This window comes from Pteropus medius, unplaced genomic scaffold (genome assembly GCF_902729225.1).
Source record: "Pteropus medius unplaced genomic scaffold, Ma_sr-lr_union100, whole genome shotgun sequence".
Lineage (NCBI taxonomy): Eukaryota > Metazoa > Chordata > Mammalia > Chiroptera > Pteropodidae > Pteropus > Pteropus medius.
This window is the reverse complement of record NW_024355205.1, coordinates 11,439,757-11,583,935: the sequence shown is the minus strand read 5'-3', so window position 1 is coordinate 11,583,935 and position 144,179 is coordinate 11,439,757. Positions and strand designations below refer to the sequence as shown.

General features: G+C 32.2%; 2 pseudogenes; both read right to left on the bottom strand.

Moving 5' to 3' along the window:
- Nucleotides 1-26,416: 26,416 nt before the first annotated feature.
- Nucleotides 26,417-92,885, bottom strand: LOC120598827 (sodium/potassium-transporting ATPase subunit beta-3-like; annotated as a pseudogene).
- Nucleotides 92,886-93,844: 959 nt separating this feature from the next.
- LOC120599036 (uncharacterized) lies at nt 93,845-93,963 on the bottom strand (annotated as a pseudogene).
- Between the last annotated feature and the right edge of the window lie 50,216 nt (nt 93,964-144,179).

Below are 144,179 nucleotides of genomic sequence, written 5' to 3'. Positions count from 1 at the left end.
ATCAGATTCATGGAATTAAAGCCTCACTATTATAATCTTGCTGGTCATAGGTTCCTCTAAGTAACAAGGAAAGACTATACAGTAAAACCTGTTTATACAAAGTGTTAATTCAAGTAAAATATTGAAAATGGCAAATATTTACACAAATTATGAGTTTATCTTGTTTAGAAAATTAAGTGTTATTACAATTACATTCATAAAGCACCTGTTTACTTTGGTGTATGGCTACTTGGTATGTCACTCGAGGTGTGGCCCTGTCTATAGCCTCATTGTAGAGGATTAATCCTGTAGTACTCATATAAGCTAACTGTCCAAGAAGAGGTTATAAAAATTCTTTATTATTAGTGGTCAAGTTCAACACTACTGACTACATATCTCTCTCTGCAATACCACTCTCCCCAAAAGTCATGTCTAATTGATATGAGCCAGCCACTTGCTGATGAAGTTGCCTAATTTCTCTTTGAGTGTGAATAAAAGTCATCAGCTGGTTGCTAGAGAAGGTCCAAGGCTTGGTTTTAAAAAATGTTTGTGCAGTGATAAAGTAAAATGGTTTAGGTCTGTAATAATTTTTCTACTTATTCATGGTTGTAGATTTTACTGAAAAATATCCCAAATGGAGTTTTGCATATATATATGTGTGTGTATGTGTGTATATATATGAGAGCGAGAATGAAAACTACAAGAAAATGACTTGTCTTTTCTTGCTTGTGAAGTCAAAGCTAAAACATCTGCTTACTTCACCAGCTGAAAAGAATACTCCAGCTTGTACTTTATGGTTAACAAGACTGAACACTTTGAAACACACTTCTCTAGTCATCCAACCTGTAAATTAAATACATCAGCAATGCAATTATTGCGTTGTGCTCTTTTCACAGGTATAAGTCACATATAAAAATGTCGCAGTGCTGAGCCACAAAAACTATAATTTATGTTTTACTGTCAGTGCCTGAAACTTCACAATGTAAACCAGTGTTGCTGAAGTTGAAAATAGGTTCCATGGCTGCTATGATGAGGTGATCTCACAACTAGGAAAGAAATCAGACTAGAAAGCAATGATATTTTGTGGAAACTCTCTTTCAGATTGTTTCTTTCTCTTTTGTTATGCATTCCTTTAATAGAATGGCCATATCATTTTTTAATTAACATTTTTAAAATATATATTTTTTTAAGTAAAAATTTTGAAAAATTAAAAACTAAAGCAGTAGTCAATTCTAAAAACATTTACCAGAGGGTTATTATTAATAATTTAAGATATGTATATTATAATCACATATGTACTATATGTTCAATGCAGAAAACATTAAAAAGACAAATATCTGACTTAACTCTCATAAAACTACTAAAATTCAATTCTGGATTTCTTCTTTTACTCAGGATTTTCTTACATAATTATTCAGACTGTAGGATCATATTTTCTTTTACTTCCTCTGTCACTTTTTCTCAGAAAGATCCTTGCTTGATATTAAAAACAAATAGTACCATTTTTATTTATCAAATTTTCACCCACTTTAAAAATAGAAATTATTAAAGTCCTTTAAGTTGTATTATTTGTTTATATATTGAGCTACTCTTTGATTTTTAAATAAAACTTGAAAATATTTTCAAGATATGAGCCTATGTTTCTATTTTGTTGTTTGATTTTCTTCCACGTATTTTCAAATCCCTGACACCTTTAAACACATATAGGTTTCTAAATCATGGTTTTACATGGAATTTTGCAAAATTAAAATTAGCTTGCAAAGCATTTCCTAAATTTGGAATTTAGAATAGTGATTCTCAGACCTAGCTGCACAGAATTACCAGATATTCAGTCCCCATTGTTAGATTCCGATTTGGTTTGTATGATGCCTAGATTATTTTATATTCCCTAGTGGTTCTAACAGCCAATCAGGATTTAGGACTATTTTAATGACACATATTTAAATTAGAATATAGACAAACTGATTTGGTCAACTAAGGCCTGAAAGTATGAACAGGCTGTCACCACAATTTTTAATCTACTTTCTGACCCATAATTTACTTAACCAATTTTTCCCAAATTTTCCATTTTTATTATTCTCAATTTAAAATGAGAAAAACTTATTTCCATTAATTATAGAGTACAGTTGATCCTTGAACAGCGTGGGGATTAGGAGAACCAATTCACAAAACATCCATATAACTTAAGTCTGCTCTCCGCCTATGCAGATTCCCATTCACAGATTGAAAATGTAGTTGATCCTTAAACAAACAACATGGGTTTGAACTACGTAGATCCACTTAAACACTGCACAGTTCAAACTCATTTGTATCAACTGTACTCTGAAAATATACAAAAGCATCCATAGTCCCCAGGAGTGAGGAGCAAGTTACCCCAAGTTCCTATTTTCAAGATTGTTTTCACATTATCCCAAGGGCCCAGAACAGTCCTATTTCTCTTTTTCTTACTATAACTTATTGTAGGATAAGTCCTATTTGTTCCAGAAAGAAGGAGGAAATAAAGTAACTAAAACATGAGCATTTATTTAACAGAGCATCTATTTATTTAACAGAGCACCTGGCTGGGCATGAAATTCAACATTTAACAAAATAAAGATCTCAGAACTGTATAGACTTAGAGACTCTGGATTAGTGGATTGAGGTTAAGGTCTTGTCATCTATGCTTTTTAAGAGCCCCAAAAGTGATTCTGATGTAGATACAAAGAGCCACAGTAAAGAAATAAAAGCACTGGTTTATATGACTAATTCAAATTATGAACTTCTTTTACAGTAAGTAGGCACTGGAGACAAGGCCAACTACATTCTTTCCTTTTAATAAGGCATGTAAAATTGCTCTCTTTCAATTGGTAAAACATATTTTGAGTCCCACATTAGCTTTACATATTTACTACAAGACATGAAAGAAATTGTAAAAGATGCAAATAAATGGAAAGATACACAATGCTCATGGATTGGAAGAATTTATATTTTTAAAGGTCTATATTACTCAAAGCAATCTACATGTTTGATGCAATCCCCATCCAAATTCCAATGGCATTTTTCACAGAAATGGAACAAACAATCCCTATATTTGTATGGAACCATAAAAATCCCAAATAGCCAAAGTAATCTTGAGAAAGAAGAACAAAGCTGGAGGCATCTTGCTTCCTGATTTCAAACTGTATTACAAAGCTATGGTATCGACAAAAAAAAAAAAGAAAAAAAAAAAGAAATTGATCGATGTAACAGAAGACCAGAAATAAACCCACACATATATGGTCAGTTAATTTACAACAAAGGAGATGAGACACAATGGGAAAAAGATAGTTTCTTAAATAAATAGTGTTGAGAAAACCAAACAGCCACAGAGAAAAGAATAAAACTGGACCACTATCTTACACATACATAGTAATGAACTAAAAATGGGTTAACGACTTGAATATAAGACCTGTAACCATAAAACTCCTAAATGAATCAGGTGGTAAGCTCCTTGCCACTGTGATGATATTTTTGGTTCTAAAAACAAAAGACAACAAAAGTAAAAATAAACAAGCGAAACTGTATCAAAGTAAAAATCTTCTACAAAATAAAGGAATCCAGCAGCAAAATGAAAAGGCAACCTATAGAATGAGAAAATATTTGCAAATCATATCTAATAGGGTTTAACATTCAAAATATATAAGGAGCTTATGCAACTCAATAGCAAAAAAAAAAAAAAAAAAAATTGATAAATGAACAGATCTGAACATTTTTCCAAAGAAGGCATGCAGATGCCAACAGGTACATGAAAAGATGCTCAGCATCACTAATCAGGGACATGCAAAACAAAACCACAATATCACTTCACACTTGTTAGAATGTCATCAAAAGATAAAGAACACATTGGGAGAAGTAGAGAAAAGGGAACCCTCCGCACTGTTGATGGGAATGTAAACTGGTGCAGCCACTATGGAGAAGGCTCCTAAGTAAATTAAATTATGGAGGTTCCTAAATTAAAATTTACTATATGAATATGCTGACAATGTTTAGTTTAAGTCTGTCAAAAGCTCTGTGAAGTTGTAGTGCAATTGGAATACCTTCATGCTTTACAAGAGATGTAGACTTGCTTGTTTTCTCTTGTAAAAATGGGAAAACCTTTGACATTTTAGCAGTAGAGAATAAAATAGTACAATATTGTTATACTTTACTAATTTAATAAACATTTTGCCACCTACATTCATGTGGAAAGTATCAAAGACCTACAGCAGTATAGTTTTTCTTCCCACTAAAACTTCTCAACCTCCATTTCATTTTGTTCTTCTTAAAATTGATTAATGAATATGCTCCTTGTCAAAGTCAGTGGAAGAACAACTGAGAAAATTGAAGCACTCATTCCTTTGCTCAGTGAAGAGTGAACTATTCTCTTCTCTTATGGTTCTGTATCCCACTATGAGATACAGATCAAGGACAAAAAAGTTTTATTCTGCCCTGATTTTTTCAATCTTTTATTCGAATATGTCACCTCATTCTTGATTTAAATTTCACAAGATTACCATATGTTCAATGAATACTTATTATATTATATCACAGATTTAAATATGATAGTAGTGAAGTTAAATATACTCTGCTATCTAGGGAAGCATCATACTACTACTGGTATTTTCTCCAAATATCTTCAATGTTTATTGTAGAAAAGTTTAACACATGAGTCCACAAGAACTAATTAACCAATATATAAGTGACTGATATATATATGTGTGTGTGTGTGTGCGCGTGTGTCTGTGTGACTGATATCATATATATGAGATATATATATATTTACTATATATGTACATATATATTCATATATATATGAATATATATGAATATATATGTACATATATAGTAAAAATAAAATAAATATGGGACTAGAATTCATCCACTGTCAGAATACATACTATACTATAGCAATACAATACCCAAGATATGAAAATTTGTAACTAATTTGGAATCTTTGTTTGCTCTGCCATGACCCATCACCAACCAAGTGAACATTAATGAAGAAAAAGCTGTTTTACTTGATACCACATGATATTGTCCAAATTGATGGTTTTGAATGGCTCTTTATTTTATCAAGTACCAGAAATAGTAAAAAGTGTCATAAATTTTTCCCATTCCATTTGTTAAGAACTAACTGTAAGTGGCCTTAAGAGTTGATATTATTTGCAAGCCAGCAAGTTAGCCTTTTTTAGAATGCTGGAAGAAGACAGAAACACCTTGATGGTCAGAAATAGGATACTATTACTCATGGCAATAGCAGTAGCTAGAGGAGAAGTGGAGAGAAAATAAATGAAACTAGGATGGAAGTCATAAAATTAGGCAGTATTAAGTTGGTCACAGTTGTGGTCAATTAGAGTTCAATATTTCTGGAATCTTTGCAGAATTTAAAATATGTTTTATAATTATCTCTGGTTGACATCACCAAGATAGTGACTATGTCATTCTTAACTTCACTACCCCTCACAATGCTATTCATGGTTGAGACATCACAGAGAAAATCCTAGAACATGAGAGTGAGGCTAAAGCATCCCTCTGTGCCAGAGAGACCAAGACAGACCCCATTAGAAGGGTGAGGACAGCTGCATGCTGACCACATTGTCTATCCCAAGGTCGGCACAGCACTGCACTAAGAGGTCTCCCTTAAACCTACTGTTCCTCCGAAGGGAAAAGAGAGCCCAGGATGGACATCTAGCTCCCTCAGAATTGTGGGTCACTTCTTGGGAGTCCCCACTCCAGTCTCCCTTCATAGGGATTGTGGAGGAATCCATAGGATTTGACCACTGCGAATCGGATTGTGAAGGAGAAGCAGGAAGGGCTCATAACAACAAGTGCTTGGATCTTGTCAGATTGAGTTCCTATCTATAGCAGCCAAATAGTAGTCCCAATCAGTGGCTTTGTTTATTTGCAGAGCCAAGACAGTGGAACAGCAGAACTCAGCAGAATGCAGATTTGCCTGATTTGGGATATCGAATAATGAGCCTTACTAGTCCTGGAGGCTGGTCCTGGAGGCTGGTCAGCACCCCCTCCTCATATTTCCTGCTGAGGCAGGAGTGCTAAGTCATAACCCCACCCAATGCTGAGAGTAGTATCCAGCTCTACCTGCCAAGGAAGCCTGGTCTGAACATCTGGGAAATGGCTTGGTGCAGCAGCACTCGAGCAAAGAACTTGGCCAGCGGCTCTGCATATACAAGCTGACAATCCTCTCTGGAGAGTTTGGTGCACAGGTCTGCCCAATTAACTCCCCAAAAGTCTTGTCAGCCTGCTCTGCACACCCTTCCTCCCAGATAGGGAAGTTAATCCATAACCCTGCCCTTCGCTGAATACTACCTCTAAACCTGCTAACTAGAAAACCTAACCATAGCTCCTAGGAATCTCAGTAGCCCATCCTTCAGTCCCAATTATAGCGGCATGTGAGCAGAGAGCCCAACCATTGGCTCTGTGGATGCAGAGCCAAGATAGTGCCTCCTTATATCCAGAAAGCTTATCAAATGAGTCTGTCTGATTTGATTCCCAAAGAGCTTTGTTGGCCCTGGAACCTATACTGCAGCCCCAACCAGGCAGGGAAGTTGATTTATAACCACAACTAAAGTTGAATACAGCCTCCAGGTTGAACTAATTAGGAAATTTAACCAGAGCTCACAGAACTCTGTGTAACCCATCTTGCAACTCCAGTTACAGTGGCACTTGAGTGGAAAACCTGGACAGAGTCCTTACCCATCTGCATAGCAAGTATGGTAGACTGGCAAGAAAACTTGGTACATAGTCTGCCTAATTTTATCCCCTAAATTAGAGCCTTGCTAGCTTAGGGGCCTGTAAGGGGCCCCTCATAGGCAGGGAAACTAATTTGTAGCCCCATTCACTACTGAACACAGTCTTCAGCACACCTGACCAGAGCATGCAGAGAACTGCATAGCCCATTCTACAGCCCTGCTTTCAGTGGCACTTAAATAGAACAGCTTGTGTTATTTCTCTCTACAGAGCAAAACTTTTGGCCCTGTCTGGCCAGGAAATTAAGTACACAATCTAGCCTGATTGGGTTCCCAACAACAAGCCATGCAGGCCTTGGGGTCCATTCTGCTACTCCACCAACGCAGGAAAGCTAATTCATATTGCTGCCTAGTATTGAGTATAGTACTCAGTTCCAACAACCTAGAAAGCTAACCAGAGAACCCTGGCAATTATGAAATCCAATCTATAGCCTCACTTGGGCAGGAAATAAAGCCAGCAGTTCTAATACTTCTTGTCCAGCAACACACACACACACACACACACACACACTCACTGACTTCAGAGTGTGGGATGTGGCCTTACCCAAAAATAGATCCTGATAGCAAACACCATCTGCCCAAGGATGTTGCCAGCTGAAATGTTCAGAACACTAAACTGTGCAAACAGGTGAAGAATTCTCTGCTAAAATGAACCTATAAAGGCTTATAAAGGAAACTTCTTACACAGATATGCAGATGCCAACAAAAGGAATCAAGAATCATGAAGATCAGATAAGCATGACACCAACAAAGAAAACTAACAGAGCTCCAATAACAAACTCTAAAGAAATGGAGATCTATAAAGTATCAAAGAATTCAGAAGAATCCTCTTAAAGTTTAGTAAAATGTAAGAACATACAGACAACTAAATGAAATTATAAAAATAATGCATGAGCAAAACTAGAAGTTTAACATAGAAATGGAAACCATAAAATAAAATTCTAGAGCTGAAGGACATAGTGAGCGAACTGAAGAATTCAATAGAGAGCATGCATAATGGAGACTTGATTACCTAGAATACAAGACATTTGAAATTATCCAGTCAGAGAGCACAAAGAAAAACAAAAAGAGTGAAAAAAACCTAGGGATTTATGGAAGACAACAAAAATAAACAATATCAGTGTTATGGAAATCCAGAAAAGAAGAGAAAAAGGGACAGAAAGTATATTTAAAGCAATAATAGCCGAAACATTCTATTCAACAGCAGAATACATATTCTCAAGTGCACGTGAAACATTTTCTAAAATAGACTGTGTTAAGCCACAAAAGATGTCTTAGGTAATTCAAGAAAACTGGAATTATGGCAAGTATATTCTCTGACCACAATGGCATAAAATTAGAAACAATAGTAGAAGGAAAACTGGAAATCTCATGAATACATGAAAATTAAACAACTTTCCTGGACAACCAACGGATGAAAAGAACAATTAGAATGGCAATTTAAAAGTATCCTAAGAAAAATGGAGGGAAAAAAACTTACATGATGCAACAAATTAGTCTTAAAAGAGAAGTTTATTGCAATAAACACATATAGAAAGAACGAAAATTAACTAACTCTATACCTCAAGGAACTAAAAAAAAGAACTGAATGCAAAGTTAGCAGAAAGGAAATAATAATGATTAGAGAAGAAATGAATGAACTAGAGAACAGGAAAATAGAAAAGATTAACAAAACTGAAATTTCTTTGAAAAGATAAACATTGACAAACCTTTAGATTAACCAAGGAAAAAAAAGAGATGACCAAAATAAACAAAAGTATTGGAAAAGAAGACATTACAACTGACACCACAGAAATACACAGAAATTATAAGGAGCTGCTATGAACAACTAAATGCCAAACAGCTGGACAACTTAGAAGAAATAGAAATATTCTTAAAAACGTAGAATCTACCAACACTGAATCAGGAAGAAATAGAAAATTGGAAGAGACAATTACTAGCAAAGAGATTGAACTAAGAAACAAAAATCTCCCAAAGGAGAAAGCCTAAGACCAGATGGCTTCACTGGTGAATTCTATAAAACATTTAAAGAAAAATTTCCACCGATCCTCCTCAGACTTTTTAAAGAAATAGAAGAAAACGGAACACTCCCAAATTCATTTTATGCAACCAAAGCCAGTACACTACTAGAAAACTATAGGCTGATATTCTCAATGAATAGAGACATAAAAATTCTCAATAATATACTAGCAAACTAAATTCAGAAGCACATTAAAATGATCATTCACCATAATCAAGTGGGATTTATCCATGGGAAGCAAGGATATTTCAACATACGAAAATCAATAAATGTGAAACACCGCATTAAAGAATGAAAGAAAAATTCATATGATCACCTCAATAGACACAGAAAATTCATTTGTCAAAATTCAACATCCATTAATGATACAGCCTTTAACAAAATAAGTATAGAAAGAATGTACATCAACATAATACAAGCTGTATGTGATATGCCTACTGCTAACATCGTATTCACTGGTGGAAGTTTAGAAGCTTTTCCACTAAGATCGGGAACAAGATAAAGCTGTTCACTCTCTCTACTCCTATTCAACACAGTACTGGAAGTCCTAACCAGAGCTAGCAAAAGAAAAGAGGGGTGCGTAGAGGAAAAGAATTGGAAAGGAAGAACTAAATTCATCTCTATTTGCACATAATTTTATACTTAGAAAATCCTAAAGCCTCCACCAAAAAAAACTTGTTATAGATAACTGACATATTCAATATAGTTGTAGGACACAAAATTAACATACAAAAATCAGTAGTTTTTATACATTGACAACAAATATCTGAAAAATAAATAAAGAAAACAATCCCATTAACAATCAAAACAAAATACTTAGGAATAAATTTAACCAAGGAATTAAAAGATCTCTACACTGAAACTACAAAACATTAATGAAAGAAATCAAGACATAAATAAAAAGGTATCCTGTGTTCATGTATTAGAAAATTACATTGTTAAAATTTCTGTACAACCCAAAACCAACCACAGATTCAATGCGATACCTATCAAGATTTCAATGGTATTATTTATGGCAGTAGAAAAAATTCTAAATTCATATGGAATCACAAAAGACACAATAGTCAAAGCAATCCTGAGGAAGAACATAATGGGAGGCATCATATTTCTTGATGTCAAACTATATTATAAAGCTATAATAATCAGAACAATATGGTAAAATAGACACAAACCAATGAAACAGAATTAGGTGCCCAGAAATAAACACATGTAAACATGGTACAGAAATATTTGACAAGAGAGCCAAGAGCGCTCGGTGGAGGAAAACACAATCTCTGTAAAAAATAGTGCGGAAAAACGGGATATTTACATGTAAAAGAATGAAACTAGACCCCTACCTCACACCATTCACAAAAATTAACTTGAAATGAATTAAAGACTTAAATGTCAGACCAGAAATCACAAAACTCCTAGAATAAAATATAGGAAAAAAGCTCCTTGACATGAGTCTTGGCAGTGACATTTTGGATCTGATACCCAAAGCAAAGGTCACAAAATCTTATACAGGACTACATCAATCTAAAATGCTTCTGTATAGCAAAAGAAATGATCAAGAAAATGAACAAACTACAGGAAGGAAAATATATTTACAAACCACATTTGTAAACTCATACAACTCAACAGCAAAATAATAGTAGTCTGATTTAAAATGGGCAAAGGAGCTGAATATTTTTCCAAAAAAGGTATATTATTTTATTGTACACTTGAAATTTATTGGATTTTGTTTTAATGTCACCATAATAAATTAAAACAAAAAGATATACAAATGGCCTCCAGATATATAAACAGGTGCTTAACATCACTACTCATTAGGGAAATGCAAATCAAAAACAAAATTAGTTATCACCTATTAGAATAGCTATCGCAAAAAGATAAGGAATCTAAAATGCAGGAGAGAGTATGGAGAAAAGGGAACCTGTGTGGTGCAGTTATAAATTGAACAGCTACTCATTGTGGAAAACAGTATGGAGTTTTTTCAAAAATTAAATATAGAAGTACTATATGATCTAACATTCCACCTTTCGTGTGTATAGCCAAAGGAAATGAAAACACTATGTTTAGAGAACACTCATATTCACTGCTGCATTATTTACAATATCCAAGACATGGAAACAACCTAAGTGTCCATAAACTGATGAATGGATAAAGCAGTAGTAACATATGAATATACAATGGAATATTATTTAGCCATAAGAAAAAGGAAATCTTGCCATTTGCAGCATGGATGGACCTTATCCATGGGCATTATGCTAAGTGAAATGAGTCTGACAGAAAAAGACAAATATTGCATGATTTAACTTATATGTGGACTCTAAAACAAAAACAAAAATGCCCCATGAACATAAAAAAAGACATCAGATGTGGTTACCATAGGCAGGGTGTAAGGATTGAGGGGATTGGATAAAAGTGGCAGGTCGATGGGACAAACTTCCAGTGATATGATAAATAAGTACTGGGAATGTAATGTACAACATGGTGACTATCATAAGCACTGCTGTGTGATATGTTTGAAAATTGCTAAGTGGTTCCTTAAAAGTTCTCATCACAAGGGAAATAAATTGTTTTTGTATCTATATGACATAATGAACATTAACTAAACTTATCATGGTAATCATTTTACAATATATGTAAGTCTAGTTATATGCCATATACCTTAAATTTATACAGTGTTTTATGTCAATTATATCCTAATAAAACTGTAAACCTTTTTTAAAAATCTGAGAATTGAAAGAAGCATTTATTCACTAATTTCTCTCCTCCATTATTTAAGTGTTTCATGAGTTGTTAATGTCTGAACTTCCAGACAAGTTTGCCTGTAAGATAAGCAGGCATTCCATAGGGCAGCATCAGAGAAGCCCTAGGGACTAGCAGTGAAAGATGTGCTGACTGTGCTTCAGGGGAGATGCTGTCAGCATGAAGTGGGTGTTGCAGCCCTGGCGCTGGCTGCTGGTATTACAGGTGTTGCAAAAGATGAAGCAGTGAGAGATATAAAGCAGTACACAAGTAATATCTAATACATATCCATATAAATATGTATATGGATACATATATGATATAGATCAATTTAAGGAAAAATATTCAGTAAAGTTTAAATAGAAATTATTTCTCTGAAGTTGAGTGACATTGGGTATGTGGATGTACTAGTTTTCTGGGCTGCCATAGAAAGTTCTACAATCTGGGTAGCATTTACTGTCTCATAGTTCTGGACATCAGAAGAGCAAAATCAAGGTATTGTAAGGGCTGTGCTCTCTCTCAAGCTTCTGAAGAAATACCCTTCCTTGCCTTCTAGTTTCTGGTAGCACAGGACATTCCTTGGTTTGTGGCAGCGTAATTCCAATCTTTGCCTCTACCTACCCCATGTGTCTTTGTCTCTGTGTATTCACATGGCCATTTTCTCTCTGTGCCTCCCTCCTCTCATGAAGATACCTGTCATATTGGATTAGAGCCCATCCTACTCCAGTATAACCTCATCTTAACCAATTACATCTGCAGCGACTCGATTTCCAAACAAGGTCACATTCTAAGCTCCTGGGAATTATGCCTTTAACATCTTTCTCTCTCTCTCTCTCTCTCTCTATTTGTTTATTTTTTTTTTTAGTGGTGGGGGCACCTAATTCAATCTATAAGAGCAGGCAAAGGATTTCCATTTGTTAATCTATATTTTTCTGAAATATTTGTGTTTACTATGGATATTCTGGAATGTTGTACTTTGTCTCATTTTTATACCTAATATTAATTTCCTTTTTCACGTGTCTACCATGCTATGAAAGAAATACTCATTTGTCTAGTTCTTCTTGCCACTAACAGTAGCTCTAACACAACCCTGGCCAGTAAGAGATGTAGTGACCCTTCTTTCCTCTTTTCTATTTTTCCTACTTTTAAAGAAAACAGAATGTCTAGGACTTCATGAGAATTTTATGAGCATAAGAGAACAAGCAGTTTACTTAAATAAAAACAAAAAAGGAATACATGGGCTCGATCACAAGATTACTGTAGCAGCAACTTAACTCTAGGTCTTCTTGTTACATCTGAAACACATAAAGCACTATTTTTTTTTAATCACTGTTATTTGTGTTTCTGTTACTTGAAGACTCACACCTAAATGATAGAGGTGTACACATGTTTCTGGTGAATCTTATAATTTCCAGAGACATATTATGCAGAAAGTTGGTGTCTCAAGCAAAGGATATGATCAGAAAAAAATGTCATTTTGCTAATTTTTTGAAATATACTTTAGATAAAGATTTTCATTTCCTGATGGAGAATATAGTTTCCAGAAAACAAATAAATGTCAATATCCCTACCTCAAAAAACACCAACAAAATGCAAAGCTCCACCTCTACTACAAAGGTTTTAGTTTTAATTATATTTTGTTAGCCTCTAAGCAACCTTAAGAACAGTGACTATATAAAACTCAGTGAGAATCAACTAATAGATTTTGAATGCTGAAGAGTAGGACTTCTTTTAATGAAAAGGTAAGCTTTTTAAAATATGTTGAAGTATAATTGAATAGACTTTGGTGCACATTATATTTTTCTGACAGAGTAGAAAGTTTCATTGGAGTTAGTGTTTCTCAGATAAGGATTCTGTTCATATATAACTTTAAATATTTTTTTCTGTTAATTACTTACTGCTTTAATAGTTTAAGTAAAATTACATGTAATAATATATCAATATTTGAAGTTTAACTCATGAAATCTTTATCACAGATAAAATTTGATTAATATTAAGTGATTTTGTAAACTCTAAAATTTAGGTCCCAATTACTTGTCAAAATTGATGCTATATTCTGTAAATTCAGCTGCAGGATATACTCATTTATCCCTAGACATAGTTTAACTTTACGGAAAGTTAGGAATGGTGTCTATAAGAATGGTGTCATGATTACTGCTGTCTCTTAATGGTTCTTTCTAGTGACCTTAAAAAGCTTGACCAGGTCCCTGAGGGGCATCATGAATTCCTCAGTGTCTTTTTAGAATGCTGATAGAAATATGCACGACCCAAATGATCATTCTTTTTCATTTTGCTGATACAAATAATTCTCTTTTCTTCATGTAATTTATACACAATTTTTCAAGAGATAATTTGAAAAACAGAAAAGGCATTTTTTCCCCGCCTTAGGAAAAGACACACAATTATTCCCATCATTATTATAAATAATCAAACCAAAACAAATTCCTTACATAACATTTTATAAATAAAAATATCAGTTACGTACATAAATATCAAACAAGTAGATAAATAAGAGCTATTTTGCTCTCAGTCATTAAGATTTCTTTAGTCTAAAGAAGTGATCAATGTAAACAAATAAATATGGCATTACCTGATAACAAATTGTGACACAAATAGTGGATATACAAATTTATTTTATCTTCTAAATTTGGAAATGTCATTATTTCTATTCTTAGTATTTTCTAAATTGTCTTATTTCTCTCAATGGTAAATTGGTAACAAAAATATTAGAATGTGTTTTTAAATTATTTAGATCACCAATTCTCTATTTCTTTGAGCTATTAATAATTTCATCACATCAGAACAATTAATTGCTTCTGCGTGGTTGATGTAATCAATTGTTTTCTTTCATATTTTCTTTTTAGCATGTATATTGATCTGTCTGAATGTGGCTCACTCGGATGAAGGATAAAGGGGACGAGTTCTCCTTGTTGAATGCTAAAGGACATCACAATGTGTATGTGATATGGCATATGCCACCTGGCTATGCTGTCTTGGAGCATTTTGAGAAGGCTTATGTAGCCAAATCTTTAAGCATACCTGTGGAGTACAGAATCACATGACAGAGAGTGACATTGAAATTCTCCCCCCCCAAAGAAACACACACACACACACACACACAATCACACACATGGTTATTCGATTATTATAATCAAACCAAAACAAATTCCTTACAAAATATTTTAGAAATGAAAGTATATTACACACACATACACCACAAGAAATAATAATAAATAATAAATCTTGCCTTTATTAAAATTTCTGTACTTTAAAGAAATGATCACTGGAAACAAGTAAATATGCCATTACTTGATAACAAATTGTGAATCAAATAGTGGATATACAAAGATTATTTTATCTCTTTCTAAATTTGGAAATGTCATTATTTCTAGTCTCACTGTTTTCCAAATTGTCTCAGTTCTCCCAGTGGCAAATTGGAAACAAAAATATTCAGGTGACAACCATGTAGAAAAAATTTTTCTTTTTCTGAAATAAGTATTTCGTTTTCTCTTTTATTGAATTCCAAAAATAAAGTTTAAACCATAGAAAAAGATAGCTATCAATGATCAATTTAGACCTCTTATTTTTGCTAGCTCCTTTTTTGAACCGAAATAAACAAATAAAACACAGAGTTGATTTGAACAAGGTAAAGGTGGCAGGATGGATTCCAGATTAAACTAAATGTTTTTTTTCAGGACCCATATGCATGGTTGTCCTGATGAAGACTGTCTAGGACCCAACCATGGCAGAGCTGCCAGGACAGTGTAGGAACCAGCAAGCTGAAAAAGTAAGGAAGCTGACTCAAGCCTTTATCAGAATATACAAAGTAAAATAAAGTGAAGCTATTCTCTTTTGTAAATAATTATGGGCAAATTTTTAAACCTTCCAGAATTTTGAAAGATGGATAACTTTAAAACATATTTTTAAATTTATTCTGTCTATATAATTCATTAAAAAGGATTCTAAGTTTTATATAAAAATCATGCATGCTTTATATAATTGTATATTTTTATATAGAAGAAAAAACAAATATCATTTAAATTATGTATGTTCATTTTGTTGCCTTGAGTAAGCATTTCCTATTTGACTTACAATAAAGACATTCTTCCTTAATATACTACATCAACTGATGTAACCTAATATTTTCCTGGCTAAGTTTAAAGAGAACTTTACTGATCAATACTGAATTAATCTGATAGTAAAGAGGGCTGAAAAGCAAAACCTTACACAGACCTTTTGTTTAAATTCATGTTAATTATTTTGCATATCATTGAATTCCACATAAAATTATCTTTTTCTGGAAAGTTCCACTTTATAACATAAAATTGAGACATTTAACTCATTTAAGAGTGACTTCTTATAGTTCTAAACATGTGGGAACTTCGATGTTATTTTTATTGTTAATTTCCAATGTACTTGCTGTGTAGTCAGAGAACACAACTTGCATGATACTGGCTTACATTTTTCACCTGGCATGCAGTTATTTCATAAGTGTTCCATAAGTTAAATATATATATATATTTAAAATATATATATATATATGTTCCATAAGTTAAATATATATTTTAAATATATATATATATATGTTCTTAATTTGTTGAGCATATTAGACTAATCTTAATTTTGTGGTGAAAGTCATCTACATGCTTACTATATTTATGCCCAGATTTATCAGTGTCTAATAGAGATGTGTGTAACATCTCCTATCCTATTTGTTCATTTCTCTTTATAATTTTTCAATTTTTGCCATAATGTTAAGAGCATAAAAATTCACAATTGTCATTAAAAATGAGAAAATATGTTTGTGCAGGAATGATGAAAAATTGAGAACTCAGTATTTATTATTTATTTTATAGATTTTTTCTCAATGCTGGATTACATGGATTTATGCTTAGAGATATTTCATGGTTATTAAAACATTTGCTAATTATATAAAATCATATTTAATAACTCAGATATTTGCATATATGTTTACTTAAGTTTTTTATTGTTTCCTTATTTTACATAGCTATTTATGAATAAACTTAAAATTCCATATTGTTGTAGTTTAGTAGGGAGACCCAGATTCAGGCAAACATGATTTTAAAATCAGGCTTTATCAGTCATTATTTGTCAGATTTTGCACACCTTCAGTAAATTCTCTATGCTTCTGTCCTTATCCATAAAATGAGAAAAAAGTAATTCATTACTAATTTGAGTTATGTTTATCAATGGATACAATATATTTAAAGCACTAAGTGACTAGTTGGCACAGAGTAAGCATCTACTCTTATCATTATTATTATTGTTTATTTTGTACATTATCTTTTACCTTAGAAATAAAATGAGATACTGAAAATATCACATGGTGACTCACCAAAATATTCTATTTGAATAAACTACTTTGATCATTTGAACTGGTCACAACTGATTTACTTGCACTTCACAAGCTAGAGTTTGTATTTGTACGTTTTGTTTCTTGTAGCATTTGTTATGTGCACATTCACAGAACATTCATCAGTGACCCACAGAGGGAATTAATTACAAATGACAGCAAAAGAATAATTCTAGAAGTGTTATGAATTCAGCTACAAAGAGTATTAAGAAGTTTCTGTAGACAGCACAGTCACATTGTATTTTTCAGAGTGACTTTTAAAGCTTATTAAGGGTGATTTGGAGAGATTTAATGTGGACTTAAAATACCTCTCTAAAAATATTGGAAACTTGATGTATGCATATGTACATACAATACTATTTTTCAATTTAAAAAAATAAATCATATGCGCATCAGTTAAGTTAAACTTAATTGTGTATAGAAATGTGTAAAGCTGAGCTAGTCAATTAGCAGCTGAATTACCCACTTAAGTCAGCAATGGCCTAAACTAATGCACTAGAAAAGAGCACAGAGTGGAGTTTGAGTGTATGAACCAAGAGAATCTGAAAGAAAATGTTTTAAGTGTCCTTGAGCACAATCCGAAGGTCTGAATAAAGTGAACAAATTGCATATAAAGCAATGGGAGAGGATCCTTGCTTCTAGAGAACTTGAGGTCATAGAAAGGAGTATTAGAACACTTGGAAGAGTACACTAGGAGAAACAGATGATTCTGGGAACATGATGATGGGGATCCAGCTTCCTTTCTGCCATTGAGACTTCTAGTCTATTGGCCTTATGTAAGTCAAAGAACCACTGGGGTTTAAAGGCACATAGGTTCAAAGAGGAATGTTTGCTCTGTGGTTGTCAAGGTAGAGAACTGTTACCTGGCTTTCTCCTACATGGCCTGGGTGAACTTTGAGACACCAGAGTGAAGAAGCAGATGTGAGGTCCTCAAAGCAAAGTATCCTGAGAAGACTATGACCTTTGGCTACCTGAGCATTTTGGCCAGTACAGATTACAATTCACCCTAATCTCTTCCAAGGCAAGGAAATGAAGGAACTAGTTGAGATGTGAGACCACCCCTGGGACTGGGAAAGCTTGAGGGGATACAGAATAAAGAGAATATTCCATGTTCCATGGCCTCACAAGTGTAGCAGAGGAAAAAGTATTCCTTGACCATCTTAGGGTCTCTGGCTGTTTCTGACAATTAAACTGACAAATAAATTGATAGGAGAAAAGCATACAAATTTTATTGAATTTTTACACGTACATGGGAGCCTTCCCAAGAGAATGGAGACATGAAGTGACCAGAACAGGAAGCTTTTATACCTTTTAAACAAAGAAACAGTAAATTTGTTCAGAATTGACAAAACAAAGACATTTAGGCTATGGATAGTAAATGGGGTTGTTTATACAACTTTCTGAGCCCTAAATTCCTTGTTTCTGCTGATGAGGTACAGGGAGGGTACCTTTCACATGAGAGATGTAATTGCCTGCTATCATGGGCCAAAGAAAAGTCAGTCCTTGCACTGGCTATTTCTTAAGTACCTTTAATTCAAAATAATCGATATACCAAAGTGGCATATTTTGGAGTAAAATGTTCTGCTACCCTTCATGAATCCCACTTGTAACTATTGGCCCATGCAAGAAAGAGTTTTCACATTCTCTACTGACAAATCGTCACTGCACAGGGTAAGGCAAGAATGAAACCTGAGCTTCAGTAAACCAACTCACTCAACAAAGAAAATTAATGGTGTGTCTCAGCAGGCCCTAGTTACAGAGATCTGTTACAACTTTAGCATATTAGAGCAGATAGGGAAGGATGATTGAAAACAAAACCAAATAAAAATAGAGCTAAAAGGCATTCTGAAGGTTAGACAGAGAAAAACCTACATTGTTTCTTAAGTATGGCATATTTATGTAATAAAAAATAGAATGGTCAGTGTTGCCACCCAAAATTAGTGGCTTGGAAATATAAAAATATTGCTAAGAGCAAAGAAAAAATATAAAGGGATACAACATAAGAAAAAAGATACATGGAAGTGATATTCACAACACTCAATGTGCAAATAATATTTCAAGAGGGGGAAAAAAAGACAGATGCAAAAGGTAATGATTAAACAAACAATGGGAGGGAATCTGAGCTTTAGGAAGACCTGTGCTTGGTTATGAAGATACTTATCGGATTCTAAGGTAGATTAATAAAAAAAAGAAATATACCTAGTCATAATAATTTTTAAAATTTTTCATATAAAGCTAAAATCTTCAAGTTCCTAGAGCATAATAACAATTTCTACTATGTTAATAATATTGTTAGTAATAACATTAAAATGTTACCCACACAGGAAAAAGGACTAACATCCAATTTCTCATTTGTAACACTTGTAACTTGAAGATAGTATGACATTTGCTGACTACTGAGAAAAAATTATATATCCCCAAATCTTATACCTACTGACAATAGTCATCATCTCATAGGCAGATGATTGAAAATATAATGATGTCATGTATTCCATCTAAGGGCTATAATTGAAAAAATACTTAAACCAAACAATAGAGGATCCGAAACAGAATCCAAACTTTAAAGACACTTGAAACAGAAGGAACATGCAAAACTATGAGAAAACTTGTATCATAGTCAATAATTAAATTTTTTAACTGGTTCAGTCAGGAATAGGGACATTCTAAAGGCCTCATAGTAGAGGCAGAGAAGAGAGGATACTGGATAAATAAAAGTGTTTTCTTATGTCTAATCTTAGTGGGATTGGTGACACAGATCATCTTGGTGGGGGAATTATATGCTATCATAGGAAAATATTTATTTTCTTGTCAAAGAATAATAGAGAAGTCTGTATCTAATTATAAATGTAGGGTCAAGTAAGTGAATAGAACAAAATTATAGTGGAGAAAACATTAAATGAATATCAACTTGATAAAAACATGCAGAAGAATAAGGGAATATCAGAAAGGGTGGTTTAAAATAAGCAGCAAACATAAAGCAAGATGGAAGAAGCATGACGACTATATGTAAACTTTGCCCGATGTGTGGATATAATTGACTCCTATTAAAAGACAGAGTTCAAAGCATCTGTTTAAATGAGGTCATAAGAAACAGTTTTAAAACCAATAATAAAGAAAGGATGAAAATGGGTTTGTCAAGTTAGTACCTGAAAAAAGAAAAAAAAAAAACCACGAAGCGGCTTTGTCAGCATCATACATGCACATGCTGTAGTTTAAGGTTAAAGGCGTGAAAACAGTGAAGAATATTGTGTCAGATAAAAGGTTCACTTTACCAAGAAGGTAAAACAGCAATAAATTTATATAAATCTAATAGCTTAGCAGCTAAATTCGCAAAGCAGAAATCATTAGAAATGCAAGAAGAACTTCATGGAGAAAAAGAGTTTTAAAAGGAAACTTCAGTAGAACAGAGGGAAATAGGCAAAGAATATGGAAATTCACTTAGGAACTGGCAACTGATGTCTAGAGTCCCAGAGGATCCAATATGAATAGGGACGAAACTCTCAAGACTATCTGCCAGTTCAATAACCAGTATGAAATCCCTGCATAAAATCACTTTAGCAATAATGGAAATAGAAAGCCAAGATACTGAATATCCAGTTGCCTAGTATGCCAAGAGCATACAGAAAGAACCCTGGTAGGTAGACACTGTAAAAAACTGTGCCATCTCCAAACAGAGATGCTGTATCCTTTCCACATATTAAAGAAGCCTGTATCCTTTTAAAATAAAAGTATACGGTGTGAAGGATTATGGCATAAACTTATCACAGTAAAAATTGAAATGGAATCACTCTGAAACAATATTTTTTCTTAGTGCAGAGCATCACTTTAACTCACACATTAGAGTTCTAACTTATCTCTATGTGTACTTAAAGTGTATTGGGCACCTTGCTAAACAGACTAGAAGATAAAAATCAACATAGAACTTATTCAAAGTATAATGCCATATAAGTTCTAAAGAAGTGAAGAGGGAAAAATGATTTATGACAACACGATTGAATCACACTGAGGAAAAGACACACACACACACAAAAACAGTTCAGCTAGTGCTGGTGACATAGAAAGGCCCTGAATTAACTTCCTCTCATGGACACTCTGAATTTATAGCTACGAATGGAACGATTTCCTCTGAAAAAATTCTCAAAACTAGTTGAGCCACTTCTATGCATTGGGTAACTGAGGGAAAAAAAACCTACATCGAAGCAGGCAGGAGAGACTGAGAGGCAATCTTTCCATAAATCCCACTCCCAGCATGAAGACCCACAATCAGGAGGGAACTCAAAACCTGGAGCTTCTCCCTGAGGACCAAAGGGTTTGAAATCCACATCTGGCACCCCAGCTTCTAAGACTTGTACCTAAGAGACAAGTCCCCAAAACATGCAGCTTTAAAAGCCAATGGGGCTTGTGTCCATGAAACCCACAATGCTATAGCAAACTGAGAAACAGTTCTCAAAGAGCTCACACATATGGACGCACCAGCCCCATGGCCCAGCACAGAGACAGCTGACTAGAAAGCACCCAGACATTCTGTGAAAGAGGCTTATTTGCTTATCTTAAAGCATCAGCCTGAAGGATCGGCATCTAACACACTATAGAGGCCTACTATACTCTCCAAAGATGAAAGCTGGCAGAGTCATTTTGGCACTCTCCCTGTCTTCTTTCAGGTCACTGGTATCTCCCAGAAAGGAGTTTGTAACTTTATCTGGTATTCCAATTTTTACAGCTGCCACCGAGGAAACCCCTCTAGATCACCTGGTTCTGGTGGCCATGAGGGCTTATATTTGCAAGTCTCATAGAACTATAACTAATAAAGAAAGAGCTCTTAATCAGCTGCCAGCCTAGGGCACGGCAGAGCTATAACAGACTGAGGCACACAGTCTTTCGCCAAAGAGATCTATCAGTTATTCTTCATAGCTGAGGCTTAAGGAATTGGCTTCTAATTAAACACACATTTAAGAGTTGACTATAATCCTCTTCAGAGACCATGGTGGGTGGGTGCTACCTGCATTCTCTCCCTCTACTGCACTCCAGAAGGCAGTTTTACACATATCTTGTGACCTAGTTTTTACATCTGGCACCCCGAGTTTTGTGGCTGCCATGCAGGCTCTGGTAGCTAGTGGGGCTTATGCTCATGGTCCCACAAGACTGTATATATTTGCATACTTTAAAAGCTGCTGCCTAGAGAATCTAGTTTCCAATCAGTGTGACCTAGGTACTGACTGAGATCCTCCCCTTGGGACATTGACAAGTGTTGTATATCTCTATAAACATTTCATACCATAGACATTCTGTGCTTTTTACTACTAGAAAGAGTCATTCGTCTTTAAATCTAATCAGATTAGAAAGCCAAATGCAGAAATTGATGGGGTGAGTAGACAGGTAGATATGAGCCAGTGGTTAACAAGGCCCCAAGATGAGTTTAGCAATAAAATGTATAGAACAGGATGTCTGATAACTCTGGCGACACCCTCATTCCCTCATGGTCAGTTAACTACAGATAACTATATGACCTTACTCTGAGGGTGCTCAACTGGTTTTGAGCAAAATTAGTTAACTGAGCATGTACCTAATCTCAAAATCGCCGTGGTGCAGGTGTGTGACTTCCCATCTATGAGCAGACACTACACATGCCCAAGCTTGGAGTAAGAGGGGTCTGAGGGAAGAGCAGAGAATTCATGCTATTTGAAGTGGGAGAGACAAAGGGAGAACAAAGAAGCCCTACTGACCATATAACCCCATCCTAACTTCTCAGTGCACTCAATTCTCTATTGAGGTGCCCACTTGAACTTTCTCCCAAGTGTACTTTGCTTTAATAAAATCGCTTCTGCTTGCTAATTTTTGTATGCCCTTTCTTCTCGGAGTGACAAACATTCACGCTATCTTTTGTAGGGATCCAAAGACTGAATCTCAGTCTCACACAACACAGACATCTAAGCGCCAGTAACAAAACCTTAGAACCAATTCAGAAAACTCATCCTTAAAAAATCTGTTTCTCTAGATCCACTCTCAGTACCAAATCTATAATTAGAGTTCTCTAATATGGAAAAAGAGCCAGTTTTACACACACACATACACATACACACACATACACAATTGTCCCGGGTATCAATGCCCAGGATGATTTTGTGCGTGTGTGTGTCAAAATCTGTGGAAGCTCAAGTCCCTTACATAAAATGGCATAATATTTACATATAACCTACAGATATTCTCCTGTATGGTATCTCATTTCCAGTTCACCCTTAGAATACTCCCGGAGGCTCTTACGGCTGTAGCATTGACCACGAGGTAACTCATGGATTACTGTCCTAACCTTACCCCCAAATGTTGCCACGAAATGTCTCACTTTTATCATTATGTTTGCACTGTTGTAATATATCAATAGTCTTTGGAAACAAACGACATCATTCTATTTATAGCATTCTGTTTTTAGTAGTAGTCTATTTACAAAATATAATAATTCTTAATTGCTGAAAATGTCAAATCTTAGAAAACACAGCATTCTCATGCATGATGTTAAATGAACACTGGCAGCGAGCTGCACTTTTTTCTTCTAAACAAGAAAAGGGTTAAATCATCTCTAGATTACTTATAATTACTTATAATACCTAGTTGCTATACTATATTCTTTAAGAAATAAATGACAAGAAAGTCTGTACATGTGCAGTACAGATGCAACCATTGCAGGCCCACCTACATAATACATCTCAGCAATAACGTAACATTTTTTAAAAACTATTTTTGATTCTGGTTGCATCCATGATTGCAGAACCCATGGATCTGAATGACTGACTGTATATTTATAAATGTAAATAAAGAGATTTGTCATAAGGAATTGCCTCATACAGTTATGGAGGCTAAGAAGTCCTGTGATCTGCCATCTGCAAGCTGAAGATGAGAAAGCTGTGGTATTAGTATAAGCAGAAAGGCCTGAGAACCAGCAAAGTCAAAAAGTAGATTCCAGTTTGGGTGTGACAACCTTAGAACCTGAAGTACCAAGGGAAGAAGATATTCCTCTCAAGCAATCAGGCAGGAAGGGCTGAATTCTTTCTTCTGCCTTTTGGTTCTATTCAGGACTGAAAAATGACCACTGACCTTGGGTGGAGAAACTGCCTTACTGAGTCCAGCGATTCGAATGCTAATTCCATCCAGACACACCCTCACAGATACACCCAGAAGTGTTTGGCTAAATATCTGGGCACTTAAGATCCATTCAACACATAAAATTAACTATGATAGGCACCAATTCCATCATGGGGACTCCGTACCCAGAAACCCGTCCAAACTCAATTACATCCAAAAGGCCCTACCTCCAAATATCATCACATTGAGAATTAGGACTGCGACATAACGATTGAGAGAGGGGTGAAGTCAAACATTCGGTTAATAGCAAACATCATCAGATGGACACTGGGAAGTATTTTTGCACTGCAATTCTGAGCAGAATAACTTGGAGGAAATTGTGCCTAGAGTAGTGATAATGAGGATGAATATATAGAGAGAGATATTCATCAAGTATTGGAGATAGGTTTGAAAATTCTTGACAATTAATTGGATTTGGGAGAAGATGGAATTAAATAATACTCAAGTGTATGGTGCTGAAGGCATATTGCAAGGTATCATGAATAATGTATTACAGATTATTAAACTCCCTCACTTTTTCCCCATGCTTCTTTCCCAAAAATTTTGAGAACCTGTGAGTGGATAGTCTTAATGCTGAGACTCCAGCTCTACCCCAAAGATCTTGATTTCATTTTTTTTCTGAACTTTAATGCTGTTTTGCCTCTACACATTAACATACTAAACAATATTTTCATTATCAACAAAAAAGTCTAATTTTCTTCCAAAAGAGACCATTTAGCAAGAAAAAGATCAAAGAGAAACACAGTGAGACAGAAAAGTGTAATGAAAATATTCAAAACTAATTTCCAAATCTAATTATTTAATTTCTCTCTCATAGAAAAAAAATGTAGACTTAGTTACTAGGGATCATCAAAATTTGCAAGAAAAGCATTTTCAAGAAAAAAAGGACACTAAAATTGTTGTGCACCTACTGTGTGTCAGGAAATGTTTTAAATCAATATTGTCATCATTTATCACCATAGAATTGTATAAAATATTTCTGTTTTAAAGAAAAAAAAAACTAAGAGTAGAATATATGTAAATTCTCCAAATCCAGAGGAAGATTGTGTTAAAATTCAAATATAAATTTGCCTATTTACATTAAATACTCACCAGAGGTTAAGACTTTCAGAAGTACTATAAAAAACACCATTTTAAATTTTAACTCCCTCGGGTATCAAAATTTAACTTCTAATTAAAAGAAATTATATTTCTACATCTAAAAGTTTGGAATATAGTCAATAAAATCGTTAAGACAAAAAATGATGACAAAGCCTCGGGAAAACTTTTCTAAGTATATAGCTGCAGGCTGATGCTAGTTAAACTAATTATAATAATCTTTAAGGAGTTGTCAAATATTCTATTAAATAGAACTTCTTTGAAAATTATGAATAGCCTATTTATCATAATTTGATACATTTAGATTATATTAAGTCACTATAAAATGTTACCATAGTTGATCAATTAAAATAAATTGATTTTACAAGAAAAATAAACAGAATTTGATCTTGTTATTTAATATATTAAAATATATTTGTTCCTTCCTTTTAAAGTTATGTTTTTTAATAACAGCACATATACATTTTTTATATTTCACAACTTATATTTTTATTAGAGTCCACAGTCTGCTAAATAAAAAGAGTAACAAGCTGACAAATTATTGTACAATTTAAATTTTATGAATTTAATTTCATAAAAAATTAGGTGCATTTTTATACTGGCTAACCAAAAATGCTGTTTCATTTCTGGCCTAATATACTTTATGAAATATAGTCACAGCACTAAAATAATCCCATTGCTATTTCTTTTATGTATTTTACAACAAAAACTTTGTGTTCTTAATCAAAAAGATCCAGTCTAATTCAGCATGTAAAAAATAATAATAATAATAATAATAATTTTACAAAGAATCTAAGACAACACTTTTGAATCCACTTTTATTTTCTTTTTTATTCCTTACATACAGAACTTCTCCATATATTACTTTCCTTGCAGCAATAAAGTCACCTGATATTGGTCAGGTACTATTTTATCCTCCAAACTTTAAAATATAATACACACACACACACACACATTAACCAGTATTAAATCCATAAAGTATTTATATAGCACAGCACATTAAGCTTTAGACACTTGGCAATTAAACATTATAAAAATAGGACGAGTCCCCGATTCTGTGTGTTTAAAATCAAGTGTTTACTGTCCTTACCTAGTGACGGCACACTGGTTCAAAAGGCAGCAAAGGAAATTGGTAGTTACTTTGGAGGACACTGAACATGATGATATGGAAGTATATTATGATGTTACCCCAGTGTCATGTACCACTCCACCTTTCTCCAAGGTATACTTATAACTACAATGGCAGATCTAATTTATACAAAATGAAAACAGACAACACAGCATTTACTCTGTGGAGATAACCTACTAATACTATGAATACATTGTGATAGTGAACACAACTAGTCCTAAAAACTTGTCACCATCCTGGTTTTTCAGTTTGGGTGATCCATTAATCCTGCACCTGACTATTATTTCTTTCCCAGTATTGTTAGGATCAAAGATGACCCGAACAGCAACAAATGGCTGTAAATATCTATGGAAAGTATTTTAAGTTTATAATTCCATTGGGAGGATAAGTTCATAAAACTGCTGTGTTTTCATCCTTTGAAATACATGCTCTTCTTAGTTCTCCTTGAAACTTTAATCCAATTACAGTATTCTATTTATTTTTACAAAAATACAAGTTTCACTTGAAATAACCAAAATCAGGATAATTCACCCAACTGCATACTTGAAGTAAACAAGAAACTGATATGCAACACACACTGGACCTTTTCATTCAAAAAGTGCTCTGTCAGGACAAACTGTGATTCTTTTCTTCTAGATTATATGGCTTTAGAAACTTTAAAAGGTCTTCAATGCATGCACCCTTTATAGGAACTTGGATCTGACATAATGTATGTTCCAATGCAGTCACTGGTTTTGGAAAAATCAGAAGTCCTTGACTAGGAATCTGGTCACGATAATTTAGAACTTCATCATTCAGAGCCCAAAGCATAGCTCACATTGTGAATGAAAAGAGTACAGCCAGGTCCCCATGAAAGACTTGGTAGAAGAGCAAGATCAAGCCACAGCGTTTGGCGGTGAACTCCAGGAATTCTCTGATAGTCCAGTTGTAGATGAAGAGCTTCCACTCGGCCAGGCTCTGGTTGAAGGTCTTGTGGTGGGTGAGGAAGTGGCCACCCAGGTAGAGGCAGCTAAGACAGAGGCGCTTCCCAGCTCAGGCAGTGCAGCCCTGGGAGAGTTGGTGGAAGGCTGGAAAGCCAATGGCTGAAGACACCTCCCTATAGAGTGCATTCTAGCCAATTCCAATTGTATCTTTTAATGCTGATTTACATGCCAGGTGGTCCAATAAAATGACATTATGAATTAGGTGGTAATCTGGAAATAAGTTCCAGATTATCTTTCTTTAAATAATAAAAGAATTTAATGGCTGAACTGGGATTTAAACTATTTTCTGTCTGACTCCAAAGTAAGAGTTATCAGTACCTGATACCAATACTGTATCAGTAGTTATGATTCTCCTTTTTATTCATTTAATAAATATCTTTTGAGCATTAAGTTCAGTTACCGTTCTAAGTTCTAGGAATGCATTTGTGAAAAAATAGAAACTCTTGATCTCTTATTATTCTGAGTTATGGTATAATGAAATTATGTGATTCTTAAGTATTAAATAACATTCTTTGATAAATATTTTAACTTTCGAGCCATAGGTTTTATAAATTTATGTATAAATCTCTAGAACTTACAGCTGAGTCAATGCTGTTGCCACATTTAAAATTCAATTTTTCAGTAATTTCCAAAATTCAGCTTTAAAATTGTACATTTTATCACATAGTATAAAGTAATAAAAAAGCAATAATATATATACATGTTTATGATAATTGGTGATAATTTTAAATCCTAACCAATATACTCTGTTATTTTCTGTATAAAAATATTTCATGTACAATATTATTAACGCTATTATCTATTCGCTTATAGCAACCTTGAAATCTATAGTTCCTTACATAACCTTAAAGATAAAGTACAGAGTCAGAGTGATGCCTTACTGGTGACCAAAGAAATATTTGATATAAAGGGACTTAAAATATTTCTAGAGGTATTTTTAAAAATAAGAACATACATTATGAAAAAAACCACTTCCAAAGAAAAACATGGATAGATGCCTATTTTTCTCTTCATATTTTTAACAGTAAGTAAAATAAATATTGTTTCCTCATGACACTCAAAAAGGCAATCAAATGTACTTCAAAAAATTCTGGCATCCTTTTTGCTTTGTTCTTAGTGACACTGACAACAGCTGCTATGTAAACCAGAAAAGTACCTTGGACTTCAGACAGAAGGCTGGAAGAACATATCCCTGGGGTTGCTTTATTTGTTGGCTTCCTTACTGATTATCTGCTAGACTGCAGATACTCCTTTAATAATTGATATTCCTGAGAGGGGTTTGTTCTTCAGCAGCATCATAAATGCAAATAGAACTGAAACTCAACGACTTGCACTTCCACTAAGTGGATCTCAAAGCCCAGAAGAACGTTAGTTAGTTAATGAAATCTGTGTTTTTTTGATCCATAAGTAGTATATTCTTTAAAGTTTTTGAAGATATGCCCAGAGACAATAATACCTAACCTTTGGGAATGGAGGCAATAGGCGCAAATTTCTACATAAATAGAATTTTCACAGTACATTTATATGCTAAAATCTTTAAAAGTTCATTTTAATTTTACAAGGTGGGAAAATTTTTGTAAAGTATATAATATTTCCTGAAAGTATAAAAGGAATACTAGTGTACTATAAACTGTTTAATATAGAAGTATTAGTATTAATCACTATGCAGTAATGTAACTATTTTATTAAACATATTGGTCTCCATATGCAAGTCATAAGACAACTTTATTTATTTTCCCAGTTTTCAAACTTACTCATTAGCTTGATTCTGTGTGCTTCAGGGATCAATTCATGAGTAGGTTCTCAGTTATTTCTAAGCCTCAAAATAGTTTAATTTAATGAGATAAAGTCATGAGTTAGTATAATAATCAGAACTCTGAACCTCAAATATATTAAGATTTCTCTCCCACTCTCACTGGCTGCTGCTTCAGGTCTGGAAGTATGCACTTAAAAAAAAATCAGATTATGTCCTCCTTTGCCAATTCCTCCCTCCCTCCTTAGTTCCATCTTCTGATCCCACAGTCCCCATCAAAGATTCAATCAGAGGAGAGGTGATCTGGGGTCAGAAGTGGAGCTTAATTCTGTTTAGATCTGCTGTTGGCCCTTTCTCAACCTGGCAGACATTCACTACTGACTTCTTTCTTGAAATAATTTTCTGTTTTTCAGAGAATCCCTTCTCCCACTCCATCATCTTCCAACTGCTTGTTACTGAGGTCTCCTCCAGCTGACCTTTATGCCATCCGCTACACTAACTCAGCTTTGGCCCTAACAGGACACTTGTATAGTCTTACAGCCTTCTCAGTCTTAGTCCAGTTGGGTGAGGTCCTTGCAGAACCTGACAGATTCTCTTGCAGCCCACATCTGGTCCGAGGGAAAGGTATACCTTTTGCCTCGTCGCCTATTCTGCCACTTCAAGCAAACCATGATATTCTTTTAGCATCGCATTTTTCAGATGTGTTTCAGGCTCACTTCTGTGGCCTGTAAAACCCGAGGACATATAGGAAGCTTTGTTTGTGGTTCTTGTGAAACTCTCCTTATTTGGTTTAAGAGGAGGATGAGAAATGTCATAGCACTCCAACGATTTTTACCAATGTAATTTGCTTCTCTCTTTAAAAGCACGTTCAATTTTCTGTCCACTTCTTACATATCTTAAAAATAGATAATAAGCTAAGAGTTCAAAACCATTTGTCAGTTCTTTTGTTCCTTATACATCTTCTATCACATTCCATTTGAATTTGAGTGTTCTTGCCTTGGACCTCTGCCAGCAGAGGCCATTTTGTTTTGATCCATTGTTGACTCCTTCCCTTGAGGCTCATAAACTGCAGCAGCAGCAGCACCAAGTTCACTCTGTTCTAATCTTCACAATTCAAACCAAGCCTGTTGTATGCCATTTCCAGAGAATTCTGTGATAGCCTGTATGTTTGTGTCCCCTCACCCATCTAAATGTGTATGCTGAAACTGTGACCCCCAATATGACAGTACTTGGAGGTGGAGACTTTGGGAAGTAATTAGGGTTAGGGTAGGGCCCTCGTGATGGCATTAATGCCCTTACAAGAAAAGGAAAAGAGAAATCTTTCTTTCTCTCCCTTCACATGCACACATCGAAAGAGAGTCACATGAGAACACAGCCAGAAAGAGAGCCTTCAACAGCCCCAAATGGCCCAGCACCTTCATCTTAGACTTTCCAACCTCTATAACTATGTGAAATCAATTTCTGTTGTTCAAGCTACCCAGTCGATGGTATTTTGTTTTGCAGCCCAAGCTAAGACAGATACAAGCTTTAAAACTCTTAGAAACTTGTCATAAATGTCACAGCTAAGCATTTGAGTCAGGATTCAAACTTAGGGCTGTTTGAATGCAATCTCCAATCTTTTGAAATAGCCCACTGTTATCTCCTGAGATTTTGGACTTCTTGGACTGTTTTGTGGCAATGTTTCACTGTTTTTCTGCTTCTTCTATAATCGTATTCATCCCTTCACTAAATATTCCCCAGCAACTCTAAATTGGGCTGACTTATTTCCATTGCCTGACACTAACATCCTTTTGGTTTGCATTGAAGTGCTGTTTTAGTTACCCAATGTGCATACATACACTGTGTATTTAGAATACATATGTACATATGTATTTTTATTTATAGCATGTTAAAATAATGCCAATTGCTACATTTTCTTAATTATTAATACCTATGGCCTTGAAATCATTGTCTATAAATTCCTTTGCAAGTAAAGCACATATCTGGATCTCTTCTATCAGCAACATGCATAGACCTGAAAATATGATCTAATTGTTACCTACTTTGGCTTTTCAGAGGCCTTCAAAGGATCAAAATGTTTTAGGGCAATTTATGTTGAGTGATGTTTGATAAGGCTATGTGAAGATTTACATTTTTAATAAATAAAGCATACAGGTAAAACAAAAGCCAGAAATATAATGTGCTATAATTCTATATAAACCCAGGCAGGCCCTCTCCACTATTTTTTTTCATTTGGTAAATCCCCTCTCTAAATGAATAAAAGGACAGGATTAGCACCAGCCCATTGTTAGGATTACAGTTTAACAACTCTGCATAGGAAATCCATTCAAACTCCATGGATCCAATTAAATTGCTAACATGCTTTCTTATTTGATTACAAACAATTTAAATTGCTGTTAAATAATTTCAATATGCCACATATGATCTGAAATAAGTCAAATATTTCCATATTTCTTTCCTTTAAATATATTTACTTGGTATTTATCCAAGTGTATGAGAAAGAGCAACAGAAATGTTGAAAGGGTTGAGATGTATGTAATGATCACAAAACTTAAAATTAAAATATTCCTGTGCAGATCTTGGTGGGGTGTTAAACTTTAGAATATATAATATTTTTCAGTTTTCTTTGATCATATTTGTGTTTAACTGAAAAGAAAATATATTTTCTAGTCACCCAGGGTTACTACTTCAGATCAGTTTTATTTTGAAAACATAACTGATATAGATTCTTACTCTATAAAGAGAGAGTTGAACTAAATCACTTAAATTTATTTTTGGCTGAAATCTAGATATGATTTTTTAATTCTTTGTAAAAATAAAAGCCCTACTATAAATCTGATGTTTTTTGGAGTGAAGTATTATACAAATATAAGCTATTTTTGGCACAGTAAGGCAAACATCTCAATTTCATAAATGAGCATTATTCAAGAGAAACTAGAATTCAGATACACAAGTCACAGTTGTTTTCAGTATTGCTAAGGATTGTCTCTTTTGTGTCCTATAGTCTAGACTATACACATTTCAGCTGCTAAAATTTAGGCAATTTATATTACGAGATAATGCTGACTGAATAAAATGCAGTTTGAACAATAAGCTATCACTTACAAGCAAGAAGAGCGATAGCACAGCAGAAACTGGAGCTTGTGTATATATGATATCCCCATGTGTGTTAAAACCTTAAAAGTGTTTATTGCTCTAGTCAAAGTGAGGGATAGAGGAATCTGCTGTTATTATTCCATAGTATATTTATTCCATTCGCAAGTGTCATTATTCAAGCCTCATTATTGCCCCGAATGAAGCAATACACCAAAGCTAAATATGATTCACTATAAAATATTTGAATGAGTTTCTACAGTGCATTGAACTTGGTGAGAAACTTTTTGAGAAAAAGAGATACCAGAAAACAATCTCTCAAATATCTTAATTTCCATGATAAATGGCGATACTCCTAATTCAACATTTTTCCCAAACCGATACTCATATATATAACACAAAAGCTATCCGTAGGGCTCTCTACTTATCTTGGTGCTTCTGCGAATAGAAATTTTATGATATCGTTTGTGGTCAAGCTAGCACACGGCAAAGCTACTTTCTTAAAATCTACAAATCACTAGGCAGGTATGCTTGTGAAGGAAAACAATAAGGGAGACTTCACTGCTAATTATACAAGTTTATACATTAAGTATCCTTATTTGGAATCCTTTATTGTATAAACTCTCCATCAGAGAACCAAAGATGTAGAGCTCCCCTTTGTATATGTTCCCATAACCATATGTAAATAAGATAAAAATGTCTTAAAATGTAACTTTAAAAAAAGTACTTTCTGCTATCAGCTTTCAAAGTACAACCAACCTAAGTAAAATGGTACTATCTCCACATATAAATAAGAAATATAAGGTTAAGGTATTTACATTTTAAATAGTAATAAGATTAAAAGTGAAAAATATTGAACAATTGAACAATTACATAAAGAGGTGATAAAGTACAAAGTTAAAGAAATTTAGTAAAGAAAACAGGGAGTTTAAAAAACAAAAATAGACAATGGGACGAATAGTGACAAGGTGGGAGTGGGTGGGTTGCAATTTTGTTCAGTGATGTCAGACCTTTTTTAAGGAAGATGTGGTACAGACCAGAATTTATCTAGGAAAATAGGAGACATCTTGGGAAGAGCATGCTAGAAGGAGAGCAGAGCAGAGCAAGGCTAATGTGGCTGGAGCTGCGATAGCATGTAACTGGATCGCCAAAGTCAGGGAACTTTCTGAAAACAAAGCCAGAATTAAAAAATGCAGGTACTCTAATGATACAAACTTCTGGCACACTGCCTGGATGATAGATCAGATATGGTCCGTTGGGGCAAGATCTCATATTTCCCATCAAATATGCCATTAGGCATTCCTTTTGTAAAGTAGTTCATAAGATAGAATCATCTAACTAATAATATCTTCATAAACTTGACTGTACCTTGGCTTACTTATTTGTAAATAGGAATAATATTACCCCACTCTCATGTTTTAACTTTATTATTCATTTATTTTCTTATTTTGAACTACATATTCATTGAATTAGATTACTTGCAATGTTTGCTTTCTGACACACTCAGAATTTGTCTACAGGAAGTTTTCCTTTATTCAGGTATTTTCTTATCTAGAATAATATAATAAATGTCCATGAAATAATTAAAAACAAAACCTGGACAGCAGAAAACATATTACATCTGTAAATATGTTCTCTGTGACCAAAACATTTCAAAGTAACAATTATCCTGAATCTTGTGTTCAACATTTTGCCTTTTTATGTTACTTTTATCACATTTTAAAACTTCACTGTTTAACTTTTAATAAAAAATGTTTTGCTTTATTAAACCAATATCATATTCTATCTAATATTAGGGAGGCTTTTCACTCAAATGTATATTGAGATTCCATCAATATTGTTGCGTGTAGCTGTATATATTTTTACTCCTATTAAATACTTCATTGTAAATATACCACAATTTATTAATCTATTCTCCTGTCAGTGTGCATTTGGTTTCATTCAAGAATTTTGTTATTAAAAGCCTTTTTTTTATTACATTTATTTTAATACCTATGTAAGAGTTTTCCTTAAGCATATATCTGAGGATGGAATTGCTGAGTTTTAGAACATGCTCGACTTTATATAATGCCAAATGTTTTTCTTAAGATTCTAACCAATTTACACTCCCATGAGCAAACATATGAGAATCCACTTTCTTTCCAATACTTAATATAGAGCTTCTCCATTTGACGAGTCACTTGGGTATTGGTGATTGAGCAATTTTGTCCCTCGGAAATATTTAATGCAATGCTAAATGTTAATGTGATCTCATTAGTATTCAGAGGTTGATGTAGCTTGTTATAGATCAGTTACTAATTCAAAATAACTGCTACACTCCCTGGCAAACTATATTTGTTTGAACCACATGCAATTGCTGTATTATTAGATTAAAAAATAGTAATTTCATATGATTCAAACCAACAGTTGCTTAAGACATTCTGTTGTCCCTTTTTCCATCAATCCCAAATGACTGTATCAATAATAACTATATTTTCAGTAATCATCTCTTTCATCATTAAATCTGTCGCTATTTCTGTTCATGTTAAAATGAATTACCAGTAGAGCTCTTATTTCGACTTTAACTTTCAGTAAAAGGTGACTGATTCTATTTTAATTAGTAATGTCTTTTCATTGTCTCCTCTTTCTATTCTTGATTTATTTGTGATTGTATGTTTGAAAAAAAGATTTTATAAAAATATATTGCTCAGCATTAGCATTTTAAAGAGAGCATGGACATGCAAGTAAGCAGTAAATATTCCAGTGTTTAATGTAAGTGGGCAGAATAAATGAAAATTTAGAAACTGACTGCATTTCAGATTAAAGTTATAGTTGGGTGTGACTAAATCCCAAATCTTCAAATTTTCATATATGTTGGGTATTTATTTTGGACAAAGGAGAATGTATGAAATAGAGATTATTAACTTAGAAATTTTACCTAAAATTTTATTCTGGCATATAAGAAAATATTGGATTAAAAGAAAGAAAACCTGATTTTTAAAGAAAATAATGGCATAGCTCATTTTAAAGAAAGTAAAACTATATTGCTTCTACATTGAAATTGACTTCTGCTTACTTTTAAATATACAGAAACCATGAATGAACATGTGATATTCTGATGTCATTCCTAGTGTGATGAACAAAATCAAGAGGTGTTTTGTGTTTGTTGTTGTTTTTTAAATCCAGAAGTTTATTTTAGGAGAACCTTAATATTTGGACATTTTGGATACTTGGGTATATAGCCATGCTCTCCTTCACAATAGCTTGGTGAACAGTGTCTCGTTGTATGCATATTGAACATAGGCACAGCTTTCAGTTTCTTTAACTATTGACTTGTGAACACATCCATCTAATTTCAGCAAAAAGTTGTCACTTGTAAGTATAAATCAATTTAACTTATATATTATGCTGAAATTTTAAAGTGCTTTTCTGTATGGCCTTTTGTTTTGTAATATATGTCAGTGCCTTAGGCTCTTGAAGGAATGATGGCATTAACAGAAAGAAAAGTTATTGTCTCTAAATGCAAGCAATGTCCTTATCAAATAGAAAATAATGTTTTCTGACATATACTATAAAGTTTCATTTTTACCATGAAATGAGATCCTGGCAAAATATAGCAAAACTGACAAATACTAAATTGCTGGTATATATAAGTAAAGTATACTAAAATGAAGAATTTCTTGAATATTTTACTCATTGGATCAACAATGTTTATAGCTTTTAATTCACTTATTCATTAGACATACATTTAGGGAGCACTATTTCTTAAGCATTGTCTGGTTTCACATGTCAAAGTTCTGAGAATCTCGTGAGTAAATAGACGTATAAAACTAATAAAATGTGATAGATGGTACAAACTAAGTTTTCTGCTAAGGGTGAGTGTCTAGTAATGCTTCCTCAGCTAAAGTTTTCCTCAGATAAAGCTTTCCTCAGATAAAGCTTCCCTCAGATAAAGCTTCCCTCAGATAAAGAAAAAAAACACATTTTAACTTTTTTTGAGAAATATTCTCATTATAAAATTATTTTCCAAGCAAAAAAAAAATTATATATTTTTAATTCTGTCACTCCATAACTTACTTATTTATTTTTTAAATATACTAGTCAGATACATGGAGCTTATATGGCAAGGGCGATTTTAAGGTAGACAGGAAATACCACTCTTAAAAAACACAAGTTGTAATGTAATTGGGAAAAAAAAGTACTCAATTACTGTTTACACTAGTAATACTCTGTAACAAACTTTATCTTATTTATCAACTTGTTTATTATCAGTGCTCCCATCTCTTGTTTTTATGCTGTCTATAAGTTCCGTGAGGACAAGAGCTTTTTCTGTCTTTGTATCTGACTGTATATTAAATGACTATTAAGTGAATGAATAAATATGCTACTTTTGCTTGGAAAATAATTTTATGACTTTAGAAATCATGCAATTACCATTACAGTAATGTTGAAAACATCTCCCTAAGAGATATTTGTCTGGAACAATAAATCAGGAATGTCTTCTTTCACTACCCATATCTAATCAATGTTGTGCTGATGAGCCTAATTTGTGCAAGAAGGCAAGCAAAATAGGCATAACTGTTAGAAATAAAGAAGGAAAACTATTTGGAGATTACTGTTAATGTGGACTATCTCTTGGAATCTGAGACAAAGAAAACTACACAAACTATAAGTGAAGTTAACAAGTGTAGAATTCAAAGACCAACTTAAACTACTATATGTATTTCTATAACTAGATGCAAACAATTGAAACATAAAGAATACCATTTGAAATAGCATCAAACATATCGAATCGCTGAAAGAAATAAAAGCAAATGGGATTTTAGACCTCTACAAAACATGGATAAAAGCAATTTCAGAAGATAGAGATATACACTGTTATCATGAGAGTCAACATAAATAGAACACTGAATTTTGATCTTTAAATTGAAATGTTATAGTTCTATATGTAAAATCCTAAATTTAATATAAAACTTCTTGATGAAGTTTTACACTATCTTGGAAGTCTTTGGAAAGACAAATTTCTTAGATAGGACCTAAAATCATTTACCCTCAAAACAACAAGACAATCAAAATTATATACCTCTGCTAATCAAAAGACACTGTTTCAGAAATAAAAAGGCAAGTCACCTAGTGGGGGGGAAATTGCAATGTCTATGTCTGACAAAGGACTTATATCCAGAATATGTAAAGAACCTTTATAATTTTATTGTAAGTAAACAAACACCGCAATTGACAAAATAGGAAAACTATCTGAATAAACCTTTCATAAAGAAGATACACAAATGGCCGAAAAGTATATGAAAATCAGAGAAGTGCAAATTGATACCATCATGATGATATATTACTTTGCACCATCTAGAATAACAAAAAATGACTAATAATATCAAAATATGGCAAAGATACGGAGACACCTGAATTCTCATATATTACTGGAAGCAATGCAAAATGTTATTATCACTTGGGTAAAGTGGTTTCCTTTAACATTAACGATTACTTAGCCTATAATCTAGCAATTTCACAATACATACTTTATTCAAGAGAAATGAAGAATGATCTACAACCTGACAAACAAAAACATTTATAGACATCCTTTTATAAAAGTGGAAAATACCCAAATGTCCATAAACCAGAAGAATGGATAAGTCGTGGTATAGTCATAAAAAGGAATACTATTTAGCAATAAAAAGAATGCAACTGCAAGGAAGAATCACAAAAATTAGTTTGAGAAAAAGAACAAAGACATGGAGTGTTTATTATATAATTTTATATATTCAAAAGCAAGCAAAACTAATGAATGATGACAGAAATCAAAACTGAGTGATTATAGGAGTGGAGATTACTAAAAGGGAGCATGTGACAATTTTCTGAGATGGCTGAAAATATTTTATGTGTAAATTTTCATTGTAAGGATATATAATTGACAAATTTCATTTATCCGCACACTAAATGTGTGTGCATTTTATTGTACGCAAACCTAACAGACACACACTTTTGAATACATCTGATGGTAGATGTGACATGCTGAAAGAAATTAGTGAACATAAAGTAGGTTAGAGGAAAATTCACAGGAATATAGAAGTAACTGGAAAGTAAAGAGATGTGAAATACACACCGAGAAAATCTAAAATGCATTTAATTAAACTCGAAGAAGAGTGAAAGAATGAAACAGAAGTCATATCTGAAGAGATATGTCTTGGAATTCTCCAAAATTGATGAAATAAATCAAAAGATAAAATCTAGGAACTCCACAAACATCAAGTGAGATGAATTAAAAGAAATCCATGAAGAAAAATCAAAACAAAACTGTTGAAAACCGAAGATAAAAAGTTAATCTTCAAAGACTCCATAAAAAGAATGCAAGGTGTGTAAAACATTTGAAAATAAGTAAAATACATTAAGAAAAAAAAACCTACCTCAATAAATGCAGAAATATACACAATAAAATTCAGTATCTGTTCATGAAGAACAATAAAATACTGGTAAGAGCACTGATTGGTGTCAGAGATATGGGGGCAAGCCTAACTCTGCCATTACTCAACTTAGTTATCTTGGACAATTTTGTTACGTACAATCTTTATATACCTAACAATAGACAAAATTAATAATTTTTAAATTCTTTTCTTAAAATCTTTTAACACCTGATGGATAAAGCAGAAAATAAGACAGTATCTCCATTTTTCAAAAACATATATTTTTCTAACCACAAGAATGAATTAAAAGTTTCAGCTCTTTTATGAATTTGCAAAATTTTACAATGAAAGTATCACACATTTCTATAGTAGGGAGAATTCTGAGATGCCCCCAAGACTCTTTCCTCCTGATATACATACCCATGTGATCCCCTCCTCTTCTATGTGGTCAGGATGAGGAATATGATGGATATACGACAATGATTAAGTTTTGTTACAGGAAAAAAGTGGAAGGATTTGCAGATATATATATATAAATTAAGGTCCCAAATTAGCTGACTTGGAGTTTATCAAAAAAAAAATTACTGTGGGTCTATACCACCTAATTCAAGAGCCTTTAAACAAATGGGGCTCCTCTTAGAAGTATGAGATAAATTCTCTTACTAGTCCTGAAGAAGTAAACTGCCATGTTTTGAGAGGGCCAGGATCTGAAGGCAAGCTGGAGGGAATGAAAGTGACTTCTGGCCCACACCAGCAAGAAAACAGGGACATTAATCTTTAGAACTAAGTTTTGCCAACCACCTGATTGATTGTGCCTGGAAGAGGAGCCCAAGTGGACACCTTGATTTCAGCCTTCTGTGACCCTGAGCTATGCTGTTTGGACTTTGACCTGCTGAAACTGTAAGATAATAAAAGAGTGTTGTTTTAATCCTCTAGGTTTGTGGTAATTTGTTTCATGGCAGGGGGAAACTAATAGAGCTGTCCTTGAAGAAAATTTTTTTTTATAATCCAGAAAATAAAGAAACCCTTATACTGCATTAACTTTAAGCAAATAAAACTGGTTCATTTACAATTGTTGATTTACAACCTCTAAAAGTTAAAAAATGTTGTTAATTTTAAGAAAATTAAAAGATATTTTGTTTTTTCAAATATACAGGTACACTGTTATTTTTATGTGCCACATACAGTGGATGCTCATTCTGAGTTTTCTAAACTATTTATGGATTTGTTTACTAGTAGCATACACTCTGATAATGACTCAAAAATAAAGGCTATATATTAAACTACTATGTTGTGGATATAATAATGTCAGAAGAGCAGTCAATAGCTCTGCAAATTAAGCAGTTAATTACATATGGAAAACTCTACTTCTTTTGAGGCTTTTGAATTTTTCCCAAGGCTTTTAAATTCCCCTGTCCGGAACACAATTATATATATATATATATATATATATATATATATATATATATATATATATATATATATATATATATATATATATATATATCCTACTTCTAATTTATATATATATAATTTTATTTATATATATAAAATTTATATATATATATAATTTTATATATATATAAATTATATATATATAAAATTAATATAACAACTTAGGATTAATATATATATATTGCAAGTTGTTATATTAATTCTAACTATATCACTTAAAAATGTATCTACATGCTTTTTTCATGTGATTATCAAGAGTTCCGCATATTTTTTAATTGAGACAATCATATGAAAACAGCCTGATTTTATTTCAAAAAAAAAAAAAATGGAGTGGAACCCACACTATCTTTATTTGCTGATGTCAATTAAAAAATGTATTCTGCGATCCTACTTCTAATACAGTTGTTCTCAGACTAAAAACATTGGATATGTTCATTTATTTTCTAAAGTACCAAATATAGTTTTTCTGTGAAATGAAGCAAAGCATTTGGTTAAAGTGAGATATATAGAAAATAAAGCTGGATATTCTGCTGATGTGTAAATAAGGGCCTAAAACTTCATTTGTTCAGGGAATAAATCTTATCACTTCTCTGCTAATATACTATCGTGATAGTGCATGACCTGCAACTCAAACTGTGCTAGGCATTCTCTTCAAAAAAAACTGTAATGTGGTGACAAGACAGGGGGTAATTTACATTATTGTCTTATCATGACTATCAAAAATCTTATTCTTGAGATTCAATTTATTTTGAGACTTTTAGAAGTCAAATATAATTGAAATTAATTGTTAAAACTCATTGTGTCTTCTATTAAAGTTCTTAGCATAATTGCTTACACTTTAGTCTGAATTCATTTAAGCCTGTATTTATTAACTTTAAATTGTATGGTAATCAGGTTAATAGCATGAGGGCAGGACAAATTAAGGTACTTTCACTACAGGTTTTCAACCTGTGTCCTACTGTGTGTGACTCAATTCATTATTCTTTTTAATTAAAGAAAATATATCAAGCTACTAACCCATAGATTTTTTAACTAAAGTCATAGCTGAAACTATGAGTCCTGATGTTTGAAATAAATATTTTATGAGATATATTAACCAGGATAGTTTATTAACCAATGACAAATATTTGGAAAGGCTTAGCATATTTATAAATTTTGCAGAATCTTGTCCTGCTGGGAGGACAGCAACACTGAGTACTGGTAATGAGCTATACATTCCTATATCTATTCCTATATCTGTTCCCAGAGGGAAAAGCCATTATCACATTGTGATTGTTAAATAATTTTTATATTTTGGGGGCCTCGAAGAAATTACCTATTGGATTCAATTAAAAGAAGAAACTGCTCTGACATAATCTGTAATTTGCACTGTATTTTTTAAGTAGTAGTAGATCTCAAGTTTAGCCCTAACCTTATCTAGGACCTGAAAACAAAAAATCTAAATCAGAACAGGATTGCTGTGTTATAACTCACATGCATATTTGCACCAAATGTCCCTTCTTTTCAAGGTTGTTTCTATGAAAGTTATTCAAGAATTGGAGTTTTAGTTATTAAAACCTGGGGCAGTTGAGAGAGACCATCCTCAACTGGCAAAGAAACCAGTGCTTGCCACTATTTCCAGTCAAGGATGTACTTATTGAATTCCCACTTCTATTTGAAAAAAAGATATATATTAAGTGAGGAATTAAATCACTTATTTTCACTGATATAAAAATGCAAGTAAGTCACTTAGTACATTGGAGTAGTGATAAGTTCCATGAAAGAGACTAAAAGTAAAATCCTAGCCCTTCATTCACTATGACAAAGAATGGATCAATTAAACCACTGCATGGGAAAAAACGTATAGAGTTCCAACATGCCCTCCCAGTGATGTCAAGAGTGGAGGAAAGCAAACTGTCCTAGGAACAAAGCTAAAGGGTATTCTACTTTAAAAACCCTGACTTTGTAATATCGTAACAAATTCTTGCTTTGTTTCAATGAGGATTATTATGAGGAATCGAAAGCAATGAACAACTGATGCCAAGTGAGGATCTAAATAGTTTACTTTCTTTAACATCACCTGGAAGTTAACATCAGGGTTATGTGGGATTTAGAGGCAACTTTTAATTTACTTTATTTAATTAATATATAATCATTTTTAAGGAAAGGCTTTGGGAGAAATGCATAAGCTCTATCTTCATAGAATGAGTTTATTAATTTATAATTAACCACTGTTGTTCTTATAAACTACAGAGAAAAGGAAATCCACCAATGATTAAAAATCATCCATATGACCCTGGAGACATAATCAGTAGCTCTATAAATGCCTTATAACTACATTTTGGTGGCCACGTACTGGACATTTGAGTTGGCCGCTTATCATGTCTACCTGTTTTAATATATTGAATATTTTAGCAAATTGACTTTTGTAAAAGTAATTATGGAGAATTTATTAATTGCTGAAACCTCAAATAACTGGTTTTATATGAGCCGGTTAATATTTTCCCATTTAAATATGGAAATATGTACTACTGAGATTTAGTGAGTTGCAATAAACAGTATTATATTTTAACTGTGTATTTCCAAATTTAAGTTGCATTCTTATTATTTTCTGTCCCCCATTGGATTTATGTGGGAATTTATCAAATACTTTCATAAAATTGTAAAACAATCCTGGTAAAATTTACTGGAAATAATTTTTAAAAGATAAAATTTCTTTTACTGATTTTTCTCTATTGCTGGTAGCATAGAAAGATTCATTACTGTGGTGGAGATCACAGAGCTCATAAATGGTAGAATTCAGGACACACCCTTAAATTATGAACTTTGCTCTAGAACCCATGCTCATAACAGTTATATACCATATTGCTCACTTTGTCTGATTAAAAACTCTGAAATAGTATTCATCTTACTCATTTCAATATTAAAATTCAATGATTAAGACACAAATAAACTTAATTTACTATGTCACATCTCTAATAATAATCAATCTTCCATCTAAGACATGACCTAGGGGTAAGTTTAGTTTTTGTCCCACGCTAACATTTGGATGTCTAATTGAGTTGAGCTGCATATTGGATTTTTATATATATAGCTTAAAAATACTAGGAACCGTGACAAGAAGTGAATCAAGGAATCTACAAATATAAAACAAGATAGTACATGTATGAAGTATCTGCATTGACATGGATGATAGAGCTATGAAAATGTAATCCCAATATTTTGGTCATTCAAGTTCTATTCAATCTATCTATAGCATTTTAATCTCCTCTTCTACATTATTCGATCCTCCCTAAAATTCTGATTCTCATTTCCAATTCCTTCCTTCAACCAAATGTAGCTCATATGTGTATCTTTGACATGCGGATATTTTCGATTCTCAATTTCATTCTCAGAATATTCAGAAATTTCTTTTATCTTTTGCAAGCCATCTGTAGACTCTTTAATCTTCCTTCAGACATCCTTTATATTACCATTAAATTGCATCCCTGCTGTAATAAAGATAAGACACTTTCAACTCTGGGAAGCCTTGAACATTTTTAAGGTGATATTTTAGACATCCAGTGGACTTTAGAAATGCAGAAATTAAAAGTTCTATCACATTTCCTTACTTTAAATCTCTGGTTAACATAATACTCTAGGCAAATGGCTCTCAGTTATGCTTGTACATCTGAATCATATAAAGGCTTCAAATACACAGGACTCACACCAGAATCTCTAGGGGAGGGACACAAACAATATTAAAAACTCTCCAGGTGATTACAATGTGTGCTCAAGTGTAAGAACCCTTGACTAGAATTTTTGCTTGTTAATTGATTACATTATATTTTATATACCTTATGCATTAGCCACCGGGTCAGGTAATTAGGCTCTTTCCTTACCCTGTACTCAGCACCTAGAAGAATGCCTGATAGAACATGTAATGTCTGACAAAGCAAAGAAAGAACAAAGAAATGTCTGTTAAACGATAAATAAATAAATAATAAAAACGAATGCTACTTCAGTTTTTCTAGGTGTCTACAATTTAGAGATCTTGTTATGGTTGTGATTTTCTTCCTCAGATCTGCAGTTTTAGGAAATTAATTTTATCAAGTTCCCCAGAGATATCTATGCTCACATGTTAAATAGGTTTAGAATGATCACTAAAACCAAATAGCATTTAATTGCATTAGCAGAGTGACAGACCACTCTGCTACTCCGAACATAGAACAGAGCATCATTTTTCTGATTCTGAACTACTTGGAAATCAACAATAATCCAAAAGACTCTGTAATAAGCATGGAATCACCATATAAATACTTTGATAGTTATCTGATGAGGATGTTGTATTTATGTATTTTGTCTTTTTGATTTCCTATAAGTTTTTAAGGGGTTTGGTGGTACTACAGCATTTTGTTTTTGAAGTGGTAAAAGTTCTTAATTTTGTTATAACTTTCACACCTTTTCCATTACAAATACCAAAGTGTAAACAAAGCCAATAATTTTATAACTTAAAATAAAAAAATAAAAGGAGTCCTTGCAACTCTCTCCAGAGATTGTAATACCCTGGCTGTGCACAAAGTTTGGCGAGGGAGGGCAGCTTTCTCATTTGAGGCCAGCCAGACCCCACAGTCTTTAGGTTCACAAGCCCTGAATTGATGCAATGGTGTTAGCACAAATCATACTGCTGTGAACTGAGAAGTGAATGTGTATTAGGGGGAGAAAAGTGAGGAGACAGAAACTAAAGGGAGGACATCAGAGGATGCAGCCCTGAGAGGTGGAAGTTTAGCTCCTGGTGGGCCCTGCTAAAACCAGGGGAGAATGGAAGGGGGAGAATTTTTCTGGAAATAAAGAACATTTGAAGTCATTTGTAAGGAAAGAAAAAGAAGCAATACCTAGAGTTGGGGCCAGTGAAACTGGTAAACATTGCTATCTTCAGAAAATAAGGAATGAGAGGGCAAGGAAGAAAGGACATTCATCTTGGAAGGACCCAAAGCACTTTGACATTTTAAAGGAATGCAACGATAGCTGCTAAAACCACCTTTGTCACCATAATGGATGAAGTACTTCAAATTTAAACTGCTACCAGAATTCCCCTATCATGTTACATTTACACCAAGAATTTTAGATAACTTGAAGGGATTTATTTTCATGTTTAAATATCTTATAGAATTTAACTACTGTTTTATTGAGACATTTATCTTTCAATAACTATTATTATTACCTAGCCTATCATTGTATGTGTGAGAATGTGTGAGAAAAGTAATGAATCTTGTTAAAACAAGAATCTATAGGCACTTTAAATCTATTCTTAATTACTAATAGTAAACAGTTTAATACATTACCAGATTCGAAAAGGAAACTGAACAAAACTTTTCATCAAAAGCCAACTTTGAATATTTTGGAGAATTTGTCAGGTATCATACTTCATGAGACTCACATGCCAGTGGGCTTTTATTCAATTTGTGGGAAAAAAAATAAAAATAGCGTGTATGGAACAGAAGTACTCTTATCTACTCTAATAAAACCTTTTATCATTTCTGCTTCCCTCAGGAGCAAGATATATAATGATGAACTTTTAAGAATATTTATGGCACACTTCTTGCTGTTACCATGAGTTACTGCTTAAAGTAGGGTTTGCAACCTCAAATGCCTATGGGCGTAGGTAGGTAATGTGAATGTTTGAAATATGTCAGGTTGAACAATATTCTTCACTTACAGGGAAAAAAAGCACTTTTTATCTTTTCTTGAAACATGTAGCCCTCTGGGTCAATTTTTACTTTTCCCACTTGTGAAATAGATTAAGGGTACATGTAGTGGTTAGCTTTTCTCTTAACTCTACTATGAGAAGACTAAAAGTGGAAGAGTGATGCTGAAAGCCCCTGCCACTTGACCTAAGTGCTGCTATGACAACAGGGAGTGATGGTGAATATAGCAAAGTGGCCTGCTGCTGGTTTTATATGCAAAAGTGTAATAGCTTACTGGCTCCAGGAAAGGGTTGGCATGCTGACAGGGCTAGGTCGCTAAAGTGTCAAGAGAAGCTGGAAACCTGTATTTTTACAAAGGGACCAATTTATATGGAAGTAGCTGTCTTTTGTTTTTACATACCCTCCAGTATCAATAAAGAGGTGAAAATTTAAAAGACACTGTCAACCAGATACAGCTCATGATCTACCATTTTATAATTTAAGAGATTTAAATGTTATCAATAAAATCAACTACTTTTAAAGAAAATGTTATGTTCACATGCAAAAGAATTAAGTTTACACAATATACAAAAGTTAACTCAAAATAGATTAAAGACCTAAAGGTAAAACCTAAAACTGTTACATTCCTGGAAGAAAACATAGAGAAAGCTTCATGACATTGGACTTGGCAATGTGTTCTTAGATATGACATCAAAAGCACAGGCAACAAAATTTAAAAAAATAAAAAAAATAGGCAAACAGGACTGCATACAACTTAAAAACTTCTGTGTAACAGAGAAAACACAATGAAGAGTCTATCTATAGAATAGGAAAAAAATAATTCCAAACCATATTTGACAAAGGGTTAATATCTAGAATATATAAGAAACTTTTTTAACTCAAAAATAAATTTAAAAAATTTAAAAATAGACAAAGGACTAAAAAAGGCATTTTTTTTCCAAATAAGATATATAAATGACTAATAAGAACATGAAAATATGTTCAACATCCCTAATCATCAGAGAAATGCAAATCAAAGCCACTATGAGATATTACCTCACACCCAACAGGATGGCCACTATCAAAAGAACAGAAAATAACAAGTGATAGTAAGAATGTGGAGAAGTTGGAACTCTTGTACACTGTTTAGTATGTAAAACATCTCAGCTATTATGGAAAACAATCTGGGATTCCTCTGAAAATTAAAAATAGAATTACCATATGATCCCGCAATCCCACTTCTGGATATACAGCAAAAACAAACAAATAAACAAACAAACAAAACACCCACAAAGCAATATCTCAAAGAAATAATTTGCACACCCATGTTCATCACAACGTTTTTTGCAATAGCCAAGAGGTGGAAGCAACCCAAATTTCTATTGACAGATGAATGGTTAAAAATACATGGTATATAATACAATAGAATATTGTGCATCCTTAAAAAAGAAGGAATCCTATCACATACAACATGGAATAAAATCAAAGGCATTAAGCTAAGAAAGATAAATCAGTCACAAAAGGACAAATACTGTATACTACTTATATGATGTATTTAATGTAGTTAAAATTAGAAAAATCACAAAAATAGAAAAGTGGTTACCAAGAGCTTGGGGGAGAGAGAATTAGTACTCAGTGGATTTTAATGTTGTAAGATGAAAAAGTTCTCCAGATCTGCTGCACAACGATGTGAAAATACTTAACACTACTGAACTGTACACTTTAATTGAGATAGTAAATTTAATGTTTTTATCACAATAGAAAAAACATATTTTTGAGCTGTCTCATCTACATGATCATTATGATTTGGAGAACATTTTAAAGTTTAATTTAATAATTCCTTTGCATTTTTTTGACTATTAAATATACAGTATCTTTGTAAATAATTTATTTTAAACATGAAGAGAAATAGACATATTGATCAGACACAAAGAATTTACCACAGAGGATTTTAACATTGCTTCAGTACTGAACCAGTTTTAATGGTACAAGAATTTAACTAAATACTTAAGCAAGTGAAGCCACATTCATTTATGCTTCATAAACTTAAGTTGCCACTTTTAAAGGGAATACTGTCCATGATATTTCTGCAGAAACTAGCCAATATCATTAACAGAAAATAAGAAGTATGCTTCTTATAATAGCTGAAGATCACTACTGACTTACCAAGATCTGCTCTGAGTTTTGACACTCAAAGTGCGCCCACAGATTCAGATATTGAAAAGTGCTGATTTTACAAAGGGATATGTCTCTATGAGAAATTTTACTCTTGCAAGTATAAAGAAGGGAAATACAAAATTAAATGGTTTGGGACACTTTCATGAATGCTATTTGGATAAAGTAGGTTTTATACACATACACAACACACACACACACACAGGATCCAGCATTGTCTTTTCTATAACTCTATTTCTTATAATCAATTATAATGTCACTTATTGCACTGAGAAATCCTAAGTTCTTTTCCTCTTAGGGAATGCTACTTCTTTACCTCTATTTAATTCCCTTGTTATTTGGAAAGATATCTTTAGAAATGGCAAATTATCTTTTCATGAAATCTCTATAATCCTAACATGTTGAAAAATACCTAACTTAAAGGGGAAATCCAAAAACCATATTAAGGTTCATGGTGTTGAGTCATGTAAAATTAGGGAATTTGCACTCTTTCCTGATTATAGGCAAGAAACAATCAGAGTTTGGAATTTGTTTTTGTTTTTCTTTTTAATGAATACTTTCAACATTCCCACATTGATACTGCTTATGGCTCTCCTGGGGAAAAGGTTTATTTGCTGTAAAGATCACTTAAACTATTCTTACCTGTAGGTATAGTTGTCCCTGGAATAGCATTGTTTGAACTGTGCAGATCCACTTAAAAGTGGATCTTTAAAAATAAAAATTGTAAATTTATTTCCTCTTCCTTATAATTTTCTTAATAACATTTTCTTTTCTCTGGCTCTCTTTATTGTGATAACACAGTATATAATGCATACAGCATATAAAATGTGTTAATCAACTGTTTATGTTATCAGTAAGGCTTCTAGTCAATAATAGGCTATTAGTAAAGGTTTAGGGGAGTCAAAATTATAAGCAAATCTTCAACTGCATGGGTGTTGGTGCCCCTAACTTCTGTGTTATTCAAAGATCAACTATGTTTTTAAATATTGATTTTGGAAGTGGAAAAGTAGAGAATTAAGAAGTTAAGGATAAAAAATAGCTTCCATGTTGAATATAATTATGCTAATAACAGTTATTTAACTTTCATCATATTCATATATAATTAGAACCATGTTGTCTTATATTTAGTATCTTTAAATTTTTTTTTTTATTACACCAGTAACACCTAGAACCAGGAACTAAAATACTTAACAAAACATGCCTCATTGAAATTTTTGAATAGCTACATTTAAATTTTTCTTATATTGACAAATGATCAGCTCAACTGTTTAGTGTTTCCTTTTATTGTGAAATATATATTTTTTAGGTCATTGGCTTAACTTATTTCTGCATTGATGTCAGCTCTTTAAAAAATAATATGTTCTTTATAAACTGTCCATGAATAGAAGAATCGATGTAAAACTATCAGTTTTTTCAAGCAATATATGTAAATATTCAGCAAGAAAAAATAGATATTTAATGAAAAAACTGATAGAAAAGTGTAGAAAAACCCAGATATTATAACTGCATACAAATGAGATTATTTTTTATTCCTCACTTTTCACTAGTATAGAAGCTATAAATTGAAAGAGAAAGATCTCAGAAATAGTCATAAATCATTATCTACACCTGGACAATATTTTTGCATCTCTAAAATATGATTAACATTATAAAATATTTGGAAAAACAGCAATAATTACATGGATGTATATTAATATACACAAAACTAAATTGTGGTCAAAGCTATGTATTGCTTTATATTCCTGATCAATTATTTTTTTCATTTACCAAAAGTTCAGTTATTTTACATTGACAACACATTTCTACAAAGATGAATTTAAAACTGCCTTAACAAGTAATTAGTAAGAAATACTAAATAGGTAAGAATAAAAGGTTTTTAGATTTTTTCTAGTTCGATCCTATTTATTCTGCATGCATATTACTTTTAAGAAATGTCATATCCTAAAGGTCACAAAAAAAACCTATTAAATAGACCCTTTTAATCCTTGGTTCCAGGACAAGGGTATCATATTTACCAAATTGGACTTTTCTACTTTTACTAATTGCAAACATATATCAAGCACATACAGTTTGTCAGCATGGTGCTAAATTATACGCAACATTACAATTTATCCTCACCATAAACATGGCCAGGTGAGGAACTTAAAGATCAGTTAACTTTTGTTCACACAGCTAGTTATAAACAAATTGAGAGAAACCAAATCAAATATAATGATTACTCTTCTAGACTGAATGTTTGTGTCACCTCTAAATTCATATAATGAAACCCTCTTCCCCCAGTGTGATGCTTTTAGGAAGTGGGGCATAATTAGGATTAGATGATGTCATGAGCATGGAGTCCTCATGAATGGAATTAGCCCTTATAAGAGTTAAGAGAGAATTTGTTCCTTTCTGCTATGTGAGAATATAATGAATAGCCATCCACAAGCCAGGAAACAGGACCTTAACAGATACCAGTTGAATCATAATGTTGCAAGTTTCATATCTTTCAAAATAATTTAATGAGTATGTTTATATTAAAAATTAAAAAGGATACTGAAAGAAGGATAAAGAAAAATTTGTCAATATAAAATTACCAGAGAGATCTGAATAAAAAGCAAATCAAATTTCTAGAAAGGAAAATGTATTAATGCAGAAAATGATTTAATGATAAACAGCAGAAGATCAAATTATTGAATAAGAATTAAGAGATAGGTAGCAAAGTAAAACAAAAAAGTAGAATATACAAAAAAGGAAGTTAAGGGTCATGAAGGATGAAAAGGGAAAAATATCTACCATAATTCTAAACAGATCCCCAGCAAGAAAAAAATAAGGATATAAAGAGAATATTAAAAGAGATCATGCTTAACGAACCTCCCAATTGATGAATGACAACAGTTTCATATTCTGAAATCCTAATTTATCTTGAGGAAAATAAATATAATAAATTCACTTTGGGGATTTACTGAAATTTTAGAACACCAAAGGAATAAACTAGAAGTTTAAAAGTTTCAGAGAGAAAAGAATTGTCAATTTGACAACATTCACCTTGACAGAGATAATGGAAACCATCGACATTGGAATTACACAATTATGTCTTTAAATGATTAAATAATTTACTCAAGAATTTTATATCTCATGGGACTATTTTTCAATAGACTATTTCGACCAAGAAAAAAAAACGAAAACAAAAAACTTGAGTACTCGCCATTGAGAATACTACCAGGAGAATCAATAAAGTTATTTTTGAAAGATGTTATTTCAGGATGATGGCAAATGGTCTACAAAAGAAAGTCTAACTTACAAGGAAAAATGGTGTGCAAAATACATGATACACATGAAAAAGCTAACTAAGCACATTTGTAAAACAGTAATAATAATTTATACTTTGTGAGTTTAAAAATTAAAGTAATGGGAAAGACAGGTCTGTTAATCGAGAGGAGAGATGCCAGACATAACAGAAATTTAGTTTACCTTTATTCTTTGCTATGTGAATTTAGGTACTCATTAACTTTGTATTTTATTTATGTTAATAAATATGTTTAAATTTATAGCATAGACACTAAAAAAAAGTGGAAACCCAGTGCGTAATTTAAGTCTTAAAGAGGAAAATGGAATAAAAATTAAATTCAGAAATTAACTAGAAATAAAAGAGAAAAACATAAAGCATAAATAATGCAATAGAAACAAATCTAAATATATTGGTAAATAAATATGACTAAAACTTCTAGTTAATTAAACATTATCATTTATGAAGTTTATAAGACACAAAATATAAAACATGAGGACCCAATAAATACATGAAGTCAATGGCAGGAAAAATTCTCATTTTAAACAAATGTCAGTTATTAACAAAGTATTAATATCGAACAAAATACTTTAGGGAAAGCAAAACAAGAAAAATAGTATACTACTTTATAAATATCTTTTCTCCCTTACAACACACTTCTTGAGCTCTAAATTACAGAATCCAGTATAACTGGAAATTTTTTCAGGTGCTCTTCATTAAATGTTTAAAATAATTTTATCAACTGAAAATAACATATTAATATAATGGACACTCACTAACAAACTTCCCAGGCTTTAGTAAATCATCACATTATCCAAGATTCATTTTAGGTTTTTAAAAAATGAAATTAAATATTAAATATAGCAGGTACAAATGAAAATTTATTTCTCTTTCCTTTCCAACTTTCTTTTGCTGGGAGAGAATCAATCTAACAATTTGCATTTTTTTTTGCTACATTGAACAGTGAATGATAGTATGAACTTGTGCAAATACCCTAATTGACATCTGTGAGAGTGTCTCTTGGTTATATACATAGAAATGGAATTACTGAGCCAAAGGATTTGAGCATTTTCAACTTTACTAGATATCATAAACACTGCCTTCCAAAAAGTTGTACCCATGTCCATTCACTCAGGAATGAGATTTTTTGTTTACCTCTTCACTAGCAATTGCAATTTTCAGATTTAAAACCTCTGGCTTATAAAGTATAGAATATTTTATTATGGTTTGAACTTACTTTAGATTTATTTTCAGTTTGTGGCAGATCAAAGATGGCCACAAGCTCTTTGAAGCTCCTCCTACTAAAAGTTGAGGTATATGTCTCCTCCCCCTGCTGTGTCCAATAGAATATGGCAGATGTGACATTGTGCCAATTTATGGCATTTTAATCTTTGTGTCTTTTGCTCATTCTGGGGGAAGTCAACCATCATGTAAGAAGTCTAGTTATTAGTAAACCTAAAATAGCCTCTAGGCAGTATGGCGAGATGCCTAGCCGACCCTCAGCTTTCCTAGCCATCCAGCCTGAGTGCTAGACAGTGAAAATGATGACTAACCCACACTACATTCTGCCTGCAATTGCTTTAGAGATTCTAAGGGAGAACCTTCCAAATGAGCCCAATCTTGATGGTTTGTAACAAAGTAGTAACTAGAATATTGACTGATGATTCAAATATCCTCTACAGTGAAGCAACTATACATACTATTCACTCATTTTGAAAATTAATTACTGTTAATTAGGATTTTGTAAATAAATATTCTGGATCAGAGGTTGATGTGTATTCCAAATACCTTTACTCTCTGCTTGTCTTTATGCTCTTTTCTGTGTTGTAAATTCAAATTTTAATGATCTCAATTTCTTCCTACTTTTACACTGATTTTTGTTTTCTCCTTAAAAAGTGTTTTACCTAACAATAAAAAAAAAAAGTCACCATTATTTTCCTATAAGTTATGTGCTTTGCTTGTAACACTTAAATTTCTAATCTACCTGAAATTGTTAGATATGGAATTGATAGTGAGATATGGATACAGAATTTTTTCCCCCACTGATCTATTAGCTCTGCCATATAACAAATTTCCATATTTACATTAAGCTGGTTCATTTTTGCCATTCATTAGCCTATTTGCCTATCTGTATACCAATCATGTAGTCTCAATATAGCTTCATAGTAAGATGTGATATATGTAAGATTTAAGATTTATGTCATATATTAATATTTAAGAAGAGTAAGATCCTGTTTCTTCAAACATTTCTTAATTATTCATAGCCCATGTTTTCTATACTGATTTTAGAAATAGCTTAGTTTCATAAAAACCCTTTAGGTTTTGAATGGGAAGGCATTTATAGATTAACATATAGATTAACATTGTTATTATTATTGAGTTCCAATAGTAAACTATGCTTTTATTCAGGTGATCTCTTATGTACTTTATTGATGATTATAGTTTCTCAATGTAGGCCTTTTAAATATTCTATTAGGTTCATTCCCAGGTGCCATATAGTTTTGATTACTATTGTCAATTGTGTCTTTTTATATGTTACATGTCCTAGTTCGACATCAACAGTGTATTGAAAGCTAATTACTTATATTTTTTCCATTTTGTTTTTGGTATTCCTTACTATAAAGGGTAGGTTCTACAAAGCAACATTGAAAAATAAGGTGCTAGTGGACCTTCTGATCTTGTTTCTTATATGACGGATGGATTCTAGGCAGCTTCCAATAACTAGGGGTTTTTTTCTATTTTTTTTTAATAGATGTTTTAAATCAGATTATGGAAGTTTGCTTATGTGCCTATTTTGCTAGGAAGTTTGAATAATAAAAGAATGATAAATTTTGCCTATGCCTTTTCTACATTTAATATGCTCTTCAAGTTTTTCTCTTTAACTCATGAAAATAGTTCACTGCATTAATATTCTACACTGAAGCCTCCTTGCATTCCTAGAGTAAGCATCCTTAGTTATGATTTATTGTATTTTGTCTAATCTAACATGCTATTGTTTGTGAGATGCTTTATTAATGAATACTCAAGGAATAATAAAAATAAATAGTATCATGTAAATTATGAGCCAATATTTTTATATCATTCACAATTATTTTATAGTTACTGAAAGCTCTGTTACAGAAATAGTTTTTATTATTTATCACATTATAATTTATGTTACATATAAATAAATTCCTTAATGGATTTTGATTTTTTTATATTCAGAGTTCAAATATATTAAAAGAATAAACTGTAACAGATTTATCTATGTGTGTAGGGGGTTATTAGATTCATAAAGCACTTAGTTGTTGCTTGGAAAGGAATATAAAATTGTGGTCATTCTTTCAATAATAAATATTTCACACATTAAATTTATTCTCCATTAGGCTTTTTTTTTCTAGTAATATGCACAGCAACTTCAGTCGAATGCCAATTCATTGTTTTCTTGTTGTTGTTGAATTTTAAATGGAAAAAAACCTTGACATAAAATATTAATGTTAAGAAACAAGATAAAACTTAAAGTAACAGTAATATGAACAATTGTGAACAAGGTCAGGTATGTGTAGATCATAGAAACTACTTACAAATTTAGCAACACTTAATGTAGGTCTTCCTTTAATATTTCCAAGGACCAGGAAATAATACAAAAGGACGGTCATTTAACATATGTCTCTACATTTAAAAATTAGAAGTTATCTAATAAACTGTTAATTATAATATTTTCTATCATCCTATTTCACAATTTTGCTTTCATAAGAGAAAAAACACATACAAAGCTGTTTATATTAAAATTTAGCAAATTACCAAAGAATATTGAATTTATTTTTGTGCATGCCTTAGTATATTCTGAATGGTTCAGCAATGGTTATATGACTAACCAAAAAATACATAATTATTAATTTTATTCCATAAGGCTCATTTTGTTAGCCTTAGTGTCAAAATTTATAATTTTGTTGATACAATTATGTTTGGAACATAATTTGAATTCTATCGAGAGTAATGTTTTAATTAATTTTAAAAATCGAACGTGACTTATTAGATTTTATTTATGTTCTTCAAAAATATAAATTAAATATACATTTTAATCTTTAAAAATAAAATCAACTATTTTACAATGTAAAATATGAAATGCCAATTATAATATAAAAGTATGTATCAAAAATTTTTGAATAAATGTGAAAATGGTTATTTTACTACAATCACATTGTAGTAAATAATAACAATATATTCACGGTTCTTGTGTTCAATATGCATCTAGTAGCGCATGTAAAATATTGGTAGGGCACTCACAGATATTACACCTAGACATATAAAAGATATTTAATGTTAATATAGCCTTTTTAATATTACAAAACATTCCTTAACTACCATGTGCAATTCTTTTACATACTATGAACTACAAATAGGAACTGTAAGAGAAATAATAAAATGTGTGCTAACCACAAATAGGAAACAATATTTGTTAGCTAAGAATCAGTTGCACCCATGCTTTTCTAGAGGAAGGATGTGATAAGTTAATTCACCTGTCTTTTCTCATACTCTATTAGTTTTCTATTGCTGCCCTAATAGCACAAAATGTAATGGATCCAAACAAATATCTTATAGTTCTGTAGATCAGAAGTCCTACACGGGTCTAAACAGGCTAAAATCAACTGTGTTGACTGGGTTTTATTTACATCTGGAGGCTCTGGAATAGAGTCCATTTCCTTTCCTTTTCCAGTTTCTAGAGGCCATCGCATTCCTTGGCTCCAAGATCCCGCCTCCAACTTTAAACAGACACAGAGCTGCATTTCTCTGACCTTTTCCCATAGGTACGTAATCTCACTTTGATCGCAGCTGAGAAAGATTCTGTTTTTAAGGTCCCATGTGATTAGTGTGGGCCCACCTGGAAATCCAAGGTAATCTCCCCCTTTCAATGTCCTTAACTTTTAATCTTCAATAATCCCTTTTGCCATATAAAGTAACATATTCACAAATTCTGGGGATTAGACTCTGAAACTATTGAGCGGGCCATCATTCTGCCTACAACATTTACATAAGCACTTTCTCTGCATAGATCCCCCCACACACCCTAAAATAGTATTTGTTTCCAACATAAATAGCAGCAGAGCCCAACCATATTCATGCCATTCAGTTATAAGAAACTTTTGCTACAAGGAGAGATGTAAAAAAGAGTTTCCTTGGGACCTGAATAATGTTAATCCAAGAACGAATATTATGGTTATCAGTCTGTATTATACTAATGCTGAACATTAGATCACAAGTGAGAGAAGTCTCCAAATTTTCTTTGTTTTTATTTTTGTATTTGTGATATAAAGAAGTCACCAAAGAATGGGCGTCACAGCCCCTAATGACCCTCCTTATCCGGGTCTAAGCACAGGGTTACTATAACCAGGATATCTTCCACAAAAAAAGTGATAAACCAGTGAACCAAAGGAATCATCTCTAGTTTCTTTACTGTGTATCGTAATCATTCTAGTGGGTTACTACTGCTCCCAGACCTTCTTTCCAGGCACATGTTAAGACTGTACTTCCCTGCCTCCATGAAGTTAGTGTTGGCTCACTGTAAAGTGTTTGAGATTTTACTCTATTTGCTAGATGACAAGTTAGCAGTCCGTTTTTTTTGTTTGTTTGTTTTGTTTTGTTTTTTTATACCCTGACAGAAAATTTGAGCCCTCTGAGTCAGAGACAAAGAGTTTATCACTCATGGAAAAAGCAGCAACAGCCAAAGTAACATCATAGCATCTGTTTTCAAGTCTCAATCAATAGAGGCAACATGGTGAAGGCTAGCTATTTGCACATGTCCTGGAATGCACGATAAGAGAATTCTGAGTTTAGGTGACTTTGATGTTATACAGAGGGATGCTAGTCACAGACCCATCTCAGCAGAGGGGGTTTATCTTTACTCTGGAAGGTAAACTAATCTTCTCTAGAAGTGGAAAAAGAATGTCTTATCTTTACTACCCTGGAACATCTCTCCAGAGAGGAAGACATCTCTAAACTTTACTATCCTGAAATATGTTTTTAATACTAACATCCTTACCTTAGCTGTAAATGCCCTAGCGCATATCATGTAGAAATGTGAGATACTGTCTCTCAGCAGTCAGACATGGTTTTATGACCTGCCTTGGTAAATAAATGATGAATAGAAATGATAGTATTTCTTCCAGATGGACGCTTTTAAGAATCAGTAAGTGATTCACTATGTTCTTTCCTCCTTATTTAGTGACTGGAAAAAATCTAGATGACAAATGTTACAGGAGGCAACTTTTTGGACTTCCTATGACTTGAAACAAAGTCTATAGTAAATCATATATGTATATAAACAAAAAATTATCATTTAAACTACTAAGATTTGGAGGTTGGTTGGTTGTTACTGAAACATAATTTAAGCATCCTGATACGCCATGAAAATTAGATGTCATGTTCTCTATGTTCTGACTCCATCTACTTTTTTTTACTTCTGATACATCTCTTTGTTTACTTAAAAGACAACAATAATACTACTTTCCAAAGCATTTGGTAGTTCTATATATTCTTTTCCTTTTGCCCAGTGGTTATCTTACCTATCCATATCTCCAATAGATACAATCCTGCTCATCTTTTAAGACAAAGATTGTCACCTCTTAAACAGTCTTCTCAAATTCTTCTGAAGAAAATTATAATTTTCAGGCACACCAACATTTGATAATTGTTTTATATTTTTTACAAATTCTGCTTTGTTTCATAGTCGTATATACATACGTCTTATAAAAAACATATATAGGCTTCTGGAGATCAGGAGCCATATCAAAAACTCACACCATGCTTTGCAATAACAGAAATTAATAAATGCTTACAGAATTGCATGATTTTCAGTTTTAATTTATTTACAAGCATCTAAGAGATAAGCAATAGCATTTTCTTATAAGTGAATTAAAATTCTTCCTTTTATATAGTCTGAATTTGTTAAATACATTACGTTATCATAAATTGTACAAATGTCAATTGTAGCAAGTGTATGTTTTTATCATGAACCCGAAATTATTTATGTGCCTGTATGTATGCAAGACAATAATCAGACTCAAATGCCTAAGGAGGCTAAGTGTGTAAACAGTTGGGGAGTGGTGTGGCACTGAAGCAAACTGGAGAGCATATGCTTTCTTTAAAAGAGGCAGTTACTAATGAGTTCTAACAATTATGTAGTGAAGGGATATAAAGATAGCAATATGAGATCTTTGAAATTATCAATTAATGCTGAACATAAATTTATGCAAAATGTATTTAGTTTGAAAATCAGGGCAAAATAATGAACATTGCCTGGTTTTAACTTCAGGTAAGTAGCCTATGTATATTTTTATTAAAAGTCATGTTTCATTAAAATAATTAGCAGTACCACATAACAAATAATTATCCAAAGGACAATTCATTGATTTTAAAATTAGAATTATCACCATGAATATTGTCTTTTGCAAATTATGTTATTCTGATGCTTTTGTCTTTAATCAATGTATTCAAAATCACAAAATTTAGTTTTTAAATTATGTAATTTTCAATAAAAAATTGAGGGGATTCTATCGCTCTTATCCATGTTATATATTTGTTTTTGTTTTATTTTCTGACAATTCATTTGCTTTGAAGATTATAAATTTCTTATTTAAAATTCCTAACAATTGAATCCTATTTGCATTTTTCTGTCTTAAGAACTTTGTAAACAGAAATACTTTTCCATGAACTCCCAGTTATCCCTACCCCATCTAGTTTCTTTCTCAAAGAAAAGAATAGCTTCAATTCCTAGGACTTTTTCAGTCTTAATTCATTCTGAATTTTAAAAGATGGATAGACACCTGTCTTGAGGAACATGATGTCAACTCCCAGTGTGAAAAGTGAAATGGTGTGAATTTAACATAAGTCCACCTAGCAGAAGAGAGGATTTCTACATTTCTTTTTCTCTAAAGTTAATTTTCTAAACTCACTCTCAAATTTAATTTTCGAGGTTTCCGAGAAAATCACATTTAAGCTCAGGATATCATCCTATCATGACAACAAATTATTTTTATCCAGCTTGTTTGCAATGCAAATTGTATCCTCAGGGAAATATTTTTTAAATTGTCCTATTGAAGATTCCAAGATTTAAAATATGCAGAAATGTTGATAAAAAAAAAAAATTCTTACTGTTCTTTAGCTGAAAACTTGTATTCAACACTGCTTCACACTGCTTTTCCAAAGCTGCATCCACATAATGTCCATGATGCAATCGTCACAGGCCTTTTTTTTTAGGGATCCTTTTTTCGCTATAGGTCCCAGATCTTGCTCCAGTACAAGTCCTAGCACACTGTGACTTGAATGTTCAATGAATACATTTGTTTGAGTGTATTTTATATGTTGAGTTTTAAGATATCAAAACAAATAGAATCTAATCTTAACCAGTAAGGCTCAATCTTATTGTCAGCCTAAAACAGTTTGGAGGTTTCTCGATATTGGCCATAATATGCTTGTTTTCTAGACTATATATATATATATATATATATATATATATATATATATATATATATATATATATATATATATATATATATATATATATATATATATATTTATATGTAATGTAGAAGAGTGGCCTAATCGCAATTGAGTATGGCATAACAATTAGGATCACAGGATCTGTAGTAAAATAACTTGCCTTCTGATCCTTATTTATTCATGAATTTAACTATTAAATGAGATAAACAAAAATGTTTATCTCAGTGTTTGACACATGGGAAGCTTATGCTTTAGGTATTTTAGGATTTTGACTGTATGGGCTCCTTCCAACACATTAAGAGAGGCTCTAGAAACAAGTTCGCTTTTTTTTTTTAATGATTTAAATGATTTAACCTTTGTAAAAATTATAACTCTGGAGATGCCTGTATCTCTTTCCACTGGTATTTCTTCTCCATCACTTTTTTTTCTTGCACCAAGTACACTGGAATAGCTGTGGATATTTTGAGATTAGGCTAAGGGAAATTGAATTAGAAATATATTTAGTTTGGGGTTAGGAGATTTATGTGTGGGTTTTATATAATTTCTGTGTATCATTATTAGTTTTCTATCACTGTATAACAATTTACTATAGACTTAGTAGCTTTAAACAATACTGATTTTTTTAAAAAAAAAATCTAAAAATGTATGCAAGTCAAAAATCTGATCATGGTTGAGCTTGGTTCTATCTTTGGGGAATCACAAAATATATACCCAGGTATTGGCTTGCTATTCCTTCTCTCTGCATCTCAGGCTTCTCTTTTAAACATATGGATTTTTTCTGGTAAAATTAACTTTTTTGCATTTGTAGGAGAGAGGCCTCTGCTGTCTTTCTGCCTGTTAGCCAAGAGTTACTCCATTTCTAGCAGCCACCTGCAGTTCCTTGTCATATGGATTTCTTTATAGGTCTTATATCCTCATGCTCTGAATATCTTCCTTCAAGAACAGCTCAGTCCTTTTCAGGACTTACCTAATTAGGTCAGGCCAGGCCAGGATGATAACCCTTTTGATTAAAGACCACTGGTTTGGACCTTACATCAATAGAATCCCTTTACCTTAGTCATATAACTAAATTTAATTATGAGAGCGCTGTCCACAGTCACAATTCTGCCCATACTCAAGCAGAAAGTATAACTCATAGTATATGCACCAAGAGGATGAAATTTCAGAACTCATCTCTAAATTCTGTCCACCATAATTAATTACTGCTAGCTATCCTAGAGTTGAATGGCTTTCAGGAACATGCCTACCAAGGTTTGATGGCTCACTATGCTCTATGATACTAAATTGCAGAGCCAGATAGCACATAATGATACAAATGTGGCCTTCAGCACCTGGTGATAAAAATATGAGGGTAGATAAATCTAAGACTACTTGAAATTTCCTGAAATCTGATAGTATGAATGAAAACTGGTAGAATTTTCCTCAATCATAAAAATAATCCTAAAAATTTAATTATACTAATGAGCTGTGAAGTTAAAAGAAACTTTTTCAAAACTCTAAATTATAAAGATTCCAGTAAACCATGCTAGAAGACTAAATTATCTTTCTCTTTAGAAAATGTTGTCATTTACAGGCAAAGAATATATACCCAGAACATGTAATAAAATATTTATTGCAAAAGTGCTGTTGTTATTGTTCCTTTTTAAATTGTGGAAATATGTATATGATAATTGGCAACTTTTAAACATTTGTGATGCATTCATCTGTGATGCATTTTGATTTATTCATTCTAAAATATTTAATTTCTAATATTTATACTTTTCCTTGAAGAACCCCTATATTTTATAAACCTCAATTTCTATAAAATCTGTTGCTCTATTATTATTAAACTTTAAATATGTACAGTTTGGGTTCATGTATCCTAATATCTCTGCAGTTGGAAGAAAGTAATACATGTTCATTATTTAAAAATATTAAAAACAAGGAAAATATAATATAAAACCACAAACCCCATTATATAAAGATAAATACTGTTATAATTTCATGGTAAATCAAATATAAATACTGTTATAATTTCATGGTAAATCAAATTTCATGGTAAATCAAATAAATCCCTAAGTGATATAGATATGTATTTTATTGGTTATCATTATTATATGTATTGATCCACTGGCTGGGGGTTTCTTATAGGTTTTCTTTTAAAAATCATTCCTACAATACATCATACAATAATTCATGTTTTAGCTTCTTAAAAAGTAGAGTAGGAACTTAAAAATAATTGTAAAGTGACTTCCTTTCAGCCAGAACTGCCACCTGCCAGTAATTTGCCAAAATGATCAACACAAAGCAACACAAAGGGAAAGAAGAGAGCCACCTGTTACATGCTCTCTAGGCTTTTTAGAAAACATGAAGTTATTCCTTTGCCCACATACATGAGACTCTACAAGAAAGGTGATATTGTAGGCATCAAAGGAATGGGCACTATTCAAAAAGGAATGCCCCAGAAATATTACCATGGCAAAAATGGGAAGTCTACAATGTGACCCAGGAAGCAGTTGGCATTGCTGTAAACAAACAAGTTAAGGGGAGGTTCTTGCCAAGAGAATTAATGTACAGATTGAGCATATTAAGCATTGTGAGAGCTGAGATGGCATCCTGAAACACATAAAGAAAAATGATTAAAAAAAAAAAAAGAAAAAAAAGACAGCCAAAGAGAAAGGTACCTGGGTTCAACTGAAGCACCAGCCTGCTCCACTCAGAGAAGCACTCTCTGTGAGAATTAACAGAAAAAGCCTGAGCTGCTGGAATCCATTTCCTAAGAATTCATGGCATGAGTGTAAAAAAATAAAAGACCTCTGTACTGTTTAAAAAAAAAAAATTGTAATGCAAACTGAGATTTTGTATAATACTTTTTCCCTATTGAAGTATTTTTTTTTTCTTTTAGGAACTCAATTTGTTGGGTTTTCTAATAGCTTATGTGTCATAAAACATTTTTCACAGCAATATTTTTTGCAGTACAGATTCAAATACATTAGATTATTGGCTAACAGAAGTGTAATTTATATACCAGATCGTTTTGAGTGACTTAATTTTCCACATATTTTACAGGGAAATTAAGAGCATTGATTAGTTGATGGAAATGAAGATGAGTTTCAGGAGATTCACTAAATATCATTCATACATTACTTAATATACATTCTAGTACATACTGGCATAATTAGGTTTCTTTTGTTTATACTATTATACAATACCTTTATCTCTGGTAATATAGCATAGATGTTTTTCTCTGTCATTAACAGTGTTTCTACAATTGCATTTAACCTTGATTTTTGACTTCAGAGCTGATTTAAACTGTCATTAAGTTTCTTTTTAATAATTTAAGAATAACACTGGAATATTTTGCAAATATTATACAATATTAACTGTATTTCCCTGAGTTATTTCAGCTCTCCTATGTTTACATTTGTCTTTTCTACTAAACGAAAGTGAGGAGTTTAAGCTTTTACAATTATTTTAATTAATCATTGATTGAACTTTAATTTTTCTAATTTTGAGATTTCTATGCATATTTTTATAATTTTTATTTTTTCTATAATTTCTACTGATGTCTATTTTAAAGTTGCCAGATCTGTTGAATAAAAATATAGAATATCTAATTCAATTTTAACTTTAGGCAAACAATGATGATTAATATTTAGGATATGCTTATATTAAAAAATATCTAAAATCCAATTGAACTGGGTATCCAGTATTTTCTGGCCGTCCTAGTCTATGCTTTTTAATTAAATTTTCAATTAGTATGTTTCTGTAGTTCTTGTCTAACAATGAAATTGACTCTGTATGTGCCTTTCAAAAAGTCTTGGCCATACTTTTGAATGTTAGCAGTTTTTATTTAAACGTAATATTCTGTTGATCCTTTTGACTGCATTTTACTCAGTTATTATGTAGAGTTTTAAATGTGTATGAGTATGTACTAGAATGTTTAGAGCCCTATAAAATTTATTTCAATAACTGTTTTTATTTTAGCTGATAATATTATGTGTAAGTCAGGGAAATTTTGTGAAGATTTCTCTGTATTTAATAATATGATTGGCAATAGCAAGTCATATACCAGACAGTTTTAAGTAACTTAAGAAAATCTTACATTAGCTTTATACCACTACAGAAAGTATTATTTCCATTTCATAGATAAGAAATCTATGATTCAGAGAGCTTAAATAACTTGCTCAAGGTGTCACCCTTTACCAGTAAGGTTATTGGATTCAAACCTATGGCTTTCTGAACACAAAAGCTGAATTCAGTTGTAGATAAACAGAAACCCAGGAACTGAGTATCACTCACTGTCAATAGGCACAACTCAGAAAGCTACAGTGATTCTTCAAAGACAAAAGAGGATGATCCTTCCCTCAATGTTTTGCTCAGCCAAAACCGACAACATGTAGCTCTTAGACTTACCCTCTCTGCTATCCACTAGCATTTAAGCTTCCACAGTTATGTCTCGGATACAATAATTCTCAGTTTCTGGCATCAGGTTTCAGACCCAGAAAACCTCTTCCTTGGCATCTGTCTATGGTGCTAATGTATGCCCATTGGTTTTGCCTTTTCCTTGACACTAACATTTTAGGTTCCTTGTTTTACTTACCCTGAGCATCTGGCACAGAAAATTTTCCATATCTTTGATATTTGGATGGAAAAGTCTAGTAACTCTAACTTGGTTTCTTATCTGTCCATTTCCCCCCAGCCTTATTAATAGCTTCCAAATATTTACTAAAGTTCCACTTAAGCAGATATTGTCCTAAATTATAGATTTAATTCTTTATATATATATATATTTTTTGTATATAGGATTTATTAACATCTTTCCCAATATATGCTTATGTTTCCAACAATAATCTTTCGCATACTTTGATTCTAGGTCATTTTCTATAAAATGCATCAAATTTAATTTTCCTTGAAGTTTTAATGTTTATGAAAATTAAATAGTTATGCTACATTGAATTACTTTTGCTTTGAATTTCAATTTTCATAATTTTAACATGAAAGTTAATGTTTTTACTTGTACTTGTTTCACATTATTTTTAGAATTTCTATTTTATATTTAGGTATATCTCTTATAAATAGCTCATATATTTAATACAATAGAGACTGTTGTCTTTTAAAATTACCTTACATTTATTTTCAGAACTGATATGTTGGCTAATGATTTCAACTGTTTACATAGCAAAATTTTCTTTTATATTTTGTTTATATATAGTAAAAATAACACACTATAGATATAGTCTAGGATGAGTCTGATTCTGCATGTTATGTTTTTGCATGAATTTTGACTCCTTGGTGTACATTGTTTTTATGAAAGTATAGCTGCTATTAGAATCTTGTCACAGGAGAGGATACTATTTTAAATAAACCTAAATAGACTCTGACTACAATCTTTTTTCTATAACGCTGATCTCATTTATTTCCTCTTGTTTTTTTTTTATTTTAATATATTGTAAAATGCTTTCTTTTCTACTTTTTTCTGTTTTTTTTGTTGTTGTTGTTGTTGCTTTTCTTCCTCTAGAAGCAGATTTACATTTTACCATACTTTTACTAGTGACAGTTTGAAAACATCTAAAAACTATATTAATTGTTAAGATGATTTTAAACTGTAACGACTGCCACTCTCAGTACAATAAGACAATTAGCAAATGGTTCCTTCACCCTAAACCAATGATCTTGTTGTTACTATATCAATTCAGAATTTTTTTTTTTTTTTTTTTACAAATTTTACTTCCAAATACACGTTTTCGAGGATATTTTAGATTTCCATTTTTGCAAGCATAATATTGTTTCTATTCGGTGTTTTCAATGCAACTCCATTTATACCCCTACTTTCATATTCTTGAGACATTCTGATCCAGATCTTGGTCAGCTAGTTGTTTTTGTGTGTTTTTGTTGTTCATTATTGTTTTTATTTTTTCCTTTCAGAAAAGATATGGGTAGAAAAATTGTTGAGTCTGTGCACATTTGTTCCTTTCAAATGCAGGATATCTTCAAGTTGGGTCACAACTTGGGTCAATTTGGATACATTGGAAACATTCTAAATGTGAGAAATATAAAGCAAAATTTTCAAAAAATGCAAAGATTTTAATTTTTTAAAAATATTGAATATGTCTACCTTTTTGATATTGAGACATTTAAGCGAAGAATAATTTTTTTATTTACACTTCTTTTTAAACATTGAGGCAGCAGTTCTCTAATTTTTGTTTATAACTGTTCTAACTTTTAGAAAAACCTAATGAAATGAATTAGAATAGTCTTACCCCCAAAAGCATAAAACGGACAATAATACATATTTTGTCATTTAGGAAAAGGGAGTCAACATTAACTGCATAAATCAATTCTGACTAGTGAAGACATTTATGAGCAATTGTAATACATACATATACATTGCAAATGCAATGATTTAACAATATCAGGTATACTGAAAATATAGAACAGAGCTCCCTTCAGAGGAACTGTAAAAATGTTAACTGTATTTTGTAAGGTTAAGGTTCCCACTGAAGAATTTTGAGCAGGATAGGATCTAAGGGAAGTGAGAATGGGTTGTAGATCAGTTGTTGTGTCTAAGGCAGATTTGAAATGGAGATTAACTAAGGATGGGTGCTGTCCTGAGGATAAGCACATCCATGGCAAACAGTTTTTTTGTTTTTTTTTTTAAAAAAGCAGTATCACAAAGAGGGATTGGTTATAGCATTTTATAGCCATTGAATGACCTTGAAGGAGAAGCTATGTTTTCTGTTTGCAGCTGGCTTTATCTCTATCTTCCCAACCTAATTATACTGAAGGTCTGTTTTTTTTTTTTCTTTTCATCTGATATAATTTTAACTCTTTTGAAACCCAGACTGTTTTATACTCCTTGAAAAGTGAATATCTGCCTTAGAACTTTTTAGTCCTTCAAGAAAAGTATCAGCTTTTACCCTTTTAGCTACAACATGCAAAATAAAGTAGCTATTAACTTATGGCCTGTAGATACACTTTATGCAAAAATAATGATCTCACAGTTTTAACAAAGGAATTAATAAAGCCAAAGGAAAGAAAGAGGAAAGTTTGACTTTGTAAAATTAGTTGTCAAAAGGAAAGAACAAGGTCAAAGTGAAGATAGTAATAACTATCTGAATTCCAACAAATATTCGGAAACAGAAAAAAAAAAGCATATTGCATTGCTTGAGATAAAAAAATATAGCTCAAAAGCAAAATTCACTTTAGTAGCAATGGCAGCTGGGGCCCTGGGAGCATAATTTCACTGCAAATGTAAATGAGCATGACACATGAAATAGGATTATCACTCAATCTTGGATTTGTGGGAAGACTACTGATTGACATATTTTTATTTTTACTATTTAGCATTTGCTCTTTTTATCACTTTCTACTATTTGGTAGCCTACGGAATATTTACAGTATTTGGAGAAGAATTGACTTCAATTACTTTATTCTAAACATATTTTTTATCTGATTTGCTCACAAAGTATTCAGAGAACCCTGCCTATTAATCTTGTCAATTCTATGTGCTAATAGTTCAATTCTATACCCTAAGTAGCTTGCAAATGTCCTCCTGTCTTTTAATCCCCATATCCACTGCATTGGCCCAGATTATTACTACCAAATGAATAAAATAACCTTTTATATGGTCTCCTCTCTTGCTTTGATTCTCGCCTATTTTACCTATATATGGCAGCAAAAATTTCTGTATCACTAATATGAAGACTCCAATCTCTTCTCCTCATGCTAAAATAGAATTTGATAAGAAATAATGAAGTGATGTTGCATTAAAAGTTTTAAAACCTTGGACATACCATAAGAGTGTTTTTAAATCTATTTTTGAATTGTATTGTAACTTTCTTATTTATAATTGTAGGGAACTTGAGATTTAAAAGGTCCAATGACCAAAATATTATTTTATTGTTTTTCTGTGAACAATCTGGAAAGACAGAAGGCAATCAAAGTGAACATGCTAACAAAATCCTTAATATATTCTAAAGAATTAATTTGTAACAAAGCATAAAGTTAAATGTATTATGACAGTACTACGCATTTTCGCTATAAATTCTAACCATTTTAAACATCAGTTTCTAATATTTAATCTGGTCTCACCCTGTTACTTATGATATTACTCTTTCCAAATGGGAAATAAAATGTTTAGCTGCCATGATCAGGTTAATTTAAATAGCTTATTGGAATACTTTTCAGATATATCTAAGCATTAAAATACCTGAGGGGCACAAAGACTATCAAATAATTATTCCTCTGAAAATAATCAGATATGAAATGTGTTCAAATTCCAGATGGCTATAATGAATAACTGGATTCTAAGCCAAAAAAACAAAACAAAACAAAACTTTATTATCTTTTTATAAAGAAACATCTATCTTCTACCTCTAATTTTATTTTAGAACATTTATTATAATAATCAATCTTGTTTATTTGAAAACTTTGCTTGTCTCTTGTCTTAGAATTCTATAGCTGTATTTCCCCAATAGCTTGTAATAATTATACAACATTTACTGCCCCAATTATATTGTTTATTAACCTCCTGGTTTTTGAAGTATATCAATAAAAGGGAAAGTAAACTCTAAAAATATCTTTAAAAATGAAATAGCTATCTTTTAGATGGCTGTGTTAAATCTGCCAAAATGCAAGACATATTCTTTTGAGATTGTAATTTTATTGATAAGTTTTCACCATTTAAAAAAGAACTGAAATTAGCACTGTTTGAAATATAATTCACCTCTCTAATAAACTAAGTTGTGTAATTAATGATCACTGTATCTTGTTATTCAAAAAAGGTGCCATAATTTAATGGAGGAATTTTTTATCAGACAAGTTTAAATGTGATCATTGAGTTTTTAGAGGTCCATAGTGAGAAAAAAATATTTTACTATAGCATCTATTATGAATGATAGTTGAAGGAATTTCATGAACCTAATAATCTGTATGGGAAATTAAATTCAATGTTCAAATGCAATGGACAGGGGGAATTCATCAAAAGAATAACTTTGGTGTCCATTTTTTTAACTTCTCTGTACTTTTGGGGGGTGATGGTGATGGTATATGTTTTATTTAGTAAGATAATATGCTACTGTGAGAAACATTGAGCTGAGAGAGTATTTTCTAATAATTATTCACGTTTTTAAAATTATAAAAATGTTTTATATCATTGTAGACTAGCAAGATTTTGTGTTTGAGACAGAAGAATGTCTAATCACTGGGAGGATGATGTAAGGAAGATCATAAGAGCCTGGATATTTTTGCTCAAAAATCAAGAGTAAGCTCTTCTAGAAAATCTTGGCTAAAATGAAAATGTCTTACTTTGGAGGGTAGAGGCAGATGTCTTTTACAAGAGAAATTGGGAAGAGAAGAAGGGCTGTAGATATTTTTGAAAGATAAAGACGTTTTATTTATTTTTTCTTCATCTACATATACCAAGATTCTTATTGAGCTAAGCAGTTAGGCGACCAGGCATCCAGAGTTTTGAACTAATTAGTTTGCACCCTCACAACTAAAATCCTTTAGAATACAGAATATAACATTCTGCATTTTGAATAACATAGAAAGTTTCAGAGACCTCCTCCTCAGGCTATTTTAACTCATTTAAGGAAGAATTTAAAATTTTCAGGCTGCAGTGGTTGTTGTTACTCCATTTATTTATTCCTAAACAAACAAACAAAAATGGTCCAAGATTAAGTGGCAAGAAGCAAACAAAAATATTATATGTCTTGGTTCAGGGGGTTGACTGGACTCAGGTAATTCTTTTATTTTTGGTCTCCAATGATGACCTAATTAACCTTTAGACACTTTGAAATTATAAATTGGTCTTTGTTATCACCTGGCTCAAAATTCTTCAACAGTGGTTTTCAAAGTATGGTCCCTCCACCAGTATCATCAGCATCAACTGGGAACTTTAACTAAACACACAAATGCTCAGACCCACCTCCCAAAGTACTGAATCAGAAACTCAGAGAATGAGGCCTGACATTGTGTTTTAACCAGACCAATAGGGGATTCTGATGCTTGCTGAAGTTGGAACGACACTCCTCTGCAATGTCTTCCCATTATATTAAAAAGAAAATTTAAAATTACTTGTCACATGATGTCATAATCTCTTTAGAAACTTGTTTAAAAAATAAAAAAAAAAGTAGACTCTGAGGCTCCCCCCAGTCAGAAAAATTTAATAAGTTTTCTGGAGCATGAATTTTTACCCAGCATCTATGTTATTCTTTACTGGAAATACTTATTTCCTCCAGCCCTAAATGATGATGTACCTGGATGCTTCTCAACCTCACATGACAGACCCTTTTCCTTTGAACTCCAGATTAAGGATTTCTGTTTTCCTTTTGTCCAGAATGGTCTAAACACAGATGTTAGTATGGCTTCTTCTTTTACGTCACTAGGATCTCAACTCAAAAGTCACCTTAACAAAGAAGTCTTCCCTGACTACCTTATAAAAAATACAGCAGCCTTGTCATTCTCTATGCCCTTATCTTATTTGTCATAACATTATTATAAACGTAATTTTTGTATACTTGTATATTTTTCTTGGTACCCTTCAGCATGAAGAGAGTACCACAGTTGTCTATTATTAAGCTAAAAATATGTTAAGCAGTGTGAAATGGCTAGGGAACCAGCTTATCTAGGGCACATTAAAATGTAGATTCCTGACCCTATGTAGATTCTGCCAGATCACACTTTGTAGGGGTTAGGCCGTGGAATCCAGCAAGTGAGATGAATATAGCAAGTTTACCAAGTGATTCATATATAGAATGTTTTATTACCATTAATCTAATATTTTGTTATAGATGAATATCTCCAGAGGACATGTAAAAGATGTAATTGAATAAAACTAGAATGGGAACTTGAAAAGGTTATGATTGCTTTACCTATACAGATAAAGCACTATCACTCTTCATTTAATTATAGTATTGACATTATATATGGAAAGAAGAAAATAGCTTTGAAAAAATGTTAAAGAAAAAAATTTGGTGACAGAGATATGGAGTTATTAGGTAAATATAGCATTCAGATGAGAATGGGGGACTGAATAAATGATAAAAACTGCAAGAAGTTGGTCTGTTCCTAGCAAACTAAAATTCTTTTCAAGAGAAAGTTCTTTAGATACCTTCCTGTGTTAAAAACAACCAACCAAACCAAACACCTATGTGAAGTGTGGTATATTACTTATGCATAATGTATTTCAATGTTAATTTAATAAATTAATTTTTTTCTTTTTTCAGAAAATGCAAAGTTTAAATTGGCTATTTGATATTCATTGGTGATAGTCCCTGAGAACTTGTGATACTGGCTTACATGATAATGTGGTGATGTGACCTATAATGCTCTACAACTGCTACTAACAGCATAAGGCATTAACGTAGAATAGATTATATTAGTTTAAGTATCACCTAAACTCAATCTCCATTATACTGGAGGTTGACATGGTAAAATGCAGTTTGGAATTTGTTCACTGATCATATTAACAGCATTCACTCAAATAACACATTTTTTCTCTTTTTCCTACCATTGTATATTTTGAGAGAAAACTTTAATTGTTGAAATAATACGACAGGGTGTAATGATACACTAGATAATGACTTATATACAGCTTATATACCTTTAAATTTAAAACCAAGTTTGAACCAAAAACATTCATTAGTGAAAATATTTCCATATTGTGCAACTAAAATTCTTCATTAGAAATAATATTAAAATAACCTATGTGAACATGAACTCTAAATACAATTGAAGGCAGGGTATTTTACAGTCGTGTTTTATCTCCTTCCACTTACTGTCTAGATTTAACAACATTACTATTTCAGCGATGAGTTATTATTTAAATATTGCTATAATAGCTTATTTTGATCATATCTAAGGTGTTGTAGAAATTGATAAGATGTCATTTTAGTTTGCTGGGTGGGTTAGTCCTAATCTTTAGTCATTCCTAGTAATTCCATTGTCATTGATCATACCTTACTACCATGGGCATATGATGCTTATCAATTCTCTGGAGAAATTGGTAAATATATTTTGATAATTAACTTGAACACAATATGCAAGTTTGGTTCTACCAGCCATGAGAAAAATTTTGTTATTGATAGACTATTTAAAAATCAGAATAACTTTTATAACTGGCTATACATTATAAGATATTGATATCAATCTCAATACTGAGGTTTTGAATGAGTGTTAATTCTTACATAATGTATATCCACACATATGCATGTGTACATATATTTATATACATCTCTGTATATATGTACATACTTTACCTTTAATTATAAAAGAACCAAATATGTTATATTAAATTCAACAAATGTCTACAATGAACAAAATATTTTAAATTAAATCTGCATAAAATATATTTTCTATACAGCCATATCTAAGATGAACATTCACATATAAATAGAATATTAACATTATATGATACTCCTTTATTGTTGTAAAATATGATGTTTCAACAAGACAAAAATGTCTGCACTCATTACTCTTAGTCAACATAGTACTAGAAGTCCTAGCCAGAGCAATTAGGCAAAAATAAAATAAAAAAATAGAAAGCATCCAAATTAGAAAGGAAGAAGTAAAACTGTCACTATTTGCATCTAATATGATTTTATTAAAAAAAAAAAACCCTAAAGACTCCGCCAAAATAATATTAGAAATAATAGATGAATACAGTAAAGTTGCAGGGTACAAAATTGATATACAAAAATCTGTTGCAGTTCCACAAACAATGAACTATCAGAAAGGGAAATGAAGAAAACTCTACTACTTACAACCACAACAAAAATACAAAAATACCTAGGAATAAACCTGACAAAAGATGTTAAAGACCTGTGCCCTGAAAATTACAAGACATTGTTGAAAGAAATTTGAAGAAGACATGAAGAAATGGAAAGATATTCTGTGTTCTTAGATTGGAAGAATTAACATTGTTAAAATATTCATTGTACCTAAAGCAATCTACAGATTCAATGCAATTCCTATCAAAATCCCAATGGCATTTTCACAGAAATAGAAAAAAAAAAACTTCTCAAATTTGTACTGAATCACAAAAGATCCCGAATAGGCAAAGCAATCTTGAGAAAAAAAACATAAGAAAAAAAGAAAAAAAAAAGCCAGAGGTATCACATTCCCCAATCTCAAACTACACTGCACAGCTATAGTAATCAAAACACTATGTTATTGGCAGAAATACAGACACACAGACCAATGGAAGAGAATTGAAAGCCAAGAAATAAACTCTCACATATTTGAGCAATTTACACCAAAGTATCCAAGAGTATACAATGGAGAAAGGAAAATCTCTTCAAAAAACAGTGTTGCAAAACTGGACAGCCATATCCAAAAGAATGAAACTAGACCACTATCTATACCATATACAAAGATTAACTTAAAATAGATTAAAAATTTAAATGTAAGACCCGAAGCAATAAAATACACAGAACAAAACATAGGCTCTAATCTTCTGGATATTAATCTACCATTATTTTGTGAATTTGGCTCAAAGGCAAGGGAAACGAAAACAAAAGTAAACAAATGGAACTACTTCAAACTAAAAAGCTTCTGCACAGCAGAGGAAAACATCAACAACAACAACAACAAAAAGGCAGTCATCTGAATGGGAAAAAATATTTGCAAATTATACTTCTGGTAAGGAGTCAATATCCAAAATATATACAAATAACTAATATAACTTATCAAAAAAAAAAAAACCACGAAAAACCCAGAAACAACCTGACTAAAAACAGTCAGAGGATCTGAATAGACATTTTATCCAAGGAAGACATACAGATGGCCAAGAAACATATGTAAAGATATTCATCACTAACTTTTAGGGAAATGCAAATGAAAATCATAGTGAAATGTCACCTTACACTTGTTAGAATGGCTATTATTAAAATATCAAGAAATAAGTATTGGAAAGAATATGAAGGGAAGAGAACCCTTGTACACTGTTGGCGGGACTGTAAATGGTGTACCACTAGGGAAAATAGTTTGAAAGTTTCCTCAAAACTACTGTATGACCCATCAATTCCTTTTCTGGATATTTATTTGAAGAATATGAAAACACTAATTTAAAAAGGTAGATGTACCCATATGTTCATTGCAGCATTATTTACAATAGCCTAGATATGGAAATAATCTAAGTGTTCAACAGATGAATAGATGATGACACACACACACACACCCCCAATAGAATATTACTCGGCCATAAAAAAGATGAAATATTACCATTTGCAACAATATGGATGGATCTTGAGAATATTATGCTAGGTGAAGACAGATGGAAAAGGTCAAAAACTCTATGATTTCACTCATCCGGGATATAAAAAAACTTCAACAAATGAACAAAAGAAAATGAAACTCATAGATACAGACAACAGAATGGTGGTTACCAGAGGGAAAGGCATCAGCAGCGGGTGAAATGAGTAAAGGGCCTAATGGATAGAAACTAGACTTTTAGTACTGAGCATGCAACAGAGTATACAGATATTGAATTATAATGTCATACATGTGAAATTTATATGTTATTAACCATTGACTTCAATTTAAAAAGGTTTTTATTTCTATAGTACTTATAGAAGCTAACACCAGATTATCTCTATTAAAAGAAAACCTTCGATAACTTCCTTGTATTATTTTCCTTTGAACAAGAGATTCCAATAATTTTAATATACCACTGAGAAAATTCTGGAAAGAATAAGTTTAACTGTGCATAACTTCAGTGCATTTAAATTTATACATTGCCTGCATCATTTACTAGCAGAGGAAAACAATCTTCATAGATGTCTTGTTACCTGGGTTAGCATGGAATACAACTAGTAGAAAAGTTACTTCATATTATTTTGTGAATGTTTACTAACTGTGCGAGCAATGTAACATTTTATTAATAGAGATCAAAGAAAAATATACATCTAAAAGCAGCTTAAGTTCCATCTCACTTTCCATTTCTTTAGTTTTCCTTCAAAATGTAGTTTTGACAAATATATCAATAATGTACCAGTTCTAGTTCTTAGAATTAAACATATTAAATATATCAAATTTCTATTTAAACATATTGACTTAAATATATTGTTTCTATTTAAATCCTAATACTATCTACTAGTCACCTAAATTACTCTTAGAATTTTATTATTTATATTCCTAAAAATTTTAGTCTATCCATTGTTTTAAATATTAACCTGTAATTTGTCTTTCCCATAACTTGAAATTTAAGATTTGTAACATTCAATCATTTGCTTCCCGTAGGAGAGTATTTTTCCTGGTATGCTAATTATGTTTTATAAAATTAAAATTTCTTTATGACTATAACAAAGTGGCAAAACTGGGGAAATACTATTAATAGAGACAAAATTAGACTTATACCCTAAGTCTCAAAATATCTTGTAGCTCTCAAGTATAAACTCAGTCTGTTCTCTCATGAATCAGCTTCTGTATATATTGCTTCAAGTGTGGATCACATATACAGTAACTACAAGGTTAAAGAAGATACCAAGTAATGCTGCAAGTTCTACTGAAACTAGAAAATGCATACTTTGTAACCAGATATTCATTCCAAATTATTTCCTATTAAAAAAATTGAATAAGAGATATCTTAAATTCATTTTCAGGTTATCCACACTCTTGAATATTGCCCAGGTTATTCTCAGAAATGGACCATTAAATATCTAGTTCTCAGGAAAACTAGGATCATGAGTTATTTCTTATTGCAATTTATTTAGGAGGAAAAGGCACAGAAAAATGTCAGTTAAAATTAAATTATCTTTATTTTGTGCATCTTGTGTCCGTGCAAACTCCATTTTAACAAAGGACATTTTTTACATTTATTTACATATTAATTTAACCATTTCCAAGTTTATTTCCAAGTTAAAATGTGGAACACATACGTATGTGTGTGTGTGTTTCTACTGATATCTATGTTTTGGTATTAATATCATAATGGATTCCTAAAAAGAACTGAGAAATAATTTTTTATATGACCTTATATAATCTCAATTATAAAAATATAAATTACAAATTTAAAATATCAAGCTTGGGCCTTTTAAAGTTACTTGTACCTATTCATCTTCCTCTGAGTAAAGATCTCATTGTTCCATAAGTATAGCATTTTCCTTTGTTACTTTCTAGAATTTTTAATTTCTATTTTGAATTTCATTTTGTTCTAGAGCAGTGGCTCTCAAATTTTAGTATGAATCACAATCACCTGGAGAGAGCGTTAAAACAGATTTCTAGGCACACTCCCAAAGATTGTTTCAGTAGCTCTGGGTAAGGCCCAATAACGTGCATTTCTAACAAGTCCCCAAGTGATCTAATGCTGCTGAGTCGGGGCCACACTTTGAGAACCACCCACAAAGGCTTGCCTAGCAGTGTCTAATTTCCAAGTAAAGCTTTTGTTTTTGGTCAATTTTTTTACTATTGATTTCTTAATGGAGTGAATTTTTATCAGAAAATCAAGGTCACTTAAGGCAACTTTGGTTCAAGGAAGATAAAGACCTCATACCAGGGATGGTCACACCCCACCACACCTACCTCAGCCCTTTGAAGTTATCTCTGTTCTTTTCCCTGGCAAAATAGTACAACCTTTTCCCAGGCAGAATAGTATAATGTATTTATCAATGACTTTACTTAGTTGAAGAATCAATGTCTTCCTTTTGTCATTTTTGGGTCTGGTATGTATCCAGTTAACCTATAAACCCAGAATTTAGAACCGAGCGTATGTGAAGTACTGAGTAATGATTACACAAAATCTTCCAGAACTTCCTGAGATCCATGTGACTTCACATAATTCTCGTGATGAAATGTTCAGTATACACTTGATTTATCTTTAGAAAGGTTTACAATTGTTATTTTTTTAAGACATGAATATTGAATTTCATAATTTTAAGCAATGAATTCTTCATAAAATATTTTTTTGCTTTCATATAGCAAGAAAATGCATGCAGCTTGGCAAATACGCAATTTATTTTATTTATATTGAACCATCTGCTTGCTGGGCAGTTTTTTCACTAACAAGTCTATCTAAAGAATTCTTTTTTAAACAAGCCACTCTTGAAAGCATTGCCAATTAGTTTTAACTTCACAAAATGAATGACAACCTGATGAATGCCATCACAGAACACATCATTACTTGAAAATTTGGCAGTTATAAAGAAATTCACAAAGGCAGTAATTAAAATTAGCAGAAAAAGGCAAGCTGCTTCAACTTGGTGTTTTCAACAAAAACTTATCCTTATATGTTAATGATGGCTTTCAGTGGTATTTAACAACTTTTCTACATATAGTATAAATCTCCTTCTTTGATTTTGCAACTCTAATCTTCAGCAATAAATGAAAATAGAGTGCAGTGTTAGCATTTTAAGAAGGAATAATATAAGATATTATAATTATTCTTATCTCTTATTCTATAATGCAAGATTCATTATAGCAGTAGCATGACATCACTGTTAATATGTTTCAGAATATTTGAAGAATGGAGAAATATAAGCATCTTGTATGAATCAAATAAAACTGATGATAAGTTCAAGCCATATATCAAACTCAATGTGTGAACATTAATATATTTCTCAGTATATGGTATATACGAATAGAGAAGTGAAGAATATCCTTCAGCAGTGAGAAACAGTTGTCAAAGGTACTATCAATTTTACAACTCTCCTGTTTAAATCTATTTAAAAGTAACAGCTCTGCAACATTTAAATTGTGCTACAACACCAAAATAGTAAGGGCGTAATTTCAAGCACTGGTGAATTACATATATCAATATGATTATTAGCTGATTTTGAATGGTATATAATACACGGAGTAACCATTTCCATGGGGAGATGTCTATGAAATAAATTTTAAAATTGAATCAATATTTCGAGTATAATAATTGCTTGAACAAAAAGTGAAGATTTCTTTTCATATCAATGGAATATTGCTAAAGACAAACCTAAGTGGAAAATGTACTTATTAAGGAAAAGAACAAATAAATCAACGTATTAACTTAGAATAGGAAATTCTGAAAGCTGGTGAAAATAAGACATTTATTTAACTGCTCCAAATGGCTATCCACCTGTCCAAAAACTATTTTTAAAATTTTTATTGTATAATGAATTTCTATGTGTAGTTCAGTCTATTTCTTGACTCTACATTCTATCCATGGGTCAGTAACACACTAATTAAAGAACCTTTATATATGTTGTATTATCTACTAAGACTTTACTTCCTTATATATTTTCCCTTTCAGTGTACCCTAGCTACTCTTCAATGTTTATTTCTCCATATGAACTTTAGTCTGTACTTAACTAGTTTCATTTCAAAGAAATCATTATATTTATCGGGATTGAGTTAAATCTAACAAGCCTCTTAAGTTTTCTGATCTCAACTTTCTTTTGCTTTCTTATACATTATAATGTTTATTTGAGAAACAAAGCCCCAAAATTTTACATAGATTTTAGAAATGACCTTGCTCTTCAAGGACAGTGGCACTGCATGCATTGTACAGTCAAATAAAGAACGTACACTCAAAGATAATTGTGGATAGAATTACAAAGTTATTCGATTAAAGACATTATTTTAAAAACAAAACACTAAAATATCAACTTATTTTATTAGGATTCTAGGAAGTCAACAAGCCAACAGAAAGATTATTATATACTCTTTAAACCTAGTGGTAATTTCCTAAATAATATTTATGAATGTAAATCAGTTTTCTTCATAAGGTATACTCCTATTTGCCACATTAAAATATTCTTTTAAGTTAGTTCCAAGTGTTACTATACTTTTTAGTTATAGATATTTTCACTAACATAATATGATCAAATAAATTACAATATGTATTTCCTATTTTTAGGAATTGTTTATATTTGAAAACGCTTATCTATTTGCTAGTGACTATTCTAAATAAGGAATGAACTGTGTATTGACACTGAAGAATTTATTCTAACATCCCTTGAAATTGGCAAATAAAATTACTTCAAATATTAATGACCAAATCATTATGCTTAAGGAACTCTACTCATGAGAGTTAAGAATAGGACTCAAAGCACGACAGCAAGTGCATATAAAAAACAAAATCGATTCACAACAAAACGCAAAGGATACATAATGAATTAGTGTTTTGACCTTTACTTTTAATAATACATTCGTGTTTGACTCTGTCATCCAAACATACAGTTTCAGTGTAAGTTGCCTTCTTCACTTAAAATGCACCACCAATTATTAATCTGAGTTTCAAAAGACTGCTTTGTTTTTACAATTTGTGAATTAGAATTTTCTAATTCAAGTTGAGAAATCATTTTTATATGAGGAATATATTATTGAAAATAGTTAAATTCTACATTATTTATGGTGAGTCACATGATTAAAAATCTTTTTTAAGCAATTTGAATTAATGGTGAAAAGTACCTGTTATCAAAATAAAACAAAAAGTTTGATGAAACTATATATATTTTATAAAAGCAAAATAATCTGATTAAACTGTATAATTTCAGAACTTTTGCTTTATTTCTATAATATGTATTATAATAATATATACACACATATATACACCATTTAAGCACACATATAAAAAAGTTATACTTGATAGATTTTTATTAAATTTCACTACCAAACTAGTTTCTATTAAATTGGCTTGGAACTTCAGTTTTATTTTAAAGAATTGAGGAAACTAGAGCAATTTGCTTTCTTTTCTCATTTAAAAAAAATTATTGAGGTGACACTTTGCTGTCATACAGTGTTCATTCTTAAAAAATGAAATCCATGATTTTTTTTTTTTTAAACCTAGAGACACAAGCTAAGATCAAGGGAACAAAAGCTATAATTTTCTAACAGGTAGAAGAAATGACTATTGAAAAAACTGCATTCGAAACTTACAAAGTAACTTCGAATGATCTTATTTATGTCCACCTTCCAGACACATATTTTCTACTGGTTGAGTATATTGAATAACAATTCCACTTATCAATTATCTAGTTTCTTCAATATGAATTTAATAAGAGAGGTTTTTTTTTTAATCTTGGTTTAAATATCATATCCAATATACATAGCCTGACCACTCATTTTATAACTGAAACAAATGCTATATATGTACTCATAAACCATAAATTGTATATTTTTCCATAGTATTTATCACATTCTAAAATAGTATATGATTTATGATGTTTCTAGTGTTTAATCTGCCTCATTCCTCAGGAATGTAACTGCCATGAAGACAGGTTATTTTTTTTTTCTGCTTTATTCACAAGTGTATCCCAAAAAATTTGTACAATCTCTAGCATTAAATATTTTCTTATGAGAAATCTATTATACTGGACCTTAAGATAATCAAATAGTTTATATAGGTTATACATAGACTCAAGCAACCATCTCCTACTTTAAAGACTTAACTTTTCTTTGACAATAAATGATGGGAAAATGAGTCAATTTAATAAATTACACAAACTAAATTTAAAGTTCACAGATTTAATGGGGTAATAATTTGGTATTTTCCAAAATGGAAAACTACTGATTGGTATAGAAAGCAGGTCATGACTGTTACTAAAATCCCATCAAAATGGTAATGAGCAAGACAGAGCACATGATAGGTTTTGAGAGGGAACTGAAAGAGGAAGAAAATTGAGAGAGGTGAAGAAAATGGCAGAGATAACAGACTGGCAGAATGGTGCAGCAAAAGCCTAAGGTGAACACTGTCTGAGCAAAAGCCTAGGGTGTTTCTGTCTGAGCAATGTTTCAAATAGTTGAATTAAGTTCAGAAAGAAATGGTATGGTTTGGTAGAATCTGCCTTTAAAATTCAAACAGAGTTTGGATTTAAATGTATATATGAGCTATCTACTTAATAGAAAATGCTTAATAAACTAAGCATGGTACCATATTAAATGGAGATTTAAAGCTATTTAAAATTAATTTTTTAAAAAATACAAGTGTGTTAGTATTTAAAGATAAGCTATTTAATTTGTTTAAGAAAACTGTAAGAAAAATCTATCTCCTGCTACTTTCTCCTTTAAATTTCAGTCACATTAGTGGGCTTATCACTCTAATATGCCACATTCTTTGAACCTACAAGAATTTGCTGTTGCTGCTCCTCTGGTTGAAATATTTTTTCTTCACAGTTCTGCCTACTTTCTATCACTTATCTCTCAGTTCAAATGTCACCTTTACTGAAAGACCCTTATGAGCACTCTAGCTAGCTCATGTAGTACCACTCAAATCTCACCAGGCACTTGAGGTATCAGCTACGAATTTCATTTACTTTGTAAATTATGTAACTATGCAGTTAGGTGAACATATTTAAAATATTTATACTATTTACTTACTTTCTGTATCCTCCATGGTTCCCCCTGCCCCATATAAAAAGGAAAGTTCTCTGATAATTAAAGGTTATTTTCTTTCTGCCATTTTCACCATGATATTTGATTACCATAACAATACCTGAAACATAGTTGCTATTCAATATATTATTCTTGAATCAATTAATTATTCTGAGCAGTCCATTAATTTTGGCCTCAGGAATAGCAACTTGCCAAAATACTTTAGGAGTGTTTGGTGGATGTGGTCCATGTTAATACTTCCACTTAAGAATAACAAACTTGTATTTTGCTTTTTAAAAATACGTTAAATTAAATGACTTAAATACAGAAGCTGTGCCAATTATTTATGTCGAGATTTTAGTTTATTACTTGTGAAAATAGAAATATAAAAGTAATTATTACCAATTAATATATATACATTAATATAAAAATTTACTGTGTTCATGGTTTTTAACAATGTAATAAATTAGAATTATAGTGTTCTATAGTAGAGAAGATAAAGCAAGATCATTCAAGTCAAATCAATTTATGAATTATAGAGTAAGATTGTTATATCATTAATCTGTATACCAACATTTCCTGTCACTATAACATTTTAAGTAAATTTACATTTATATATAGTATGTTATAGATAGTATATATGTATAAAGTATGTTTATATGTGTATATATGTACAAACACACACTCTGTTATTAAAGATTTTTTTTTTATTATTTACCAGAGTGGTTTTGGCCCCCAGAGAACATTTGGTATTGTCTGGCAATGTCTTTGGTTGTCACAACCGAAGAATGCTTCTGCTATCTTGTGGATAGAAAGCAGGCATGCTGCTAAACCTGCTGCAGTGATCCACAGGATGACCTCCCATAACAGAATTATAGTCAATAGAGCTGTTATAAACTGGATGTTTGGGTCTCGAAATTCATACATCGAAGCCCTTCTACCTCTTCCTTCAAGTGACGTATTAGAAGGTGGAGCCTTTGGGAGATATTTAGGACTAAATGAGGTCATGAGAGGAGAACTCTCATAAATGAGGTTAGTGCACTTAAAAGAAAGATGAGAAAGCTTGTTTCTCTCTGTTCTCTACCATATGTGGATAAAATGAGAAGTCAACAGTTTTCAACCCACAAGAGGTGTTGCACCAGAACACAACAATGCTGACACCCTGATCTTGGACTTCCAAGCTCTAGAACTGTGAGAAATAAATTTCCATTGTTTATAAACCACCCAGTCTGTGGTACTTTGTTGTAGCACCCAAAATAGACTAAAATAAGAGCTAAGGTTGAGAAATCCTTACCTAGAGATAGGTTTTTAATTATTTTGATATTTAACTTCCTTTGTAACACATAGCTCTGCAATTAAAATTGCCAATTCTCCAACAGTGGGAAAAAGATAGTTCAATTTTAGTTACTTAGCAGTTTTTTTAGTTATGGCAATGTTCAGTACAACTATAGTATCCTTGTAATCATGGCATTCAAATTAGCAACCAAAGAAATTCCTTAACTTCAGTTTGATACAACTAAGTTGATAGCCTTCCTTTGGATCACTTTACAATACTCTATTTGAAACATATTTTTATTTTATTTATGTTCTAGATTTAATAGGTATGGTACCTTTCAGAATTTTCAGGCTTAGTTGGTTCATCTGATATGAGTAGTAATGTTATTTTAGAACAAATATCCTAGGTGTTCTGCAAAGGCATCTTGATGATTCTTTTGCATAATGGTGTTTGTCATCAGAGAAAAATGAACAAGTATTTCATGGCACTGCTCTGCTCAGTATGTTTCTGACACATAATTTGGATGATGAAATGAATAACATCACCTACAGTAGCAAAGTCAGATTGTGGTATTTCATGAGGCCAAACACCAACTGGGGAAAAAAAAAACAAAACAAAAAACAAACAAACAAAAAAAACACCATGAGATTATCTTGTGCCTCCTCCATGCGATAAATAATTGTAGAATGAAAAATTCAAAAAGAAAAACAGAAAAAAACTAAATGTATCATTAATGCGCATCTGGAAATACATTAAACAAAAATGTTTAAAACTCTCAGTTTGGGAGAACAAAAGAATGGAGTGGGTAACGGAGACAAATATAAGAAAATATTTTGACAGTTGGTACTTATTACCTCTGCTATCTTAATATATTTTAAAATGCTTTATTACAGATATACACTATTTGAATAACTGTCCTTTTTACCATCTTTTCTTATCTGAGTGAAAAGTTTATTCAGAAACCAGGATGATTGCAAATGAAAACAAATAACAAAGTCCAAGTTAGTAGAAGGAATTAAATAACAGAGGTCAGACTAGAAATAAAGGAAATAAAGACTAAAAAGACAATAGAAAAGAACAGTGAAAGAGCTGGTTCTTTTTTTTTTTTTTTGAAAGGTATACAAAATGGATGAACCTTTAGCTAGACTTACCAAGAAAAAAGAGGACTCAAAAGCAGAAATGAAAAAGGAGATTTACAACAGATACTATAGAAATGCAAAGGATCATAAATGACTACTATGGAAAATTATATACCAACAAATTGGACAACCTAGAAAATGAATAAATTCCTAGAAATATATAACCCAGCAAGACTGTATCATATAGAAATAAAAAATCTGAACAGACCAATAACTAATAAGGAGGTTGAATCAGTAATAAAAGGTCCCAACAAATGGAAGTTCAGGACCACATGGATTCAGTTGTGAATTCTACCAAATGCTTAAACAAGAATTAATATCAACCTTTCTCAAACTCTTCTAATCTGATAGCAAAACCATCCAAGGATGGCACAGGTAAAGAGAATTACAGGCCAATAATAAACACAGATTTTCAGTATATTAGCAAGTCGAAGTCAACAATATACTAAAAGGATCATACACTATGGCCAACTGAGATTTATTCCAGAGATTCAAGGATAGTTAAACATCTGCAAATCAATGCAATACATCACATTAACAAAATGGATAAAAATCATATGATTATCCCAATACATGCAGAAAAAACATTTGACTAAATTCAACATCCATTTATGATAAAAGCACTCAACGAAGTAGGGATAGAGGGAACATACCTCAGTCTAATAAAGACCATACAGGACAAGCCCATAGCTAACATACTCAACATTGAAAAGCTTTTCCTCTAAGTTCAGGAACAAGACAAGAATGACGACTCTTGCCAATTTTATTCAACATAGTGTGGAAGTCCTAACCAGAGCAACTAGGCAAAAAAAAAGAAAAAAAGAAAAAAAAGAAAAGACGTCCAAATTGGAAAGGACAAATAAACTGTCACTATTTTCAGATGACATGATACTATATATATATGTGTGTGTGTGTGTGTGTGTGTGTGTGTGTGTGTATACACACACACACACACACTTATATATATATATATATATATATATATATATATATATATAACCCTAAAGACACCACCAAAAACTGTTAAACTAATTTAATGTTGCAGTATCCAAAACCAATATCCAAAACTTTTCCATTTCTGTAAGCTAATAAAGAATATCCAAAAGAAAACAATCTCATTTACAATTGCATCAAAATAAAATACCCAGAAATAAATCTAACCAAGAAAGTAAATGACCTGTACACTGAAAATTATAAGGCATTGACAAAAAAATTTGAAGATGACACATAACTTAAAAGATATTCCATGTTCATGGATTGGAAAAATATTGTTAAAATGTCCATTCTATTCAAAGCCATCCACAGATTAAATATAATCCCTACCAAAATCCCCCCAAAATTTTTCACATAAATAAGGCAAATAATCCTAGTTTGTATGGAACCACAAAAGACCTCAAAATGTGGAAGCAACCTTGAGAAAAAAGAACAAAACTGGAGGCATCATGCTTCCTTATTTCAAACGACACCACAAAGCTACAGTGACCAAAACAGTTTGGTATGGCATAAAAATAAGTCAATCAATGGAACAGAATCAAAAGCCCAGAAATACATTCATACGAAGAAGCCAAGAATATACAGTGGGGAAAAAAGAGTCTCTTCAATAAATGGTGTTGGAAAAACTAGACAGCCACATGCAAAATAATAAAATCAATCCATTATCATATACCGTACACACAAAAAATTTAACTCAACATGGATTAAACATTTGAATGTAAGACCTAAAATCATAAACCTCCTAGAAAAAAACATAGGTGGTAAGATTCTTGACATCAGTCTTGGCAATGATTTTTTTGGATATGATTCCAAAAGCAAAAGTAACAAAAGCAAAAATAAACAAGTGCCGTTGCATCAAACTAAAAAGCTTCTGCACAGCAAAAGAAACCATCAACAAAATAAAAAGGCAACCTACAGAATGAGAGAAAATATTTGCAAATCATATCTGATAAGGGGTTACTAGCCAAAAAATATAGAGAACAATGTAATGGCCTGCTGAAATGTGAAAGGGTTAAAGAATAATTAAAACCTGAAACTGGACAAAGGAAGTCTATAACTTAGGCCTAGTTTCTGGAACCCCTAACCACATTCTGTTAATCATGAAACTTGTAACAATGAGCTCATACGCTAACTGCCAATTTTAGCCTGTGTAACCCTGCTTGCTTGCGTGGCATGAAAAATAATCAATTGTATATAAGCTGAAAATTACTGTTTGGCCATCGCCCATGGGAACATTGGCTATTGTCCATGGGAACATAGGCAATCACCCATAGGAACATAACATTCTAACACAAGCTTTCTGCTTCTGTACTTCCCGCTTGCACACCTGACCAGTGGGTTGACAGGTAGTGAATAGGAGAAAGATAGACTTTTGTGTTTAAGACAGAATGAGGAATGGGATTTGGGGCTTAAAAACCTTGTATCTTGGCATTTCGAGGCTGCTCCTTTGCAAGGACAGCCGCCGGCTAATAAACTGTCTCCTGGTTAAGAGCACTCAAGTTGGGTCTGGTTATTCTGGACACAACAAACAATACAATACAATAGGGAAAATACAAAATAGCGAAAATACAAAACAATGGCAAAAATCAATCCAATTAAAAAGTAGGCAAAAAATTTGTATAGATGTTTTTTGAAGAAGATAGTTAGATGGCCAACATACACATGAAAAGGTGTTCATCACTAATCAGAGAAATGTAAATCAAAACTACAATAACATATTGCCTTAAGTCTATTAGAATAACTTATCAAAAAGACAGGGAACAACAAGTGTTAATGAGGATGTGGAGAAAAGTGAATGCTTGTGCATTCTTGGTAGGAATACAAATTGGTGCAACCACTATGAAAAACAATATGGAGATAGCTAACCAAGTAAAATCAAAAATGGAAATTCTTATAAATACCTAGGTAATAAATGTGCAGGGTATGCAAAACAGAAAATATTTATATTTACCTTTTTATAAGCCTTTTCATTTCAGATAAAGTCAAGATATAGTCTTGTCAGAACCTATTAACATTGTTTTCAAATAAATAGAAGCCATATAAATGATTCATTTTGATAGATATTTTAAGGGAAATTTTTATTGTTGCTGAATCTAGTTGCAATGTTCAAACATAATTTACTTTTAAATTTTGAAAAATTTTAGTATTTGATATTAATTTCAAATTGAGCTAAGGTGGGTATGTGTGCATGTATGGATGTCCTTACATAGGGTTTATAGATTCTAATAATATCATACTAAAATTATTTAATATTGTAAGACAGGAATTTAAACATAGATATTAACTTATCCTAAAAAAAGTATTACTTCTAACATCAAATTCAGTATAAGCAACCACATTTTTAGTTAAGGAATTCTCATCAGCTGCTATTGTCTTTGAAAATAGTTGACATTAAATTAGATTATATATTATACTCAAACTCTTACTTGATGTTCATTTGTGCATGTGTATTTTTTTATATTTTCCATTAACCTTTGCTAAAGACTTAGAAAATATTTTTTTTTGTAAAACAAATAGTAACTTAGTAACATAATCATAGTATGTTTATATTTTACCAAATACATAAACAAATCACTAGAATTTAGTGGCATTGTTTCATTCACATATTCATTCTGTTTAGCTTGGTATCCAACCTTCTTTCAACTTCATCTTTAATTGCACTATCTCCCTCATTTCACATATCCTATTACATGCAAACGCTTGTCATTTATACTTCTATAATGTATGAAATTTACCTTTGCCTTTCTCATTATCCTGCATTTGTTTAATGCTTCAAAGACATCCTGATGTAACTAACAAAAAGAATCTACTGTGTCTCCATTTGTGAAGAGAGTGAGTTTCTCTAAAGGATGAGGTTCTTTTTTAGAAAGGTATAGTGGGTTTATTCTGTTTATTATTTCCCCTTAGGAGATACTAGCAAGTTCGTAAAAAACAAAAACAAAACACAAGCCCACAAAGGACACTATGCCTCCATGGATTCTATGATGAAATATTGGTAACCCTTAATAAAATAAAAAATTTTCAGTAAATACCTAGGCTGACTGTAGAAATGGTTCTGCATAGACTAAAAATACAGCTCTACAGCTGCACTAGATTGGTGCTTACACAAGATTAGTCTTTAAGGTTCTCAATAATCTGCTACAGCCTACACATATACAGGACTCCCTTTTGTACTATGTGTACTCCATCCAGGTAAATGTTTACTCTCCTTCCTGAGAGCATCCTGCACCATCTATGCTTATGATTTTTTCATTGTATTCTTCCTCTATAGAATGATTTATTTTCCCAACTTTACTGTCAGTTGAATTCCAGGCTTAAATGACACATCTGTGCTACCATCTTCCAGTTCTCAAGCAGACTTGAATTCTAACTGAAAAGTTCCAAACGACACAGCCAAAGAGAATGGAATTGGCATATATTTATAGTTAGACTGACACCCTACAGGGGGTGACAATAAACTGGGTATGGCTAAAGATGTGAGTCAGACCCTACACTGTAGTTTACAAAGGGGCCCTTGGCTCTTGCAGTGTGAGGTAGGGTCAACTGTGGAGCAAACTCAGGATATTAAGATCACTGAGCTACAAAGACTTGAATGCTCAGTCTAGACAGGTCTATCATGCTACGTTTAAGGCCCTAGTTGAGAAAACTTGGGTTACTGAAGCTTAGAATGGTAACATCTGTGTGGATATGTTTTTTAAAATTGTAACTCTGAGCCCTCAGAGTCTTCAGAGGGAGTTCACCCTTTCCTGAAAAGCACTGGCAGTTCCCTAATGTAGGAATACCCTGCAAAGTCCTCTTCCTGTAAGGCAACAGGGTGCCCCTTCATGTGCTGTCCCCACCCACTCTTCTGGCTGCCAGACTGATTAGTAAGGTTAAATTCCAGAATAACCTAGATGGATATATGACCATTTTGATAATCCACGAAACCATCATTAAATTGGGTAGATCCAGCAGCAGATCATTGTAGGATAGAAATGGTACATCTAGAGTGGAGCTAGAGCAGGACTAGAAGACCTAAATTGCATGAGCACATAGCTAGATTCCCATGTTACCCACTGTATTTGCATCCTTCCCTCACCTTGTATCTATGGTATATGAGGGAATAAAAAAAAAAAAAATCCAACCTTGGTTTATGGAAAGATTGGCTCAGAATATAAAGCAAACCAAAAATGGAGTCTACGTTGCAGTCACACTTACAAGTAGCTTTGAACGACAATGTGTGAGTGAAAATCTTCCCAAATAACAGAGTTTCTATCATTACAACTGTTCCTTTAGAGATATGGCCTGAGATGAGTATACATGTGGAATTTGAGGCAATGGTGAATGGCCTGAAAATTGACTTTCAGGACTATCAAATAAAAGGAGACCTAGGAGAGAGGCACATGAATGGACAAATGTAAATGGACATCAAATGTGAAAATTTTCACAACACGTATAAATGCCCATCAGAGAGTACTCACCATCGAAGAAGCACTGAAATACCAAGTAGACAAAATTACTCAGGCAGTCGATTGACATTAGATAGGCTTTGTCACTGGTTATACATCTTGCATGACAAGTACAGGAATGTTGTAATCATTCAGTTACAGATGGAGATCACATATGCCAAACAGCCTGGACTCTCACAATCTAGCTCTACCTTCTCATAATGTTCAGTCTCTCAGAAAGAAAGACCAGGTTGGAATGGCTCATATGTCATTGCTCCTTGAGAAGATAAACCATCCATTTAGTGGCAAATTGACTCTACTAGGTTCCTCCATCCTCAAAGGCATAACAAGTCATTCTTGCAGGAATTGATACCTATTTTCAGTTTGAGATTTTTTGTAGCCACAGAGCCCCAGTCAGCACCACTACCTAGGGAGTTACAAAATGACTGGTACACAGCCATAATGTTTCACACAATGTAGCATGTAGCCAGGAACATATTAACACTTAAGGAGGTGTAAGACAATCCAACTGGCACATATACTCAATAGAAAATAATTAGCATAGTTATTTCTTAAGGAAGCCCAATAAAATTTGCATTACCATTATACACATATTAAGCTTTCCCAATGGACCCATGAAGATTCAGAATTACAGGGATTGTAGCCTCTACATAATAATTGTAATAGAACTTTATATTCTGGATATCGGGTTAAAAAAGAATCTAATGGTGTAATCACATGTTTTCTAAATACAGATCATAACTTAAACTTTATTAAACATTATAGAAAAAATTTCAGACAGATGAGAAAAATAAGCATGTTTAAAGCTGTATTACAGAAATATGACTTGTTACTTGAGTCTTTAAATATATTTTTAATTGATAAAAACAAGGAAGCCAGAACCAAATAAGCAGGCTATCATCACATTAACAAACTTATTTCCACTCTCAATTCTCACAGCTAATACTGGTGCACATAATGGTGTGCCACAAGATATGACAGACAAATGTAGACATATAATGAACTAGAAATTGCATAATTTCAGGTAAAAGCATGATTTGAGGAACTTCAGAAAAATTGTTTTTCCCAAATATATCACAGAATACACTGAAAAAGCTACTTTAAATTCCACCATTTGTTTTTTGTTTTAGTGCAATATATCCCCTCATGTACATACTGTGTGCGTATTATATTAAGTACAAGATTTTTTTAGAGATGGATTAGAAGTAAAGGTTCTGCTCCCAGAAATAGTCTAAGTGGCTAGAGACAATCCCACATACATATATATTGTTGAGAAAAATAATCTTGTCAACAAAAATCCTCTTCCTACCAATATAGAAGGAGCAGAGGGCAATTGTGTAAGTAGCGACAAACATGCAGGTAAAGTAAAAAAAGAGTGGTTACAGAGTCTGTACGGAATTTCATGCAATTCATACAGAAAAATAAAAACATCTCTCATTTTCTTAAAAGCAAAAATGTACATCTCATGATTTCTTCCAATACTCCTCCTGGGGACCTTCTAAATTAATCTTGGAGTTTTGTATTCAGTTTCAAGAATCAAAAGGCCAAGGATCTTGTGATTAAAAACCAAAAGGTATTGTGTTCTGAAGCAGATGCCCTAATAGAGTGGGGAAGAAGTGTCTCCCTCTTTATTAAACAAAGAAGGCCTAACCACTACAGTTTACATGTACACACATTTTTACTAAGGCCATGAGGAATATAGGTATAAAATATTAAAATATTTAAACTTTTCTCACTCTCATATTTTTATGCTGAGTCAATGGCTTTCAAATTACCCTTGGGTATGCTTTGAATTTAAAAATAAAATTTTATTAATATGGATTGATGGCATGAGCTTTTTCCATTGGTTACATAGTTCTGCTTAAGAGATATCTCCCTTGAAAGAGCTGACTGAGAATTCTGTTTAATGAAGGTGTCTAATTTAATAGATTGGTTTTATAGTCAAAATCACTATTCAATGCCACAGTTAAGTGTACCTTTTCTATGAGGAACCAATACCACAGAGACCAAGCCCTTCTAAGGCAAATTATGCCCTTAATGATTTCAACCTGAGGATTAACACTGGTGCTGCCAGTGCTTTTATTTTCCTGGAAACATGGAGACCAAGCCCTTCTAAGGCAAATTATGCCCTTAATGATTTCAACCTGAGGACTAACACTGGTGCGGCCAGTGCTTTTATTTTCCTGGAAACGTGGAAAGGATGAAAAATCTAGTTCTGGTATTCACTCTACCGTCCTTTAATCATCTGCATTTCTGTCACACAACACATTCTTGCTTTCCATACCAAACATAACTCTCACAGTCTTTCTCCACTTGCATTGATCAGTAGAATTTCTGCCTTTTAAATTTAAACAAAACTTGTCACCTACTGTTTCTTCTTTCTGTTCTTCATGGAATTATGCATCTATCGATCCTCTATCTCACGTTTTCTGTCATTTTCATAGGATTTGGGTAGAAGTGGAAATAGGGATTGATAGTTGCCATCTTAGAATCCTAAATTATAATTCTGAAACCTGTGCATGTTGGTGTTTCATTCCTGCTGCCTGGAAAACTTTTTCATTCCCTGCCATTTTCCTAACATACACCTGAGAAAACTCTTAGGTAAATTTGAAGACACAAGGAACCTTCCGTCCAGAGTGACATCTGAAAGCCCTTTCCATATTTAAAGAATATATTAACATGTAGTTACTGGGAAGCAGTGCCTTGTTCTCTACTACAAAAGCCAAACACTTCAGATGCTAGACGTCTTTGTTCCATAGACAACTTACATGTACGGTATGGGTATATGACCTAAGATTTGCCAGTTGATATACTATCTAGGGCTCTGAATTCATAAAATGGTATGCAGAAGCATATTATCCAGACAATCTATTTCTAATAAGTTAATGTTCTGTGTAGTTGATTTTGCTATTTTCGACCAAGATCAGTGATGGATACAAATACTGGTAACAGGGTGGTATAGGCTTCCAGCAAGAGATCCTCAGGTAGTAGGGACAATTTGAGACAATATCTTGCTGAATGCAGACTGCAGTACAAATTGGTGTTAGCATTAGAATTCAGCAATCCAAGATATACACTAATGAAAGAGTTCATTAAATTGATGTAGAGGACTTACTACAATGAGGTGCTCACTGAAGCTTTTGGGGTTTCAGTTGGCTACTCTCTAAACAAAAGAACAGGAGAAATTTAATAACTGCAGGGTAGATTGGCTGTCACCAATGACATAGAAAACAGAAAAATAAAATAGCACGCTAACAGGCTTTTATTACTCATCAGTCCAAGAACTATCTGTGTACCTGGCTAAATAATATCTTCTCTCCTGTAGCCTCAGGGTAAAGAAAGCAAGTGATAAGTTCAACCCTATGATTTGCTGAATTACTGCTCCATTTCATTAAAGTGAAGACGCTAGAGACTATTAAAACAGTATACCATTATTTTATATACCATTACGAAAAAGCAAAATTACTGACCTTGAGTCTTTTAGAAAGCCGAAGGTGAGCCCCTGATCACAGTCAGTGAGAAATCGCTGGGCATGACTCACTGGGAGCAGTGGTTATCCCAGGCCTGCAGGACTTCCTGGACGCCCAACAGATAAAAGCCCCTGAGAAAGTCTACTGCAACTGGCTATTTATAGGCCACGTGACTTTGTTCTTGTGCCCAACAGGAAAGGTTTCCAGCTGCTCCTGGCTAACTGTTTGCGTGAGCAGCGGGAGGGCCATAGGAAGCTCTGCTGTTCGAAGGAATATTAAAAAAGTGGGGAAGGGGGGGACAGAAAAGCAGAAAATAATGGATATTCTGCCAAATGATAAATTGAGAGAACATAATTTATATGTGGAGAACAGCACTGAGTGCTACTGGGAGGTGCTGAAGTGGAGCTAGTTCTGAAGGAGTGGGACATCCTGTAGCTCTTCAAGTTCGTGGGGCATTTCAGAGCGGCTCTCAAAGCTGAAGCCATTTTCCCAAACACAACAAACAGCTGGTGCTAGGGAAGCACCCGGGCATTCTCAGGGCCTTTGGGCCCACCAACAGCTGCCTAGAGGAGAAAATGTGGTTCCTGCTAGCGTCACTGGGCCTCCACTGCAGCTTCATCGATGACTCTTAATGCTTACCACATTTGGCACTGGGGATGTGCACTGTAGCACCAATGTGCACACAAAGCCCTTCTCCTTCAAATGGTGGAACATGGTGACCAGAGCCCGTCCCCATGGCATCATCTCTCTTGGAGATCTTCTAGCTAGAGTCTCTGGTCCCCTGCAACGTGGCACAGCAGGAGCTCTTGGGGCCATTTTGGCTCCCAAAGGGTGGTCAACCTCCTGGCAGAGGCTCACTTCTCTCTGCTGTGCCCTGGCCCCTGGGGACCTCCTCTGAGGATCCCTACATGAGCTTAGCATTGCAAACTCAGTTTTTCTGTGAGAAGCTGCAATGAAATTTTATTTAAAATACAACTGAACCATGAAATAAGGTTCTGATGTAAATTACTTTAAAATTATTAGAGAGCTACACATTTATTTAGACAAAATTTTATTATGTATTACTCTTATAGTCCGTAAAGGAAACTAATGGAATTAAACTAGTTATGGTATTACTAGAGTGTCTTTAAATTCTATGTCTGAAGTTTTTAATCACATTTCAGCTGCAAGGCATTAATACACTGTTTTTTTCCATGCAGTATTTTCCCTTATGTCCCCAAGACTATTAATGGTACAACAGCATCTCTTTTTTTTTTGAAGTGTTCTATTATAGCCTCTTCCAAACATAACATTCTTCTTTCAGTTTTGATGCTGGTCCATTCTAAATTTACTAAACTTCTATTTGTTCAGTTAAATCACATGGAAATTAAACAGCTCTGTCCAAAATGCAAATTTCCTGAAAAACTGAGTGTCAACAATGGAACACTGGTCTGGCCTGTCATGTCAATCTATCTTACTAACTTCTTGGCTCTTTAAATTTTAATTTCTCTCTTCTAAAGGAGTTGGCAATTTATTTTGCCTCCAGCTGAAATATATTAAATTTGATAAGCTACCCTGTTGCACCCAATTTGGTGTTAAAAGTTAACACAGCTTCTTCTACTTGTGCGATGCTTTATTTCTGTGATATCTTTAACTAGTGTGTTTTACGTGCATATAAATCATGAGTGTGATGGTTAATTTTTTTTTTTTTTTTTTTTTAGGTGAGGCCACCCTTGGTTGACCTCACAGATTGCAAGGACCTTGTCAACTTACAATCTCCTATTTTTTATTTGTTACACTTACAGCACCTGGTCTTCCTAGGTGGTCTCCCATCCAAGTGCTAACCAGGCCCCACCCTACTTAGCTTCCAAGATCTGACGAGATCGGGCTTGTTCAAGGTGGCATGGCCATAGATATAATGGTTAATTTTATGTGTTCACTTAATTGGGCCATAAGGTGTGTAGGTATTTGGTTAGATATTATTTTGGGTGTATCTGTGAGGATATTTCTGGAAGAGTTTAACATTTGAATCTGTATATTGAGTAAAGCAGATTGCTCTCCTCAGTATTCTGGGGGGTGCTTCATGCAATCTGTTGAAGGCCTGAATAGAATAAAAGGTTAAGAGAGAATTCACTCTATCTGCCTGATTGTCTCAGAGCAGCGACATCTGCCTTCCCCTCCTGTCTTTAGACGGGCTCTGGAACTATACCTTCGGCTTGCCCAGGTCTTCAGTTTACTAACTGCATTCTTGGGACTTTTTAGCCTCCATAACCACATGAGCCAGTTCTTTATAATAAATCATATATATAATATATAATAAATTATATATACACATGCATACATATTTGGTCTGTTTCTCTTGAGGATCCAGCCTAATAAAATGAGGATCTGTTAAAAAGCATTTAATAAAATGATTTATTAAAACTGGAGGTGAAGGAATGAGAACTAAGATGCCTCGTTAGCTACAAATCCCAGATGATGCCAATATTTGAGTAGCAAGTAGCAGGGATGTCAAGCATTTGGCTTTTGCTCTGTAACAGATTATGAAATTGTAGCAATGCTCTCATTAGTGTACCATATACTTTCTGTGAATACAGTAAACTTTAGTTTTAAAAACCAATTGAGGTAACTTGTATGCCTTGATTTTGTAGTTTGTTTCAGGAAAGATAAATCTGTAAACTCAAAAATGACTTTACACCTTACTTCAGGAAATTTCTGAAACCCAGGATGAATGAGACAAAAGCTTCACCAACTTTACCCAGTCTACATCAGTTCTCTGTCTTAAAGATTCACCTTAAACCATATGAGCCAAGACTCCCCAAAACCCTATATACATCCAACTATGACTTCCCCTTGCTGAGATGGTTCAACGACTCTGTCAGGTGTTTTCTCTTACTGCAGTGAGGTCAAATAAACTAAGTTTTGCTTTTTAACAGGCTGTCCAGTGATAATTCATAGTTTTTTTTTTTTAACTTAGATTAATCTTTTTGAAGACATTTGAGTGGCAATTAAACACAATGCATGTTTTCCAACAATGTAGATAGCTTGATTTAGTAACTATGAAAAGCAGTCTTTGTACAAATGTAGATAATAGCAACTAAATCAGGACTGCCACCTGACCAACAGTGAATGTTTGAAAGATGCATTCAAAAATCAATGTTTAAAAGCGATGTTAAAGTATACATTTAGAATCGCTGAAATACAGTTCTTCGTAATTTATTACTAGATGTCATGTGCACATAAGTACTTTGTATAATAAAGAATGGAAATCTGAGAATAGAATTAAACTATTTAGGAGAATTCCAAAGGCTGAGAGCAGGACTGCTATATAACTTGTAGGATCCAGTGCAGAATGAAAATGTGGGGCCCTTTGTTCTAAAATTAAGGTATCAAGGTGCATTAAACCAGTCGTGGGACCCTTTCAAGCTTGGGGTCACATATTTGGGAAGGTGGCCCTGGCCCACCATACCTGACACATCGAACAGTGAGTCCCCACTGCTGCAGAGTAGCATTGTAATTAAGAACACAAATGGGAGAGCCAGTCTACATCACTCAAATATGAGCTTTGCCATTGACATTTTCATGTCATTGAGCAAGTTAAGTAACTACTCTGAGCCTAATTTCTCCATCTTTAAATGAGGATAATTATAACACCTATGAAATAGGGTTGTTGAGAGAATTAAATCAGTTCAAAATATAGTGTTAAAAAAAGATAAACTCTGATAGAGGCTGGGGGTGTTTATTTCCTCCCCTCTTTTGGTCATTTAGCAGAAGGCTAAAGTCGTGGGACTCTTATTCGACAGAGCCTCCAACTAACAGCACCAATATTGCTATTCACACTTTCTAGTTGAGCTCCTCAGCTCAATTTACTGAAGATTATTTCCTGTGCCAGAAGTGTCCATTATTACATAGTTGAATATATGGTCTTAGCTCCTTTGCCATGATTAGAGTCTGTCTTCTGGAGCCCCTCCCATGGTTCAGCCAGCTGCTTGCTCTCAGGCCAAAATATATCTCTGTGCAAATGATGAAAAGATGGGGAGACATGGATTTGCTGGAGATTTTATATATAACCTGTTGCTATTGGTGGGTGTGCAGCAAATGCATAGGGCATTCCTAAATACAACATATGTACTATGTGTTTTCTATTAGCCATTGCTGATAAGACTATATTGACTCTGCCTTAAAGGTGTGGAAATTTCCTTGAAAAATAAAATTATTTTATTTCTTATTATTCCTTGTATTAGTGTCATGTGGTTGCCTAAAAATATAACCACACGTTTAGCACCTTAAAAAGACAGATTCATTTTCTCACAGTTCTAGAGGACAGAAGTCTGAAATAAAATTTTCAGTAGGGTCATACTCATCAAAGGGCCCTGGGGGAGAATCCATGCCATGCTTTTTCTCCAGCTTCTAGTAGCAACCAGCAATCCTTGGCATTCCTTGGCTTGTGTCTGCAGCACTTCTATCTCTGCCTCCATCTTCATATCACCTTCTCCTCTGTGGATGTCTTCTTCTCTGTGTGTCTGTCACTAAACTGATTCTTCTTCTCTCTTATAAGAATCATGTGATTCTATTTAGGGTCCACACAGATAATTCAGGAAAATTTCTGCCTTTCAAGATCACTTACTTTAATTTATTAAAAACTAATTTAATCACATATTTTCCTATATAAGATGATATTTACTTTTGACCATATAAAGTAATAGTCACAGGTTCGGAAGATTAGGATGTGGACATACCTTTTGGAGGGTCAACATTTAGCCTACTACAGTCCCCATTTATCACTGTCCTCAGTCTATTAAGCAGCATTTCTCAACTTTTTTTTATGTGCATTAGAATTACATAGGGAGCTTTAAAAAGTCCTAACACCGGTATTGCTCACCAAAAATACCAATATAATTACCTTGCGGAATGACCTGGGCATCAGAAATCTTTTAATCTCGCCAGCTGATTTTGAAATTTAGCCAGGTGAATTAGGTAACAGCTTAAAATTCTCTGGGGATTGTCAATTAAAGACAACTGTGAAAAGAGGTATTATTCTAACAGATTTTACTGTTTTTTTTTTTTCTTTTTAGCGATTTACATTAGAAATTTATATTATAAAAAACCTAGGGAATGAAGTGAGGGGGGATTTTAATTACATAATTACAGATTTTGCTGAATTAATATTGGTAGTATAAACCAATAAACCAAGTGGTAGTATAAACAATTGTAAGAGTTTCATATTACTGATCAGGTAGCACAGTCTACGGTAAATTAAGTGAAAATACCAGCAAATCAAAGTACTATGCTGAGAAGTATACCCAAAGAATTTTGGTAGAAATAAAAATGCTGGGGTGAATTTAACATGGCCCATCTATTTCCTAAAGATATTCCCTTCACTGAGGGATAGGGACATAGTAGGGGAGAGGATGGGAGGTCATCATCTTTGAAAAGTGATTTTGTGGCAGTTTTCTGTAGACCGTAGACACTGGTAGAATGTTCTGTAGTTTAAATAGATTCAATCCAAATGCAATCAGGGGAATGAGAGGACCCTAAGGACTGGAGATCAAATAGTGGCTTGTAACTTCATAGGCCAGGTATGGTTGCAACAATAGATTGCAGAGCTGGATTAGTTACTAAAATAATCTGCCTTAAGGGATCTTTGTAGACTCTATTGTTCATGACCCTAAGGACTGAAAAGGAGGATTTATTTTAACTACAATTTTTTTTTGATTGCATAACTGAAAAATATGTATGTGTGTGTATGTATCTAACTAATTTCCAGAAATGTGTGAATCCAAAGACTCAGAACTCCTTGAATGAATGGGAGATTAGATACCCATGTGAAATTCTCCTATAATGATTTCTGATGTTTGGACTTTGGTTCTTCCCCTTAGCCTTTCTCAGTGAAACCAGGAGACATTCGCTAATGTAACTATGCATACGAAGAGAGAAATGCGAAGATATTTAAAGGAATTTTAAACATAGACTCTCAGGTAACACTTTGGATTTTGTCACATTAATATGTGAAACAGCTATATCATTTTAGACATCTCCAGAAGTACAAACTAGTTCCATTGCTTCATACACTTTTCAATTAATCATTATTATTAATATTATTATTAATGTATATGAACCACATAGAAACTCATTTTAGAAAATATGGTTTTGATTCACATTTTCCGATTGAGATATAGCATATTTTTATATCTATTCATATTTTGTTGAAAATTTTTTTCAAAAAAATTTTTATCTTAATTTTTTTGAATTTTTTCTTATTTTTAAAATTTTATTTTTCAATTAGCATTGAGATTTAATATTATTTTATATTAGTTTTATGTGTACAGCATATATATAATTTATATAATTTATATAACTTATGAAGCGATCCCCACAATGGGTCTAGTACCTACCTGGCACTATACATGTTTATTACAATTTATTGAGATATTCCCTATGCTTACTTTACATCCCCATGATTATTTTGTAACTACCAGTTTGTATTTCTTAATCCTTTCAACTTTTTCACCTCCCCTCACCCCTCTCATTTGGCAATCATCAGTTTGTTCTCTGTATCTATGAGTCTGTTTTCATTTTGTTTATTTTGTTCTTATGTTCCACATATAAGTAAAATCATATGGTATTTGTCTTTCTCTGTCTGACTTATTTCACTTGGCATAATATCTTCTGGGTCCACCCATATCGTTGAGAATGGTAGGATTTCATTTTTTATGGCTGAGTAATATTCTATTGTATATCTGTATCGTTACTTATTAATCTAATTATCTATTAATGGGTATTTGGGTTACTTCCATATCTTGACTACTGTAAATAGCACGGCAGTGAACATAGGGATGCATATATCTTTTAGAATAGTGTTTTGGTTTTCTTCGGGTAAATATACAGAAGTGCAATTGCTGGGTCGAAAGGTAGTTCAATTTTTGATTTTTTGAGGAACCTCCAAACTGTTTTTCATAGTGTATGTACCATTTTGCAATCCCACCAACAGTGCGCAAAGATTTCTTTTTCTCCACATCTTCACCAACACTTGTTGTTTGTTGATTTATTGATGATAGCCATTCTGATAAATGTGAGGTGATATCACATTATGGTTTTAATTTGCATTTATTTCTCTGATGATTGGTGATATGATAACATCTTTTCATATGTCTATTAGCCATCTATGTGTCCTTTTTGGAGAAATTCCTATTCAGACTCTTTGACCATTTTTTAACTGGATTTTTAAAAATAAATTTATTTATTTAAATTAGTTTCAAGTATACAGTACATTGGTTAGACATCTATAATGCTCATAAAATGATCCCCCAATTGCTCCCTCCTCCCCTGGCCCTCCACTTATCCATCATATTAATGCTAACTGCAATCTCTCTGCCATGCTTCCCATCCCTGTGCTCAACTATCAACTACTTCTTTAACCCTTCACCCCATTCTCCCAGCCTCCCAACCCCTCTCCCCCATCTGTCACCAAATTGTTCACTATATCTGTGAGTCTGTTTTTGATTAGTTTGTTCTTATTGTTCCTTAGATACCACATTTAAGTGAAATCATATGGCATTTATCTTTCTCTGTCTGACTTATTTGTTTGTTTTTTTGGTGTTGAGTCATATGAGTTCTTTATAAATTTTAGATATTAAGCACTTATCAGATGTATCATTGGCAAATATCTTCTCCCATTCAGTAGGTTGTCTTTTTGTTCTGTTGATGGTTTCTTTTGCTGTGCAAAAACTTTTTAGTTTGATGTAGTTCCATTTTTTTAATTTTTTTTTTCTCTTGCCTGAGAAGATATATCAGAAAAATATTACTAAGAGCTATGTCAGAGAGTTTTCTTGTAGGAGTTTTGTGGTTTTGGGTCTTACGTTGAAATCTTTACTCCACTTGATTTTATTCTTGTACATGGTGTAAGAAGGTAGTCCAGTTTCATTTTTTGCATGTATCTGTCCAGTTTTCCCAACATCATTTATTGAATATACTGATTTTTTGAGGAACCTCCAAATTGTTATTATTTGACAACATACAATTATTGTATATTCTTGCCTCCTTCATCATAGATTAAATGACCATATAGGATGGATTTACTTCTGGGCTCTCTATTTTGTTCCATTGATCTATGTGTCTGTTTTTATGCCAGTACTATGCCTTTTGATTACTATAGCCTTATAATATAGTTTGATACCAGCTTCTTTTTAAATTTCCATTTGCACAAAATATCTTTTTTCATCCCTTTACTTTTAGTCTGTGTGTCTTTTGATCTGAAGTGGATCTCTTTAATTTGTAGTTTGCTTTCTGAAAGATTTTATTTCTTTATTTTCTTATTTGTATGCCACAAAAACTAAAAATGTGATTCTATAATTGTTTCTGGCTTTGTTTTAAATATATGCACACACACGATGTATATTTAATACACTTCGATAACTATTGGTGAGTACATAGTTTGTCAAGGCAATGTTGCAATAACTCAGGCACATAAAATCTCAAGCATGAGTACCAACGTGTTAACACAATGTAAGATCCTCTTGACTCATCATAAAAATATCAGATACATTTTGAAGAATAGAAAAACATTTTTCTTACCAAAAATTTCACTTAGCAGACTGACAAGAGGGTATGAAATGGGTTAAATATCTCTTATTAATGAAACTCGTATGGGTCACATTGTTACAGTGTTTCTGATATTTTATTATTTCGCTTTGGTTCTTAGAGTTTTCATCTCTCTGTTTACACTATACATGTTCTTGCAAATTGTTCATTTTTTACATTAGAGTTCTTAATATAGTAATCATAGTTATTTTAAACTCTCTGTCTGATCATTTCAAAATTTGTGCCATATCTAGATGCTTGCTTTGTGTCTTCAGTCTGTGCCTTTTTCTGACTTTTATTATGACTCATAATATTTTTTTTTGAAAGCTAGACATGACATATTAGGTAATAAGAACTGAGGCAAATAGTGTGAGATTAAATTAATTGGCTAGAAATTGGGCTATTTAATGTTTGCTATAACAGTAGGTGTCAGCGGCTTCACATTTTTTTTCTCTTGTTGCCTGTGTGCTTCCTTAACTTCTTCATAAATATAATCTGTGCCTTATATTATTTCCAGTTATAATTCTCTGTTATTATATCAGAGAACTGTTCAAGTGGTGATAAGATATTGAGAAAGGCAAATATTCTATCATCTTTTTATTAAATCTCAGTATTTTAGTGGGCTTGTGTTCCTTGGCTGTAAACTTCACAAGTGTTTCTTACCTTTTTTTCTCTCTTTCACTTATGTGAGATTGAAAGACTACTGAGTAGTTATATTAGGTAACTACATCTCTGCCTATGTGGATAAAAGTCTCTGGTAAAGTTTTTACACTGGACAGTTGGTCTTTTATGAAGTTCACACTAGGTATACCTCATGATAGTTATTACCTAGTAAGAATTATGTTATGGCAATATGGAAATGTACAAGAATATGTATATAAGCCCTTCAAACAAGAATAAAGACAATATTATGATACTTTTATTTGTGGCTTGCAAATTATTTAAACATATTTTCTATATGGTTCATATGAATAGTCTTATATTTCCACAACCATAATTTAGTCCATATTTCTCTAACAATAAAATTGATATTTTAAAAATAGATTAAAAATACCAAGATATTAAAACATTACAAATCAAAAACCAAGATGAAAACTTTACTTAATTATGGCATGAATTAATCATAATTTTATAAACAGACATCGCTTCATTGATAGTTTACTTAAACCACATAAAACACAATAACATATTCTATTTAATTCTGTTGATTAACATTACTTTCTCAGAGTTCATTTGATTTTCATTGAGAGGATAGAGAATTTTCAAACATTTTAAAATGCCCAATGGACTGAAAACAGTTGAAAATCATAATTTAGAGGAAGAAAATGATACACTAAAATTTAATAACTAAGCATGGCAGTAACTAAAAACCATGTAAGAAAGCTTAATAGCTTCAGCTACACCAAAATGAATATAAGGCAGCAATAAACACATTTATGTATAAAAAGAATGGTATTTTCAAGTCATAAAATGCAGTGTTAATATAACATATGCATTGAGAACTTACAGATCAACAAGAAAACATAAACACTCCAAAGAGTAAGCGGATAAAAGTTATAAACAAGCATTTTACAAATGAAGTAAACAAATGTAAAAATGACGTTGGCCCTTGTATAGGCAATGAAATAAAAACTAACAAATAATATAATGTTTTTCTCCTTTTAGATCAGCATGTTTAACAATATCAAGTCCAATATCAAGTCTGAATTAGCATTTTGCAAAATAAATATTTTCATGCACATAAGCATATGAGTCATTATAAACTTATGGAAGGCATTGTTATAATTTTGAAATTTTAAAATATGTATATTGGTTGACTCACATGTCATACTTCTAGCTAGTAATCATTCTGCAGAGTTAATAAAATAATTGCACAAAGGGGCATGTCAAGATCTTGCCACTAAAGAATTTGTTATAATAAAGAAATGAAGTAAAACAAAAAACTAGATATTCTAGACAACCATTAATAAGTACATACTGAAATAAAATAAAATAACATAGATGCATTCTATGCATTGCTAAAAATTTATGAAAACTGTAACTGCGCATGTTTAAAATCAATCTATTAACTCATTTATTTCGAGACTTGTAAAAGTAACTCAAAAGGTTTAAATGTTGTAAAGATATGTATTGTATAATTTTCTGTGTGTGTACATGCATAATCTAATTTGCTCTATTTGTTAAGGCTCTATGACCTACAACAACAGAGAATCCAATAAAAGTAAATTATGCCACAAAATAATCTTTTTGATTATATACGATTAAGTCCAAGACTTTCAGTTTTGGTTTGATCCAGAAGTTTACTAATATTTTCATAGGACCAGATTTTTCCAGTGATTTTATTTTCAGCTGTACTTTGCTAACTTTATTCTAGAAGTTTTTCTGTTTTGATTGTAGAATGTCTGCTAATTGTGATCAGTGTTACATTCATCGTTCTTATGTCTATCTATAATGGTTTACAATGGCTTATTATTCTAAAACCAAAGAGAAAATTTCCTAGAATTTTAAGTAGATTTTTAAAAATTGCATTGTGTCTGTCCTTTTCCTGAACTATTCCCTGGAAATGGAGATAGAGTCACTTTTATAATTAATATCCTAAATTGAAGCTGAGTGTGCTAACAGCTTAATTGCACATGACTGCATGGAGAAAGGTTGGATTCATCTCCCCAAAGGACACTGTGTAACCTTGAAACTGATACTAGGCTAGGAATCAAGTTCACATGTTACTGAGCATACAGAGAAATATCTGAAAGCATGTTCATCAAAATATTAGCAGTAGTTATCTCTAGGTACAAGTATTTGAATATTTAATGATGAAAAGATATTATTTTATAGACCAATTAAAAAATACTGCTCTATGTTTCTCCTCAACTTTTGGGGGATGTAATTGACATATAGCATTGTGTAATTTTAAAGTGTATGATGTGATATTTGATACATGCATATATTGCAAAATTATTACCATAATAAGATTAATTAACATCCATCACCTCACATAATTACAACTTTTGTGTGTGTGGTGCAAACATTTAAAATTCATTCTCTTAACAGCTTGCAAATATACTATACTGTTAACCATAGCCACCATACTGTACATTAAATCTCCAGAACTTATTCATTTTATTACTGGAAGTTCGTACACTTTGACCCATATCTTCCCATTTCCTTCATCCCCGCCCCAGCCTCAGGCAACCAACAATCTATTCATTGTTTCTATGAGATTGACTTTTTTAGTCAATCATATAAGTGAGACTGGACAGTATTTGTCTTTGTCTAATTTCATTCAGCATAATGTCTTCAAAGGTCATCCATGTTGTCACAAATGGTTCTTCTTTTTTACAGCTGAATAATATTCCATTGTGTATGTGTGTGTGTGTGTGTGTGTGTGTGTGTGTGTACACACACACACACACATACATATTTGCACGCCACATTTTCTTTATCCATTTTTCTGTCAATGGACCCTCAGCTCGTTTCTATATCTTGGCTATTGTGAATAATGCTGCAATGAATATGAGGGTGCAGATATCTCTTGCTTTAAGTTTTTAAATATTAATTTGATTGGTAAAATATGTAGCAGAAATTGAACCAAACTTTATTATTATTGGTAAAATATTCTGAAATCCTTCATATATTTGGGAAATTAACCACTTCATGAAGTTTGGTGCTAAGACGAGTTTACCTTCAACTATAGAAACAGGATAAACCAGATACTTATTTTTTCAGCTTCTCTTGCGTAGGAAGTCAAACCCAGACTCCTAGGCTCTGCATTGAGATATTTTGATAAAAAGAAGCATAGAAGATGGCAAATCAACTCTGGATCAGCAACAAAGGTAATGTCTAATTTCCAGAAGAAACAGTTGCAATAGAGCCTCTGGGGCTCCCATTATCCAGTGCTGGCCCTGTTTACATTAAAGTCAGATGCATATGTGTTTGGTAGCAGTAGAAATGAAGTCTTATCCAAATAGTTCTAAAACTTTTTTTGACTTATTATTTAAAGCCTCCTTTATTCCTCTTGGTTTTCCAAGACTGGTTTCAGTATTTCCTACATTAGTATGAGCAACCCAAAACATAAATTGTATTTGCTCTTAAATCTGCTTGAACTGGTGTCTATTAGCCATCAAGAACTGTGACCTATAGAGAACACATCTAACAAAGTGGAGAGGAGATTTGCCTCATGAGGAAGATATTTAGAATTTACATAGCACAATCTAGATAATAGATTTAGAAGTATGTGAATTGGTTCCAGCATACTATTGCTTATAATTGCGAAGATGTCCTTTATGATACAGAATTTAGCATTAAAATGGTACCAAATATTAGCTCTAATTTCAGAAAGGTTCTCAGACATTTCAGTTCCTTACTGAGAACATAGCTGTGACATTGATAAAGGAATTAACTTTCCAAGTGTTTATACCACTGCATGTTAGATAAGGCAGTTCTTAGAACTATCATCTTATGCTTAATGGAGGACTGCAGAAACCCCAAACCATTGTAGTGAGTATTTAAGCTAATACTCTAATTCTAGAGTATACACTTGACCACTATGTGTAAGACTGTAGAAAGGCATGAAAAAAACCTGTAAAATTAAGGTACAGGGTTAGGATAGAGATTAAAAAAAAATGTCTTTTTCTGTTTAATGAGGCATGAGTCAAAGCACACATATATGTTATCCAAAATTTCATGAAAAACTACATTAATAGCCCTAAAGTGAACTTCAAATACATCATAGAATATGTTAGTTAGTCTATAATGCAGGTAGCTGGTAAAAACAGTCAAATCTTGATTCTCTGACTGAGCATGATTTTGCACAATATAGAAAAAAAACATTACCATTACAGTACACTAACTATAAGCATGAGACAGATTATAAAAACACATAGAATAATTTAAGAAATGCTAAATGATATAATTAGGTTCATGAACATATGACATAAATGAGGGCATGCTGTGAGAAATTTTTCTTCTAATAAGTGGTGTTGTAGCAACCACTATGTCTCATGTATTGAGGGTTTTTAGGGAACTAAAAAAAAAACAGTTCTGCACTTGTAGACTTATAGTAGAATAGTTTAATAAAGGACAACAGTACATATATAGTATGTCACAAGGTTATTTTCAAATGGATGGAAAAATAAAAGGTAGATAATGGTAAGGGAAATTGGTATGCCAGGATTGAAATGAGGGTTAAATTAAAACATAAAAAGTAATAAATGAGCAAATCTTGAAGATGATAGAGTATGCTAGGAAATTTCTGTGGCATTTATGGCAATGAAAAGATTCTAAGGCAGGGGAGAACCTTGCATTTTCAAGGAACAGCAAGATCAGTGTAGCAAAGTAATTAAAAGGAAGAGTACTAGAAATAAGCTCAGGGAAATAATGGAGAGTTAAGTCATAAAGGGACTGGTGGGCTATTTTATGGATTAAATGTTTTACTCTAAGTGTATGCGTGCCATTGCAGGGTTTTGAGTAGAGAAGAGATATGGTCTGATTAAGATTTTAAAAGAGTTATCCTGGAAGCTGTTGACTAAAGAGGGGGGATGGGAGGCAAAAATAGAAGCAGACATTGCAATTAGGGACTTATTGTACTAATTTAGGAAAGAGGTGATCATGACTGTGACCAGGGTAACTATAGTGAAAACATACCCAGTAAAGTGGTGTAAGAAAAGCAAATAATGTATGAAGAAAACAAAATAAATGTGGAGTCCTGGAAACCAAGTGAAGAAAGGGATTAAGAAAAAGAGAATGATCAAATGCACCAAATGTTGCTGGTAGCACAAATGAAATGAGGTCCAGAAACTGACTATTGGAATCAACAATGTGGATAACTTGGCTTTTGTAATAAATACAATTTTGGTTGGAGTGCTGGGCATGAAAGCCAGAGAAGACTAGATTTAAGAGAGTATGGACGAAAAGGAATTGGAGAAAGTAAATATAGACAACCCTTTCAGGAGCATCATTGCAAAATTAAGTGGTAGCTTATTCAAATGTGTGATCAAGAATTTTTTTCCTCTTTTTTATTAAAAAGAATTAAGAAATGTTTGAATGGTAATGACAATGATCCAGACAAAAGGGAAATTTTTATGTTGGAGAGAGAAAAAGGACAAAATTGCTATAGGTAGTATCTTTAGGTGGGTAGATTTAGTACCACAGGGATATTGGAATGATATAGGATCATGTAAAAGTCATCCTTGATAGTAGGCAACAGGAATAATATATATGGCTCTGATTCTAAAAGGTAGGGAGGTAAGGTGTTGGAAGTCTGTGGAATTTCTCTTCTAATTGCTTTAAATTCACAATGAAGTAAGATGTAATCTATTAACTGAAAATATATGTATGCCCTCCATATGTGGGTAGAAGCATCTTTGCTCAAGTGTATGTTTGTGTTTGGGAGAGGAATAGAACTGTGTCATTTTGGTGTTACATGTTATTAATTTCTGTTAATATGTAGTCTCACAATAGCAACATTTCTGAACACTAACATGGGTAGCTATTTTTCCTAGCAATATAAGAACATATGAAAGTCTATTTCATGAAATTTGACTCGGAGAGTAAGAAAATTGTTGGGGAACTTGAAAAATTAACTTTAAATCCTTGACCTTCAGTAATATTTGTTCAAACCAACCCAAGTGGAATGATTGCTATTTTGTTTATGGCTCAGATTTAGTTATATTCAAACTGAATCCATGATATTTACTCTTAAGGTTCACTTACATGTCAATAATTTCTATCAGTTTTTATTGCAGATTTTCATGTTAAAAATAGAAGTTTGACATGTTATTTCTGTTTGCACTTTGATTTTAGATAGTATACACATATATAGATAAGGAACTCAGAAATCAATAATTTTGAGTACACTATGATAGAGAGCATTATTACTTAGGACAAGCAAACAGAACAGAAAATTAGTTTAGATTTGCTAAAATAAAACCAGATATTTTTGGAAATGACATAGCTATTAGAAATGTTGACAAAAATTGGAGAAGAAAATATTTGATCTACCATGATCGAGTTTATATCACATAAAATATCAAAGTAATAAACATTCAGAATCTTTTTCATTCATTAATATATTTTCGTGTATTTGTAACATGTAGTTTTAGAAAAGCTCTTTGACTTTAATACCTAAAACTAAATTTATTTAAGAGAACAGATACTTCAACACCTTATATACTTGAGATACCCAATAATATTAGTCCTCAAATTTCTTGATTTTTTTGTTAAACAATTTTATGTGTATGTGTGTTTGTGCATGTGTATGCGTACGTGTGTGTGTACGTGTGTGTATAATTACTTCAGACTGGCAATCAGGAACACTTAAACATTGAAATCTTGTTAATGTTAAGTGTAGATGGTCATTTGGGGTAATTTGAGCTAAAGATAACAAATAAGAGATTTGAGAGAATTGTTCCCTTCATTCATTCAGTCAGGAAATTAAGAAATATTTATTGAGTACCAATACCAAGTCCAGTGATGGTACTGGGAATATTAAAAAGTATAAGCACAATCAATCTCTAACCTCAAAGAAAGGGCATTCCAGCAGACAGTTTCTATACCAGCAGCCCTAGGCTAAACCAATTATCCAAATGTTTTCTTTGGCTGATAGACTGTCAAAATTAGTGAATTATTTTTTTGTGCAGGTCAAGCACTCACCAATATTTTATTTATATCACGACTCTCTGTTTTTATACTCAGCCTGGCTCAGACATTTACAAAACCTGACTAACCCTTGCACTATATATATGTACAAACCCTGATATTATACATGAATACATGATTGTGACCATAAATTGGATTTGAGGGTCATTTTATAGTTTGCAAATGCTATTTGTTTCTAAATATTGGGGTTTATGAATATACAAAATAACAATTTACTCTCAAGATTGAAAAATGGTCACAAGGGTACAAGAGTAAGAAATCAAAGTAAAACAGGATCAGAAGATATGGCTTTGTGTTCAGTGTGGGCTTAAGGTTTTCCTTTCTTGAATTAAAATTACCTTCTAGGTCAAATGAAGTGCATAGAGGTACCTTCAGGCCTCTTCCAAAGGAGAATTTAAATGGCATGTTGTTGTTAGTTCCTGAGAGAGAGCCATGAGGTTAATTGTTCTCCTTAATTAAGTATGTATATATACATATACATACATACTATTCATATAAATATGCATATCTAAAAATTTCTATATGTAAACATCTATATCTATATAGAGCTAAACATGAGTTCATACTAACGTTTCCAATTCTAATCCTTTACTATGTGGATCATTCTCTTCTGTTCCCGATGTTGATATATAACCTCTCAATCTAGTAGAAAGAAACTTGACTTACACCATCTGTCATTCATTTACTTAATTATTTAATTCCATTATACATGTATAGTGTTATCAGAATCTTAACTTATGCCCCTTTATAAACAATTTCATCAAGTAAAGTACTTAGATACAATATTTATATACAGTTTTTTTTTCTTTAGTCTTACAAATTCTATTCATTTACAAAATTACTTAGGCCTGCATATTCTTTCCTTATCACCTTCATTGTGGTTATTTTGTATATTTATGATATAGTTAGATTATTTGTATATTCTGCATTCCATTATGGAATCCTCTGACCAGCTAAATTTATTTAAAAATTGCGTTCATTAACATTCACTCTTGTGCTTTAAAGTTCTATGGGTTTTCATCTGATCTTGGAAGCTAAGCAAGGTCGGGCCTGGTTAGTACTTGGATGGGAGACCACCTAGGAAGACCAGGTGCTGTAGGCGTAAAAAATAAAAAAATAAGGGATTGAAGCTGACAAGGTCCTTCCAATCTGTGAGGTCAACCTAAGATCACCTCACCTAAAAAAAAAAAAAAAGTTCTATGGGTTTTGACAAATGCATGTGTAATGTATTCACTATCATAGTATTATATAATATAATTTCATTGCTCTAAAAATCCCCGTTCTCTAACTTTTCAATCCCCCTCCTCTGAAAACCTAGCAGCCAATGATGTTTTCACTATCGCTATAGTTTTGCCTTTTTCAGAATGTCATATAATTGAAATCATAGTGGTATTTCACTAATACTTAATCTAAAATTCTCTAGTGACAAATAGTGTTGAGCATTTTTTCATATGCTATTTGCTATCTGTATATATTATTTGGTGAAATATCTGTTCAGGTTTTATGCCCGTTTTTAATCACATTATTTGCATTCTTATTGTTAATCTTAAAAACTTTTATATAAATTTTAAATGAAGTACAGCACTGTATTTCAATTTTATATTTATTTTCCTCCTAAGTGAGGATTTTTTCAGTCCAATTTTTGAAAGAGTCATAACAATACATAGTAAGACCCATGTAAATGGATGCAATTAATTACTCTGTGCACCATTTAATTAACTTAGAATTTTATAAATACTAAAATTGTAACTGCATTCATATGAATGTATTAACCTTCAGGAGTATACACAGGTGCCTAATTTGTACACAGCAAGATATAAATATCAAATTAGATGTCGATTAATTGATTATAATATCTTGTTTGAGTAGCTATTTTAAATCTGACATTCAATAAACACCTATCGGAAATAGATGAAGTTTTGATCTGCATTTCCTCACCTATTTTCCGTCAAATTTTATTTGCCGTTTATTCAACTCCTAATATGTGTCAGATGCCATGTGTCATTCTCATTCTCCTCTAAGAAACATTTTTCTAATTTTAACTCCTACCAATTGTGATCAATTTTGCTGCTAAATGTTTCTTTCTTTCCGAAACCAATTTGAATGAGGTGGTCCTAGGACTGTTTTATGCAAATAAAGTTGACAAATTTTTCTATTATCTTTAAACTTTAATTCTTCTTAGATCCCAATCAGTATCTACTTTATTCCAATTAATCTTAACTTTATTTCATCACTTCTCTTTAACTTAATGTTAAATTAAATGATCCCATTGTGACATCATTTATGATTTTATTGGTTTTAATCAGTAATAATTAATCACTCATAGACATCCTTTTATAACAATGATTTGAGTGTGATTCATTTTTGATTCTCTTAATAATAATTATTCACTAATAGTCTATAGATAGATATATAAACTATATAAAAGTCAGGAAGCTTCTCAGTTTAGTTCAATATTTATTATTCTTTCATTAGTGCATCTTATGTATTTTAAATAAGACCTACTGATTAATTAAAACTAATATGATTCAAAGTTTAAGTGCCAACATTTATCAAATGTTTTTGGATTTCAAAATTATAGTAAGCAAATATTATTGCTCAGGTTAATACAAAAGCAATTTGGTTTTCTTATTTAAATAATAATATAATTTTATTTCATGAATGGAAATGTAATGATAATAACTCATCACTTAACCTTTCTCTTCTCAAGAATTCCATACTCTTTTGTAATTATGCATTATCTTAATTGATATTTATCCAGCACTCTTGCTCACTTTTAATGATGCAGTTAATGAGAGGCAAAGGTTAAGTTGCATAAACTGACAAGTTTAAGTTGAATTTCATTATATACTACGGAGATAACTCATAGAATATTCAAGAAAATCCATTTCATTGATTTATTCTTTTATTCTGGATAATTTTGACACTCATATTTGAATAAAATATACAGGAGACACCCACTTAAAAGCCCTGGTTTATGCTACGGTCATACTTTACATTGTATCTATTTTTTTTTCCTCTTTTCAGCAGTCAAAGTTCCCAACTGCAAACGCACAGCCACAAGAGGTTATCTCTGCAACATAATTGCATTTTTTCACAAACACAGTTGTATGCTCATTCCTCTGGGACTAGTTAAAGGTAGTTTTGAGAGCTACTCTCAAAACTACTCTCTCATGTGAAAGTAAAGATAATTTAAAAATTTTTTTACAAATGTTGATTAAGCTATTTTTATTATGATCTAATTTAATGTTGAATTATATAATAGAAATATCAATCAGGACTAGAGTCAAGATATATTTCTGGTACAAAGCATATATAGAATATAATACCACATTCAATTGTATTTAGAGAAGGTGAGAGAGGGATTATTTTAAAGAAATCTTCATATCTTATCTATATTTTGCAGTTTCATCCCACTCTTACCAACTTTGAATCATGTTATTTTGCCAGACGTTCCTTAGTTTGTTGCATTTTTATTAAGCTAATCATTTCATCTACTTTTGCTAGAGAGAATTTAAAGATTGTCCATTCTTACATTGACACAAATAATAGTATCTCTTATAAAGTAAAATTAAATCCATAGAAAAATGATAATATATCTGAGGCAAGTACAAATAAATGTTTTAGCTTTTTCTTTTTTGATATTACCATATTTTGAAACATAGATATGACATAGATATGTAAATATTAGACATTTATAGTCTTCTACACATTTCTTTAATTTCATAAACAATATTAAGGAATAGAAAAATAGGAAAATAATTGAAACAAGTATGATCGAGAAAAAATAATTGTCCTTAATGCATGAATGCTTGAAAATATATAACCAATCGCTTTCTTCCCATTAGTATAATGAAAAAATTATTGGTAGGAGAAGAAATACAAATAGTCAGCAAACACAACAAAGATGCTCATACTCATTAGATGACACTCAAGAATAGAGATTTCATATGAGCTTCATAAATCAAATTGATGTAATTTTGTTTATTATTAATACTTATCACTGCCAGAACTGTGCAGAGATGGAAAATTTTATAGAATGTTGAAACGCCTTCTAACAGTAAATAAATTTGTATTTTTGATTCAGAATTTCTGTAGCAAATTATCTTAATGATGCCAAGAAATATTATAAATAAATATGTCTTTTATAGCTTTTTTCATAATAGAACAATTGGGGGAGCATTACACATATTTAATACTATGAGTTTTGCTTAGTAAACTGTGCTGCAATTATACGATGCATATTACATTGCCATTAAAAGTAAATATTCAAAGACTATTTAATGGTGTAAAAATAATTATAATAGTAACAAGGTAGATCAGACAGCTGTAAATGCAATGTTACCCTAATTGTTCTAGTCTGTTGCATTTATTCACATAAAATGTCAGGAAGATAAATCACCAAAATTTTGACACTGGTTATCTCTTTGGTGGATCTTCATGTTTTTAATTTAGATATTTACTCGTAAAAATTTTAAAAGAGATATTATTTAAAAATTGAAATACATAAATATTGAAAGAGAGTGAACTTAAATTATTTTTAACACATTACTGGACAATCAATAATATTCTTCTACATTTTCAACAACAATTTTTTCAATATATGAGTGAGCATTAAAATTTCCCTTGTTTCAAAACATAAACCTACATAAGGAATAATTTACTTTTGAAAATTATAAAACATTTTTTGTATATACATAGATTTCACAACATAAATGAAATTAATTTTTTAAAATTAAATTTATTATGACATTGGTCAACAAAGCCACATAGGTCTCAAGTGCACAGTTCAATAACACATCATCTGTATATTGCACTGTGTGTTCACCCCCCCCAAAGTCAAATCTCCTCTATTAACATGTATTTGACCCCTTTTACCCTTATCTACCTGTTCCCCTCCCTGCTTCCCCTCTGGTAATCAATGAACTGTTGTCTGTGTCAATGAATTTTTATTTGTTTTGTTCATTGGTTGCTTTCAGTTTTATATGCCACATATGAGTGAAATTATTTTGTTCTCAGCTTTTTCTGTCTGACTTGTTTTGCTTGGCATGATAATCTCAATATCCATCCATGTTGTTGCAAATGGCAGTTTTTCATGTCTTTTAATGGCTGTGTAATATTCCATTGTATATATGTACCACATCTTCTTTATCCAATCATCCATCAAAGGACACTTAAATTATTTCCATGTCTTGGCCACTGCGAATAACACTGCAATAAATATTGGGGTGTTATTCGCAGTGGCCAAGACATGGAAATAATTTAAGTGTATATCTTCATTAGCAAAAGTTTTCAAATTTGGGGGGTAGATATCTAGAAGTGGGGTTGTTGGGTCATATGGTAATTCCATTCTTAGTTTTTTGAGGAACTTCCACATTGTTTTCCATAGTGGCTATACCAATTTATATTCCCACCAGTAGAGTATGAAGGTTCCTTTTCCTCTACAATCTCTCCAATACTTGTTATTACCTGTCTTGTTGATAATAACCATTCTAACAGGTGTAACATGGTAGCTCATTATGGTTTTGACTTATATTTCCCTAAGAGCTAGTGAAGTTAAGTATCTTTTCATGTCGGTTGGTCATTTGTATATCTTCTTGAGAGAAGTATCTGTTCAGGTCCTCTGCCATTTTTTAAATGGATTTTGTTGTTGTTTTGTTGTTGTTGAGTTGTATGAGTTATTTACATATTTTGGATATTAGCCCCTTATCAAAGGCATAATTTGCAAATATCTGCTTCCATTCAGTTGCCTCCTTGTTTTGTTGATAGTTTTGGGTTTTTTTTTTTTTTTGATATGCCTGAGCCTTTTATTTTGATATACCCCCATTCATTGTTTTTTGCTTTACTTCTCTTGCTTTTGAACTCAAATTCATAAAATCCTCCCTAAGACCAAGGTCCATGAGTTTTGTACATATGTTTTCTTCTATGCAATTTATTATTTCAGGTCTTATATTTAAGTTTCTGATCCATTGTGAATTAATTTTGGTGTATGGTGACAGAGAGCAGTCTAGTTTCATTCTTTTGCATGCGGCTTTCCAATTTTCCCAGGATCATTTATTAAAGTGGATTTCTTTTCTTCATTGTATGTTTTTTGACTCTTTTGTCAAAATTTATTTGCCCATATGTGAGTTTATTTCTTGGCCCTCAATTCTGTTCTATTGGTCTGTATGTCTGTTTTTCTACCAAAATCTACTGTTTTGATTATTGCCACTTTGTAGTATAATTTGAAGTCAGTTAGTGTGATACTTCTGGTCTTATCCTTTTTTTCTAAGGATTGCTTTGGCTATTTGAGGTCTTTTGTGATTTCATGCAAATCTGATAAAAAATTATTGGGATCAGTTTTCATTTTCATAGACATTGATAAAAATCATTTTTATTACATAAAATTCTTTCATATAATTTTAACCATATAGTTCAATCATATTCCTCAAATAATTTATTCTATTATTAATAATTACATACTTTAATGTTCTTAAATGAGAGACTTTGGGTAGTATTATCTTACAGAGGTGAGGAGATATATACATACATACATATATATGTATATGTGTATATATGCATGTATATGTATGTATACACATATTTATATACAATATTTAAAATTAATTGCCTACATTTTATATGAGTTGTTTCAACTGCAAAAGGTTCATTTTCAAATTTTTTTAGAAAATTAGAAGATATGAGACAACTTAGCTGTATGTTTTTTGCAAGACACCATTGGCTAATGGAATTTACTTTATTATTTTATCCTAGATCCTATTTGTCCAACTTTATCAGTTAGGTAATCTGCTTGAACCACGCTGGCATTTGAACTTAAAATCTATATTGACCAAAAAATAATGTATTAGCAATATGCCATTAATAAGACTGAGCATTGCATTATCAAGTTTATGATGTTCTAAGGCTTTCAGTTCTTAAAATACTATAATTGTGTTTGTGTGTTACTTGAGACAGAATTAATTTATTTATTCTCATTTGTGTTCCAGTTACCCAGCAAAATAGTAATATAAAAGACAATGAAGTAAAAGTTTAATTTAAAAATAAAAATATGTTAAAAGAGAAATTCGGTGTTTTCTTATGATATTAAATGAAGTTGGAGGTTACAATGAAAAATTGAAAAGTTTCTTCACAGAGCACTTATATGTGCATCATAGCATATTTTGTTTGCTCTGCTACATTTGCTTGCCACAGTTCATTTACTCATGTTTAAAGTAAATGAATTGGTAATATTGACTAAAATCTATAACTGATGTAAATTTTTACATGTGAAATTATTTGAGTGATTTTATAACTTACAGTATTTCTTTATTTAATATAAACTAAGGTAGGCTTTTCCAAGAGGTACATAATGTAACACAACACATTCAGAAACTTGTAAGAGTATTTCAACTTAAAGCAGGCTTATCTCCTTTGCCCTAGTCTTTACTTTTCTCTTTCCATGTTTCACTGCATGAATTCTTCCCTGATGGACAGCATGTACATGCAGCCCAGAGTGCAGAAGCTTAAGACAAGCTAAAGCCATTCATCTTCTCTGAGTGCCTGGATGACAATATGTAAAGACATTTTGTGTTCAACAGAGAATTACACTGGAAAAATTGGTTGAGTACACATTTGTTTGATTGTCTGACGTGTATATGGAATCTTTTATATAGAATACATTATGTCGTGTTCTGTCATTGGGTTAAATAAAATTATTAGAGAGTTAATAACTGGATTGCATTTTATTGTTCCACCCCACAACTCCAGCCAATTTGCTTCTGTGAAGTCCAAGTAAAGCCCCATTGAAACTATGCCAAGACAATACCATCAAGAACTTTCTTTAGTATAGTAAACATTGTCCTGAAAGAATAACTAGTGTACTTCCAAGAACGTATTTAATCTTATGATCACTGTGAACTGTGTCAATGAGTATAATACTTTTTTTTTATAATACTTTTTTTTAAAGGAGTTTCTACCAATCTTCAAGCCAAAATTGTGGTGCATGGAAGCATGGAGGTAAATGTGAATGTATTCGTTTTATTATTAATTAATTTCTGTACTTACTCTAGCTTTTCTTTGTTTTATCCTATCTTATAAGATACAAATATAGACATATATAAGTAACTAAACATTCTTTTTGGAACAATGTGTGTCATAAAAAATCATGTATATACAGAATGTGAAATTTACCAAGATCACATGAGGGTGTGTATTTAAATTAATAAACTTTAATTTTTAGAGTAGTTTTAAGCTCATAGCAAAATTGAGCAAAAAAGTATAGTTTCAGTATACTCCCTTTCCATATACCCCCACCCCCCACGCACACACACATAACACACTACCTCTCCTACTATTGATAGCCAGTAACACAGTGGAACATTTCTTACACTCGATGAACCAGTATTGACATATAATCTCCAAAAATTCGTAGTTAATAACACTGGAGTTTCACCTGATGTACATTCTATGAGTTTTGATAAATGTATTACATGTATCCTCCATGGTAGTATCATATGGAAGAGTTTCACTGCCCTAAAATGCTCTGTGCTCTGCCTTCCTCCTAACCTCTAGAAATCGCTAATATTTTTATTGTCTCCGTAGTTTTGCCTTTTCCAAACTGTAGTATACTTGGAATCATACAGAGCATATTCTTTTCAAATTTCACTTACTACTATGTATATGTTTCCTCCGTGTCTTTTCATGGCTTGATAGTTTATTTCTTTTAGCACTGAATAATATTCCAAGTTTGGATGCGCCACAATTTATTTATCTATTCACCTATTGAAGGGCATCCTGGTTGCTTCCAAGTTTGAGCAATTATGAATAAAGCTGTTATAAATATTCATGTGCATGATATTTCAGTTCCTTCAAGTAAATACTAAGGAGCATGATTACTAAATCATATAGTAAGAATATGTTTACAGTTTTGTAAGAAACTGCCAAACTGTCTTCCAAAGTACCTGTAACATTTTGGATTCCCACCAGCAGTGCATAAGAGTTACTGTTTCTCCAATTTGTTCTAAACTGAGCCCATCACTCATTACCACTCCCCACTGCCATAAAGCTTCTTGTGCCAATTACTTGCTACATCTCAGAATGACAGTTTCCACTTGCTCAATCCAGAGAGCTATGACTCTCCTTTAATTCTATCTTCTCTCTCAACAGCTTCATTTCCAATGTCATTGACTACTGACAAGTCAAACTCTTATTTATCGAATTTATATTTTTCTCTCTAATATGGTTATTTCCCACTAAACCAAGCAACATTCTCCCAATTTATACCCTTGACTTCAGCCTCATCTCCCCTTCATATATTTATCCACAGAGCAAAGAAAAATTTTTTAAATGCAAATGATGCTATTCATTGCTTTCTGGATAAAATCCATATATTTGCCTAACCAGTAAGTGCTCTTATATCCTCCCACATTGTCTTATTTTCAAAATATTAAAATTCCTTTATAAATGATATCTCTTTTTTTATGAAGTTATTTGGCAATTATTAGAAAAATTCTAATAAAATCTACATCGAATTGATATCTCTTTTTTTATGAAGTTATTTGGCAATTATTAGAAAAATTCTAATAAAATCTACATCGAATTGTATTGCAATTTTCTGCACTAAAGTTTATGGTCTTGGTTTTCAAAGCTTCCACATCCTGCCACAAAAATAATTGTATTATTCCCTTCTTTTTCTGTGCTGCTACATTATAAGTGATTTTTTGTGTTAGTTCTGCTGTCTATTCAATACCTTCCAAAGTCTTTCATGTATAGTTTTTCTCTCTTTTACTTCTCTAAGACCTTCATCTTGCCTAAAATGTATTCCATATTGTACCTCTCTTTCCATTCATAAAATCATGAAGCTCAATTCTAAAAGTGTTCTGCCCTACCCAGCATTCACATCATAGGGCTATCAGAGGAGATGAGAGAAAACAAGGAAATAAAACCTATTTGAAGAAATAGCATCAAAAACCTCTGTAACCGGCAAAGGAACTAGATATACAAGCCCAGGAAGCACAGAGTCCCAAACATGATGAACTCAAAGAGGCCTACACCAAGACACATCATAATTAAAATGCCAAAAATTAAAGACAAAGAGATAATCTTAAAAGCAGCAAGAGAAAGTCAGCTAGTTACTTACAAGGAAGCTCCCATAAGACTGTCAGCTGATTTCTCAACAGAAACTTTGCAGGCCAGAAGAAATTGGCAGGGATTATTCAAGGTGATGAAAAGCAAGGACCTACAACCAAGATTACTCCCAGCAAAGCTATGATCTAGAATTGAAGGACAGATAAAGAGCTCCCCGGACAAGAAAAAGCTAAAGGAGTTTACACTCTTAAGCCAGTATTACAGGAAATGTTGGAGGGATTTCTTTAAGAAGAAGAAGAAGAAAAAAAAAATACATATATATATATATGAAAAATATGAATAATAAAATGGCAATAACTACATATCAAGAATTACTTCAAATGAAAAAGGATTGAATGTTCTAATCAAAAAATGATGTGTCTGAATAGATAAGGAAACAAGACCCGTATATATGCTGCCTACGAAAGACTCACTTCAGATCAAGAAACATGCAGACTAAAAGTAAAGGTTTGGAAAAAGATATTTTATAAAAATAGAAATGAAAAAAAAAATCTGAGATAACAATACCTATGCCAGACAAAATAGACTTTAAAACAAAGGTTATAACAAGAGACAAAGAAGGACCCAGTTATTCTACTTCTGTGTTATTTATCCAAAATAAACCAAAATACTACTTTGAAGGGAAATGTGCATCCATAAGTTCATCGTAGATTATTTACAATAGTCAAGATATAGAGGCAACATGGGTGTCCATAAATGGATGAATGTTTAGAGAAGAGGTGGTACATATATGCAATGGAATATTACTCAGCCATAAAAAAGGATAAAATCTTGCTATCTGCCACAACATGAATGGATCTAGAGGGTATTGTGCTGAGTGGAATGAGTCATAGAGAGAAAGACAAATGCCATATGATTTCATTTACAAGTGGAATCTAAGGAACAAAATAAACAAACCGTACAGAAACAAACTCGTAGATACAGAGAAAATTTTGAGGGTTGCCAGATGGGTGGGGAATTGGGGGTGGGTGAAAGAGGGGAAGGGATTAAGAAGCACAAATTGGTAGTTACAAAATAGTTATGGAGATGTAAAGTATAGCATAAACAATATAGTCAACAATGTTGTAATAAGTACGTATAGTGTCAGATGGGTACTAGATTTATCAGGGTGATCCCTTTGTAAGTTATATAAATGTCTAAAATTGTATACCTGAAACTAATATAATATTGTATGCCAACTGTAATTGAAAAAAGTTTTAATTATTTAAAAAAATAAAAGTAAATAAAAATGTCATTCCATCCAGATCATGCAGGTTTTATTTTTCTTCTCAAAGTTTATAAAAGTAAATAAAAAACAATGATCTCAATTCTTGTCTCTTAATTGAATACACAGACCAATGTGTTCAGAATGGCAGATGGCAAGAGTTTGGTGAGCATGTGTGTATCAGCAAGCTCTGGCTCTAAGAAATTAAAACAGATCTTTCAAACACCATATATCTATTTTCTTCATAAAGTTTTATAAGTCTTCTCCAGTCACAGCTATCTCCCATTCCTTCTGTAAACCCATGAAATATATGCCTTTACTACTGATTGCCAATATCCTATATTTTCATATCAGTTATGTTGGACTTTAAAATAACTTGTATTTTTTACTTGATTCTCTCTCTCTAAACAACTTGAAATAAATATTTCCTTCAGGAGTCTGGCAGATTATAACTCAATATTTTTTTGAAAGAGAAATTTCTCTGAAATCTCATGTTTTATTTAAAATTTTGCATCCTATTCTATATCAATATAGTATTATTTTAATACCAAATAAAGATATAGATCACTTACTATGAGCCAAAGCAAGCAATCAAAAATATCCTAACTTTTCTACCTTATTTTTGATCAGTAGGTAATATGGTTTCATTGATCTGTCATTTACTTCTTCCAGAGATTTCTCCATTTCTGCTTCATTACCAAAATATTAAAACATATCTTTATGAAATATAGGTATACAAATAAAAGCAATTTAAATATTGCTGCAAATAATAATCTGTGTGTTTATTTATTGGTCTTTCTCACATAAAAACACCAAAACATATGATCAGTGTAGAACACAATGATAAAATTCATTTAAAAGTAAATTTCTAAGTATTTTCTGTGCTTTTACAGTGTGTCATACTTATTACTGGTTTATTTATTTATTTATTTATTTATTTATTTATTTATTTATTATAATTGTGATGTAATATCTATGCTAAGTGAAACAAGTCAGGCAGAGAAAGACAAAACCATATGGTTTCACTTATATGTGGAATCTAAAAATAAAACAAACCACAACAAAACAAAAACAGACTCATAGAAACAAAGATCAAAAGGAGGGCTTAGGGAGATAGGTGACAAGGGGAAGGGAATATAGTCAATAATATTGTGATAAGTTTGCCTGGTGACAGATGATTACTAGAATTAATGGGGTGATAACATTTAAGGTATAAAAATGCTGAATCACTACATTGCTAATCTGAACCTAATATAACCAACATAAGATTTTATACCAACTATACTTAAAAATTAATTAATTAGCTAATTAAAATTCTCTAGTAACTTGTCAAAAAATTTTTTTAAAAATATTTATTGGCAAAAATATTTAAGGAAAATATAATATGTTGGAAGTAAAATATCAAGGTAAAACATGAGCCCATTAAAATATATTAAAAATCTGAGTATAACAATTTCTAGTAATAAATTGCTAAAATATGTAAAAATTGTTAACAATAGACATTGTTGGGCGGTAGGATTATGAGTGGTTGCTTATTCTTCTAATTTCTACTTATCTGATTTTTTCTATAATGCATATATAATAATATATAAATTTCTAAGCACCAAAAATATTCGGTATTTCTTTGACATTGAATTGTAGATCTGTCTTCACAGAGTAAAAAATTATAATTTCTCTTTATTTAAACTATGTTTATTTTAACTTTATACAAATTTATAAACATTTAATAATATCTTTACAAAGTAGTGAATTTTGACTTTTAGAAATTAATTTAAAATTGTGACAGTTCTTCAATTTGCTCCATCCAAAAAAGTTTTTTTTTTAATTTTTAATTTTTCAATTAGAATTGAAATCTTAAATCATCACATTTGCTATCTCACCAAAATTAGCTAACTGGTCAAATAAATAACTTTCGATCGATGGTCTGTTCTTCCTAGAGAAACTCACTGAACAGAAGCATGATTGCAGCATTGGCAACACTAATTACAATAACACGAAAATAATTGAAAAATAAAGAAAAAATAATTTTCTATATGCAAATCTTATTAATTTCTTTTTTTCTAAACTCTTTTAGGGTTCTTTTACCTTGTATTAGAACCTTAATATATGGACCTATATTTTCCTTTTCTTTGTACTACCTTAATCATGGAACCCTTCTGTATAAACTACTCTATATTTAGGGAAAACATATTTCTGTTCAGAAAAATTATCACTTGATGATGATAAATCACTCAACATATATCTCCTAGCTTGAAAAGAATTAAGATGATGCACAATTTATCGCATTCAAATGAAGTTTCCACTTATTCAGAGTTTTGAATGTTGCATACAACATTCACATTTGAACTTGTAAGAACCTGAACTAGCAGCTTGTCCATTCCAGCAGGTGAAAGTGTAAGAACCAGATGTAGGTTTACATCATTTAGTGATTGCAGCCTTTGCTTTCTCAATGAGAATACTTGCCTGTAACCATTGAATAGCTATTGTAGGACAGCTTTTGAAGTTTTCTTTTTTTGAGTTGCTCTCAAACTGAAAGGAATATTTGTGATTTACAGCCCTTCTTAGACCCCATCTATAAAAGAAAGATAGTTTATCCAATAACTTGATTTCAACTTCCTTTTAGGTTTGTGCCATTTCTTGTGCCCTGCCTGAGCCGCCTCACATCACAATAAGCATACTAAACATAGTGCTGACAGTTTATGAACAGCTTTTTAATCAAACATTTTAAAAATAACTTATTTTTACTTCGATCAACCACAAAACAGTTAATCATATAGGATATATTTCTAAACACTAATTTGAATCATAGCTTCTCAATGATACCACCACACTGTGCATAGGGTAATATCTAATTGGTTCAAAGTAAATATTTTTTGAATGAAAGAAATAGGTTAATGCATTTACTAATTCAGCATGAAGTATTTAATATCACAAGGTTATCAGTAGTAAGTTGATGATACTCTACATGCTTTATTTATCTTAAAATGTTTGCTAAATTTGCCTGCCTTTGTTTATTAGAAACCAGATGGAAAGAGAGATTAAAAAATTGTCTGGGACTGAAATTTATTTATGCCCAAAGGCTATCAAGAAATAGCTGGATATCATGTTTTGAAAGATTTCCAATACGTGATTTCTACGAATATTTATTTTAGTGTGTAGGGCACAGAGTGTCAATGCCTAAACTCACTATTTATAAGTTTATTTTTAGCCTACTAAACTTGAAGAAAACATTTGATTATTATTATTAAATTATAGTTGCTTTCTATTTCAAATTGTAAATTCCATTATTTCAATGGATTTTTTCCTAAGAGAATAAGCAATTGGCATAAATAGCAATGATTTTAAACAATTATTTAAAATAAGAATTTAAAAATGAATAATAGATATAACTTTGAAACTGAGTGTACACTTTTATTTAGACAGGTGGACATTATTAGCTACCTACAGAATATTTAAAAACTTACCAAAAGATATAAGGATTGTTCTGGCCAAGAAATATAATAAATAAGAATTACTGGGACTGATTTGCAAAAAACACTTTAAAAATGAATTGAAACATGAAGTTTGTCCTTTGTGTTTTCTTTCTTCTATCTTTGCTAGAACATTGTTGTGATACTAGGGGTAGAGTAGCCAGTTACTACTATCATGTGACAAATCTTATGGTAAAGATGACTGGCCATGAAAAGAAGAAGCATGGGTATTTCATGACTGTCCCAGTCCTGGATTATTTCCCTCTGGAATTCTTTTATGTAAGAAAAATACAAACTCCAATTTTGTTTAAGCTATTTTTCAGTTAATGTTTTCTGTTACTTGCAGTAAAAAATGCAATCCCTAACTAATGAAGATGCTTAAATTTTAATAAGAACAATGTTTTCTAACCTACACATGACCTTACAAATACACTTTTTAAATTATTAGGTTCTCAAAGACACATACTTTAATGGTTAACACTGCATTTGAAAATGAGTAAAATAAATACCCCTAGCCTATTTCAAATACTCAATCCCCTAAACTCAAAATGGACTCAGTTGTTATTATCCTTCTTTAGTAATTTAGAGTTTTTCAGGTAACTTTTTTCTACCAAAAATAAAAATTTATTTCTATTAGTAAAATTACTTTATCTTTCTCTATTTTTCTTTATTTTCACTTTCTCTAATAGTTTTTAAATAATATTTTAATTAATATTTTAAGTAATTTACTTTTTATTTTTCATGAGACAGAAGAGAATAATTAAAATATAAATATGCTCTATTGAGATAACTAAAAATAGAAACTGCTAACCTCTATTGAGAATTCCTGTTAATAAACAACATATTAGCTTATTTAGTCCTCAAAAAAATCACAACCGAATGCACTTACACATTCCATTTTACAGATTAGAAACTGAGACAGGCCAAGGTCAATTATCATGCTTAAGGCCACATAGCTAGTAAGTGCTGAAGCCCAGATGTGAACAAAAGTTGTCTGGCTTTTTTAGCCTGCACACTTAACCAGGCCACTTTACCATACTACCTAAAGTTAGTACCACCTTCATTCTAGGAATATTTTATATATATTTACTGGTCAATTTGATTATAATAGCAAACTCCTCATATTGAGTACTTCAGCTTTCTGAACACAGCAAGAGGCCTATTAACAAAAGTCGTAAGGAGTAAGGCAGATGTTCACTCAAGGTCTCATGAGGACACAAGGTTCGGGGTCATATTACCTGTTACAATGTAAGACATTAAAGATTTTTCTCCAAATGTCCCTATGATCTACATTTTTTCCTTAATTGCAGTTCCTACCCTACACATAAAAAAATTGTCACTCTTGTATTTTTCTTTGCATCATGTAGAGAAATGTCAGAGTTTGCTTCCCTTATTCCATCTTGCCCCACAGTACCTGAAGAGGCTGGCTGGGAGGTTAAACAGGATAATCCTCTTTATAAGATGAGAGAGAGAATTAAAATAGTTACAATTTTCTATCTCCATTGACTCTTTAATGCCAAACTTTATTTCTACTCACCTGGATGGACTACCTAATAGTCAAATCTTTGCCTCCTTTTCCTCCCTCATATGCTGACTCATTCCAATACAGAATGAATTGCTTACTAGTCATTCTAGATCATTACTATGTTTTCTATACTGTGCATACAAACTTGGAAATAGAACAATGTATTTTCATTGCCTTTTTATCTTTTGTTTTTTCTACATTGTGATAAAAATAATAATAGATGGCATAACTTTTTATCCCAGTCAGTTACCTTAAATAGGTCTGTTCACTACCTCAAATGGTTGTCAAGTTCAAATTTAGAAATTCTTTCAGGCATGAAGCACCTATCACCCACCATCTGATCTACAACAACTTGTGTTTGGTTATTACCGGTCTCCCCATGAAGAAATGCAAGCAGTTTAGTTCACTACCGTGTCCCCAGCAATAAAAATGTTTGGCACACAGTAAGAAATACCTGCTGAATGACTGTTGAATTAATTTCTTGCCCTACCCATATTGTATATACCACACTACCCTATGCACATCATAATCATTTCCCCTCTCATTCTGAATGTTGTAATCTGTTTATTAGTATAGTTTGTCCAATATAATTAATATAATTAATATAGACTGATGTTCTAGGGGATAAACACTTACTTATCCCCTAGATACTTAACTTTTTATCCCCAGCATGGGAATACCTAGTACATAGGGATTTCTGAGTAAATATGCCTTGAATAAAAATATAGATAAATATTTTTCATGATAATGATATGCAACTTTAAAATAATTATCATAATAGAAATTAATGTAAATAAACCAGAGGTCTGTAACATTTTTGGTGCCAGGGACTGGTACTCCTCTGAGAATCTAATGGCGCATGATCTGAGGTGGAGCTGAGGCGGTGATGCTAGCACTGGCGAGTGGCTGCAAATACCGATGAATCTTTGCTCACGCACCACGGCTTACCTCCTGCTGTGTGGCCCGGTTCCTAACAGATCCCTGACCAATACCTGTCCACAGCATGGCCATGACATGTTTAGACTTTAGAAACTTTTAATATCACTTTTGTGTCTTGATAATTTTTGTCTTTATACCTACTTTGTGAATGGTGTCATAAAGGATATGACCAAAACCTCTTTTAACTTTTCATATTCATTTTGAAATTCAAAGAGAAAGAAGAGGGAAACATGATACTGTCATACTTAAAAATAATTCCATCTATTCTTTATGAATTTCTTATGTCATATAAAAAATGTATTTCTTGTTTCCAGAAAAATATCTTAAGCCAGTGGATTTTAAATTAAGTTCTAGATGTAGTTACATTTTATATGTAAAAAGAAAGCCCTGAAAACTTTATACTGCATGAATGGAATGTAAAAATAATATAAGAAATCTCTTCATTATGATCAGGCAGAATTTATACACATGTGTGTGTATATTTATATATATTTACCCCAAATCTGAGTAGTTAGAGGTGATTTCTTTATCTGGTTCCTATATAACAAGTTTATGTATTTTTAATTTGCTTCATCATCAAAGTAAAGGGATTTTAACACCGTGCCTGAATATTATCAGCCTCAAATGATTTGTTTTACAGTTTTATTTTACTAGAGGCATATTCATTTCAAAGTATGTGGAAAATATTTACTTTCATTTCATATTTTTCTTAATGAAAGAACAGGCTTATATTAGTTTTAATTTTATTAATTTATTTTTGTATTTTTCTTTTTAATTTTTTAAATTTATTTCTAAAATAAAATTTATTGTGGTGACATTGGTCAACAAAACCACATAGGTCTCAAGAGCACGATTCCACAACACATCATCTGTATACTGCACAGATGTTCACCATCCAAAGTCAGATCTCCTTCTGTCTACATGTATTTGACCCGCTTTACCCTTATCTACCCGCCTCCCTCCCGCTTTCCCTCTGGTAACCAATGAACTGTTGTCTGTGTCTATGAGTTTTGTTTGTCTTGTTGTCTGTTGCTTTCAGTTTTATATCCCACATATGAGAGAAATAATGTATTTCTCAGCTTTTTCTATGATTTGTTTTGCTTAGCATGATAATCTCAAGATCCATCCATGTTGTTGCAAATGGCAGTATTTCGTCTCCTCTTACGGCTGAGTAATATTTCATTGTATATATTACCACATCTTCTTTATCTAATCATCTATCGAAGGGCACTTTGGTTGTTTCTATGTCTTGGCCACTATGCATTTTCTAAAGAAAAGCAGAGTTTTATACTCAGGAACTCTATTAAAATATGCATTTGATTTTTGGGGGGATTGAGAACTTTTAAAATCTTTCTCCTTGCAACTTTCCAGTATACAATACAGTATTGTTAACTAGAGTCAGTCACTATGTTATACATTACATCCTCAGACCTTATTCATCTTGTAACTGGAAGTTTGTACCCTTTAACCAAATTACCAAAAAAAAAAAAAAAGAAAGAAAGAAAAAAGAAAACAATAAAAAGCTGTAACTATGTGAAGGGCCATTTGTTAACTAACTTTATCATGGTAATCATTTTGCATATACAATAATCATTTTGCATATATGCACATATATAAAATCACTACACTGTATACCTTAAACTTACACAATGTTATAGTCTAATTATATCTCAATAAAGCATGAAGAAAAAGAAAAAATATATATACTTTTGAAAATTTAAATAAAAACTTCCATGCTTATTTTACAAGCGACATTTGTCTCTCTACTCTTCCTCAGACATTTTTAACACATTCCTTCCTCAGGTTTTTTACCTCTTCTCTTCATTCTGCCTGCAATATTTTTCCATTAGATGTCTGCATGACTTGCATTCATTCTTTCTTTAGGTCTCTGCTTAAATATTACCATATAGTGGAACTTCTTACTCACCATCTATAAAATATACCTCTTTCTATTGACTGGCTTCATCTGTAATGAAATTTACTATCCATGCCATAATCTCCCCTATTTATTGGCTATTTTCTCTCTCCATTACAATGTAAATTCTATGTTTGTCTCCTTCCATTGACCAGAAGAATGTCTAGAGTATAGTGAGTCTTAATAAATATTGATGAGTAAACAAATAAATAATTTCTTTTTCTCACTATTTAGTTTAATCTTCTTAATTTCCAGCAAGAATATTATAAAATAAAGAAACAAAAGAAAAAACAATAAAGCAAGAGAAATAATACTTAACAATGCCTCTTTTTCCTCCCAGTATATGTTCTAAAATGTAAGAGGAAAAGAATATGGTAACATGAAAAAAAGAAAAGACATTTTAGTAATAAATAACATGGACTATAAACCTAAGACTGACTAAAAGTCCTGTTGTACTCCTTATTGGGGGAGGGGAGGAATGAGCAAGTCTTAAAATTTTTTTCAGTAATTGTTTACTGATCTGTAAAATGAAAATGGCTTAGCCGACTTAGCAGAATAGTAATAGATCAACAGTAACCACTGATAATTATACCTGCTAGAGATTTTTTGTTGGCAGCTAGAAAATAATGTTAATTTTATAAACATTTTGATGTTGATTTGAGGCTATTACTTGTTACGTATTATAAATTTTTTTTCTTTATAACAAATTTTTCAACTGTGCAGTTGGTTGGCTGACAATAAATTATTCGTTACCTCCCTGGCCTATATGTGTCCATGGGTTTATATTCTGACAAAGGAATGGGAGCTGAGGCAAACTATAGAACTTCTGGATCATACCCTAGTGGGAGTGAAGAATTATTTTCTTTCCAGTTTCTCTGCCTCCCTTTTTCAGATGGAATTCAGCCACTGTGGACCATGAGTTAGAAACCACATACAGTCCAGGTTCTCAATTTTTTGCATCATCATTCAAACTCTGCATTTTCTACCCAGAACTTTATGTTAAAGCAATATAGTCCTATCTTTAAAAGCCACTAATGTGAGGAGTATCTCTTTGTTCCTGCAGCTTAACACGTATTCAAACTAGTAAAACTGCCAACAATTGAATGGTTGGAAAGATTTTGTTTGAGAATGAGAACTGATTTCCTCAGATTCTTCACATCTAAAATAATAATTATTGTAGCCTTTTATCCCTAGTGAGTCTATATTCAAATAAATTATAGAGAATTTTTTTTTTTTTTTTACATTTTAAAGCTATAATGTAAAAGTAACCTACCTATCAAACAGATGTGCAAGGCTGTGTTTAACATATTTCTGATTGTGGGCTCTATAGTCAGAAAGACTAGGGTTTTAATTCAAGTCACACTAAAGCTCTGAGAAAGTTACCTAACCTCTCTACCATTTCTCATCTCAAAAAAGAGACAGTAAGTGTACCCATCTCAAAGGCATTGGAAGACATGTGTGAAACAATATACATACCATGTGAATCATAGTACATAGCATATGGTAAATTTCTAATACATATCAGCTGGCTTAATTACCATTAAATAGACATTGTCTATTTAATGCCCAATGCACATTAATTCACTGTGAATATTTATTGAAGGATTTGCAAAGGCAACTGCAGTACTCACAAAGCCATGGGTTATGGAGCATATACTAGCATTTGTTTTTATCAATATGTATTGTGATCATTTAGTGATTATATTATGTCCAAATTTATTAGTATTTCAAAGCCATATTCTTATCATTATTCAATAAATGTTAGATTTTCAACATCTTAAAAAAGAGTTTTCAAAAACTTTATTGCTAAAAAATCGTCATTCCCAAAAGACTGTGGGACAGATATGTGTGAAATTATATATAGCTTTTTTAGTTGAAACACTAAAATAATCAATTGCAGAGCAATTTAAAAGAAGCTTCATTGTCGAAATGTTTTAGTTAGGATGAGTGTGATGGTTTATTTGCCACGAGCAACTGAACACTTTAAAAACAACTAAAATTCACAGTGGAAAAATCAATTTTGTGCCAAATAAACTTGCAATATGCCTTTCTAATTTGGATTTGTCAGAAAGAAACAAAATACTGTAACATAAAATAATAAAACAAAGATAAATTTAGAGATAAATGATATTATGCGATTAAAAATATTTAAAAGGAATTTTTTAATAAAAATTGATAACTTTTTAATTCTGTTTTGTCATATTTTCTTGAAAAGTATTTAAACAACATACAGTCATAGAGGCTAGAATTCTAAGGTGTTGGCCTTGCTCCTTAGTCTGCTAATAGCTGCCTTCTTGCTATTTCCTCACGGGGTCTTTCCTATGTAGCTGCATGTGTCTCTATCCTACTGTCCTCTTCTGGTAAGGACACCAAGAAACAATCATTTTAACTTTATTACCTCTTTAAAGATCTCTCCAATACAATTACATTCTGAGGTACTAGTAGGACTTAAGCATAGAAATTTATTTTTGAAGGTGGGAGTAACAAAATTGAGCCCATAATCTGAACTTTAAATGTAGATATTAGAAAATAAAAAAGGACTGACAAATAATTGATAATTATATTTAGCAGATGATGTAAAGATACTCAAAACTCTTTATCTACTTTTTTTGTGGTAATTTAATTTCTAACTTTTAACTTGGTTTATTACCTTCTGAATAAAGACTACATTTTTCTGTACAAAAACAGAAATTGATGGCCATAGCTAGACATAGACATATGACTATATTTTAACCATTGAGTTTTAAATTTTTGTGCAAATCTTGGAAGTGTCCTTAAGTTTTTTGTTGCCTTCCTGTTGGCTATAGCACTGATTAAATAGCTAGTGTGTCAGTACCTATTTTGGATCATGGGTGATTTGGAGAATAGAATACATGCAGAATGGAGATAAAATAGAATACTTCGGATTCATACTAGTTCTGAACTGGCCACCTCTAGTCTTTTGTAACTGTCATTTAAATTTTACCTGCTTATTAAGGTATAATTTGCATATAACATTGTGTAAGTTTAAGATACACGCTTTGATGTAAGTATATATTGGGAAATAATTACCACTATAAAGTTAGTTAACATATGTATCACCTCACAGTTGGCAATATTTTGTATGTAGTGTAAATTAAGAACTTTTAAGATCAACTTTCTTAGACATTTTAAATATATAATACAGTCTAGTTAACTGTGGTCACCATACTGTACATTATAACTCCAGAACTTATTCATCTTAAAACAGGAAGTTTGTATCCTTGACCACCTTCAACCAATTTTACACCGCCCCCCACTCCCCCAGGAATTACCAGTCTATTCTGTTCCTATAAGGTTGGCTTTTTTAGATTCCATACATAAGTGAGACTAAACAGTATTTGTCTTTCTTTATGACTTATTTGAGAGCATAATGCCTGTAATGTCCACCTATATTGTCACAAATGGTAGGATTTTATTCTTTCTCATGGCCAAATAATAGAATAATAGTCCACTGTGTGTGTGTGTGTGTGTGTGTGTGTGTGTGTGTGTGTGTGTATAAAATCATGAGAATGCAGATATCACTTCAAGATACTGATTTCATTCCTTCAGATATATACCTAAAAGTGGGATTGCTGGATCATATGGTAGTTCTATTATTAATTCACTGAGGAACCTCTATATTATTTACAAAGTGCATGTAATAATTTAAATCCCCACTAACAGTATACAAGTGTTCCCTTTCCTCCAAATCTTTGCCAGCTCTTATCTCTGTTCTTTTTGATAATAGCCATTCTAACATGTGTGAGGTGATATCTCATTGTGCTTTTGATTTCTCTGATGATTAGTGATGTTGAGCACCTTTTCATGTACTTGTTGATAATTTGCATATCTCTCTTTGAAAAATGTCTATTCAGGTTCTTTGCTCATTTTTAATAGGAATATTCGTTCTGTTGATGTTTTAATGAGAATATTTGGTTTTGTTGCTTGTTTTTTTTGTTGTTTTGCTATTGAGTTGTATGAGTTACTTCTATATTTTGGACATTAACTTCTTTCTTATCAAATATGTAATTTGCAAATCTTTTCTTCTGTTCTGTAAGTTGCCTTTTTCATTTTGTTGATCATTTCTTTTTCTTTGCAGAGATTTTTAATATGATGTAGTCCCACTTATTTATTTTTGCTTTTGTTGCTTGTGCTTTGGTGTCATATCCAAAAAATGATTGCCAAGATCCATGTCAAGAATTTTTCCTATTTTTTTTTTCTAGGAGTTATAATGGTTTTAGGCCTTTCATTGAAGTCAGTATATTTCAAGATAATTTTTGTAAGTGATGTATGGTAGGCATTGAATTTCATTATTTTACATGTAATACCCAGTTTTCCCAGCACCATTTATTGAAGAGACATCTTTCCCCACTGAGCATTCTTGGCTTCCTTGTCAAATATTTGTTGAATATATGAGCATGGGTTTATTTCTGGGCTCTCAGCTATGTTTCATTGCTCTATATGTCTGTTTTTATGGCAATACTATACTGTTTTGATTATTATAATTTTAGATAGTTTGAAATCAGGAAGTGTGATTCCTTCAGCTTTGTTCTTTCTCAGGACTGCTTTGGCTATTCAGGGTCTTTTGTGATTCCATGTGAACTTTAAGATTTTGTTTCTACTTTTGTAAAGGATTTGATAAGGATTACATTGAGTCTATGGATGCTTTTGGCAATTATAAGCACTTTAACAATGTCATTTCATTGAATTCAAGAACACAAATACCTTTCCATTTATTTGTGTCTTTTTCAATTTTTTTTATCAATGTCATAGTTTTAGTTTACATATTTTTCACCCCCTTGGTTATGTCTATCCCTAAGTATTTTATTGTAATTGATGCTATTGTAAATGGGATTTTTTCTTTTTCTTTTTCCCCTTTATGATAATTCATTGTTGGTGTATAGAAATACAATTGTTTCTTGTATATTGATTTTACATCCTGCAACTTTACTAAATTTAGCTTTAACCGTCATAGTGTTTAAGATTTTCTATGCATAAGCTCATGTCTCTGCAAAGAGAATCAATTTTACTTCTTCCTTTTTCATTTAAATGTCTTTTATTTCTTTTTCTTGCCTGATTCTCTGGCTAGGACTTCCAGTACTATGTTGAATAAAAATAGTGAGAGTGGGCATCCTCATCTTGTTTCTGATCATAGAGAAAAAGCTTTAGCTTTTCATCATTAAATATGATGTTAGCTGTGGGCTTACCATATATGATGTTTATTATGTTGAGCAACATTTCTTTTATACACAATCAATTTAGAATTTTTATCACAAATGGATGTTGAGTTTTGTCAAATGCTTTCTCTGCATCCATCAATATGATCATGTGTAAATGTTCAGGCTCCATAGTTTTAAAGGGCCAGAGGCTATGCTCGACAGCTGGGCAGGACTTCGGGATTTGTTCCCTGACTAAGTGGGGCTGAAGGATAGGCTTCATGTCTGCCTAGGTTCTATGGCCAAGTATCTTGGATAAGTAAGAATGGAGGCTTTGATCAACAGTTAGGCTGAATTTGCTTCTCTGCCTGGCTCAGGTGGTAGAATAGGCTATACGGCCAGTATAGTCCATTGAGAAGGGACTTAAATCATGCAGAACTTCCAATTAAGCTCCCTGGCAAGACAAGGCTATGAACATGTCACTGCAGATGTACACAGCTGCTGGCTGTGATCCTTCTTTGAGTACTGCTGCTGCAAGCAAACAAGTGTCTTCCAAGACCTGAGTGCTGGTTGCTATAAGCCACCACCTTCCCCATCTCTCTCTGATCCCCAGTGGTCTAGCCCCACTGATTTCCATGAGGCAAGACCAGAGTAGGCCACCTAAGAAGTGTCTCACAATGCTGTAGGAACTGGATTTATACTTTGGGCTCTCTTTTCTCACTGGCGAATCCATTGGCCCAGAGGAACACTCTTGGTTTAGTGTTGCGTTGGCCTGAGGTAGGAGCAATATGGTCAAAGTGTAGCTGCTCCTCTTAACCTTCTAATGCAGACTTTCTTGGTCTCCGTAGTTCCAAGCCTTTCAAAATAGTGTCTTATTTATGGTAATTGCAGATTGGTCTTCTTCTGAGGGAGATTATAATGAGGGATGTACCTTGAGTCCTAGGATCCTTAGTCTATCTACCTTTTTCTTTCCATTTTTAAAAGTCTTTTGTTTATTTTGCAGGTAACATCCAGGGTTTTAGCTTTACTTAATTGGAGAGATGGAAATAAATGCATCTATTCCATATTTTCCAGAACTGGAAGAAGTATTCGATTTTTGATTGTTCAACTTGTTATAATGTTGTCATCTAAAAAGTTATTTCTGTTTGATACCTGACTTGCTGTTTTATTAGAATAACTCACCAAGGGAAGCTGAATGGCAGCTAAAGAAAAATGAGAAGTAAGGTGCTTCATATCCTCTTGGAGCAGCTTCATTGGTCACCAACTTTATTTTGCTTCACAAGTTTCTTAGCCAGTACTGTACTATGACTTTCTTAATGTCCTTTATGCTTACAGTAACCTCATGTGTTTTTATCAAAATGCTCCCTCTTCAGGTGCTTAATGGTTGGGTCTACTTTTGTTGTAAGCCTTCTTTAAAAGGTTCAGTTGGGAATCTGGCAAGGAAAGCATTTACCAACCTAGTTTTGATTCTCAAATTAAATCCATTTAATTTTTGCATAAGGCTGGTCATTAAAAGTTAAAAGAGAACCAATATCACATTTGCTTCAGTTATGCTCTTGCACACTGTCTTGTGGCATTAGCTTATTCTAGAAGTTTCCAATGGATTCATCCTTTCTTACCTGAGGGGTTGAATTAAAGTCCAATTTATTTTTATAGGAAAAATCTAGGTAAAGCTCTCAATGTCCAACATCTAGATTTTTTTAAATCTACCAGGTGTCCTATGCAATTTGTAGTCTTATAAATCATCTTTGGAATCTTTTCTACCTGACTTTATACACCATTTTTTTCCATCTGAGATTGCTATAAGAATGTGAAATTATTGTTATAGATTGAGAAATGTTGAATTACATATTCTCAGAATTTGAAAATTTTTAGGTAATAATTCTCAGCAGAAAATCAGACCAGGACTCAAAGTCAACCATGAGGATCTTGCCTGTTTCAAATACAAATTAATTTTAGGAAGCAATTAAGCTAAAGGCATTCTTTGCCTGAGAAAATGAAAGAAAACTGGGTCATAAGAGGACTAGGGAAAGATGTTAACAGAAGTACACAGTACAAAGTAAGAAGGCTACTAAAATAAAGGCCATTATATTTAAGTTGTGATTTGGGTGATGTATAGGGATATAAAACTTTTATGTTTTTAATTTGGTCATAAAATATTTTATCAAAACAATTCTGGAAACTGAATCTCTCTAGGAAGCTTTCACAAACTAATCCAAAATGCAGACCACTGGATGTTTGGAATTTTATAACCCCTCATTTTTATAGGTAATTCTCAAATAACTATTTTGTTTGTATTGAAATTTCCCTGAGTGACTATTTAGTTCTCAATTATCTTTGGTGAAATTATGCCATTTTTAAAAAGATAAACACAAGAATTAGATCCATAGTTTGAATACACTTGAGAAGCAGCAATCTTACACAGAGTGTACACAACTTACAGTGAGACAAACCTATGACAATCTAGAAATTGCTCAATTGCTCTAGAAATTGCTCAAAGTATGCTCATTGGCATACTTTATTTCTCAGTCCCCTAACCTAATGGCTGACTCCCTCTGTTGTAGACCTGACAAACTTTCAATTCCTAGCAGACAGAAATTTTAGAGAGGAGATCACTTCAAGACCAGACTCATTGGGACAAAACAAGAAGAGATTGGGGAAATATCTAACAAAGTTTTGATATTAGAACCAACAATTATTTGTCTGTACTGAACCTTTTAAAGAAAGCTTACAACAATAGATTTCAACAATGTTCTGTCGAAACCTAAATGCATCAGTGTTTACATCCTGTTTGAGAGATGATATTCTTGGTCCTATGTCTATCCCCTTCCCTATGCCTTTCATCTAAATGACTCACTGCAAAATGTGGCAAGAATAGACAGTTGTGTTGTTACTTGTGAGGCTTGTTTCCACCCAGGATAAGATTTTCATATCTGAAAAAAAATAATCAAGGATTCCTAAATGTGCTGCTCATTCCTAGAAAAATATTTGGGAGTTTGACAAAAAGAATTAGGGGTCAGACACAATGCAATATCTATCTCATTATAACTACTGGAGGGACCCCCGAAAGGGGGCTAAGAAGCCTTCTGAGAGGTGCACTTTTTCCAAGTCGGGGTTTTGAAATATAGCAGTAAGGATATCTTGACTGGATCTCACTGTGACTTCCAGGGTTGTCAACTGCTTAGTTTCTCCAGAAAACCACATAGATAACTGATTACTCAAGCAAACTTAAGTTTATTAACTTATTTTAATAAGAGAAAACACCATCTTGACAGTCTTAATTATTATTAGAATAAATTGGTTGTTCATCAAAGATATTTACACATCTTTGGATCTGCTCTCAAGAGGTTTAAGAAGTCTCAAGGAGAGAAACTGATTAAAATCAGGCCAAGTTAGAGACATAATAGTGTAGAATTGATAGACTTTATGAAGTGAAGATTGTGAAGTAAACCTTGATAAGTAAATTATTACTTCATAAGTGAGTTGTTTGCTCAGCTTAGTGTTTTATTGGAGTTTGTCCAGATACACAAATTGGTTTGCTGACAATAAAGTTGTATTGTGGTCTATAGCCCTGGCTTTCTGCAGAAGAATTTTCTCAAACAAATAGTTGTCATGATAACATAGATGGTCTTGATTCTTAATTCTGATAATCAGGTTGTATGAATGCTAGTGATCTTAATTCTCAACATTAAATACAATCTATGAAATTAAATATTGACATTTGTTTACATTAGATCACTTTTTATAAAATAAAAAAACCCACCAAAAATAGTTTGAAAGATAATCCTAGTCTGTGAAAAGGTATTTTCAACAAATAAAAAAATAAATGATTAATATGAGGTATATATATAAATAACTCCCATAAATCAGTAAAAGAAATATAAACTAAAGATATTTTGTAGAAAAAACCTTATTGGTCACTAGTACATGAGAATATATTCAACTTCTCTATTAATCTGAGAAAAAAACTAAACAATAAAGCACTAATCAATAACTATAAAATTGTCATAAATTAAAATTTTATAAAACTTTTATAAAATGAAGTATTTGAAATTGTTAATAAAATATAGAGAAGCATTAATCCGACACCCAAAATTGTCTTTATTGCTTTAAACATAAGAGTACTACTAAATAAAACTGAATATGTACACTTCTATTATAAAGGAATGCTACTTGCAAGTAGATAGATATACTGAAATCTCTTGAGTATATGTATAACAACATATATTCAAGATAAATGAGTTAAGAATTCTTTCTAATGGTGAAAATTTTTAATAAACTGAATGACTATAATAGGTTAATGGAATAATAAAATGCGAAATTTTCTGAAATTTGAATATCATATAGCAGTTATAAATTATGGACTTGATATCTGCATTTCTAAATGGATAATTGCTATGTGAAAAAAAAACTTTTAGAAGGACATTAGAATATTTTGCAGTTTAAGTAAATGTTATAAAGGTCAAATCATAATATTTTTTAATATATACCATACGTCTTAGTGAAATATAAAATATTGACAAAGCAATAAACTCAAACTTCAGGATTAGGGTCCCCTTGGTAGAGAGAAGGGAATGAATTTAAAGTGAAAATCTAACACATTTTAGATCTAAGCTAGATCTAAAAATATAGCTTAATGCTAACAGTTGTTAAATCTGGATGTTAAGGCTATTGCTGCTATTACATTTTTATCTTCACTTTTTTGTTTACTTTAAATACTTTGTGGTTATAAAATAAAGGTCAGTGATTTGGGATACAAAAAATAAAGAAAAGCAAATTATCTTACCTTTATGTATGTGCAAAGATGTATGTCCAAAGATATTTATTACTTATTGCTATTTAGTAAGAAAAAAATATTTGAAACAACTTCAACACTCATCATTGAGGAAAGCAAGCAACAGAGAATATTGCTTTATATATATTATATTATACATGTTATATATAATATATATTATATACATTCATTACTCTATAGGTATTAAAAACAATGTGGTGACTCTATGGATAAATTAAGGAAATTTTAACAAATTGTTCAGAATATGCCATGTGTTATCCTGTTTAATTAAATGCAACGTATATTTTTAATCAAATACTTAATGAAATATCTTTTTATGAGGCCCTATTATGAGGATGTGTGTATCTTTTTTTAAGCATTTCGAAGGAGTACAAAAAGCTGTTACCAGTGCTAACTTTGTGAAGGTGGGTTGGATTGGTGATAGAGAGAAGCAGTTGTGTATTATTCTTGTAACAATAATGAATAAAAAGTTAAAAAAAGAAGTGAGTACTGTAAAAGTGAAGTATATATTTAGAAGTGAAGCATAATTAGAGGTTTGGGGGTATTCTTAATTCTCATTTATAAGGACATTTTACACATGAGAAGGTTTTCAGTTACTCTACCATTAATTAATAATCCATTAAGAAGAGAATCCAATCTGAATTTGCATAGAGGAAATGACATAGGAGCATAAGTGAGGATTTTTACAGGAAACATCGTCATGTTCATGGGCTTACAAATACACTGAGTCCAGAATAAAGAAGCCAAATAATTGCTAGAATCACAATGTGGTCATTTTTATACAAAACTATTTATATTAACAATATAATTTGTCGCATCTTAAAATAAAGCAAACATTTGGTTGTTACTATTTTTAACTTATGCTTGCAGCTGTAAAATTTTTATCAGGGAATTTATTTTATTTTTTAAACCAGGACCTAAGAGAAATGTGTTGATTAATTAGCTCATGATAATTTCAAGTGATTGATTGATTCTCAGGTCTTAGTCTTCTCTCCTGTGGGAAATTTCGATCATAAAATTCAAAGGCTGACCTTGGTTCTGATTTTATAAGGAATATTATATGCAGTTCAACCTTCACAATCTAGATTGAAAGAAGATGAAAGGATTAGCTGAAATTGAACACTATGCCTACAGTCCAAGGAAGAAAGAAAAAAAGTTAAACTTTCAGAATCATAAATTATACATGAGAAGATATATGCTAATAGTTTAATCTTAAGTCACCAGAATTTCTGCATTATTTGAAGATGTAGGTATTTGGTTAGTTGAATGATAATAATGGCTTTAAAAAGACAGTGAACAGTTTGGGTAGAAGAAGTATTTTCTTAATTTTACAATTCCTTATTGCATAAAATACTTGCAAAGGAATTGTCTATATAAATGATAGTTATAATTTTCAGGGTTTTAAAATCCATTTAAAATATTTTTATATACGTGCAAGTACTATAAACATTATATTATCTTTCTAACAAATTTTATAATTATCGAAGTACAAATTGGTAGTTACAAAACAGTCATAGGGACGTAGAGTAAAAAAAAAATATCTTTACATACTTTCATTTGTGTTCTAGTTTTTTCTTTTTACCCAGCACTCTAAAATAAAGTGAATCAATGTTAAAAAAAATTCATTATAAGAAAAAAATCCGAATTACTTCTATTTCTTAAAGAAAGTATCCTTAGTATCATTCGACTGTCCTTAGGCTCATTTAAAAAAATTGTTTCTTTATTAAGAGTAAAAAATTGCCAAACACTCTCATTCACAGTTATGGAGCATTTAAAATGCAGATTTCTAAAATATGTGATGGTAATTGGAATTCTGTAAGAAATCAGAAAAATAGTAGTAGCACCGTATGCCATGCAGTATTTGCGAAACATTTTTTGATTTTCCAAGGAAAAAAAATATTTTATCACATTCTGAAAAACAGACTTCTTGTCATCTTTGGCCTTCAAGTACATGAAGGCTGCTACTAACCACCCTGTCCCTTTGCCCCAGTGATCAATGTTTTTATGTCTTATTGTGTTCATTGTCAAAATTGCTTTGGTTGAGAAAGGGTGAAAGGGCGTTAGCTGGGTACTACTTCCCATCTCTCTTGTAGGTAAAACTCTGTCCAGATCCATGACTGCAATGCTAACAGTTGATGCTGAAACAGGAAAATATGTTTACTTCATTAATTATTTAAAAAGCAATATTTTTCCATTTAAATATATATTCTTCACTTTCAAAATGTTTTGCAACTTGTGAGTAGACATAGCTTGATCATGGGAACAGAGCTGTGTTAGCACAGGATGACAGTGCTGCAAGAATTACACTTCCATTCTTCAATATTTAGATGTAGATGAAGCCAGAATCATAGAGTCAAGTGTCTGTAATCCAAATAAATTATGTCAAAGTCAATTTTGCCATGAATGACAAGTGAACTTTGAATGATTTGATGTCATGCTCTTTGGTTTTTAAAAATGTTCATCATTGTGACAGGATAATTTAGTAAAATAAGCTGTGTTTTGTTCATCACACTAGGTATTTTTTCTTATCCATTCCAAGAGGATAAAGATGCACATGCATTCTCTTGCCTCAGGGCTTATCATAATTCACACCTGAAGGAAGAAATTGAAGAAAATTTCTTCCAACCCTCAACCTCCATGCAGATTTCTTTTATTGAAAGCCTGTGACTATTCATTAAATCAACAAAATTTACTATGTGCTTACTAAGTTCTCAAACTGATTTTAGGGTTCTCAACCTGATTTACAAGTGAAGAAAACACCAGACAAATGAAAAAAAAATCCAAGTTGTAAATTACTATGAAAAAGTACAAGAAAATTTTTAGATGTAATAATGCATCTCTTTTCTTTCATATCAAAATATTAGTTACAATGATTATAATAATTGTTAATATATTGTTTTACTATGTGTCATGCTCTGGGTTAGTTTATAAATATTATGTATGCAATGCTCATAATCATATTATGATCATTCTAATTTTACAGCTGAGATAGAAGTGAAACTTTGAGAAGTTAAGTAATTTGAAAACAAATTCTAGAACTGAAATTTCAGTTCAAGATCTTCCTGGTCTCAGAAAGTCAAAATTGGTCATTGAGCTGACTAATTATATATGTACAGAAACAAATTCAAATAAATCAAATAAAAACTTCAATTTTAATACATCGATACAGAACTTCCTCTAATTTTAATAAGCTTTTGGTATGTGTTAAGAAAAAATGAGATCCTCTCAGAGAGGGAGGTAGGGGAAATGAGAACTTTAAATCGAAGGTGCGTTAGTGGCTTTAGGTGAGGTCAGTTTTTAGAGATTTTTCTCAAGACTGGGAAATCCCTATGAGAACAGATCTATAATCCACTATCTTGCAGTGCCCCTAGAACATACAGAGAATCAGGTTTAAAACAATTAAGAAGTCTAGAGCATGGATACCTGACAAAGTCTGTGTGACCTAAATATCGAAGTTTGACCCATAAGCAGAGGAGCCTCCTGAAATTAAGGAGTCCTGAATATTTTGAAAATGAGTACACCAGAGGCATCTGCTCTAGATCCATAACAGAGGTACTTTCTTTATGTGTAGCCAAAAACTTGAGACTCCTGAAATATCACCTTCCCTTAATAGTGAGGGAAAATGTCCCCTTAAGGACTGACATTGAATTTCTTACCAGCTTAGTGGAATGATTAAAATTTATTTAAAAACATAAAAGGTATGTGCATTTTTACTTCTGAATGATGGATAAAATTCATACTTTTTAATTATGAAGTCCTCATTATCAAATGAGTTAGAATTCTTGGGTAGCAAATATTTTAATAAGAAACTAAATCATATCCCCAGTAAATGAAGACAATAGATTTTGAGACAATGGTCATGGCCCTAATGGAGAATTCATATGCAGAAATTTTGTAACTTTTAGTAACTGGAGGAGTATTAATGAAATATGATAAGAGAAATTTTGAAACATTTACATAATGCTTCATAAGTCATAGTGGACTTAGGCTGGTAAGCAGAACCTACATAGATGAATGAGAAAATGATAAATCTGGTCTTATCACAGTAGTCTGATAAGATTTAATTTATGATTCCTAGTAGATTGTCAAGAAGAGGAGGAATAGGAAGATGCATTTTAAGTTTTATCTAACAGACTAAATTTAAAAACAAACAAAAAGTCCAACTCTTATAGGAAATGGAGAAATACCTAATACCTATTGTTAACAATATTCTGGAAGAAAAAGGCCATTTGTTTCCTCCATGGGAAATACTACCCAGGACAGGGGCTCAACTGCTAGGCCAGGCTGGGAAGATCACCAGGCTAATAATGGAAATAACAAAATACCAGAACTGGTGGTATTTTACAGGGGTGAAATCTCTTTACTTAGATGACAAATATTTGAGTCTTCATTGTGATATTCTGTTATGATTCTGGAATACAGGAAAATTTCCAGAAAGTAGTATGATTCCTTGTTGTGTCAGGGCAGTAGTGTGTGGGTAGGGAGTGAAGACAATTTTGATGAGATGTCTTTAGAAACATAGCTTTAATTCTGTAACCTAGCTACAAGTACTTAAAACAAAAATAATCGGCAAAGTGACTATCTAAACACTTTAAAATGATCTTTTATTGATGCACAGTAAATCTGGGAGAAACTCAGGTTAATTTCCTAAAGTTTTACCAGAAGCTGGAGAAAATGTGATTATGTTTACTATATAAAGACTTAAGGAGGGTACTGGACCTGAGAGTTTCAAACCCAGGAATATTAATCTCCCATAGAATGTGTGTGTTTTGGGATAATATTGAGCACAACGATCCTCTTTAAGCTCCATCTTATTGAAAGGATATTTTCCAGAAATGGATCAGCTGCTGGAAATGGTTAAGAAAAAAATAAAATCACCTCTCTAAGAAAAACTATGGCAACTTCGGAGGCACCAGAAAATAGTGCATGAGACTAGTCACAGAAGTTAGAGTTTGAAGGCATTTATAACCCCTCGGAAACAAATTGTTTAAATGGTGCTGCTACCTTAGCAAATAGTTAAGACTCAGGGGTTTGAAGCAAAAAACAAAAAACAAAAAACTGATCTTGATGAAGAGCACTGACCCATAACCACCATGCCTCTCTGCTTTCTAGTTCTGACCTAAGTAAGATCCATGCACTCTATGCAGAATTTAAGGTGGTAAGAAGAACCTAAACAGTGATAGCCATTGAATTTCTTACCAGAATGTTTAGATGAGATCTCAGAATTGACTACATTTCAGTTAGAGAAGTGAAATAAATGTAATGTTACTCCTACCTGTGATAGGTGGCAAAATTAAAATTAGCTGGACCAGTTAAATTGATTTATGTTGACAATAGCAATGTTATTCTATAAATATTGATGAATGTTCTATAAAAATAACATACTAAAATAAATTCAAGCAATAGATTTAAGAATAACAATAGGATTAAGAACATGTTAACAGCGCAAATTATTTTAACATCTCTTAAGTTGCTATTTTTGCAATATTAAGTCTGAATAAATTTTTGATAAATATTTTCAATACATAGCCTGTTCGGCTATTGGCCAATACTTCAAGAGCCTTAAAATACTTGACCCAATAAATTAATTTTGGAAAAACATTAAGAAAATAACCAGAACTGCAGGTGAAAATTATCTACAAAGATAATTTCTATTGTCAAACTTAGAGGGAAAAGCTAAATGTACATAATAGAATATTAAGTGAATTATGACTATATTTGTTAGAATATTACAGAACTAGTAAACATATTTATGTAGAATTTTTAATTGCATAAGAAATTTTTCAATATATAATTAACAACTGTAAAATTATATGTATTTTATTTTCTAAAAGTATAAAACATGCAAATTTTAAAAAATCGTATGCTTCCAACTGTACAGTTGCTTACTTTGGATCATTTTAATATGTATGATTTTCATCACCTTCTGCATGTTTTCTTTTTCTTCAAAATTTTTGTCAGTAAATATATATTCCTTTCATGTTTGAAAGTATGGTTATTTAAAAATAGGATCATTAGTCATTTGAAAGTACATTAAGTACATTTCAAATAATTCGTTTGGAATAGGATCTTGAGAGTATTTCAAGAATGGATGAGAGCCTAAAGGCCTTCTAATTTAATACTAACATAAAATTAGTAATTTTTGTTATAACAGAGGCATACTATACATTAGAATTTAGGGTAATTCATTGACATGAAATGTCATTTTAGCCAACAAAACAGGCATTATTGAGTTTTTGTGTAGCTACTATACCTCTACTAAGTTTCTCTAAGGAGCTAAACATTCAAAGGGCAATGACAAATGCAAAATCAAATATCCATTTATTGGAGAAACATAAATTAAGAATAACTGAGTGACTTGGATAGAGGCCCCAAAATTGAGAACAGAAAAGATAATATTTTTTGAACTCTTGGTTTATTAACAGCTATTCCAGTTACACTTTTATAGTGCATCTGTGCTTAGAGTATATTCTTTCCATTATTCACTTATCCACTGTTTATTGAGTGAGTACTGTTTGCCCATACTGTTTTAAGAGCTTGGATACAGTGTTCAACAAGACAGAGTTTACGTTTATATAAATATTAAATTTGAGGAGATATTTACTCAATCTATCAATAAATATGTGCCGTGTGATAGTACCATAGAGTAATGATATAAAGAGGGGTCAGGGGCGAATTCCGATAGGACTGTCAGATGAGTCTTCTCTGAGAAGATGACATTTACATTTTAGACAAGCAACAAAGATAGAGAACTCTGTTTAATTAT